The 144,179-nt window shown below is 46.8% G+C and overlaps 2 protein-coding genes, 1 long non-coding RNA gene and 1 pseudogene across 3 annotated transcripts; 2 read left to right on the forward strand and 2 right to left on the reverse strand.

Annotated features, from left to right (window-relative positions):
* Positions 1-58,550: 58,550 nt before the first annotated feature.
* On the reverse strand, positions 58,551-59,790 carry LOC142558051 (uncharacterized; annotated as a pseudogene).
* Positions 59,791-60,115: 325 nt separating this feature from the next.
* On the reverse strand, positions 60,116-118,466 carry LOC142558401 (uncharacterized). The gene is made up of 5 exons (XM_075670541.1): positions 118,332-118,466; positions 69,061-69,174; positions 68,104-68,208; positions 61,844-61,945; positions 60,116-60,147 (listed from the first exon to the last, which is right to left on the reverse strand). Exons 2-5 carry the CDS (start codon positions 69,128-69,130, stop codon positions 60,116-60,118), a joined length of 309 nt encoding a protein of 102 aa, XP_075526656.1. The 5' UTR covers positions 69,131-69,174; positions 118,332-118,466.
* A 15,472-nt stretch (positions 118,467-133,938) lies between these two features.
* On the forward strand, positions 133,939-136,579 carry LOC142592794 (uncharacterized). Its single transcript, XM_075704468.1, has 4 exons — positions 133,939-134,455; positions 135,316-135,688; positions 135,811-135,932; positions 136,371-136,579. Exons 1-2 carry the CDS (start codon positions 134,102-134,104, stop codon positions 135,415-135,417), a joined length of 456 nt encoding a protein of 151 aa, XP_075560583.1. The 5' UTR covers positions 133,939-134,101; the 3' UTR covers positions 135,418-135,688; positions 135,811-135,932; positions 136,371-136,579.
* Positions 136,580-139,671: 3,092 nt separating this feature from the next.
* On the forward strand, positions 139,672-143,457 carry LOC142558052 (uncharacterized). Its single transcript, XR_012822938.1, has 3 exons — positions 139,672-139,913; positions 139,992-140,162; positions 140,874-143,457. It is a non-coding gene; the product is annotated as an uncharacterized LOC142558052 (long non-coding RNA).
* Positions 143,458-144,179: the final 722 nt, after the last annotated feature.

Here is a 144,179-nt window from a genome sequence, read left to right on the forward strand (position 1 = left end):
GTGCGAATAATCTCCGATAGCCGCAAGTTGTGAGCGTATTAACGGATAATTTACCAAGAATAAGAGAACTCCTGACGATCGAAAATTATTACATAATTAAAATAAGATGTGCTATGGAGCCAACGAAATTGTCTGCAAATATTTTTCAGGTTTTAGTGGCTTAGGAAGATAATTCAACATAGAGCACATTTAGTTACCTTAGGCTGATTATAAATATTGATAAACTGGTGCATATATTAAGGCAGGGCATCGACGGCAATTATTATAATACATCTCTTTATTTTTTTATTATTTATTTATTTCTTTCCCTCCCTTCTTGTTTTTCCTACACATAATCATGAACTGTCATAAATAGTTGGGCAGGTTGGCATTTGTTCATCTCCTTAGGCTACATTAAGGAAGGCAAAAAGTAGGATCATCCAAGTATGTGTGTTGAAATAAATCACCCCTCTTGTCTTTTTTCGTGCAGTTGAAAAATTATTGTGAAGGACGCTTTTATAGCAATACTTGAGCGCTGTGCCTTATTTCTGCACAGCGAGGTGCTAGCATAGTCTTATATTTTGCATGTAATCACACAAGACCTAATTGTGGTGGGGAGTGATTAACCTTTTTGTTGTTGTTGTATGTGTTTACAGAAATGAAACTATCATTAGTGCAGGAATTATCTTAGTAGCAATACAAAATGAATGCTCCAACATTTCACACCACATTGCTGCAGCAAAACCACTGAACTTTATGTGCTTACTCAGTAGTATTTAAATGTATGTGAGTTGGCCTAGTTGTGCAAGCAGATAAGTGTTATATCCAAGCATAGTATAACCTTTGTCAAAAGTCTCAAAGCCACGCTGCAATTGCCATGATCAGGCAAGGTTATATAGGGCTTTTGTGAAATGCTTTGCACTCTGAATGCCCACAAAAGTGAGGATCCTCTCTGATGCTTTGGAGTAAGGAAAATGCATAGACTGGCGACAGCACAATTTGTGCATGCGGTGGCTTCAAAGGTAGAACAGTTGCAAGTTGGGCCAGCTGGAATGCGTTTATTGTAAATAATGTGCAAAGATGCAAAAGAATGAGGGCACAAACATTCTTCTCTTTCCTTGTTTTGCAGCATTGTTCATTAGCACATATGTATAATGCCCGACAAATATTGTACATGCATACGAATGCACACTATTGTCCTGATATATGTGTATCGTATCACTCTCTGACTTTATTCCAGATATGAAAACCTGGGCCAGGTAGTGAACACCTTCAGTGCTATGTCTGTGGTCAGAGAGGCATTCTACAATATATTAAGGCGAAAGCCTTAAAACATGTTGGCGGGCTAGTTGGTTTGATTCCATGATGAAATGTGTAAGTGCAAATGAATGAGGACGTAGAAAGAAGCAGATACACAGCACCAGTGCTACTTTCAACTATAGATTTTATTTTCACACGCATCAATAAGTATATACCAAACAAGCGCAAACAAACAAGAGAGCAAAAAAGACCATTCACTGGTGCATGTCGATGAACTGTACACATGTCCAAGGCTTGGTCCAGACATACAATGCAATACTTACAATGATAAACCAAGGAATCATTTTTTTTTTCAGATAGCGACACTGATGACTTGCTTACGAACTTTTCCTCTAATTTTGCAATTTGTAACCGGCACTCATAACTTTGTCTATGCCATTCCACTTTTGTGTGCAAGAACATGTGTTGGTCAAACTGGCAGATGCATCAATGAGATACTAAAAGAGTATCAATGTATAAGGTCACTAGAGTAATCTCGGGTCATTTGGGCATTCATTGGCGAGATTGTCCCTGCAAACCCATGTTTGAAAGCCCTAGGGAAAATTGCAATAGAGTCCTCTGTTGGTCTTATACGAAATATATAGGGCCAATAGGAAAACCTACAGGTTCCATAGCAGAATCTACTGGTCCCATAGCAAATATACAGGTTTCATAAACATTTTTTACAGTACTCTATCAAGGCAATAGAGAGTTCAAACCAAATGCTTTATGGGTCCCAATTGAAGCAATGGAAGTAGTGATATAAACTTCTATTGCACAAATAACATGCTTTATAGGTCCCAGTAGATGCAATAGAAGTGGTGATCATGATATAAACTTGTATTGGCAGTATTGCTTGGCAAGAAGCCAACTAATCAGAAGCGCCAAACATAGAGAATGAGGGTGGGAAAGGCATTGCTTTAATAAAGTGTTTATGCATTCCAAGCTGTTTATTTGTTGTGCTGAGGATATTTAGGTACTATTTTTTGCTTCACTGCGTAATTTCGTAGAGATCAGAGCTGGCCTCGAGCAGACATGTCGGGGTAGAAAAGATGCGGCGGCTATATATACATGTATATGTTGTACCGGAGCACTTTGGCACCAGTTCTGTGCCAGCATGGAGGAAGAAGTTGACGGTCGTGTGTGTCTTGCTCTGTCGATTTTTCGGGCTGTGACTGCCTTGTGTGAGTGGCCCTTTTCCAGATGCTGTGCCCATGTTGACAAGACGAACATGCCTGTTTCAACATACATATACATATATATATATAGCCCACGATTCATTGTATAAGTTGTGTCCTGTGTGTGAGTTATTTGGCAAGGCAGCAGCAGCAACCAAGAACAGCAAAATCTGGGAGGGTTCACGTTGTTCACGTAGAAAGATTCGCTTTAGAATGAACAATTAATGCATCTTTGTAGAACAAACCACCCTGATACGATATCTACATCTATACCAATACAGGTTATCAGTGTTGCCAGTGTTCAGGCATACTATTTTGTAGTCCAATATACCAATATAGGCTGTCAGCTTTATTAGGGTATCAGGTCTGTCGTTTTATAATCCAGTAAGATGAAACCTATATAGAAACCAATAAAATATTTCTGTCAGAATTTTCCCTAGGGAGAACTTCTATTTTGTATAGTGCTCATAGTAGGATGACAAGGGAGATTGTGGAGGCCTATGAAATCGGAAAATTAGAGGAAAGGTGCATGAGCAAGCCATTAGTGTCGATATCTGAAAACGAGATATGATTCCTCGGTTTATCGTAGTAACCATTGCAGTTCATGTTTTGACCATACCTTGGACATGTGTATGGTTCATCGACATGCACCACTAAATGTTCTTTTTTGCTGTCTCATTTGTTTCTGCTCGTTCAGTATATATTTATCGATGCTTGTGAAAATAAAATCTATAGCTGAAAGTAGTGCTGTCTCTGTCTATCTGTTTCTTTCTATGTCCTCGTTCAGTCACACTTGCACATTCCATGATGCAAAGCCTTACGTGGCTCAGGGCAATGGCTCACATCTAAAGAATGCGGCGTCTAGTCGAGTGGTACAAAAAATATTATCATCAGCAATGACTCATATGCTGTAAGCAAGCAAAGATGCAATGGCTCATAGACTCTTACGGCAGAATGTTTCATGTTGCACATACATTGTTGCATTTCCAACATAGAGACATATGTCGATGAGGGAAGCAGTGAGCAATTCCACATAAAGAAAATGTGCACACCCTTAAGGCAGAGTGTTTCATGTTGCACATACATTGTTGCATTTCCAACATAGAGACATATGTTGATGACGAAATCGGTGAGCAATTCCACATAAAGAAAATGTGCGGAAAGTATGTCAGCCAGCCCTCTAGTGTTTTTTATGGTGACGAGCGATCCTTCTAATGATTTTGGTGTGGGAAGACATTGAGGTACTTTAGACCTATATATTAACAGAGGCCCAAATTTGTCTTGATTTTCTTAACATGTGCGAGTTTTTCTGGTATGTTAACCAATGTTTCAAAAACAGACCTTCAATCAAAAGTCAGTATTTGTATTGTCTCTCTCTTACTCATTGCTTCTCCACCAAGTTTTCAGCATGAATATAGCAATTAACTGCCCCAAAACTGCTTGAGCACCTTAATTTAGCTCCACAATTTAGTGTTGAATGAACATCATTTGCTAATTCTGCAACAAAATTGAAAGGAGATATATGGCTTGGACAAGTTGGGTGAGTGTAGCTTAGGCTCAGAAATTGAAAAGGTTTGTTTGTTAAGTTCTGTTGTTCATACCTAGGTAAACATTTGTTGTGAGTAACAGTATAGATTTTTTTTTCAGTGCAGCAGTGTGAGAGTTAATGCTGGCATAAATGCACCATGTGTTTCGGTGGAAATAATTTTCCAAGTGAAAACTAATATTTGCACTACTGGCATTACACTCTGTGTGGTGCAGACATGTACAAATATGGATGTACTAAATATGACTTGTCATTTAATTCGTTTGTAAGGTTGACTGATTCCAGCGAGATGACACAAAAAGTCCCCATGGACGTCCCAAAAAGATCCACACGTCCCACATCCAGATCAAGACGTCTGGTGGACTTTGAAGAGACATTGTACTCGGTGAGGTCTTCAAAATGCAGCATCATGGGCATAATTTGGATAAGGAATCAGCATGCAAAATATTTTCGGTGAATGTGCATCAGGAGATGGCGTGTCAGATATCTGCAAGTCCTCTTCTCAAATAGATGCTCTCTTTAAATTTACCTAAGACTTTAGGTTATTTTAGGACTTTAGATTACCAACAAAAAACTTGTGCATTCCTTTCCATACACCCTTCCATCGCATCCCCTATATAGGAGTTAATGAATATAAATACCTCGGTGTTACCATAACAAACCGTTTAAGCTGGAACAATCATGTTACCAATGTTTTCTTGTCTTCCTACTGAAAACTTGGTCTTCTTCACCACAAACTAAAGAATGTTCCTCCCAGGATAAAGCATTTAGTATACTATATATAGTCTCAGCAGACCAAAACTAGAGTATGCTTGTACAGTTTGGGACCCCTACACTAAACAGAATGTTGAGGCACTGGAGTTGACCCAGAGGAAAGTCATACACTTCATTTTTTCAAAATACCACAGTACAGACTCGCCCTCTGATTTAATGAAAGAGCATGCCATCTCATCGCTGCAAGCACGAATGAAAATTCAAAGACTAAAATTTCTATTTTTACTTAAGAACAATAAACTTTCTATGAGTCCTCAACCTTATCTTATGCCCATTACTACTCGTCGTATAAGGCATCATCATGATCAGTGTCTAACTCCACACCATGCCAAAATAAACACCTTTAAGTATTCGTTTTTTCCCCGTACAATTGAGGAATGGTGCAAGCTGCCTTCTGATGTGATTATGACCATTGAATCTATTGACAAATTGATTGCTTTTTATTCATAGTAATGTTTCACACTGTATAAATTTTCTCCTGTTACTGTACAACCTGTCCCATTGTAAATGAGCTCCTATGTTTTGTGCTGTCACTACGCTGAATTCATATTATGCATTGTTGTATAGTTATGCCACACCTGCTAGGGCTTGCTGTGAGGGCCTGAAGTATTTGATAAATAAATAAACAAAAGATATTGTGAATATACTGCAACTTCCTCAATATATATGCAAACTACTACATGCAAACTACACTACTATATGCTATATATATGCTACTGTATGCAAAAGAAACTAGTACATTTTTTTGCAGATAAACATGCACTTACTCTATCTTGGAAAGGTAGCTACTAGACTGTTGATTGAATTGTGAAACTGGTTATATTTAAATTACTTCAATTGAATATTAGGAAAATTATTTTTATTATTTTCAAATTACAATGCTTCTACTAAATTTATTAACTGTGCTATTGAATGAGTACAAACCTAAAAATTGTTAGGTGTTATTTTCGAAGAGAACATGAGCTAGACACCTCACATAAACAAGCTCCATGCAAATATCTGTAGGGCAATATCAATAATGAACAATATTCGAAATTTGGTGCCATAATGGTTAAAACTTCAGTTATATTATGTCCTTGTTCATTCTCATGTTACTCATCTGGGATATTGCTCCTGAGACAAATTTAGACACGTTTGTAGAGCTGTGCAGTGCACAGCTCTACAAAAAAGAGATTTGCACTGCATTATAAAAAATATAGAACAAAAGGCCAACACAGCACTATTCTTTCCTAAGCTTAACATACTCAAAGTTAACTAGCTGTTCCAAATAATGCTTCCTATGCATAGACAGAAGAACATTCTATGTGACCAGTATATTACTCCCTCCTCATCTTCTCTGCCTGACAATAATACACAGTACCATCTTAGGCATAGCTGACTTAGGACACCAATGTTCAGAAGTAAATATGGGACACAGGCACTTGCTCATCCTAATACCTGATTACCTAGCAATCAAAAATCGTGAAAGTGCTAATATGATTCGCCAATGTAGGTTTGTTTATAGCCTTAACAAAAAAAAGTTTATCTTTTGTTAAGCTGTTGAATAATGCTTGTCGTGCGATACGTAGTGCTGCTGTGGTCATGTCAGTCCTTTCTATATTCCTTATTTATTGTTTAAACTCTTGCACAATTGCTCAGCATTGTTGTTTGTCAGAATTATTCCTAATTGTTTAGGCTTTACAGAGAATGATGCAAGTATAGATTTCCAACAATTTGTAGCTTCTTGTGTAATTTTTTTTAGTTGCCTTTTGCACAGATTTTGGTTTTTCTCTGTTTCTGTATTGTTTCGCTGTGTTCTTGTTGCTTTCCACCTCTGTGCAATGTACAGGTAGGAGGGCCTTGCTTAGGCAGCTGCATCTGCCTTTAGTCCCTTCATCTGTGTTAATGTATGTCTAAATAAACAATATAAATAAAAAGATATAGATGCAATGCACAGTGTTCAGTGTCTACCACATGGACTGCGAATGTCTTCTGTAAGCACTCGCAAAAGACATTGGACAGCTGTGTTTATGCTAAATTCTGCTTGTGTTGTGTTATATTTCCTTAGGAAAAATTGGAATAGAAATATTTGGTTGGTTTCTATAGGTTTCATATTACTGGATAATGAAATGATAAGTCTGATACACTAATGATGCTGATAACCTGTATTGATCTATTGGAGTATAAACTAGACCTGATACAATGATAGCCTGTAGTGGTTTATGAAACAGACTTAGTACACTGATAAAACTAATAGCCTGTATTTGTGTATTAGCTCAACTTCTAGATTGGTGTAGACAGGAATGATGTATACCAAATTGTTTTACGAAGCTTTCTAGGCAAACCCTCCTGGCCTCTGCTCATCGTGGTTGCTGCTGCTGCCTAGCCAAACAGCTGACACATAGGACCACACTTACATAACGAATCTTGGCCTATATATAGCCCCATCTGTACATTCTTACAGATGTGCTAGCAGCCAGCTCTGATCTCTAGGAAATTACACAGTGAAACAACAAATTGTACCAACATCTACAGTACAACGAATATGCAGCTTGGAATGCATATAATTGCTTTATTAAAGCGACACCTTCTGTGCCTCCATTCTCTATGTTGGGCGCGTCCGCTTGGTTTGCTTCTTGCCGAGCACTGCTACCTATACAAGTTTATGTTATGATCACTAATTCTATTGCATCTATTGGGATCTATAAAGCAGTTTATTTGTCCAATACAAGTTCATATCACTGCTTGTATCACTATCACACATTTTATTTGTGTTATAGAACATTGTACTGCCCTGGCACAGAACCGGCAAAAATATTTATAGGACCTGTACACTTGGCCATATGGGACTTGTAGGTTTTCCTATTGGATTTCATATGAGACCAATAGAGATCTTTATTGGAAGATTGTCTAGGGTTTGTAAAGTAGGGATAGATTCATTATTTTTTGCTGGAGGTACTAATTGACACATTGTATTATAAGCAGTTGCAATAAAGCATTGAAAGTTTCACAGTGACTCTATGACACATTGCATGCCTGGAGAGCTACAGGGACTGTAGCATCAACAAACAAGTGATTATTAACATCAAGACTATGCCAGGATTCAACATCTGACTAATGTCCCAATGACATCTAAAGAAAGGCCTAGTTGGTGCATCCATAGAACATCTTTTGGTGTTTCACATGGAGCACTTTTCAGGATCATTTGTGGAGATCCTTAGGATGGAGATCCAAGAGAACAGGCTGGCTTCAGGAAGGGATATTCTACAATGGATCACATCCATGCTATCCATCAGGTAATCAAGAAATCTGCAGAGTATAATCAACCCCTGTAGATGGCTTTCATAGATTATGAAAAGGCATTTGATTCGGTAGAGACACCAGCAGTCATAGAGACATTATGTAATCAAGAAGTACAGGAGGCATATGTGAATATCTTGGGAAATATCTACAAATATTCAACAGCTACCTTCGTTCTCCAGAAGAAAAGTAGAGAGTTACCTATCAAGAAAGGGGTCAGGCAAGGAGATGCAATATCTCCAGTGCTATTCACTGAATGGTTAGAAGAAGTATTCAAGCTATTAGACTAGGAAGGCTTAGGAGTGAGGATCAACAGCAAATATCTCGGCAACCTTTCCCTTGCAGAAGACATTGTCCTGTTCAGCAACACCGCAGATGAATTACAACCAATGATTGAAGACATAACCAAGAAAGTGTAAGAGTGGGGTTGAAGATTAATCGGTAGAAGACAGGTTGGGTTCAACAGCCTGGCAAGGGAACAAGAATTCATGATCGCCAGTAAGCCTCTGGAGTTTGTACAGGAGTACGTTTATCCAGGTCAATTACTCACAGGCGACCCTGATCATGAGAAGGAAATTTACAGAATAAAAATGGGTTGGAGTGCATACAGCAGGCATTACCAAACCCTGACTGGGAGCTTACTACTTCCATTGAAAAGTGTACAATCATTGCATTGTATTGGTGCTAACATATGGGACAAACTTTGAGGTTAAAGAGAAGCTCTAGAACAACTTACGCACCATGAAAAGAGAGGTGGAATGAAAAATGTTAGGCATAACGTTAAGAGATTGGAAGAGAGAGGTCGGGATCAGACAGCAAAGGGGGATAGCGAATGTTTTAGTTCGCATTCAGAGAAAGCAATGGAGCTGGGCCGGCCATGTAATACATAGAGTAGGTAACCAGTGGAGCATTAGAGTTACTGATTGGATGCCAAGGGCAGTGAAGCACAGTTGAGGACAGCATAAAACTAGGCGGGGTGATGAAATAAGGAAATTGGCAAGCGCAAATTGGAATCAGGGAACGCAAGATAGGGGTAATTGGAGGTTGGTGCGAGAGGCCTTCGTCGTGCAGTGTACATAAAAATAGGCTGATGATCAATATGAAAATGATCTGTTGAGCCTGGTTACTACATAAAAAGCCCACTGTAAGGTTCTAAATACAATCAAATTACGAACATCAAGCAATTAAAATTTTATAGGACAGGCATTGGTGTATGTGAATTAGTTATGTTATTTCAATACCTTGTGATGGTGTACAAATTTATTGTTTAAATGTTCTATTCATAATAGGGAGTGATTACATTTACAATACTTTTATTTTTCACCAATCTCAAGCTTGATGCTTTGTACAGATTAAAGTGTATACCTAATAACTATGCAAAAAAAAATGTTAGTTCATTCGATTTATCAAATAAAGCAAATGTTTTCACTCATAATCTGCTCTTCCTACAGTGCATGTGCTTGACCGCTTTATTAAGTTCAAGCACTGATGCTGCTAGAACTTTATTTTTTTTTACTTTTAAAAAGAATCTTTCTTTGCCTGCTTTCCTGGGTTTCACGTGGCTGATTGCAGGCTACTGTTGAATTAGTCGCTATCTCAGCGGGTATATTTGCCAATATATACACGAACACTCTCTGTGCCGAATGAAAGAAACAGAAAACGAGGTGATATAAGCCTTGTATGCTGACCAAGTATGCACACATCTGTGCATATATGACGTGATTTATGAATGCAAAAAGCAGGCATGGCATGAAATAAAAGGGTAGACATGGGACAAGCACCAATGTAAGCTGTTTATTCCACAATGTCGTCATGAAATATGTATATGATATGCACATGGGCAGACACGTTATTAGAAAGAGAAAAAAAAAGGATTTCATTACTTGATGTATGCCTTGAGGACTCCGATTTCTTTTTCATACATAGAAATGGAAAGCCCACTAGCACAGTGCTCCCCAGTCATTTTTATATGCGATCTTTCCAGTAACAAGCAGGCTTGCTCATTGCAGCTTTTCCCAAATTCTTTATTTTTTCTGTTAACATTAATGCATCTAATTATCTTGCAGACAATTTTCATGTTTATCGGATCCTCCTGAAATTGTAAGGGCTGGCCGCATTCCAATTGATGACTTTAAACTTCCAGATGAAGTGATCATTTAATGGGGTCTTGAGACTTTTTAAACATAGTGTTATGTGTAGCTGATGCATTAGGCTATTTACAATATATTTACACATAAGCCTATGATGGTGACCCTTTATCAATCGGGAAGATGTCGTCTTCATCTTGTTCAGTGCAACCACACAACTGTTCCGTATCAATAGCAAAAAAATATTGCCAATCTGTTGTAAAGGCGGTTGTTAAAATGTGAGCCAAGTATTATAACATTGCACACAGCAGGAAATTTAAAATCTCATGTCAAAGACAGCAAAAAATAGGTTGCTCTTGCATTTGCACTGTCATCAAGCAACGTCAGTGCAAGCGGCTGATCCCACCAGCACTTCATATTGGCTGATTTTGGGATTGCGAGAGCATTCTCAGAAATACATTACTGATTATTTTTAGTTAAAACCTATACATGTATGACACCTCAAAAACAGAGGAAAATAATTTATTCTTTGCACTGCCGGTCTACATGTGGTGTACAAGAGGATAGTGGCATTTTGCATGGCATAGACTAGGGCAGCCGCTATGGGGTGCCACAGCAAGCCCTTTCACTACTGAGACACTCAACTTTAGGGCACGGCTTTTTCCTCTAGGCTTCTTCTCTGTGTAGCTTCCAGCTTGCTAGCCGAGATGAAAAGAGAGAGAAAGCCATGTATCGATGCGTTAACTCCACTAATATGTGAAGGATTTGAACAAATTTTGTGGCAAGAGATTCCTGATATGTCCTTTAATAATGAGGCCATCCTATGATTCGTTGGAAAATGGTTTGAGGGCCCCTTTAAGATCACTAGGAGCACTGCCAGATGTGGATTATACTTTTCTTTCTTTTATGCGTTGCATGTTGCAATCACTCAGTTGAGCCCTTGGGCGCGGCCGGGCAGCCACCATTGGGGGTATGAACCACTATGGTGGCTCATACCCCTACACTAGAGTTTTATGCATTGCATATTGCAATCACTCAGTTCAGCCCTTGGGCGCGGCCGGGCAGCCACCATTGACCTTTAGCGCAACCACGTGACGTGACGTCACGACAGCCGGAGGAAAAGCTGGGCCCCAACACAATATGCAACGCTTTCTTGGCTTAACCAAGCTAAGCCTGGCCATTTTTTAACTTTATTAGTGATTACACATTTTAGAAGTATGAGTACAATGTGCCACATAATGATAACAGAGGTCATTCTTAATATTTACTGCTGTGTAATAGCCTTAACATTGTATTTAATGCACATACACTGTCTGAGTGACCACGTCATTGTGGTATATGTCATGCAGGAAATATGTGAATTACAGACAGGTCTGGCAATGAACACTTGCTTGTGTACCAGAAAAATATGATTTTGATGCAATTAATTCAGTACCTGAATCCTACTTTCTAATTACATTGAGAGAGGTCACTTTATAGATGAAATTTTCCTTCTTTCTTTCCCCTTTCTTTTTCTTATAGCAGAAGTTGTTCATCAAAGGGCTCAATAACTTTTTTTTTAATATTTCGTTGCAGCTAAGCATGCTCTATGAGAACCGGCTAGTTGGTCTTGCGTGATAATTAAGAAAACATTGTGCAGAACAATAAAAAAAACAAGAAAGATGACAAACACTACCTCAGTGTATATCTCTTTTCTTGCATTTGTGTTCTAATATTCGACGTTGTAAAGTTGAAAGGACAACAAATAAGACTTGTTTTCAAGGGTTAAATGTTTATTAACCCCAAATACTGCAAATTTAATGAAGACATGGCTGATGAATGGGCATCATTCACAGAAAATAATTTACGACAGAAGGTACGATGACATATATATATCACGCTCGGAAAATATTAAAACTACGTTTACACGCGCAGAGAGTGAAGTGGTATTGCATTCTCATTGATGTTATATAATGACAATCACTATTCCAAAAAAAAGAAAAAGCAAAAAATTCGTCACGAACACTTGCTGACACCAGAACTGAAATATGGGCCAAATGGTCACAATTCATATTAGTTGCGCAGAGAACAGACGGATGATGGTGGTGTCATCCACTCCTTACCCGTATGGTACTTGTAATTTGTGCACAATTCTCACGGTATCTGACCGTGGGCTTGCCCGAATTACTAGGATTCTGCGTGCCCAAAGAGGCACGAAATGCATGATTGAAATTTGTTCATCGACAAAATGCTTTCCTATTTTGCAAGGTCCCTTGGTTACAGAAACATAGGGAGGAAACGTATATATGCATGCTATATCGACCGTCAATGCATACTGGTGTGCGACTTATGCATTTTCGAGCAGTGGATCGTGAGCAATGTCTCTACGTAGTGTTTAAGCGCAAAATGGCATCCAGTTTTATCAGAAGATGCACTCACAACTAAAACGAGCAACACACGCCGCAATACACGAATTATCTGTGCCGGCACCATGCAGTCGGCGGCGCAGTGCCACCACGACTCTTCGAAACCCCCAATCGATAGCAGGCGATATGTAGTGCCACTTCATGGATACAGTACAGTTCCTTGAAAGCTTGCCTATCTTCGTAACAGCAACGTTATTCGTACTAGCAGATCCTACACAGTACTAAGCACGCACAACACGGCCACTAGGAACCACAGCGATTCCCCACTGCGTGCACGCGCGTGTAAACGCCGACAGTCATTTTCGATTTTAAAACACGGCGTCAAGTAAAACGACTTATCTATTTAAACGCAGTATAATTAACAATAAAACCAAAATATTAGCGTTTCATGTCTCTTATATTAAACTTTTTTTTTGTGACGTCATCATGCGTGGCAGCAGCGAACCCCACTTGGGGTCGTCTGCTGCCACGTGCGTGCACCCAGCGCCGGCCTTTGCAGAACTGACACGGTGGCGCTGATGGCTGAGCCGATCGCTGCGCCGCCTGACCATTGGAGGGTGCCTATGGCAGATAGCACAATTCTAACCCTTGATCTAAATTACACTCGATGAGGCGGCCATTACCTTTGCGAGAAATCAAACTGTTCAATTGAATCATTAACGTAGTTACAGTACTTGCCTTTTTAATTAAATACTTTACGCCACATATTTAAATCTACGAATTATAGCCGCTGAGTTGTCGCGGCATATCTGCTTGGAACGAATTCTCTGGAGAGCGCCGGTTACTAGGTATATGATTTTTGAAATGTCCGACGAAATGCACTGGCGTTCCAGTTACTTCTTCAAGAAAGCGCTGTTTTATGCATTAAAGCACTTTCGTGCTTCCATGCATAGAACTTGTCAATATGGCCAATAAGAGAACTATATGTGGATATAATATTTTACGTACATCTAGTAAATATTGTGAGGCTGCCTCATAATATGAACTGAATTGGGCACTAATATTTTAAAAAGAATATGAGTGTTACTGAGCAAGTATTGTGTAGATTTGGGCCCACGTATGCACAAAATTGCGTAATTTGCTTATGCTCTGTCAATAAGGCCAATAAGAGAATCATATGGGGATGTAATACTTTGCGTACATCTATAGGAAATATTGTGAGGCTGCCTCGCTACGCGACTGATCACAAAAGGAAGAGCAACTAAACTACAGTCGCAAAGCGATTTATGGATGAATCCACACCAAGCAATTTCGGTGCCAAAGTTACGTGCAGTGATTTAGCAATGAAACATGACCTATACAACGCGACAAAGTTACGCAGGTCCAACGTACGTCTTGGAATTTAACTGAAGCGAGGCTCTCGTTAGGCAGTTAATCGAGTAGTATATACCAGCCGCAGTTCATTCCTGGGTCACCGGCGGAGAGGAAGCTGGCGCGCACGTATCTGCTCTCGCTCACCCGTGCTACGCAGTGTAGCCGCACGCGGAGACGACCTCAAAGGGCGAGCTGGCGTCGGTGCGAGAGAAGTACACGCACGATCGCGTCGGGTCGGATCGAGGTTCGATCCTGTGGTCAAGGCCCCGTTTTTCTTTCCTTGAATACGAGTTATTCGGCGCAGCACATCAGCGCCCAGTGGTCACCATCAGGAAGGCCAAGGAGCCTTCGGGAAAAGAAAAACTTTTTTTCTTTTTTATAGGATCCACTGATGGCTTCTGCGGCGACCGCGTGCTGACGCGTCGTTCGCAGAACGCGAATTGTGCGACGGCGCAGCCTGGGAAACTGCGTGCCGAATTTCTACGCCGTCGGGGCCGGGCGCGTCGCGTGCATTTGCGCGTGCACGTATGTGCGTGTTGCACGTGCTGTGCGGCACCTGCGAAGGCGGCGGCTGTCCAGCGCCGCACCTGGCTGTCAGGTGCGTCGCCCGGCTGCCAGCCACTTCGCGCCGCAAAGCGCCTACCGTCCCCCTCCCCCCCCCCACCTCGTTTTCTCGCGCGATTATTTTTCTGTTCGTATAGTTTTCTTTTTTACGGTCTTTACCCTCCGTGCCACTGCTGTACTCCCCCTTCTCGCACACCCCGACCGGGAGCGGACCGCAGTTCGCGTAGCAGCGCGGCCTCGTCGCTAGCTCGGCGAGCGCCATCTGGAGAACGGGCCACGCACGACGTTCCCGCCACCTGGAAACGAACGCCGCGAGTGGCGAACGGGCGTAACTTTCTGTCGGCGGCAGCCAGGTGATGGGCGTGACGAGCAGACGGCGATTGCTGAGCAGACGCGCAATTGGCCTCGAGCTCCACCACTGGAAAAGCTGGCGCCACCGTCGGCGTGACGTGCTAGGAGGGATCACGTGGACATAGCGGACGCGTCGGCTGCTTCGGGAGTGCCGAAGCGAGCTGAAAACGAGTTTAAATTCCCTTGTACGCTGCGGTCCTGATTTAGTGGCGAGATATTCCCGCTTCGAGTGTCTCCTTTACAACGCTGGAAAGCACTACAATAGGTAGTGGCTGCCTTTGAAGGCGCGCAACATGGTAGGGATACTGCTCGGTGCCGCAGTGCCGGACGTACGCAGCGGAGCCCGGTGTCAGCCTTATTCACACGTAACCGCTGGACAAGAAGCTGCGTGAAGCTTGGCTAGCGAAGCATAAAACCGGAAAATAGTAATCGGCTACAACTCGGGTATGCAGCAAGCACAGACGCGAGGAAGATTTCTGCTACGGCGCCGGGTCTGTGATGTTCAGAAAACGCGCACTGAGACGCTCGCCCGAATCCGCTGCCCGACTACTGTCATGACGGTTTCGTCTATGAACTTGTCGATGCTATAGATACTGGCAAGTTCACTGGAGTGGAAAGGGAGCGGTAAGAAGCACATTAAAAAAAGCATGGCATATGGTCATGTTTGTGTTATGAATTCTGTGCACTGGATTACAAAAAAGAAGCAGCGGGAAGTCGCACGCTGAAAACACCAATAAACATACAGTGCGATGCAACTGGAGAAATAATATTGAAACGTCCAAGAATTTAGAAGGAAAAAAAAAGATTGAATCGTCATGACGGCACATCACGTTGAAGTCTCTACAATGAAATTATTTTTGAGCAGCTCTGATAGCGTCCACGCAACAATGATTGCTTGTATACTGTCAAATGCTCATATTCTGCGGCCTAAAGCTCATGGCACGGTGCGAAAGCGCGCACGCGGCGAAAGCGAAACAGTGCGCGGACAAGCATGCAGACGCGCAGTCGGTCGCTGCGAATCTGTGCGACTGCTGCATTGAGGCTTCATTCTATTACGCTACATTTAGTTATTCAAACACTATAAGAACATATTTCACATAGTTTGCTCTCAGCGTTTACCCACCTTTCACGTAAGAAAGCCGGTTCGGAAGTCTCCATCGCGGCGACCACGCGCAGTGGCGTTCACTAGTACGTATTCGGTAAAGAGATAGCGTCTGTAAACGAGTCTGTGATTTCAGTTTGTCCAAGATTACTATTTAGACAGTAAAAAACTTCTCTCGTTTCGAAAGTACTTACAGAAATGTCCGGGAGAGCTCGCGCGTGGTGTTTTCAGTGAGCGCTGACATCCAAACCTATAAGGAGCGCGCCACGTGATCCCTCATACTACGCCAGCGAGACGCTTCCGATAGATGGCGACTCCGTAACTCCTCGCCGCACAGCTTCGACTGCGGGAGAGCGGCGTGTTCTGCGGCTCGATCGACGCGAGGTGGCGGGTTCGACTCGCGGTTGCTAGCGTTTTTAGTGCATAGGCTCGAGCCTCTGCAGTAACTCTAGCGGTTGGGGCAGCCGCACTCGGAGGGAGGCCGGTGAGCCAGGACTCTCGTGTGCCGATCTGACGATTATATTTGAGCAATGGTTCGTGGAAAGCGCACTCTACAAGCCACCGTTGCGGTTATCTGCATGAAGCGGGCATCCGTGCTCACGTACAATTTCATTGGCAGATTAGGCCCCGCGGCAGCCTGAGGTGAAAAATATTAAAGAAGTACCGCATTGTTAGGCGCATGTTAAACAACGATATTTTAGACATTAACGGTCAACCTTTGCAGCGGCGTCCCTCGTAGTCAGCCAGTAAGGCTTTGCTACGTTAAAGACAACAAGTAATGAGAATAGAACAATCTACGTGGTCGTGTTTAGTGTTGTAATCCAGGCGCCGCTGGTCACAGGTGCTCAAGTTATGCGGCTTTCACGTCTGGAAGTGATCTTATGTCAGGTTGGTTTACTTTAATTAGAACTACAAGGATATTTTGTGTGTCTCGAATGCTACCGTAGGAAGTGAACATCACTGTAAAAAAGAAAGATTATATGTGTTGGATTTGCTTTCTTGTGTTTGTGGCATGACTACTGCTGACAGAAAGCAGTAATGCTGGATTGCACATTTTACAGCTTCTCCTGAGAACAATAAGTTATGGCCAGCTTTTGGTGGGCTCACAAAAGCTTTTAGCGGATCCTAACACAGAGGTTCCAACACAACCTGATTCTAACACAGCGGTATTGAGTGACGTCGCGGGGAAAGGTTCTTGGACATTTCTTTCTTCCACTGAAGGTTTCTCAGAGTGCAGGAAAAGCATGGCAAACAACTGTATTTGTATTTCCCTTCCGGTAATATGGGACCACCGCGGCCAGGAGACGAGCGTATGACCTCGTGTCACGACCAGCCACACGACATAGCCAATCAGCCACAGTGGCGCGTCAGAGCGAAAAACTGAATGAGAAGGCATGAAGGTCAAAGCGCTGAAAACGAATGAGTTAAAATTCAGTGTCGTGCTACTTTTTTTTGTGTGTTTTTTCGTGTGTGAAAGCTGGAAATAATAAAAACAACGGTGAGAGAACAGCATGCCCTTGCGAAACTTACTGTTATTCTCCATACTTTCTGATAAGTTTCTATAGTCTTCAATATACTCTGTTGAAAAGCTGTGGAATTACCCTTTACGTTTCTGGTAAATCAGTTCTGCAGAATTCCGCACAGTAGAGGAAGGTTCATGAAAGGAAAAAAAAATTGACGCCAACCGTATGTATAGCATGGAGCTAAAAAGGAAACCCACATGGCTTTCTGAGAAAGAAAGCTTCATCATCATCATCAGCCTGGTTACGCCCACTGCAGGGCAAAGGCCTCTCCCATACTTCTCCAACAACCCCGGTCATGTACTAATTGTGGCCATGCCGTCCCTGCAAACTTCTTAATCTCATCCGCCCACCTAACTTTCTGCCGCCCCCTGCTACGCTTCCCATCCCTTGGGATCCAGTCCGTAACCCTTAATGACCATCGGTTATCTTCCCTCCTCATTACATGTCCTGCCCATGCCCATTTCTTTTTCTTGATTTCAACTAAGATGTCATTAACTCGCGTTTGTTCCCTCACCCAATCTGCTCTTTTCTTATCCCTTAACGTTACACCTATCATTCTTCTTTCCATAGCTCGTTGTGTCGTCCTCAATTTGAGTAGAACCCTTTTCGTAAGCCTCCAGGTTTCTGCCCCGTAGGTGAGTACTGGTAAGACACAGCTATTATATACTTTTCTCTTGAGGGATAACGGCAACCTGCTGTTCATGATTTGGGAATGCCTGCCAAACGCACTCCAGCCCATTCTTATTCTTCTGATTATTTCCGTCTCATGATCCGGATCCGCCGTCACTTCGTAGAAAGCTTCGTAGTTGAACAAAAATAAATTCGTTCTGGTCCGGGATTCGAAGCCGGGACCAACGCCTTTTCTGGGAGGTAGCTACGCGCTTACATACGGGTGCCTGTCGATTTTTCCTTCCTTTACATTTTGGTAAGGAATGACAACTGCTACGGGCAGTAACACACCTGCCTCCTTTCTACACGGAAGTAACTGAATGATACATCAAAGAGTCGCGCACGGCACCTCCGGTAGCATGTCCGTGCGCCTGGAACTTCGCTTTCCCAACTCTAGTTCAAGGTAAAGGGTGCTGGAGTTATCGTGTGCTTAGCATATTCTCCATCACTTCCCGGGAGGCAAGCACGTCTCACATAGCTGTTGCGGGTGGTCGAAGTCACGTGCTCGAGTTATCTCGTCTCATTTGTTAAATATCTTACATTACGGCTGAGTTATATCGAAACCCAAGTGTAATACAAAATGTCCCACGAGCGCGCAGCGGCAGCTGCAGCGAATCAGCCTAGAATTCAATCCTTGCCCCGCAGCGTCGTAAATCCCGACTCCTTCGCCTCGCTCGCACAACTTGTTTCTTTGCCGTATCAGCTATTACGCGGCCGGACACGACGGGGCGGGCATCTCAAACGCCAATTAATGACTGCCGCCGTGTTACGCGGCGATCGTAAATAGGTAGTTCGTGGCGGCGCTGCGCGCTTGCTTTTAAGGAACAACAGAAATGGGGGATAAAATACGGCGTCTAGGGCTTAGTTCTGACATAGAAGCACCTGCGCTGTGGCTGGAGGCACTGGAAAGCGCGTTGTACCGGACTCCTGGCATCCTTGCAGGAGACGTGCGCAGCGTCCCCAAACAGTTTGCGTGGTGCGCAATGCTTCGACGTGCTGTGTTCGATTCCTGTTGCTTAGAAATAAAAGCTGGAATGAAGATAGCAATCTGGAAAGAAAAAGAGTTGTTCCCGAGATGTCGTCTAGATGTTAATCAGTTGCGTTTCGGTAAGACGTCACCTGCTCTGAAGAATGGCACTGGCGGCAAGAGGAGACGGGCACAGCGTTAGAAATTGCGGTGGGAGACGTCATTAAGAAAAGTAATAGCGTCGCGAAAGGCATGAGCTATAGTGAAGCCAGTCACGTGAACATGAAGAGAACCCTGGAAACACCGTGCGCCGTTCGCATTTCTTGGCACACACGCCACGTGAAACAAGTGTTCCTAAACCATCGCTAAATCGAATTGCAACCACACAGTCGGGAGCAACACATAATTCACTGACAACAACGATATAGCTGTGTGCACCTGGATGTGTGGAGACTTATTCGGGTGCCTTTACGTTGCTCCTTAACCGTGGGAATTCGTGATTAGAAGTCAGACGCCGAACTGTTTGCGGTAGAACATTCACAAATCAAATGTACAAAGATGTCTAACTGATTCGGGCGGAAAATGCGCAAGCCCACCACTCAGCACCCATGCAGAGATCGCAGATCTATCAGCAGTGTTCGTTCAAGCATGCGCACGAAGCAGAAAACGCAATGGACTAATTTAGAGCTTGCGTGAAATTATTCCGACTTTTCGAGAGTTCTACATAAATATTAGTAATGTAATTTGTAATGGTGTATGTATACATAGTTTTGTTTTTTTGCATTAAGAGTCAATCATTCGGCGCAGCCTAAAAATTCACATGTAGCTTATACAACTGAACTTAGGAGTTGTGAATTTCGCGCTAAATAATAAACCTGCTCCCTGCAATCGGTAGGTAAAAAACTAACGCTGTCGTTACCGCTAGAACTTTGCTCATTTGTTGTTCAGGCAGATAAAGGTAATTTTTATGTCAAACGTAAAATAAGCACTTCTAAATGCGTAAATAAAGTAATAATTCGTGATTTCTAGTGTGTATCCCAACAGTAAGAAAAAATTATTCAAAATATGCGGCTTCCTGTAGTTACCAACTTAACTTATTAAACCACGCCACGGAAAACGTTATGCGTAAATATTGACCATAGTGATATTTACGTTATGCGGGAAAGGTGCAAGTTGGCAAATATAGAAACGGAAATGCGCCTGTTGTGCAGGAAGCATTTGTTTTACTCAGTACAGCAAGCACCCGTATCCATTTTTGCTGCGTTCTTTGGGCTCTCGAACCAATGTTTGCCAGGTTGTGGGGCATGCACAAGCCTCCTCATTTATCATTGTGTTCTGTCCGGTTTTCTGCGCGCAAGCTGGTCTAGTCGGGCGGCTATAGAACTTGTGCAGGGACTCTCAAGTTATTTGTACAGTACTTATACAGCAGTATAAACCAATGTACAGCGTCGCACAGTATCGTACGGCAATGAATAAGGAAAAATGCATAGTTAGTGCTCCAAAAGTAAGAGCCTTGAGTGTTAGCAAAGATTCTACCGAGGCCTGGCCTGAAACCGAAGCCATGTTCTAGCTGAAAACTCCGCGCGACAGGAAGGATTGCCCGTAATAAGTTGTGCATAGGCTGTCGACACGCATATAGATAAAATCAGCTCATGGGAGGAAAAAGTTGCACAGTTGAACGGAAATGTCAACGTGCACCTATAGCATGCATTGATGTTTTAGACATCGTTAAAACAGCACAGATGTCGGAAAGGAAATTTTGACAACGTACTCAACAGCAGCTTCTGTTTCTCCACTGCAGCTGTCATTAAAGAATTGTCACGGAATTACCAAAGCAGAAATATTACGCTGTTAGTGGAATGCCAATAGTACTGAACACTACTTCTGACGATATCTTCTGTGAAAGTATTAATTTTCGAGACTCCCGAATGGGCGGAAAGAATATAAATCGCAGTAACATAGTTAAGTGGAGTCGTCATTTAATACGGCGTATGGCGTTACTTGGGTAACAGTTCCATCGCTAATATGTATCAACATGTCGAAAAGCTGTCGATCAAACTGATATATCTCTGTGGGCACGGAAAAGAAAGGGTTGTAGCATCACTCCCGCACATATGTGCACGTTTAGTTAACGTCTATCTACTCTGCAGATTCACGGTGACGGCGTATAGTCTTGTATTGGCTTATAGTACGGTGACTCCATTCGTAGCACATATTCTCTGCCTTTTCTTCACTTTTAACTTTTTTTAATACTTTCAGCCCCGGTCGACTGCGTCGTTTGACTAAGCGCTGTGCGCTGCTTGCGTTCTTAGTTCCTTCACGTGATTTATGATGTATGCGCTTATAGCGTCAAAGGCAAATTGTCAGCACGAGGTTTGCCGGCAATAGCAAGACCAGTTGCGTTTTGCGAGCAACTGAAAAAAACATAAGATACTAACCAATCAAAAAGAGGAAATTGACTCCATAGGACGCGCATGGAAGTGACTGCAGAAGACCCTTTCTACAGGTTCTGAATGGCTCCCAGTCAGAAAATGCAGATAGCTGCGAAAGAAGAAGAAATGAAACGACTAGAAACCATGGACATGTCGTAATCTTTAGCTAACGCGACCGGCACAATGTGCATGTCACGTTTGCTGTCTCAATGCATTTGCCTGCAATGCTAAAACGAACTTTTTTTACAGACCGACATCATGGATGGGTCCTGCCTATTCTTTTGTTGATATGGAAAACGAAGTTGGGAAATTTGGTGCACTGTATGCCTAGCTAAAGGAATTCTTAATTCCGATGTGTTTGAATAGGAGCCCCTGAGGTTGAAGTGTACGCTGTCTTTTTTTTTTTTTTTTGTCGACACAACTTCCCCAGCACGTTATCGTCGTTGGAGTTTAGTCTGTCCTCGATGTTTTGAAGAGTCACATCGATTTACGAGCTCGTTAGAGAACCCCAGGTGGTCAAACTTAAAACAATGCCAATTACTACGGCGTGCCTCCTAATCAGATCGCGGTTTTGGTACGTAAAAAAACCCCGTATTTAGTTCTAATGTTTTTTTTTTTTTGGACTCGCGTCCATCTACACGATTGTTAAACCCTATTGCTGTTTTATTTTTTAAGCGTACTGCATTTCCTGCGCCCCATATACAGACACGTTTACTTACCTTCCTTAGGTGGCCGCTTTTTCACCGACTAACAAACATTAAATGCGGTCGCTCGGCGCAGGACGCACCTGCTTGTATCGGAGGTTTCTCGGGCGTTATGCGACGGTTCTATTCGTTGTCTGCTGTCACCGATCCTTCTTCAAAGGTACTGCACAATTCGCGACGCGAATTGTGCCCTACTTTCTGGAAGGCGCACCAGCGATTACGCTGGAACCTTCGACGAGTCAAGTGTAAAAGCCGACGCTCTTGACACTCTGATCAGATTTTAGACGATCGCTGACTGTGCTGGCCGCTATCATTGTGCTTGATGGTTGCTTGCTTTTTTCCTTGGCACAGCATCGCCCAAGAAACAGTTACTTTCGTGAGTCACAGTTTTCGCTACTGTGTTCTTCACCGTCACTACAGCGTGATAACAGAACGGAATTTTACAGTGAAGCTGTACATAGCTAGCCGGTTAGTCCGTACGTCCGTCTGTTGCCTGCACGCCGAAAACTCCTCCGGCGCAACCCCGTGCACATGCGCCAAAAAAAAAGAAGCGACAGAGAGGCGCGCGACTGGCCGCTCCAGTAGTGACGTCGTTGCTCTCCGTCGCAGCGGAGTGCGTGCGCATCAGTTTCTGGGTAGGCCACGCGTCATACATACTCCTGAGGAGCAGGGAGCTTTCGATCAGCAATGCCACGAGCAGAACCGGGAGTGAGCTCGTTCACGCCGTGCCGATGCTGCAGCCCGGACACAAGAACAAGCCCATGCAGCCGAGCGCAAGCAGCAACTGCGCAACGAGGATCCGGCAGCCTACCAAGCCGTGGTTTAATGAAACGTCGGGATTAGCTTAGTGATAAACACCTGGGCCGCGCGTTTCAGCTTCGCTGGTTAACCATCTGTACGGAGTGCTTGGGCAGTGATTTTTTTTTTACCCATGATTATATGAGAGCATAAAGCCGTGTATAGTGAGCAAGCACTGAAAAAAAATCAGGCGAAACTGCCTTCATTCGACGGCAGAATACCAGCTAGTGCAGCGTATTTTACTTGTCGGTGCATTGACCTTCCTCAGACTTTGTTATTCTGCGCCTTGAACGTCCTCTCTCATTCAACACGTACACTCTTGGAGGTATCTTTAATACGTAGGTTATCACATAAGTGGCCCTTGTAACGCATGGGTCTTGAGTGCTTTCAGAATGCCTATATAAATTTGGACAAAGGCTCACAGATAGATGGAGACTTGAAATCACCCACAATGGCATATATACGAAACCAGGTGCGCTAATCCCTGTAGTTACTGAACGATTCTGGCACCCGAATCTACTGTTCTCGCATCCGTATGAAAGTCATTGTTAGGGGGACGCACAGTGCAAGACGTGACCGTCGATCGCTATGCTGTCCAGCCCCGCCATGAACGCCAGAAACGCATTATGAATGCTGTTCGAACAGTCTGCTAGCGCATTAAAATATCTGCCCGTTGCTGCAGATACACAGAAAGACACAATCTTGGTGTAGCGCAAAATTGTTTGGGATACGTGAAGAGCAATTCCTTTGAATGTTCTTACCTCAAGCCCTCGAGTCTGCTTCCGACTCAAGGTTGTTTCGTCTTGTATGAGACATCATCAAATTCCGCAATGGTCTGTGATGTCAGGCGGCGCTGACGCAACACGAATGACACGTGCACCATAATTATCTGCGCCAAGGTATGATAACAGCTATTTTACTGCCAAACTGTGCCTTGTGTTATCTGGATAACCATTAAAATCTTCACATTACATTACATGGACGGACGGGTATGGAGCGACATGGCACAAAAGAATTGCTCTTTCATGGTGGAAACGCAGACACTGCATAACACAATTGGAATGTTATATTAGGTTACCACTATGTAAAAGAAACTGCATGTACAAGGCGCATGAACAAAATAAGATACGAACTGTAAAAATGCTGCCCTAAATGACGAGGAATATCCCGGAAGCTCTATTGCCGAGGATTTGATCGTCAAAATGAAGGCAGGCCATCGTATCTTGCATGACGTACTGCGCACGGAAGCCAATTGAATCGCGCTATTACCAGGAACAATTTACTTCTTTTTTTCTTTTCACGTATTATTTGAGGGTCTCTACTTCCCTCATACACGGTGTTAGAAACGTCTCGTCGGAATAATGTCAATGGCTTGTAAAAAAAAAAAAATGCACGTGAAAGTGAAGGCTGGTATTTACAGCGTACAGACCAAAGAATTCAAACAGAAAAGTCGAGACAGAAAAGGTATGATGCGTTACTCATGCTATTTTCCCCTTAAAGAATTATTTCTTAAAAGCCCCGGCAACATCAAACATTATTGTTAGGATCACGTTCTCGTAATGTGGAGGAAGACGACGTTGGGCAGAGCATTGTTCTTTCCTTTCTTCCGCCATCTTGGCTCTCTTACGCTGCATTTTGCCCTTGCACCGAACTTGCTATTACATTTCTCTCGGATTTTTCGCTCCACCACATAAGTGCGGAATGCATGACAGAGGAAGCATATGCAATCAAAACTGCGATCATATCAGCCAACTCAAGATGAAGAAGGCCTTCTTGCGCAGTCGGTAGGAGCGGATAAAACCTCGAGGCTCTCCGACATTGTGTCCTAATGATTTTTGCGAATTGTAATTTTCGCAGGATGGCAGTTATGTGTAGTTTCCAACTATTCCAGCGTTCGGCGTAAAAGTCGTTTGCGAGAAAAGCGCTTTTTCACAAATAAAAAAATCAGTGTCGCCATTATAGACGCCAACATAAGCAAGAGTTACCCCAATTTATGTAAGTTCCCTGCATTCCCCTCCCCCCACCTTTATTTCTTAGTATTGGAAGAACAACATTTTGTTAGTTCTTCTAGGTAGCATTCATTCTCTTAAGCCTCAGATTAGCGTCCAATCTTTTTGTATCACAGGGATAGCTCTAGAGCTTAGAAAAATATTCATCCCTAGCCAGCACCCCTACATACGTCTTCCAAGGAGACCACAGCGCGTCTTGTTCTTCTATATCTTCAGATCTCAATTTAGATAAAGACGGACGGTGGGGTGTCTGCTCCCCAGCATACAAGGTTAGTGGTCCGTACCGTGTTCTGCGACACCGGTTTATGATACACTCAAGATGTGCTTAACATTAATTTAAAGCGGCTGAATTTGCTGCCAGGAGCTGGCACTTGCTAGAGTCACCTGCTCCCCTGCGTTGTGTAATCTTTGGCAGTGATGGCACCACTTAACCGGACCCTCGGCAGCCGAAAACGTGACGTGCCTACTGAGCAAGGTAATTAGCGAGGACGCTAATCTGACAATAAGAATTTTGAATGCGACCCCGAAAAAAAGGTTCCGCCAATACTAGGGAGCTTTAGATTGTCCACAAATTAATATTGCCAACACAACAGCAAGTATTCGCTGTCTGTACTTCAGACTAGCGAAAGAGTAAACCCAGCATAAAGCCGAGACAAGAAACACATATGGATAAAGAAACTACAATGTATCTACAACAAGAAGAAAAATATTATACCCAGGAGTTTTCTTTCTCTGTACGTAAAGTCAAAGGGTTCAATATGTCATGGAAAAACTAATTTGCAGACAGCATTTCTAAGACATGCTTGCACTCTTCTCAAGGTAAACTGTATAAAGGTGCCTACTTAGTTCTGTTGTTGTTATTGAAATATAAATTTAAGGGCGTTGATTCGGATGGCGTAGCACGCGATATCACGTAAAAAGTTATTCACCTTTGTTCGCCTTCGTAATTCGTCAGTGGCTTCGTGACCTTTCGCCTAAGTTGTTATCACAATCGGTGACTCGCGAGTGCTGGATGTAACAGAAAGAGAGAGCAAATACTTGTTTTTTTTTGTGACGTTATTAAATTTTTTTTAAAGTTCCTCTTCTTGTGACGCTTGGTCCGTATCGCTGTTTTCTGTAGAAACGGAGGTCACGAAAATGCGAGAAAAGAGTCGGATCGACGGAAAAGCACCGTTCTGCGTTACTCTCACTAGTTAAATTTATGTCATGCATAGTGGTTGCATTAATCAATGGGAGCATCTAGTGCCCACAGCCTCTTCAGCGGGGGCAACCGAAAGAGCGACAAAAGCAGAAATTTATTGTTATTGTCCATCCACAATCTATCTAAGGACATGTATGAAGTTTTGCATAAAATATGTGCTTAGCAGCCTTCTATTGTACTTCTGATCCACTCCTCCATTTTTTATTTCATTGCAGGGAAGCAAAACCGCAGCACATAGAGAAGTACAACAGAACAAAAGTCAGTTGTTTGGCAAATCGCAACACAAATAACAAGATAAAAGGCTATAACCAAGAATGTCGCTTCAACGCTCTCATATTCCAAATATTTCGCATATTCGTTCGTGAAAAATGTTGGTTGTGTCCTGCGGGTACACATTTGTATCAGTCAAACAAGAAAGAGGTCTTACGGCAAGGTCTTGTTTTTGTTACACAGAGGTACTCGACTATGACGAGAATAATTTGAAAGCCTATTTTTGGTATTCACTGCAGAACTTTCTTCTTTGCACTTCCAATCGACGCTTCTTGTGAAGACGTGGAGAAATGTTCACGGATTATTTGTTCACTGGGACACATTTCAGCAATTATGTGAAAATATAGATGCTATTGATCATTACTTTATTAATTCTTAAGACGCAGTATCATATTTTGCGATGTTCTACAGCCCTTCACATTTACTTCTTCAATGCTAGAGCACAGAACAACTCTGCGCCTGGAGAAAGCGGTCGCACCGCTAGTTCATATTACAGGCTGGCGTCATCTTCTGCAACGAATTTTATTTTAAGAAGTAGCAAGGTGAAAGAAGTTAATTGAGGCCAGTGGTAAAATTTGACACACAGGATCGGAAAGAGCGGGAAGTAATAAATCCGGCCAGAACTCATCTACGATGATCAGTATGCCAATAGCTGAAGCGCGTCATGTAGGAGGCGTGTGCTTAATCCGGGCTCCTCTCCTGTGCTTCCTTCTGGACAACTGAGACTTCTGGCTGCTCCACCGTTAAGTCCGCCCACGACCGGTCGCACCTCGCACTTAACCTTGCACTTCTTGGCCCAATAGACTTCAGAGAGGTTTCTTGAAGCGCAGCACGTACGCAGTGGCACGTACCCAACCGAACGACCCAAATTTGTAAGAGTGCACAATTGACGAGATCAGCCCATATTTTCCGTGGCATAAGCCAGATAGCCGAAAAGAAAAGTAGTTTGCGTTTGCCTGAAATGCTATTCACTTTAAAAGAACGTCATGAAGGTCCAACATACATGTCTGAATCTATGGGAAGCGAAGCTATCGGCAAGCGTTGATGAAATGCCATAAATATAGCTCTTTCATTCCTTCCTCTTGGTCGTAAAGGAAAGCAGCACGGGCAAGTGCTCTTCCGTACCCGTGTTAAGCAATGTGCCAAATGTTGTTTCATCATTTTTTCTGACTTGCTTTAAACACACCGTCCGCTTCTTGGCCCATCCCCGCTGTGGGTATATGCCATAGCATGAGAATCATAATCATCATCAACACGCGTCAATCATCTTTAGAGAGAGAGATTTTATTGACAGGAAAGACAGAGAGGTCGACCTGAGCTGGCGAGCTCTGGTCCGCTATTTGGCATTGGGGAAGAGGGAAGGGGAGTGAGAGTATTGGGTTGTATGATAGTGGAGAGAAGAGCAGTGGTTAGTGCATATGTACATTAGGCAGTGGCCTCACTAGAGCCCCTCGTTTAGTGTCGCGTGATGCAGGATCTTCAACAACGCTTCCGTTGTCCGCATTATATTTGCAGTATGAGGCCATGGACCGGGAATAACATCTGCCGACCGGGGCTGCCGGCCAGCGCTGGCGAGGGAATTATGCAACGTCCGTCGATCCAGCACATATGCTGGGCTGTCCCACAATATGTGTTCGAGCGTTTCAGCCGCCTGACTGGGTTAATAATCAGGGCTGTTCGACTGGCTGATGAGGTGCATGTAGCGACGGGTGAAAGCAACTCTCAGCGGAATCCTCAGTACAGCTATTACACATCGCTCCGCGTAAACTTTGGAGGCAAACAGAAATTTACCATCTAAATCGATCCCATGCAGGCATCTGTGGATGTTGTCAGCGTGGGTTCTGTATTTGTAAGGTCCTGCATGAGTGCCTCGATCATTGAGTTGGCGTCGAGTCCCGAGTAAACAATCCGCACTTCATTAGAGGAAGAGAATATATTGCCGATATTACCCCACTGCCTATTTCAAACAGCTAGTTCGAAACAGCTAGTTCCCGCAACCGGACGTGCCTAATCCTCTGTCAACGCCCTGAAGAGAGCGCTGACGAGTGATCCCGTGCTAAGATCGCCGGTCTACACAAGGACATTTGTGTTTCAATACGATGCTAGCGAGGCATGGGCGTCGTGCTATGCCAAAAGGAAAACTGCTAGGAGGAACAGCCTCTCCTTTACGCAAGTCGGAAATTCACTGGTCGAGAGCAGGCGTACAGCGCCGCTGAGAGAGAGTGCGCATGTCTCGTATGGGCTGTTCGAAAAATTGTATTTCTGTCTTTAGGTACTCGAGGTTCGTCACCGAAACGAATTATTGCCCTCTCAAATGGTTGCACACAACGCCTTCCAAAAATGGCCGTTTCCTGCGTTGTAGTCTCTCTTTGCAGCAATATTCTTTTGAGATACGCTATCGAAAGGCGACTCTAAACTTCAGTCGAAGCCCGTATATCGAGAGTCAGCTTCAAACGTTTCATTAAACTTCATTAAATGTTTCATTCAACATTTTTGTTGACGTAGGATTGGAAAAGTCTTATTTTGGATTACGCAGTTGAGCCATGTGTTGTGAAGCGTATAAGAAGTTTATGTGTGTATTTAGTGCTGCTGTAAGTTCTCTAAAAGTGCCACTTTTGAGCGGAAAATAAGCCTGGTGCTGCCCAGCGAGAATCTGTCTCACGCTTGATGACTGAACGGCTGAGTCTCGGTGCAGTAGAGGATGTCATCCCCTGCCCATCAGGATCTCCTTCGGCGGCGGGCCAGTCTGTAACGGTTAACTTGGTGAGGCAATGAATGGGACAGATGCCAAACGCCTGGGACATGGCGTGCCTAATCGTCACGATCGTCAACATCACAAACATTTGTCCGTCAGGTGTGTGCGACGGGATTATGCGTGGAATGTGCAAATCCTACTCCCGTCTGTCCTACGTTCAGCCCCCCTACGCCAAGGAGTGGTATCCCTCCCATGCCCCTCTTTGTGAGTTGATCCGACGTGTCCTGACAAGGCCCTCTACCAGAGAGTATCAGAGAATGAGGTTGCCCGCATGGTGGAGGGTATAAGAAAGCTAGCGAGCCGCCCCGGGTTGTCGCATCTTCTCTGCCCTTGCGTGAAGTTGCACACACGCTCAACGTTTCTGTATTTTTTGTATTGGAGCGCACCACTCACGTGTAATGATGCATTAAACTTCTGTTCTTTGTTTTTCTGTTATGTTGTTATTTGTTGGAGAAGTGTGGGAGAGGCCTTTGTCCTTCAGTGGGCGTAGACAGGCTGATTATTATTATTAGTATTAATATTATGATTATTATGATTATGATTATTACGATCATCATTATGATGATGATGATGATGATGATGATGATGATGATGATGGTGGTGGTGGTGGTGGTGGTGGTGGTGGTGGTGATTTGTTTGTTTTTACATCACCTCGTCTTCCCTACCGAACCCTCCCCGACAGTCAACTTGGTTCGAGCTCCTAGCAGTGGCTGTTGGAGGTTTACAAAACTACATCGCTTTAACAACGATCAGTGAGACCTGATGTATTGTGCGTCACCCTGCTTGAAAGTATCGTGCGTTCTGGTAGCTATGCTTCATACTATAAGTTGTTAGGTATGGCCTGACGCCAAAGGCCATACGTCATCCCGTCCCTTCTCATGGTCGTGGCACCGTGTGTGAGACGTCATCCCCGTCCCTTCTCATGATCGTGGCACCGTGGGTGAGACGTCATCCCCGTCCCTTCTCATGATCGTGGCACCGTGGGTGAGACGTCATCCCCTTCCCTTCTCATGGTCGTGGCACCGTGGGGGCTACGTCATCCCCTTCCCCTCTCATGGTCGTGGCATCGGGTGTGCTTCCCTCGTCCCCTCACTCTACCCCGTGCGCCGGAGCCCACGAGCGCTGGAGAGGTCATTCACTCTTCCGCCCCTCTCAGTTTCGTCGAAAAGAGGATCGACTTCTACTTCCCGTGCCTGGTATTGCAGGAGGAGGGGCCTTCTCTCTGTGCTTGTCACGTGTCATCGACGCAAGCAAGATCCCGCCCACACGCTTGTAAGAGAGCCTATTTAAGGAGCTCCGAAATGTACTTGTGATATATACTTCATGCCATGTACTTCATACTTGTTACTTCATTCTCTTCTTATTTTCTTTCAACTACCATGGAATAATACAGTGCAAGTTTCGCACTAGCAAAACGTCGTCTCGCCCTTGCTCGGTCGCCATGGTCTGCCGGAGGCCTGCAGCTCGCCGACAACGCCACGCTACCCAATAAGGAATGTCGGCAGAGCTTCGAGAGACAGGTCGCTTGCAGTGGGATCGCCTTCAAATGCAACAAGCTGGTTGCTAACGGAGGGATCGCCCAGAGGGGCACGACAGACCAGTGGCAAGCGGTAGGATCGCCCTGAGGTGCAACAATGTATACGGAGCCGATATATGTGCAGAGTGAATTAAAAAATCAGAACAAAGACACGAATTTCATGTACGTTATTTTGAATCTCAACTACATGCCGAGTTTCGAGTTATCTTCTAGAATCGATGGAAGTATAGTAAAGGCTGCATGTAGATTCCTACTGGACAATATTGAAAGCAGCCAGATATAACGGGTGTTTCTTCGAAGACTTTCAGTAATATTGTCACGTGGTGGTGACGTTGAAGAACACAGAAGCATTACTGTGAAAGAGAAAACTAACTTTTATTGGGCGAACCTGTGCCCACAAAGACAGGCTACACTTGGAGCACAACGATAGCGGCGAACACGGTCGGCGATCGTCGAAAATCTGATCAGCGGGTCAAGCGCGTCGGCTTTTATACAGCAGTAGTACAACGTTACAGACTAATTGTTGGGACCCGCGTGCCTTCCACAAAGTTCTACACCATTCGCGTCAGGCGATGAAATCAGATAACACAAGGTTCGGCGACAACAGACAGCGGATAGAAGCATCGATAACTTTCCAGAAACTTCGGATACATGCAGGCACGTCCCGCGCTGTGCGATAACATTTGTTAGGCGGCGAAACCTGGTCGCCCGATAAAGATAAGTACACGTGTCAATATTAAAATCATCTGTAGCAGATAGCATAGTTACAATCCTTGAGCAGGATGGCCCTATAAATGACAATATTTGGACAAGAAATTGAAAGGCAAAATTTGTTAATTAACAGAAATTCACTAATTAAGTTTCTAACTAAGTAATTTAGAGCATATATTGGAATTTACAAATTGTAGCGTTGGCGTTCGCAAGCTTGATACAATTCGAAGCAATTCTCTGGATAGGACCAGTGTCGAGATTTCATTCCTGAACGTTTCAAAGAAATACATCGGCGGTCTAGTTACTTGTGCGCTTCAATACACGAACGGAGTTATGTTAAAAAAGTGAGCTGAGAGACGATGCATTTTTTTCAGACCGAGTTTGACGGTTGAAAGTGATCTTATGCAAAGAATTTTTTTCAAGCAGATACGCCTTGCAGTCTCACGAGCTAAAATTTGTAAATTGCGATATTAATTTCACTTCGTATTATTTCCCTAAAGACCCCTTTCGGAGTATTACATAAGGGTTGTGGTAACATATAAAGGATGATCACAAGTCTTGCATATCTGAGGTCATGGTAGTTGCGTACGTCGAGGGGCAGGGGATGGTGGCAACGTCGTGAGGAAGGCCGTTCCAGTCGATAGCTGTTCGAGGAAAAAATGAATATGCGAACGCAGCTGTTCTGGTTAGTGGCCGGGCAGTGTGAAAAGGATGTGAAGTGCGGTGGGATATGCGTGATGGTGGGTTTGTGTATTGGGGATGATTTAGCGAACTGTGAAATACCTTATGAAAGAGGCAAAGGCTAGTGATTCGACAACGAATGGTGAGGTTCAAAAGTTCAGATTGATATTTTAATGCAGTTACGCTGGAATTAAATCAGTAGTCATGATGGATGAGTGTGACAGTGCGATTCTGCAAGGCTTCAAGCGCGTGAGCTAGGTAAGTTTGATGTTGCTGTCAGATTGGAGATGCATGCTCAAGCGTTGACCTGATGAGCGACTTGTATGCTAGTAGCTGAGCGTGCCGTGGTGCGTGTAGACGACGTTTCAGAAATCCTAGAGATCTGTTTGTCGATGATATGACGTTAGTGATATGAGTATACCAGGGGAGATCGCTGCTAATTATTACACCAAGGTATTTATAATATTGAACAAGTTCAAGAACGGAGTACATTATAACGTAGCTAAATACGAAGGGTTGTCGGCGATGGTGAAAGGAGATGAGTGTACATTTATTAACATGATATGTGACATAAGATAATTATATTAAAACTTAATTGGCGAATATTTGTTCATTTGTAATTGTTTTTGATAATTAATGTTCTCGTTTATTTCTCCAGCAAGCAAAGCCCGCCTCTTTGAGTAGACCAGCTCAAGGACTAGAATCGGGCTATCTGCCACAGGTGAGATTTGAGCATTAAGATCTTCGCAGAAACACCTGGTATATGTATATCCGATGTACCACCCGTTTTATACCACAGACAGTCTGTCGAATTCACAAGACTTGTGCCAGGGAAATACCCGTAGATGAAATGGCTGCAAGGCAAATATTCCTTAGCGCGAAGCACTGCATTGCACGTCGACGCAGCACTAAACATTGCTTAACGTTTGGCTTCGATCTAAGACGACGGAAACAGACGATCCTTTTTTAGCTTTCAGCAGACGGGGTAAATGATGAGCCTGGGTAGTTGGTCAAGTCTAAACCAATCCCGGTATACAAAACTGAAAGGAAAGAAGAAGAAATAGTTATAACGACATTGCTTGTGAAGATAGCCTGTCTCCCATCAATCTCTCATAAGACAAAATGAATGAGGATGCACAAAAAGAAAGCTTTATGAAGTGTGGTACACTGAGAAGCAAGCGGTTATTTTCCAAACCTGCAATTAGTTAGCCCGGGTCACCGAGTTAATTACGCTGCGCGGCTCACTTTCCGACCATCCCGACTTCCTGCTGCAGGCGTGGCGTCTCCGTCGCGTACAGTTATGCGTTCAAGGCACGAAGTTGCCTTCGTCGAGGAAGCCCTCTTTGGTGATGCATTCAGATGAGGACGAACAGACCACCGAACTTTCTTGCTTCAGCGTTCAAGCATGTGGAACTGCTTGTTATCCGCTTAAAAGAGACTCCCCTACTGCTGCCGTTTAAACACAGGCACGTTCTAACCGCAGCGCCCTATCTGTGCGCCTAGCCCTCTTCCTCGAAAGCTGCTTAGCGAAACAGACCTCAGAAAGTTTCACAAGAGAGCCGCACCGTTGCAGCTTGTATGCGAACCTGGAACCAGATGTTGCCGTCGTGCTGCCTTTTAAGTGTAGCCACCAGCAAATTAGCGAAACGCGCTGTAGTCCTCTTTTTCCGCTTTAGATAAGCTTCGCGCGAACGGCGGCTTCAAAAAAAAAAAAAGGAGAGAAAGAGAGTAAATTAGCTGAAGCGGGGGGGGGGGGGGGGACAGGGGAGGGGGCAGTTTATAAAGCACGGGCGTGTTTGCCGCAGAAAGTAGCCGTCGGCAAATCAGCGCCATATGTATAGTGGTGCGGAAGGCACGCCCCTTTTTATGATTAGTTTTAGATGACGGTGTGAAAAACAAAATGCACGTGTGGTTTCCGGAAAGCCTCAGGCACGTCGGACCCGCACTTCATAGGACCCGTGCAAGCTGTCATTACGGGATAAGGCGCCAACGACGCCCGCAATAACTGTCGGGCGCCTTCGCTTTGCTAATCACTGTGGAATTCTGGCGCGTTCCCTCTGAAGTCGGCTTACTGCCCGCTACGGTAAGCTTAATGGCTATGGCATTGCACTGTTGAGCTAGAGGTTGCCGGTGCAATTCCCTGCCCTGGCGGCCGCATTTGGACGGAAGCGAAATGCAAAAACGCTATGCGTGATTTAGCAGCCCGTTAAAGAAACACATGTGGTCAAACAAATTTAACCCGGAGTCCTCACCCCCACCCCCAGGGCACGCTTCATAATCAGATTATGGTTTTGGCAAGTGACAGCACATTTCCTCTTTCTTTCTTTTTTTTTTAACTCGGCTTGTTTCTGGACTCGCTTGTCTCGTTCAGCGTACCAGTATGACCGGTGCATTTTATAAGCGCTCGTGGCGTACGTCGTCAGTTCCAAGATTACTATGTTTCACAAACTTATTCAAGGTGCAGGTCTGTCCCTATATGTGTTGGAACTGCAAATTTGACCTGTGTTATTCTTTTTTCTTTCTTTTTTGCGTGTATGCTTCTGGTCACGCGAGCGTGCGTACGCGTCATTTTGGAAGTGTTGCACTATGTAAGAATGTAAATGTGACTCGAATGGCCTTCCGGCAATCCTGTATAGACTCATGCATTCCATGAACGTCACCTTACCGATATTATTTGAAATTAATGTTGACAATCCGCGTATTATACGAGCAATTGTCTTTGTATAGGGCAAAAAATAAAAGAATAAGAATAAAGGACGAATCCGCAGAACTTTTTGTTCGTAAGAGCTGCTTACTGGCCTCCTCCGGCATTCTTGAATTTTAATATGCCCAACAAAGCCACCTGACTAGGACCAGCTTTAATGATCAATTCTATGCTCGTGGATGTAGCAATAAAGGAAACGCGGGGAGGCAAAGCAAGCACAAGCGAGTGCCCTTCTGAAAAGACCTTAAACTTACGCGATTGAAAATGGGGAGGGGAGGCGCACTTTACAGCGCGTAAGTTTAAGCTGGGCAAGAGAAAACATAAGCACCTTATTTACAACAGCTAAATAAGACGAAACGCACCACTGAGTGTTGAAGTTGAGATATTTTGGGGCGTTTCCCTGCTGCGCCTGGGCAAACGAGGAACCGTCGGACGCGAAAGCAGCGCCGATTCAGCGTCCGTTCCCTGAAACCGAAAGCGCTACCAAACGCTGCCGGACTACTTGGCGCCGTAACACATGTGCAGAAGCTCCACCCCCGTAGCTTTACCTCCATTGCCACAAAAAAAGATGTTCGCGAGTGTTTGCATTTTTTTTCTCTCAGTACGTGCCCAGGAGGATCGCGTTTAACCTAGAGAGAAAGGTCATGAAGGTCTGCGTAACGACAGCTGGAAAGCAAAATGGTAAGCACTAATAATAATAATAATAATATTTGGGGTTTTACGTGCCAAAACCACATTCTGATTATGAGGCACGCCGTAGTGGAGGACTCCGGAAATTTTGACCACCTGGGGTTCTTTAACGTGCACCTAAATCTAAGCACACGGGTGTTTTCGCATCAAAATGGTAAGCACGGCGCTGTGTAACGTGGAGCGAACGTAAGCAGCAGTTATTCTAGTTGAGACCAGTTCTAGAGTTGAGTAAGGCATTGGGAAATTACGAAAGGCATAAGTGGAAGTTAGCTTAACATAGTGGTAACAAACGATTACTGAAGGAGGTCTTCCTCCATAGCAGACACAAACTTGATGGCGACGGCCATGAGCTGGACATGTTCACGTCGCTGCGCGATCGACCATCGAGTTCTCATCGGCAACTAGAATGTGTACAGGGCAGACATCTGCGCGTTTTGCATGTGGGATGAAACGGGGCGCATAAAGCAGACGGCGGTAGTGCAGAGCGTCTGGCATTGCAGTTACGCGTATTATTCATTAAACACACACACACGTGTTAGACCTTCGCCGTTTCCCTCGGTACTGCAGCTACGAGCAAACGCGGAGCTATACAGTGCCGCGCCGGAAATGCCCAGCCCGCGAAACGGCGTGGAAACGAGGTGACCCGGCCACCGATTTGGGCCAAGATCACCGGCTCGCACCTGGCGCGTGGCCCGCACGCCGTCGGGATCACTCCTACCGGGTTTCACTACCAGGCTGCCGTCGTTCCGTCCGGAACTGAAGTTCCCCCCAAAAAAGGAACAGGAAGAAAGGGACCGCGAGTCTGGCGGGAGAGTGTTCTTGTAGCTCCCTTCTCCTTTTTACCTATAGTCATTCCAGCCACGCTGATGGCTTCGCACCCGCTTTCCGAGTGTCACTTTACGTGGCTGAATTCTGTTTGCCACGGGGAATTTGGACGCGCGCATGGGCATGGATCCTATTGTGACTATACAAAAAAGGCGTTGTCCCGCCGTTGGTACGGTTGTGAGGTATCGCGCGCCTGAGGCGAATCGCCTTTTTTCCCCCACGGCACTCCCCAGAGACGACGGCGTGCGACCTAGATTTACTTCGCGCAGACTCTCTCTCCCCCTTTCCTAAAGTGTGCCATGAGAAGTGGCACAGGCTGCGGTGGTCAAGTGAAAGCCAGACGCTACCCGGATTGTGTATGTTTAGTATCCACATCCCTCAACATCGCTGCTCGATCAGGTGACTGCGTCAGCGATTCCAGCGACTGTCTGAACTCGTGCTTCGTGATATGTGACGCCCAAATCGGCCTGCGCTGACTACCGATTGCGGTATGGCGTGGCTGCCAGGCCGTTGCAGTTTAATTTCGGACTAATTATGCGAAAGAAAAAATATGCATTGGGATTGCAGCGCGATGTACTTAGACGGACGATAGGGCGATAGGACACTAATAACCAGGAAGTAAATACTGAATCAATCAAGGTTGAAGTGCACTGGAAAATAGTGATGAAACTGTCCTACTGACGCACTGTTATGATGAGTTTGGGAAGTGCATGAAAAATGCTTTACGATATTTATTTATTTATTTATTTATTTATTTATTTATTTATTTATTTCCAATACCCTAAAACGTAAATGCAATGTAAAGAGGGATAGATTATAAAGGAAGGGTCACTTATACGAATTAATACGAAAAAGTAACGGTAATGCAGAAACAATTAAGGCAGAATACAACCAAAATAATGAAGATAAAACAAGTTCTGCGTGACACAAGCAATATCGACTCACTACATAGCACATTTAGTAATAATAAAAAGAATGCAAATAAATATTGTCTGGACAAAGCATGATCCGTAATAGAAACAAAATTAGCCGAAAGGTGGTTCTAATCATCTGAGGTGTTCGGAATGAAAGAGTTTACAAGTGTGTTTGTGCGAGGGGATGTACACCCAACTTTACTAATGTGGTAAACCCGCGATGAAAGATGCGTAGGTGCAGAGATGACCGGAGCATGTAGATGATGATGACAGTAAACTTTTGGAAATAAGCATAAGCGAAAAACATTTCTGCGTAGCAATTAATGAGACAGTGATAAACGACTTTATTTCTCTTACGCTAGATGTACGAAGATAACTGGCTAGTATGAAACGAGTGACGCAGATCTGGCCCAGTTCATGTACGTTAATAATCTTATCACGGTCTGCATTCCACATTGCAGCGGTATATTCTAATTTGGGAAGCACAAGGGTTCTATAAAGGAACGATGTTAGTTCTGCTCGAGACTTACTGAAATTTCAACGTAAGTAGCTTAACATTCGATTAGGGTTATGAATTATTAAGCTGACATAGGTTTTTCATGTCAGATTAGACGTTATATTGATTCTCAGATGTCGACAGCGCGAAACCTGTTCAAACGTAGTACGTTTATGTTTATAAACTAATCTAAACGGTAGAGGAACGATAGAGGGAAAAGAAAGGAAGACTATAAAAATTGCAAACAAAAATAAAGCCAGATAAAGCACATTAAGTTAAGCGCAATGGTTCCCACGTTTCAACTACACGCAACGTTTTACGTTTAGTTGTACGTTCGAAACAATAAGGCAAATTGAAATTAAAGTGCACATAAAGATAAGTTACCGCAGAGGGGAGGAGAATGTCCGAATCGTCCGCATTTGCGTATTGAGCATCACCGAAAGAGCAGGGCTGCACTAATAATCGAAATTTTGAATACCACTGGAATATGCTTACCATTTGATTTGCTTCATAGCAATGTTACTATCTTCATTATTTTATGTGTAGATCAATTTGAGTGCACACTGGCAATGTTCAAAGCTGCTGGAGTCGAGCTTGCGACCTCGTGGTCAGCAGCAAAATGTCATAGCCAATGAGGCACCACTGTGGATGCGAGAATATTATTGCCATACCATTAAATGAAATCGAGTTGATACTTCCGAGGCCACAAATAGAACGTGCCTTTCCTATTCCGAAGAGGGCACAGTTAGAACGGCTGTCAGTTGCAGGACTTCGAAGTCCTAGCCTTGCTTTTTTATTATGAGTCGACAGCGATTGCCTGGATAATGTTGAGGTCCTTATTGACGGTGGTTGCTGTCGGTGTTCCAAGATAATCGACGCGCTGTGCACAGCTGTCCAAAGCGAGTAAGTTGTCAACGTGTTGTCCGATGCGCTAAAGCTAGTCTGAAGCAATAAGACGACGGACACCGACCGAAGAAGTACTAAAAAAGGAATAAATCTAAAAGACGTTCCCATTCTCCTACGGAAGCCTTGTTCACAATGGGATGAAGCAAAGTTCACGGAAGCTTATGTATACTTCAGAACGCGACGTCAGCAGCGCATGTATGACGGGGTGAGGGTTCCCTCGTTTCGATTGAGCATGTGACGTAGTTTCTGTATCTCCAGCGATTCCAGACACAGCCGCGTTTTCAGGTTTCTTTCTTGGCCGATAACTCTCGAGCGATCCCAGTAAATCTTGTGACCCGTTGCATCCGTGTGCTCGGCAAGGGCATTCGAAACTGTACGTTTCTTTTCGACATTTTTCTGATGCTGCCTTAGTCTCTGTTTGAAGTTGCCTGATTCACCGATGTATGCGTAGTCGCAATCTGCGCAGGGTACCTTATAGACTACGCCAAGAAACGATTCTCTCGGAAGCCTGTCCTTACCGCCAACGAGTGCTTGCCTCAGCTTACACCCGGGCACGTGCGCCACCTCAACGTCATAACTGCGCAGAATGCGAGACAAGGTTTCGCGTATCCCTGGAACGTAGGGTGTGGCAGCACGCTTTCTTCGTCGGGGATTAGTCGGACGGACTGAACTGGACAGGTGGCGTTCCACAGCATTCTAAAAAGACGTGGTACAGCCGCTTGCCCAGAGATCTCCTCGCACGTGGTCCAAGCCTGTGGAACGACTTTCTGCTGTGGTGCAAATGCGGTTCGCCCGGTTGAGCAGAGAGGCACCAACCGACCTTTTGTGAGCGTCAGGATTAGCGGATTGAAAGTTCAGGTAGCGGCCAGTGTCAGTGTCCTTACGGTATACGCTGAACGAGAGCCGTCCGTCGCGTCTGGTGACAAGTACGAATAAAATGGAGTCTGTTGTCGACCTTTGTCTCAACTGTAAATTGGATGGCCTTTTCCTGACTATTTAGGTGCGCAGAGAACGAAGCCATAGTGCTGCGCTGAATCACACGAAAACAGTCGTGCACATATATAGCACAGAAAAACTTTTGGCCTAGGACTGAAGGACGCGAGAGCACGACTTTCCAAACACTCCACCGTAAGATTGGGTGCAGTAACAGAGACGAATGCACCCATTGCCGTACCGTAGACTTGCCTGTAGAAGACCTGGTCGAAGCAGAAGTTCGTGTTTCCAAGGCAGAAACAGAGGAGCCTCTTGAGGTCGGGAACATCAATGGGCGACCTGCCTGGCAGAGTACTGTCAGATCCTAAAGCAGAAGTGCATGCAGCCATGTCAGTCGGAATTGAGGTAAACAGCGAGACCACGTCAAACGAAACCATCACCTCGTCGTCGTCTAGAGACACGTCAAGAACTTTTTCAATAAAGTCGCAGGAGTTGCTCGCATGCGTTGAGCTCTCCCCATGAGTGGAGCCAGAAGCTGGTGCAGGTATGCGGACAATTTGTAGAGAGGGGAGCGGGTGTAGTCAACGATTGGACGCAGGAGGACGTTAGACTTGTGAACCTTCGGCAAGCCATTAAGTGCAGGTGCTGCACCGTTATGACGTTATAGTTGAAACGTCTTTTACATTTCATCCTTTTTTAGTATTTCTTTCGGTCGGTGCCCGTTGTTTTATTGCTTCATGCTTCATCCCGACCAGACGGGCATCCCTCGAACCCTCTACTTTATAAAACTAGTCTGCGCCAGGTGAAAGTGCTTTCTCGCGAATGCCTGTTACCAGCACAAATGCGGTGGTAAGCCAAGTGAGGTCTCGAGCATGGTGCTCCAGCTGGTTTTATGTTCTTCCATGCTTCTTCCATGCTTCTTCGGGATCCACATGGAACATTTAACGCTTAATGTCGACCTATGTAATTGGGTTGTATTGTTCTTGCGCTTTGTTGCAAAACTTTTTTTGTTGCTCGATGTTATGTAATATTCGTTGATTTATTTGGACTCTTTGTGCATGACTGACCGTTCATCCTGCTGATTTGCCAACTGTAAAGGGGTCGGGACCTCGTCAAGCTGCTCAAGCTTTTAGTCCCGTACTCCTCCTATTCCAAGGGAAATAAAGTTGATTGATTGATTGTTTGTTTGATTGATTGATCTGTCGGTGCGTGCCGCTCAGGCAGTGCGGGATTGCGGTTTTGATGACAGGGCAGCTGAAGTAGTTGACATGAGCATTGTTATGACGAGCAAACACTGGCGAAAAGTTTTCGATTTGGAGATATTGAGTGCCCGGGTGGCCTTTTTTTTTCATTGTGCAATGATGAACTGGGTGCTTGGATCGGTCATTTGTGCAAAGTTTTGGCCCCAATCGTTGCCACCCCGGCACTGATTGAAAGGTATTGTAAAGTGGAGGGCTGTTGACGTTTCAGAAAGGCACGAGTGAAGGGGAAGAATGGCTCGTGGAATTAAATTCTCGGGTTTTACGTGCCAAAACCACTTTCTGATTATGAGGCACGCCGTAGTGGGTGACTCCGGAAATTTTGACCACCTGGGGTTCTTTTACGTGCACATAAATCTAAGTACACGGGTTTTTCGCATTTCGCCCCCATCGAAATGCGGCCGCCGTGGCCGGGATTCGATCCCGCGACCAATGGCTCGTGGAAGGGTGGATAAAATACCACCAGGAACGTGTGCAGGAACAGGGCACACAGACAACCGCTACAGTTGTGGGGAGACAGTTGAGGTGTCAATGCCTTATTTTCTTTTGTTCCACACGAATATGAAGCGCCATTGTATTTACAAATTAGCTTTATTCTCTCTATTTTATTTATTGCAGGTCGCTGTACAAGAAACGAGCTGGCACTTCTTTTATGTGCTGATGTTGGTAATCGTGAAGACAAAACAAACAGTTCCACCTAGAGGAAGAGAAAGGAAGGACCTCGTGTACTGAGATTCGGGTACACGACGAAGAACGGCGTTTGGTCAGAACATATTTCGGAGCTCTCCACCACGTCTCCTCCATGGGTGTGGATTAGGTGTTTCCCAGTTATATAGTTGCAGGGTGCTTGCAGTCAAAGTAAAGGTGAGGCTTATGTATTAGCACACACATTAAACACGTTCGCACCTTCACGGGTACTAAAGGAACATTTTCCGACTCTACACCCCTTCATTACGCACATTCATCACCCATTTTACTCGGAGACCCTATAGTAAGGGCGTGTTCCAAAAAAAAAAGGAGGACTGGAGGTAAACATCCTAAGGTAAGAATTGCTGCTCCATGCGGAACGCTTTCGTACATCTGCTATAGGACGCTAGTTAGCATTGGTAAATTATTCTTTCAGCTATAAGAATGTTAGGTTTCAAGCGCAACGAACGCATTTTCTGTGATATAAGCTGTGACCTTATTTAAGGTATCTTATGAAATGAAGTTGGAGTTTCTGGAGGAGGAGGAGGAGGAGGAGGAACATTTATTGGAAAAAGAAAGACAAGCAGGTGTCTTTCTGCTTGAGTGTGGAGACGCCTTCAGTCCCCAATTTATACATATAGTCACCCATGCTTGAAACGATGAAACATGACTGTGTGGCGCAGTAGAGCACTAGGGTGTCTGGCTTTCACGTGGAGTTCCTGGGTTCGAATTCACCTCCATGAATTTTTTTTGTTACGCAACTTAAGGATGATTTGCGTGTCCTTTGAGCTCACTTACGTAGTAATGCTGCTAAACTATTCACAAATAGTCGAAAGTATATAGCGAGCTGAAGGTGGCATTTTTGTTACCCTTCGCTTCTACTTTAGCCATGCACCCTTCTCTAAGGATGCTAATCCAATAAGGGTACTTTTATGAACACCCTAAGGGTGCTCGTGAGGCGACGAGCTGGTTTTTTTACACCTTTAAGGGTGTTAATATGTTTAGTGCGCCCAGTTTCCAAACATGATAGGAATGAACGAGCATCCCTGAAATAAAGCGTGCCAAAAATATCTTGATTTGCTCGCTTAATGTCACGCGCTTACTGTTCAAAGAAAATTTACAAGGCTTTCCTCTTTTTCTCCTTTTTTTGTACATAAAGCCGAACACAAGCCCGAATTTAGGGACTGGGTTGTGGAAGACAGTTGCTAGTAGTAGCAAAAGAAGCCGCGGACAACACGCGACCAGGATCTCATCGGCGATTGCCACCTTGAAACGAAAAGTATTTCTGGGGCGCGCTGTACGTCGTTGTTTCCACAGATCATGCCGTCGGTGGGATAACTCGGTCAAATTTAATAGTGTAGCTCGGTTCCGAAACCTGCACCAGCTTAAAAAGCCACAAAGCTCCCCGGTTGCCACGAGCGATACATTAAAACAGTATAGTTTCCCGACTGTCCATGGTGGCTCAGTGGCCATATGGTTGCGTATACTGCCGCTGTACACGGAGTCGCCGGTTCGATTCGAAGCCGCTGTGGTCGCATCAGACGGAGCCAACATGCAAAAAACAATCGTGCATATAAACAATCGTGATATAAATTTAGGTGCACAATAAGGAAGCCCATGTGCTACGAATATAATTCGGACTCCTTAGCTGTGGGTGGGGTTTTGGGAAAATGCACCGCCAATGAACGTATCAGTGACGACAGTCAACCTAGCTTTGTAGGTTTGGTTATATCGACCACTTTCGATAATGCGGTCATGGAAAAAGCTCAGGACTCAGTGGACCTTGTAGCCACAGCAATAAATGCTGATTTTTTGGTTGTGTGAGCTTATTGTGTGTTCGTGAATTTGCATTCTGCGCTGATAGGCTGTTGGCGTTTAGCGACGCGCACGATCACGTCGCAATCCATCATCATGCCTCTCTTTCTTGCAGCAGAGGATGAAGACGAGGAGGAAAAAGAAGAGAAGGTAAGGATGTTAAGCAGGAACGCGTCTGATGCAGCAGAGGAATCGGAAATCATCTAATGCGCTCTAGAAGCTGTTCACGACCAGTCTTCTTGTAAGATCGAGGCTATGCAACGAAACTCGCATTGGAGGTGAGCTCGAAAAGAACAGAACGTGACATAAAGTCTTGCATGCTCATTGAAGGCACGGATGCACGACACGTAGGAAGATGGATTCGAGGGCTCAAGACTTAGAAGACGTACCCCCGTGTATATAAACAAAGAGGCACACCCGAAAATGAACTCTCGTGATGCGCTATAGGGCGCTACATAGTCGTGAGCGCATTGAAATTCCCACTCACGGCTTTGACCCTTGGCGAACACGTGTTTTAGATAACAGTGAGACGTCGAAGTTCCTCGTGAAGCCAAGCTGTCCCTAGACGGGATCCACGGTGCGCGGGACGGAAGGAATCAATCACTTTCGGTTTCGTCCCCCGGGCCCGTTTAAGGTCTCACAAAGCGCTACGCTCCCTTTTTCATCATTGCTTTTCAGTGTGTTTGCTTTGGACCATAGAGTCTCCGATTTTTGTTTACAATCCTTCATTAGCATTTTGGTTTATTTTTTCCCGTCTTTTGACTCAAGGATAGCACCACTCTTCAAACGTGCACGTAGCAGGCGGTGCTTTCTTTTTCAAATCGCGTCCGCTTTGTAGCAGAGGGAACGGAAAGACCAGCGCCCATCGTTCACAGCCCTGGCAGCCGGGCTGACGGATGCGTAATATTATTTCTTTTCTTCAGACGAATTAGTGTTCGATGCATTTGCACATGCGCGCAAAGGTCGTGAGGAGTGTTTCTAACGCAGGGTGGTACCGTGCTTGGTGGTCCTATACGCACCACTGCCTGTGGGTGTCGGTTCGTTCCGTGCCGTCTATAGTGCACGCCTGCTCGGCCCAACCAAGATGGAGTGCCAGGCTGTGAAGGTGACAAGGGAAAGGTCACTGTTGCCCGCCACAAGAGGGCGTTGCACCGAAACTTTCGATTACTCTTGTGAATCTAGTGATAGATTCAACACACAGAGAGAGAATAAACCTCGCAAGGTCTCACTACAGCGGAGTGAGCGCAATGCGATAACATTACCGTGTCGCATAACATAAACCGATATTCAAGTTTATCTCCCTTTATTGTTATCCTTGAGCTATTACGAGTCGATCTACTGATGTTGTCCAATGCTATTGGCCAACCTTCTACAACCTTGATTCGGTGATGCGGCCTGCCTACTTATGACTTTAGGAGATCATTCCTTCTACTTGTAATGCATCGTCAATATATGTCTGTCAAAGCTGCTAACTTACACACCAATGACAAGCGTTCCCCCAAAAAATCAGCATGACTGCAGTCTGACACGCGAATCGCGTTAAGATAAATAACACACAATTATTCTGCCATTTTCCGTGTCTTCAAAGTCCTGGCCATCGCACATATTGTTCCTTATTATCAGCATCGGCCCAACCACGCTTTCAATATATCGTGTCCGAATCCATGGCCCAGCGACGGTTGTCTCTCCCTCCCCCCCCCCCCGTTACCTCCCCCACTTTTCTGAGGAAAAAACATCTCGAAGGCAATGATTTTCCCTACTGCATGCGCCGAAGGGATTTGCGGAGCCGGAAGCACACCAGGGCCACCACATTTTGGACACCACCTGTGACGATGCCTCCCTCATTACCGCGGGCGAATTCCCGCCGGCCACAGAGTTTCCTACAATTACTAGCAGGAACTATTAGTGCTAGTGCCTGCGGGAGCTGCAAGCAGGGAAATTCCGCCGACGTGGGAATGACGGGTAGCATAATGCCTAAACATTGTACTTTTAGTTTTAAATGGCTTCGTGATGCAGCATAGTGATCGTCTTGAAGAAACCATTGCGTTTAAATATGTAATTAAACATTAATAAAATTGTCCGAAGGCTGAATTGGAGCACTGGACCTCTAGCACTGAAGCCTGACATTGAAACCACTGCGCCACGGACGCATGGACAAGAGAAACAACTTATATTAGCAGCGATTATGCGTGCTTGCGTAGTCTTATTAACTTTTGCATTAAAAAAGTATAAATTGCATTGAAACGCAGTTCACTTTAAGCCCAGATAAGGTGAAGTGCACGAAGCCACAGGAACGTCTAAAGCCCCGAGCACTAAGATAAGACGAATTCATGCATTACCCATCATTCTGAATAGCTACCCGGGAGCGCTAGTTTTCGGACGCCAAGGGACAAGCATACGCGACCAGCGGATGATACGCGACCCTGGGCATCTTGGTAAGCGTTGAAAACATTCCCCTTTTTTTAAATTTTTGCACACAAGTGTTAAGTGCTGTTCATGTTCAGCGAAAATATATGGCGTACCTAGGCGCGTTCAAGACCACGTGCATTCGTGAGATTCGGGAAACAATAGGTCAGGACCGCGGAAAACTGATACTATGTAGTGAAGCCTAGCAAAACGCACAAAGGGGGGCAAATCAACGGATCTCTTAGGTATGTAGGGCCCTCTGGGCCGTACTTTTCGGCAGCAAGGTAGCCTAGCCGCTTGCGGGATTATCTTACTGCGCTATGTCAAATGTTCGGTTGCAGTAGTCGGAACTTAAAATCTCTCCCCCCCCCCCTCCCCTTTCTCTTTTTTTAATTTGACATTCTCTAGTGCACTACATCTACAGGCTTGGAGTGACGCCTGACCCCGGCGAAAGACGCCGAGAACGAGTGGGGCTATACTAATCCAGGTACAACCAAATTATGAAGGCCAACTAAGCTTGAACAAAGACACTCGCTCACCAGAACAGCAATTGACCTCCCTGGTGCAGTATTCGGCCACAGCCTCCCTGATGATATTTACAATTAATCACTGGTCCTTAGTCTCCAGAAGCTGCGAAGCACCTGATGAAGGCGGTGATCAGACCTGTAACGCAGCAGAGGGTGCTAAGAATTTCTGGGTCCGGACAGGCCGCCAATGGAAACTGACACTTGCAACGTTTAACAGCCGAATTCTCCCGAACCCTCTCGAGTGAGGCTATAGCTTAGCAGGACTCTTTGAGGAACTATCAGACATTGTTTGGGATATTATCGGCCTTAGTGGGATTAGAAGAACTGGTGAGGCTTACACAATCTGCTATAGAGGTCTCCCTGATAAGAAGCAATACGGGGTAGGATTACTGATTCATAAGGACCTAGCGGGCAACATTGACTAATTCTACAGCATTAACGAGAGGGTAGCAGTAGCCGTAATCAAACTTAAGAGGTATAGATTAAATGTAGTACGAGCCTACGCTCCAACATCCAGCCATGACGATGAGGAAGTAGATCAGTTTTATGAAGATGTTGAATTAGCGATGAGTAAAGTGCAAACTTGGTTTAGAGAAGTAATGGGTGACTTCAATGCAAGAATGGGGACATCACCATCGAAGGCCCTGAGTGCCTTGCATAAAGCTAGCGCATGAAAAGCCTAAGAGTACGTACCAACTAACCCGTATGGCCGCGATTTTTGCCCTTGTAGAAAGCCTGAAGTGTGACCAAAAGCAGCGCGGTATAGCTGGCCCGGTGGCAACAGCTATGACAAGGAAGACGTCAGCAATTTAGACGATAACAACACCGGCGATAATGCCGCTAACGACGAGGACAACGGCATAATGAGCAACGATACCGATCGCTGACTAGTATCGCAGCTCTATCGTATCCAATCCTTACTCTGGACAAAAGCAGTTTTATCAGAAGTTCGTCCACCAAGACAAGGACATGACTTTGATAAACGTAGTGATATCGCCCGTCACCGAAACTCTGAAAATTTAGAAAGCCTGCAGAACACACATATGCATTCCTGTGAAGACTATTTCGGCGGGGATCCAGAATATCAGCTTGACTATAAAGTCTAGATCGCCTACGCTTGGTTGCAGCGAACGGGTAGAAAGGGTGAAGAATACTGTGGCGGGTGGTGATGGCAAGAGACACTACCTGAGGGTGCGAGTATTCACGCTTGTTTCTATCATTCAGTCACAGTGTTAAGCACTGTAGCATTAGTGTTTCAATTTTTCTCTGAAGGTTCATTATTCAGGACATTTATGTCCTTTCATGTACGAGCATTTTATACGGGACTCGATTACTGCAGGCTGCAATATTTTCTTTCTCCGTTAACCTGAATTACGCGGGTGTTGTGTCTGTCTTTGAAGCTCTAACGACCGCGGCTGGCAGATTCTTTTGCATCCCCTGCAAGCCAGCCAACACTGAAGGACATCGAGCTGACTTCCAAGCAGGAAAATACATCACCAGCAGGGAATAACGCCCATTTTACTAACAGCAATGATTTGCAGCGTGGTTTATGAGAGAATCCCCGTAAATGTAGCCACACTCGCCTTTGACAAAACGTCATAATATTTCACCGCCTGTTATGCTTTCCCAGACTTCGCGCTTTCCAGCACTAGATGGACGTACGCATCTGTATGCGTACACATATATCCACGTACGAAGTGAGCTGCTCACTTGCACATGTATACGGTCCTACGACAAGCTAAAATTCGCGCACTTTTCAACTACGTTGGCTTGATCTACTTGTGACTCAAAGACCGTGGAAACTGCCAGTGTAGCTGCACCTGCTTCAGGTTGAGTCAATTGACTGTCGGTTTGAAGGACTTCGAAAAACTCATGGGACACCGATAAAAAAACATCCCTCATCCATTGTGTGCTTTTTTCTCAATTTCAATTTTGATATCAAAAGCGATATTTCTCTTTCTTGACCGGTTTTCGTTTCGATACAGCAAAACGGCTTTTTTTTCGATGCTACTCTCGGGAAAAAAATAGTTGTTCGAACCGGCTTCAATCATTCTGTACTTGTTTGCATAAAGTAATAGCTATGGAAAAACTGTGTAAACATATTTTCCACGAAAATTCGGCGGTGCTCCAAAGCTGTAAGTAAAAACCGAATAAACAAAACAGGATGTAACAGAAAGAAATCTCGTTGTGGACATCTCGGAAGCAATACACCAGAACAAGCTTGCAAGCTCTGTCGCACCTACGTCACTCTTCACACCAATGTGACCACCTACTTCAGTCAACACACACAGTGTAGTTCAGTAGCTATGACATTATGCTGTTGATCATTAGGTTGCGGGTTCGATCCTGGCGGCAGTGGCCGCATTACGATGGGGATGGAATGCAAGAACGCACGTGTACCGTGCATATGGGTGTGCGTTAAAGGAAATACTAGGTGCTCTAAATTAATGCAGAGTTCCCCAAGAGACATCAGCTATGCGACAAGCTACGTAACTGAGCTCTAAGACGATAAGAAGCTCGAGTGTACTTAAAAACGATGTCTCACGGTTGAACTACAATTTAAGCCAACGCATGGAGGAAAAGGTCCCAAAAAGGTGAGCTATACATGAATCGAAAGCTTTTTTTTAAGCTTTCTTCGGCTATCTCACCCGTTGTCGTGGTCGGACTTCGTCCAATGAGGGCATAGGCTCTCCAGTACTCCGGTTGCACAGCTTCTTCGTCGCTGAGTACCATATGGATATGAGTTCAGGGAAAGCTTCCTTTTTTTTTTTGCGTCGGAAGGTTCATAGTCAATCAGAGCCTAATATTACAGTACAAGCTCCACCTACAAAAACGCAGTGCACCTGCCCTTCACCTCTGAAAGAGAGCCGAGCCAAGCCAAGCCAACTGGATTGCTCTGCTAATGTACGCAAATGCTGCGATAATTGGAGAATAAAAGAGTGCTGTTTCACGCTAGAACATTACCGTTGGTTGAGCAATAATGTCAGGATCACTCATAAGATTTTCCAGACGTTCAGGTCTCAACCTAAGATATCGGTGACACAGAGAAATGTCTCTACAGGGAAAAGAGCAGTTTTAAAATGCGCAAGACCAACGACAATATTTTTTTTTCCATGTGTAAATAAATTACGGGACTTTCGCCACAACTGGTCGTTGTGCCGCACGATGAGGAAAGGAAGCAAGAAAAGTAGTCGAACGCATGATGACAACGGAAACCACATTTATGAAAACTACCAATGACCAAACTATAGCTACACAGAGCGTTAACACACATGATATGGCCCACAGACTAAGCGAGAAGAACTAAGGTTGTCGTGTGTCTGAGAAACACAGTTCAAACGGCTTGCGGTAAGGTGGACAGGAGACGAGGGGTTTCTGGAGGGAGGTGGTTGCCGAAGTGAGGGGCGATGACGTGACGACGTAAGACGCGACTTGGTGTCGGAGATCGTTCGACATTCATCACACCATGTAGACTGTAATAGTGTGATTTAAAGTGGAAGTGGCGAAGCCACTGTCAAGCTGACACCATTTTCAGTTCTATTGCACAGCATTCGCTGGCAAGTAGCCCAGCAATCTCGGAAGCGAAATCTTGAAAAATCTTGTCTGTAACGCAAAATACGTGACACCTTTCCCGTATACGTAGAGCTCCATAGAAAATTCATGGGATTGGGGTGGGCGAACTTGAATTTGGGGGTGGACCAACATGAATTTGGGAGTGGGCCAATTTGAAATTTGGAATGGTTCAACCTAAATTTGGGGGTGCGCAAACTTGAAATTTGGGGGTGGGCCAACAGAGAAAGAAAAGCACATACTAGGCTAAACATAGGGAAAGAAAAGTAGAAGCCGAGCCAAAGAATGCTACGCGTTAGGAGACAATTCTCTGAATTTCTGTAGCTTTTGTTTGTTCATTTATTTTGTTCATGTCCAATATAATGTACTGCACGTTCGATACGTTATACTGCATTCAATGTTGATACCACAGCTGTACTCATGCCTACGTGTGAATAAATTTTCCTGTGATTTGTACAAAATGGCGCTTGAGTTGGACAGCGTACACATAACCTTTTCATTCTTACGTTGTCACCGATTATAAATGTTGAGTTGGCGGGCGGCTGCGTCGGATTCTCTGGTGCCTAGGCTGAGCGTTGCGGAATGCGTTGGTCACCGGCCGAAATCCGGTACCCTTCTCTTGTCGAGATGCTTAACTTGGCCTTGACGGCTTACCAAAGCTTCGGTAAGACTGATTACCACGGGAAGTGGAATTCGATTGATTTGAAAGAGAGAAAGAAAGGCAAAGAAAGGGAGGTTAACCAGAGATTATCATCTGTTGGCTACCCTGTACTGGGGGAGGGGCAAAGGGATGCGACATGTGAGAGAGAGAAAAGAACTTAAAAAAGTAAAAAAAAATCATGAAAAAAACACACACACGCACACGTACACACGGCACACACGAACTGTTTCTGTGGGCACTGTCGCGCAGCCTGCAAAGGCGTTCCTAGTGTTACGCAGTGTCACCGTAGAATCCTACGTCACACAGTGAACATTCACAATTTGTCAGAAAGTCTCATATCATTTAAGTACCACAGCAGCGCCTTCATAGCGGATCGCGCTGATGTTCACGTAGATCTGTTTCCAAGGATGTTGTTTTCTGTCATTGGGCGCTTGTCCAGTTTGTCTAGGGTGGCTGAGGGTACTGCTCTTTGTGGGTTGAAACAAGAGCACTCACAAAGAAGGTGCGCGATTGTATGATTTGAAATAGAATTCTTCGATGGGTATTCGACCTCCGTGAAGCAAATGGGCGGAGGTAAACGCGCATGTGCGCATATCGATGTCCTGCCATGGTCGTAATGCTGTCATCATTCCGTCTCCTTGGTCATACCGGCGTCGGTGTCGCGCCGTCACCATCAACATAACGATGTCATGCCATCTATCAAAACATGTTCGCAATAATTATCGCCACCGTCATCACGCACTGTTGCTATTGTTTGTCTGTTTGATTTCTGCAGTTCGTATCAGTTATTAAACTACACTGACAATATGCTTCGACTGTTCGATTCTTTTCCGTTTCAGAGAAAGAAATAATCGATAACACTAGGTTCGCGTGAGAACACGTTTCATTTTTCCGGTTCAGTTCTGGTTCGACTGCCCGCTCAAAGCAGTGGCACTTGCACTCAAGATATGCAAACGCGTGCCCATAATTCCGATGTAGAGTAGATTCTCCAGGCTTTATAACACCCGATAATTGGCTCCCCCCTCTGTGTCTCAGTTATTCAAACTCTTACCCCTCAGTTTTTGCTTGTGATGGCTTTGAGCAGCCCGGTGTGGCGCTGCTCCAGTGTGGTCTGCTTCCCACGGTCTGACCACGCAGCTGTCATACGTGGGGGAGCCGAGAGGTAGCCTAACCAAGAGCACCTGCCGCCGGGGGCATGCACACCACCAGTCGGTCCGGATCTGGGGCTGCCGCTGCCTCCTATTTATGCTCTTGTAGTTCTGCTCAAACTTTATTAGTGCCAGACCTCGCCCACTGTTCATTTTGGCGTCGACCGCCATGCACTCGAACCTGTCACAGTCACGGAAGTGTGTGATGCTGGGCTATCGTGCGTTGAACAGAACTTTCGACGGCAAAACAGCGCAGAAATTGAAGACAGACGGTGAAAGTGAACGGACAACACAGAGCGTGGAAACAGTTGGTTCAGAACTTTATGACATGCGTTCGTTCGCGGAAACATATGTTCGACAACGACAAAATAACGTCCTGAAGTGGAACTTGGGAGTGTCACTGTTACTATTGATTTCGTCGGTTGTACTCTTCGTCCCAATGCTGCATTTCTGGCAGCATTATAGGCCCGACCTTCTGGCATTTTCCTCAAGGCTGTAAAAAGCTTCGCGTTAAGCGTCCCGTTTGTTTCGTTTCTTGCATACTGTGCGACGTTTTCTGCAGTGGTAGCGTCAATTGACGCCACCAGCGCCGAAAGGGTTAAGCCTCCTAGCAGCGTGCAGTTCGCCTCGAAAGCCCTAGAACTCAAGTTTCGGCTTGCGCAATGCTTCAGGGTCGCCGCCGAAAGCAAATTATAACGCGATGGAACAGAAGAGAGAATCCTACACCTGCGTGAGTTGTGTGTTTATGCAGACGCTGCAGATGCGGAGGAGGCCTGGGAAACTGCGTGTCGAATCGGCTCCCGCAGCCGCCAGCGAGACGCGGCTCCATCGGCGCCGTGCGCGTGCGTGCACGTGTCGCTGCACCTGCGAAGACGACGGCTGCTGCTGCTGCTGCCCCCGGCGCATGCGCACCTGACAGCCAGGTGCGTCGATGAGGCGCCCACTTTCTTCATTTCCCAGCCGCCCTCCGGCACCCTTTTAACGCAGCAGCAAACCGAGAAAGACGACCGCGGATCGATAACTATATACCCCGTCGCTAGTTGTGCGAATGCCATATGGAGGGCTCGCCGCGCATAATATCGTCAGACACGTGAGACCCTGTATAGCGTGCAGCGTGCAAACCGAACGCCAGGCAGGCGCTGTGGTTGCAGTAACTGCGGCGCGCAGCCGCTGGGAGGCTGTGCTGTTGTTTCCAGACCCGAACGAGGTGGAGGCCGTTCCAGTGTGGGGCCTGATCGCAAAACTGTTCCTGACACACGTTAAGAACGTCTGGTGATTAAATATTATCCGGCACATCGGGGTGTGGCGTTGAGACCCTTGGACAATAACGTAAATTAGAAAGCAGCCAGTCACCCAATCGGTTAATTAATCTCACCGTCTGTTCATCCTTTTCCCTGCCTCTTTGTGTGGTCTGTACGCACAAAAAACTAATCAATCAATCAGTTAAGTAATTAGGTTGCACACACTGCCCTCATGACAAAAGAGAAACAGACAAACAATGAATGAAATAATTAGTTAACCATGCATGTCTGTCTGTTACCACGAGGGCACTCCGCCTAACTCTTCGGCGCCGAACATTTTTGCGGCTGAAATACACCTGGTCAATATTAATACGGCGGGAGACTCATGCTACACACATACAACCTGCGATGCTCCGGAATGTTGAACCCTTTAATTTAGTTATTCGTCCAACTGATTTCCATGCGGTTTGATCCAGTCCAGTACTTTTCCCACAAACACCGTAGTCAGTCACAGTATTCCAAACTGCATATGTTGAAATTCACTCTTCTCATATAAGCAATTAATCAAAATCACCACACTTTACGACAGAATTGGCTTGATTTTCAGTATTTCAAGTATGGAGCGGTAGGGGGCTTCGCGATAGACTTTAAGAACGCCGCCCCCTACCGCTCTGTAGAGTACGCAGTTTGTTCGTGCTCTGTCGCTTTCTCTGTGTCTCCCCCTTCCACTGGCTTTCTCTGTTTATCCTTCTTAACACTTCGCCCGTACAGGGTAACCAACCGGAACTACCTCTGGTTAACCTCCCTGCCTTTCTATGCATCCTTTCCTCTCTCTCTCTAGTCAGGAGCACGACAGAATGCTCCCTCGTACAGCGTTGCAAACCTTGAGCAGTGGTCAGCAAGTTCGTCATGATTCTCTGTGGCTAAATCCTGCTCCGAGCTGTCTAAAGCGAATGCTAAACTCGCCAAAGATCAACGTTCCACTACACAAAAGCACGGGCACGAAGGAAGAAACTGGGGACAGCCTTGCAAACGAAAGCAACGGGGCAGTGGTTTCTCTGAAACTGCTGTATTCGTAGCCCATTCAAACAATATTAAGTACAACTCGCTCAACCTTTGGCAGAGCGTACTTCAATAGCTCTCTGTTTCTTCGCCGTGGCTTTCTTGCAGACGAACCGCGAGGAGCCGCTGGAGCAACAGATTTGCTCAATGGTTACTGGAATTTGTTGACCTTAGGCCATTGAGGAATGACACCGGAACGTTCTCGCTGTCAGCCTGACGTCGTCACAGCCGCCTTCTCCTTCCTGGCTCCGTCATTTTACGCAACATGTCAGTTTGCATATGTGCACACACAACACTAATGCAGGTGAGCTAGGAGGCGGGTGGGACGGCACAAGGAGTGCTCGCTGAAAGGAAAGCTTCATTGTGCCAAACTGCCTGCTGCGCGCCATTGTATTCGCATGTACCCACCGTCTTGCCACAATAACGCTCCGCTACAATCCGTTCAGTCCTCTCGTCACTTTTTTGCATGTGTCGGCTTTCAGAAATTCATGGTCGATTCAATACGTTTCTAGCCCCTCGTTTCATTACACAGACTTTATATTGAAACATGAGTGCCATGCGCTTCTTGCATGAAGACGTAAGTGCCCCAGTTCTACAACCACACGCTATATAGACGGGGCAAATTCTCAACAAAGTTTTCGTAACTCTCTGCTTACTTTATTTAGCCTTCGTTCATACGCCATGAAAGGGAGAATATCTGGTGGTAAACATTTTCTTTACAGTCACACGAGCAGCTTACATGAAAGATTGCAGCCGAAATAATGGACTCCTGTTCACAGTTTACATGAAGATCCTTGGAATAGATGGGTTTGTTTAAGGTGTGGGCTATGACAGAGATAATGGCACTTTAATATGGCGGCCACAACATTTCTCACAGGCTCATCATACTGTTCAATACAGCCTCGTACTTGCAAAACGCTCCCACACGACAGGAACTAGACCAACACACCTTCGTTGCCATTTTAAAAATTAATTTTGCTACCTGCGCACAAATATTATGTCATTTCAAACTGTCCGCGCACGTCTGTTAAATAGGTTTGACTCAAGCATGCACACTTAGGCCTGGTCTTGTGTGACAACATAGGCAAGATACAATAGACATCTTGCGGGAAAATGAGCGCCGTCTATAGTACATCACCAAAAGCTGCAGCGCTTTGGGTGCGAGGCTATCTGTGTGGAAAACTCGAACTGTTGGGCGAGCAGCGCCATTTGCTTTATGGACGTGCTTTCCTCGTGTAGGCTTGCAAAATGATTGAAGAAGACCCAGTATCCTTCGAATTTTCACTGAACGGATGGACCACTGACCTGTCGTAATGTACAATAAGTAGCGAGTGTTTGGTGTTACTTAAACTCAGTTACGCACTCTGTGCGTCAAGCTCATCGTGGATGGGCCCTTAAAGAAGAAGGGTATGTGATGAGCGCAATGTTGAACATCAACACGGCTGACGCTGAGCTTGGGCTTGTGCGGGCGGCGTGCAAACCAGGTGCGTACACCGTTTCTGCATGGTACCGTCGAGCCTCGGGCAACATCGCTGGAGCACATTGTGAATGTGTTGCAAGGTAAGAAACTTTTTACTCGGCTGTTTATTGAAACTGCAATATAGCCGAACTGAACCGTTGGGACATGCCGAATAGCTATAATTTGCAAAGCTCCGAAAATCAGCTAACTCTGATGCAACTCACAACCTTCCCTGTCCCAATATTTGTTACTTTTCAAACTTTCTGGGCATCAGCTTGCCCCTCCTCCGTCGTCTGCTGCTGAAGCGGTTATCGCCGTGCAGGAAACTAAGTACGGTTTCGGGGAGGCGTTGACCTTTCCCGATGACTCGGGGGCAGTTACAACGACTCTGAAATGCTTTGCGCGCAGGAGAGTATCCTGTTTTTAGCACATACATGCATGTTAATGCGGCTTCTCTCTCTGATTCTCTATACTATTGCACAGCGCGGCAGTAGCATAGGAGGCTCACGTTTGCACTAACATCGGTTATTTCCGGCGTTCTAAGCCGCTTACATGACATGATCGATGGTCGTGCGATATGTAATAAAAGTCCAGGAGGCTGCTCAGCTGTCAAAACCCTTGGCGATTCCGTGGTTAAACGGCCGTTATATGGTGCGCGGTCGACGGTCGCGCAATGTCATTAAATAAAAAAATAAGATAAAACGGGAGGACCATATCATTCTCGGGATTCCCGACTTCGTACGAGTTGTGCACTATGCTTGAGTATGTTAAAGCGCACCGGAAGAAAACGATACGATGCGATGGTAGATCGCACTCAACAATATTTTAGGTACTCTAAATACTTGTTACTTTTCAGGTTGAGTGAGACGTGCCAGCACGTTGCCGGCCTCTTACTCACCGTTGCCGACAAGGGGGCTGTGCGGTGGGAAAACAAGCCATCATGCACGGACTTGCCATGCAAGTGGATTGTGCCTTCAGAAGGTTTGTATCATTCCATAAGTGGCAGTAATTAACTTACTGTAATCCAATTACACCAATTTAATTACTTCTCTTGGTTATTTGTAATGTAATTCATTACTTTTCTGGTCTAGTAATTTGTTAACCTAATTAACTTTTTGTGAGTAATTTGGGAGCGAAAATATTTAATTGCTGCCTAAATTGCTTCTACATCGAGGGTGCACTCCAGCTCTTTGTGGTGTTGGCAAAGGTTTGCTCTCTTGTTTGCCGGGTTAGCCATCTTGAAAACAGGATCGAGCAACGTGAAAAGCCTGGGCCAGTAACGCAATGAAGTTGGAAACGTAGGGGCGTGTCCAACTGCTTTCAACAGGGGTGTGTTCAACTGCTAAGCTGGATTTGAGAAAAGGGAAATATAGATAGCTTCTGGCGCTTTATGAGAACCCAGACATACCAACAAGCGATTTAACAACATTTTAGCTGTACCCAAAACAAAAAAAGTTTTTTACCATACACAATACAGGGTTGCTCCTAAAAAAATATCAGTAGAACGGCTATTTGGCCGTGCAAAGGGCACCCTGTCTTCAAACCAAAGCAAATATTTAGGCGCTGAATCTGGAACTCAGCTACCCCTGCGATGAAGTAAATTGAGAAATACGAGATGGCTGTAGTAGCTGCATACAGTTTTTTCTGAATATGAACAGTAATAAGTAATTAAAAAGTAATTGCAATTACCGTCTGAAAGTAATTGTAATATGTCATTGCTCTTTGCGATCATTAATTGGTAATGTAATTTAATTACATTGTCGCAACTTCCAGGGTAGTAATTAGTAATGTACTTTAATTACTTCTTTGAAGTAATTTTGCTATGCATGTATTATTCTGCAAATTTATTTGCTAAATACTTCCTTTAGTTAAGCTTCTGGGTCATGGTTCTTGAAACTGTGAAAATCACTGCACACTTGCATGCTCAACTTGCTACTGGTGCATGTATAACAATAAAACCCTTTGGCGAAAAGCAGTACATGATTATGGGGCCTGCTTGTTGTCTCTATTTATACCCAAAAAATGCATAAAAAGAAACTCTGAAATGCTCAATTTTTCATTTCAGCAAGGAAACCAGCAGCAAAACGTCCACTGCAGGAAATTCCTTTCCACAGGAACGTTATCAACAAGCCACCATGTACAAAACGGCTACGCGATTACAACCCTAGCCAAAAGGTGACTTCTGATGCTGATATTTCCAAGCTGAAGGCAAGCCTTGTGACTGCGTGCCCAACACTGCATGCAGTGCGATATATGTGCCCCCGCGAAACTCAGCTGGTCACGAAAGCAGCCGCAAATGTACGTTTGGAAATTGGTGACGAGGAAGATCTGTGGGGCAGTCACGCCACAGAAGTTGTGGATCTTCACTACAAGTCTTTGAAAGCGACATCAAGTGAGGAAAGACAGCGCATATGCACCCGCACACTTGCACAAGCCCACAACAAGAATTGGTTTGCTGAAAGAACAGGCCGCTTGACAGCATCATTATTTAAGAGAATATATGTCACGTCACGAAACCAGAGGGTTTGCTGGGGACTGTGCTTTACCCAAATGACAAAGCAATATCAGAAGCAATGGCATATGGGCGGACGCATGAAGACTGTGCAGTGCAGTCTTATGTGCTGCTGATGAAAGCCAGAGGCTACACTGTTGAAGTGAAAAACACAGGGTTGCACGTGTACACTGTAAGATAGGGAGATTGGAGGTAGCAAGGTGGACTAGCTTAATTTGAAGAAAATGCAGCAGCTTTGCACACACAATGATAAATGCAATGCTACGAATTAATAGAGCAGAGTAGCTCAGAAAACAATTTAAGGTTTATAGTATCCTAGCTAAAATGAAAGAGTGCACATAATGCGAAGGAAACAGGAAAATCATGTGTTTTTGTGATGCTGTATTACTGTTGCTTGTGCACCGTGATGACACGCTGATTAAAAAGTCTAGGATTTCACAAGCCATTTGAATGTGTCAGCTGATGTGTGCTCTGTATATGTCACAGGATGTTTTATCTGCATGTCTTAGGGCAGCACACATGACAATATTCCTTGGTGCCATATGTGTGCCTTCTCTGAATAGACTGAAAATAAAGCAACTTGAATTTTACACTGTTTTCATCAATTTATTTCCTCATAAAACAGTAAAATCGCAACACAGTAGTAGCAGCAAAGAAAGAAAAAAAGCAGTTTGTGCACTGAAACTGTTTTCTCTGCTTATACAGCCACTTCATCTTTTATGAGTGGATTCCTAAAATTGCTGAGGAAGCAGCACACTTGAAACACGTGGTCAGCAATATCAATCATGGAAATTGGGAATGGCCGGTCAAGTAGACGAAAGCTTTTCACGCGTGCAATAGCCCGTTCAACATGGACTCTTGCACAGGCAATGCGCCGCGTTTCATGGACTGGAGCTGGTGGCATCTGTTTTTGATGACGCTGACGGAATGGCGGTCGGCACACAGTCACTCCAGGTGGTATGTGGGGAAGGTGAAACCTTTGTCCACCATGACTGCATCTCCTTCTACTAACTCGTCGAGCAGTCCACTGCTTTCCAGGATCGTCGAGTCTGACACTGACCCACCCCAAAGGCGGGAAACAAACGCTATGTATCCATCAGGAGTGCACCCCACAAGCACCTTGTATGTGTTGAAATGTTTTTATGCTGAAAATGTTTGCCTTTGGGCACTTAGCGACGATTATCGCTGAATTCTCACTTCAGTTGCATCAAGAACCAATCTTGTGTCCGCAGAGTCACGAAATGACTTCGGCAGGTATGGTTGCAAGGCTTCCCGAGAAGGTAGCGTAGTCAGTTTTTTTAGCTCTCGTTTTAGCAGATTCACCCATGTGGTGAAGATGCGGCTAACCTGGCTTTCACATATTAGGAAGTTGCGTGCTAGCTCTACACCACCTATTCCTATTCTCAGCCTAAGCAATGTCATAAAGAACTCATTTTCCAATTCACTATCTTTTCGATGGCCACGGAAGCCCTTTCCGCTTTTCTGGTTCTAACCCCAGTATGCCATTTCACTAGCAAGGGGGTTTAGGTAGTCCAGTAAGCTTTGGAAAACTCCAATGTTTGGAAGTCCAACATAATGCATGCATTTGCTTGGATCACGCAGTATTTTTACTGTGAGAAGTCTTGACTCTACCCTTTCAAGCTTGTTTTCAAGCCTTAGGTTTCTGTTCTGAAGCTGGATAGCAAGTTTCTGCAGTTCACCGAGAGTGCGCTCCATGCGTCTCACGTTGGCACAACTGCACTGTTGACAACTGCATTCTGGCAGCGGTGCCTGCAATGGCTTGGTATCAGCAACTGATGGCAAAAGGAAACAAACTGTCACTTTCACTCGGGTAGCAGAGGTGCTGTGATAGAACATATTGGTTGCCTGGTGACAACCACTGTTTCCATAGCTGTACTGCATACGGCACAGGAATCTTAAGAGTGTCATACCGCGGTGGTCACATTTCGATGGAGGCAAAATGCAAGGGGCCCGTGTATTGTGTTTTGTCGGTGCACGTTAAAGAATCCCAGGTGGTCAAATTTCCAGAGTGCTCCACTACGGTGTCCCTCATGGACTGAGTCGATTTGGGACGTTAAACCGCACGAAACCAATCTAATGTTGACCTATAATAACCCATGCTCACTCCGCTCCGGTTAGAAAATAATCACGGACCCAGCTTTATTTCAAAGCCAAGCATAACCCTTGCCAAAGTCCACTAAAGAAAAAAAAAACGGGACTAAAATGCTGAAAGTGCAGTTTCATGCCAGTGATTTTTGCAGTGAGTTATGGAAAGGAATTATAGGTGCAATGTTAAGAGACAAGAAAAGAAGAGGAGGGGTCGGGGAACAAATCCGTGTTGATGACGGCTTGGTTGAAACCAAGAAGGCAATATAGCCGACGGGCATTAAAGGGAAGCTGAAGAGTCTGTCGAATTCAATAAGACGCTCATATACGGATGCAGGAACCTTATAAACCATGCAGGTAAAATTTGGGGCTTTTTTTTCAATTAGGAGCCACGTAATCGTCCGTTGAAATTGCGCTGTAGCTCCGCCCACCGTCGAATGCCGCGCGCTGCTGCTGACGCTGACGATGCGAGCGGAGACCGGAAACCGCGGTGTTGTGACGTCAACTCTAGTGTTTTGCTCCTTCGCAGCGTCCGCGACCGTGCCTGACCGGGCTTGTTTCTGCGTGCGTGCCATCGTAATCTGCTTCGATCGACCCTGCATTCCTTTGTTGGTGCGTCTGCGTGTATGTAGAGTGGTAGTCAACGTGCGTGGTAGTCAACGTGAGTGGTAATCAACGTGAGTGGTAGTCAACGTGGTAGTCAACAGATGAAGGTCACTACACGTACTGCATGAACCGGGAAGCTTTTCACGCGTTTAAACCGTCTTTGTAGATTGCCGACAGCTTTGGACAGCGCACAAATGCCGACGATCGCATCCCCGCTTACGTTCCACGAGGAGGCATGCAGGAACACAACACTACAGTTGTTTGACCGGAAACGAGCTCACTAGATCGGCGAAAGATCGGCGAGATCACTAGATCGCTTTGCAAAAAACATACTCACCAAAGAGCATTTCCAACACGAGGAGATCCCAAGACTTTGCTTTCGTTCGCGTCGAAAGCACTGCTCGCACCAGCATCGTTTGCTTCTTCGAGAGGCCGACTCTTCGCAATCGGCTCGTACATGTAGGGAGTAACGCCGAACTCCTCAGAAAAACGCAGTCTCTCTAAATTTTCCATTACCGTCTCAGAAAAACAGCACCAAACTACCTGGCACCGTGCTTCATGTGTAGCGGCAGCGGTCGCTTACTAGAGTTGACGTCACCAGGCGCCCGACCAATCATAGGCGGAAACTAGACGCGCGAGCTGGGCGTGTCCGCTGCTGCACTTTTCGTCGAAATAAAATATATTTACGCTTTCTTTCGCTCAATTTCGATACGATATTCGAATTCGGAGGGTTGAAAACCATTATGTACAGATGTTCACTCATTTTTTCTGGAAAACCTTTCAGCTTCTCTTTAAGAGTAATGGACTCATTCCAAGGCATGGCAAGCATAACAGGGGGCATCGAATATTAGGTGGGTGGATGAGATTAAGAAGGTTGCCGGGATAACAAGGCTGCAGCTAGCACACGATCAGGTTATTGGAGAAATATGGGAGAGGCCTTTGCCCAGCAGTGGGCGCCGTTAGGCTGATGATGATTTTTGATGGTGTATTTCTGTATTATTCGCAGAAAACTCTTGTTGATGTCGAAAATAAAGTGCAGTGTTATATAATGCTGAGACAAATTCCAGGGAGGAGTACAGTAAACTCAGCACAGGAAACATTAATGTCAGGTTACGAGTCATAATGCCTATGCTACATATAACTAAATGTCTTTATACTGACGTGGTATAGTGAGCGGATACCTTTAGTTGTTTCCCCTTGAGCCGGTGATGGGGATGCAGGCTGTTGCGTGGTGGTTCGTAGCTCCGGCTGGGCTGCAGATGTATTTTCATTCATGCCAGCACCTGCAGGATGAAGTGAAAGAATACCAAAACATTTCCATAACTTCTCAAAGTCACTACAGGAAGAACCTTTACAACCTTATAGGCTTTTTTGCTATGTGCTCTTTGTAACTATAATGCTAACGTTGAGCATACCATGACAGCCTTTTGCTGTTACGGTTTAATGTATATTGACACGTGTACTTATCTTTATCGGGCGACCACGTTTCGCCGCTTAACAAATGTAATCGCACAGCGAGGGACGCGCCTGCATGTATCCGACGTTTCTGGAAAGTTATCGGTGCTTCTACCCGGCTGTCTGTTGTCGCCGAACCTTGTGTTATCTGATTTCATCGCTTGACGCGAATGGTGTAGAACTTTGTAGAAGGCATGCGGGTCCCAACGATTAGTCTGGAACATTCGATGACTGCTGCATAAAAGCCGACGCGCTTGACCCGCTGATCAGATTTTCGACGATCGCCGAGCGTGTTCGCCGCTATCGTTGCGCTATAAGTGTAGCCTGTTTTGTGGGCACAGGTTCGCCCAATAAAAGTTAGTTTTCTTGTTCACAGTATTGCTACTGTGTTATTCAACGTCACCACCACGTGACATCTGGTGGAGGTGCTTGTGCGTTCATGTACCGAACGCCCCCGCGAAGCCGCGATTCAAGCCCGAAGCCCGAGGAAAAAACCGACATCGTCCAAGACCAGCGTGCTAGCCGCAGACTGCAAAGACTGCCCCCAGAGCACGGACTTCTGTCTGAAACGACAAAGAAGATAGTGGTCAAGACAACCCAAATGGCTGCCCCAGTGTCCCCCGTTATCCTACAGCAACCTCGGGACCCACAAACCTTCCATGGAGCAGCAACTGAAGACCCGGAATCCTGGCTGGAGACGTACGAGCGAATCGCGACTTTCAACAACTGGGACTCCGACGACAAGTTGCGGCATGTATACTTCGCCCTAGAAGACGCCGCCAGAACGTGGTTCGAGAACAGGGAGTCGACCTTGACGACATGGGACCTCTTTCGTACCGGCTTCCTGCGCACCTTTACGAGCGTCGTGCGCAAGGAAAGGGCCGAAGCCATGCTGGACGCCCGAGTGCAGCTGCCTAACGAGAACGTTGCCATCTTCACGGAAGAAATGAAACGTCTGTTCCGCCATGCCGACCCGGATATGCCCGAGGAGAAGAAAGTCCGCCTTCTCATGCGTGGTGTGAAGGAAGAACTTTTCGGCGCAATGATACGAAGCCCACCGAAGACCGTAGAAGAGTTCCTTCGCGAGGCCACCAGCATCGAGAAGACACTCGAAATGCGGAACCGGCAATTCAACCGCCGTACAAGCTCTACCCACTACGCAGGAATTCAATCACTGGCCACGGACGATCTGCGCGAGACCATCAGGGCCATAGTGCGCGAAGAACTGCGCAAAGTCTTGCCTTCGTCGCAGCCTCAAGTGGCCTCGATCGCCGACATCGTTAAAGAAGAGGTGCACCGATCGCTTGGAGTTCCTGAGGTGCAACCAGAATCACCACAGCCTCAGCCGGAAGCGATGACCTACGCCGCCGTCGCACGCCGTCAAGGCCCCCCTCCGCGACCGCGCCAGGGCCCTGTGACGCCGCAATTCCGTCGTCCGCCGCCGCCGCCGCCAGCACGCCCACCCGTCGCCCAGCGCACCTCGCGAGGAAGACGGACATTTGGCGAGCCCCCGACCACCGCCCGCTCTGCTATCACTGCGGAGAAGCCGGCCATGTGTACCGCCGATGCCCATACCGCGACTTGGGACTGAGAGGGTTCGCCGTCAACGCGCCGCGTCCACAGCTTGGAGAGCGCCCACGCGATATCGCCGATTACCTCGCCGCTACTCAGTGGAGCTCTCGACGACCGTCGCGTTCGCCATCACAAGGCCGCTACCTGTCGCCGCAGCGCCGACCATACACCGGCCAAGCCCGGGGCCGCTCTGCGAGCCCATATCCGGAAAACTAAAAGCAGCAACCGATGGAGGTGCGGTTGCTGTTCGTCGAACTGACGAAGATCCTCCGCCGCCGACGAAGACACCGAAGAAACTACCTCGACGACACAACGACGACACAGCGCCGTCCCAACGAAGTCAGGAAGCCAAGACTACACCGACGAAAGACGACTTGACGATGCGACGTTCCAGCTTCAGTTCAACGCGACGCAGCCGTGATCCGACGCCAAGACCCAACTGCAACGCCAGACAAAGAACCACCGATCTCGACGTACTTCTCGACGGCCATGCAGTCACTGCCTTAGTCGACACAGGGGCCGCTTACTCCGTAATGAGTGGACACATCGCCGCCCAGTTGCAGAAGGTTAAGACTGCATGGGAGGGCCCCCAAATTCGGACCGCTGGAGGACACCTCATTACGCCGACTGGAATCTGCACGGCAAGAATTACCGTTCATGACCGGACTTACCCTGCCACCTTCGTTGTCCTCCAACAGTGTTCACGAGACGTCATTCTCGGCATGGACTTCCTGAATCAACATGGCGCAGTCATCGACCTGAAGTCGAAATCGATAACGCTGTCACAAGATCAAGCAATACCGCCGGAGAGCTGTCGTAGTCACCACGCCTTGAGTGTGCTCGAAGATCAAGTGAGCATCCCGCCGCGCTCCAGCATTATTATTTCCGTCGGCACTGAAACACCCGCTGACGTAGAAGGCGTCATCGAGGCCGACCAGCATCTACTGCTCGACCGTGAAATTTGCGTCGCAAGAGGGATCGCTCGACTCCACGGAGGGCAAGTGGAAGTCATGCTAACCAACTTCAGCCAGGAGTTCAAGCACATCAACAAGGGCACGACAATCGCATACATCGAGGAAATTCTGGAAACCAGCCATGCCTTTGTCCTCTCGGATTCAGCCGCATCTTCCCTGATGAGCATTGTCCCCGAACCAGACTTCGACGTGAATCCAAGTCTTCCTATGAGTAAGCAGCAACAGATCAGAAGTCTTCTCCGACGATACAAAGACTGCTTTTCGACGTCATCGAGGATTAGACAAACACCAGTTGCAAAGCATCGCATAATAACCGAAGAGAGCGCTCCACCACTCCGCCAGAGCCCTTACCGAGTTTCGAGGCGAGAACGTGAAGCTATTAGGCAACAAGTCGACGAAATGCTGCGCGACGACATCATCCAGCCGTCGAAAAGCCCGTGGGCCTCTCCTGTAGTCCTGGTAAAGAAAAAGGACGGAACCCTACGCTTCTGCGTCGATTATCGTCGACTGAACAAGATCACGAAGAAGGATGTGTACCCCCTTCCACGGATAGACGACGCATTGGATCGGCTCTGCAACGCTAAATACTTCTCGTCGATGGACCTCGAGTCTGGCTACTGGCAAATAGAAGTCGATGAGAGAGATAGCGAAAAGACTGCCTTCATCACGCCAGACGGCCTCTACGAGTTCAAGGTCATGCCATTCGGGCTGTGCTCGGCGCCTGCAACGTTTCAGCGCGTCATGGACACGGTGTTAGCCGGACTGAAGTGGCAGACGTGCCTTGTCTACCTGGATGACGTCGTTGTCTTCGCCGGAAATTTCGACGATCACCTTAGGCGGCTTGCGACAGTGTTAGAAGCCATCAAGTCATCAGGGCTCACTCTGAAGCCGGAAAAGTGCCGCTTCGCTTACGATGAGCTTTTGTTCCTAGGCCACGTGATCAGCAAATCAGGAGTACACCCCGACCCACAGAAGACAGCTGCCATCGCAAAGTTCCCGCAGCCAACCGACAAGAAGGCAGTGCGCAGATTCCTTTGCATGTGTGCCTACTATAGGCGCTTTGTCAAGGACTTTTCACGCATCGCGGAGCCGCTAACACGTCTAACCAAATGTGATGTCGTGTTCAAGTGGGAAACGCTGCAGGCCAAGGCATTTCAAGAACTCAAACGACGCATGCAGTCGCCGCCAGTACTTGCACACTTCGACGAGGACGCCGATACCGAAATCCACACTGACGCCAGTAGCCTAAGCCTCGGTGCTGTCCTAGTCCAGAGGAAAGAAGGACTTGAAAGGGTGATATCGTATGCTAGCCGGTCGCTGTCAAAAGCGGAAAGCAACTATTCTACGACTGAAAAGGAATGCCTCGCCATCATTTGGGCTACAGCTAAATTCCGCCCTTACCTCTATGGCAGGCCATTCAAAGTCGTCAGTGACCATCACGCATTGTGTTGGCTAGCTAACTTAAAGGACCCTTCAGGACGGCTGGCGCGGTGGAGCCTCAGACTACAAGAATATGACGTCACGGTAATATACAAGTCCGGAAGGAAACACTCCGACGCCGACTGCTTATCGCGCGCCCCCATCGATCCCCCGCCGCAGGACGACGAGGACGACGACGCCTTCCTTGGGATAATAAGCGCGGAAGACTTCACTAAACAGCAACGAGCCGACCCGGAGCTAAAAGGCCCCCTCGAGTATTTGAAAGGGAACACCGACGTTGTCCCTAGGGCATTTAAGCGGGCGTTGTCTTCGTTCACGCTAAAAAAACAACCTGCTCGTGAAGAAGAACTTCTTACCAGTCCGCGCCGGCTACCTTCTTGTTGTACCGTCAGCGCTGCGTCCAGAAATACTGCACGCCCTACACGACGATCCAACCGCTGGGCACCTCGGATTCTCCCGGACACTGTCGAGAATACAGGAAAGGTATTACTGGCCGCGTCTGACCGCCGACGTCGCCCGTTACGTCAAGACATGCCGAGACTGTCAACGACGCAAGACACCACCAACAAGGCCAGCAGGATTACTACAGCCGATCGAACCTCCTCGCCGACCATTCCAGCAGATTGGGATGGATTTGTTGGGGCCGTTTCCGATGTCAACATCCGGGAATAAGTGGATCGTCGTGGCGACGGACTATCTCACCCGTTTTGCTGTAACTAAAGCTCTACCAAAAGGCAGCGCAGCCGAAGTGGCGAAATTTTTCGTGGAGAACATCCTGCTGCGACATGGTGCCCCAGAAGTCCTCATCACCGACAGAGGAACGGCTTTTACAGCAGAGCTCACCCAAGCCATTCTGCAGTACAGCCAGACAAGCCACAGGAGGACAACTGGCCGGCTACCATCCGCAGACGAATGGTCTCACGGAGCGCCTGAACAAGACCCTCGCCGACATGCTAGCAATGTACGTCGACGTCGAACACAAGACGTGGGACGTGATCCTGCCGTACGTAACCTTTGCGTACAACACGGCGGTGCAAAAAACAACACAGATCACGCCGTTTACGCTGGTTTACGGCAGGAACCCGACGACGACGCTTGACGCCATGCTGCCGCACGTAACTGACGAAGAGAATGTTGACGTCGCTAGCTATCTCCAGCGCGCCGAAGAAGCCCGCCAGCTCGCCCGCCTGCGAATCAAGAGCCAGCAGAGGACTGTCAGCCGACACTACAACCTCCGACGACGCTTCGTCGAGTACCAACCTGGCGACCGTGTTTGGGTCTGGACCCCGATACGCCGACGAGGACTCAGTGAGAAACTACTCCGACGCTATTTCGGACCCTACAAGGTCATCCGAAGTATTGGCGCTCTGGACTATGAGGTCGTGCCAGACGGCATTTCGCATTCACAGCGGCACCGCGCACGATCTGAAGTGGTCCACGTGGTGCGCCTTAAACCCTTTTACGGACGCTGACGAACTTCACCGTTTTTGTTCTTTTCTTTGCTACGAGTGCTCTTGTTTATTACCTTCGTTTGTTTGCAGCATCGGGTCGATGCTTTTTAAGAGGGGGGTATTGACACGTGTACTTATCTTTATCGGGCGACCACGTTTCGCCGCTTAACAAATGTAATCGCACAGCGAGGGACGCGCCGGCATGTATCCGACGTTTCTGGAAAGTTATCGGTGCTTCTACCCGGCTGTCTGTTGTCGCCGAACCTTGTGTTATCTGATTTCATCGCTTGACGCGAATGGTGTAGAACTTTGTAGAAGGCATGCGGGTCCCAACGATTAGTCTGGAACATTCGATGACCGCTGCATAAAAGCCGACGCGCTTGACCCGCTGATCAGATTTTCGACGATCGCCGAGCGTGTTCGCCGCTATCGTTGCGCTATAAGTGTAGCCTGTTTTGTGGGCACAGGTTCGCCCAATAAAAGTTAGTTTTCTTGTTCACAGTATTGCTACTGTGTTATTCAACGTCACCACCACGTGACAATATGTACCTTTACTGGCCTTCCCTTGGTTCAACGAAGGGGCTGTAGGTTGCTGTGTGGCACTGAGCTGACTTGCTGTGTTCTTGCTACCTTGCTGCTTTGTAGAAGCAGCGCCTGTAATGAAGTTTCATGATGGTTAGAAAAAATCAGCTATGCCTTTAGAAAAAGTGTACAAATAAGCAGGTAAAGTATGCACAGACAAACAAACGAGAAACCACAATGCCAGGTGCCTCTAAAAATTCAAAGACCGTGATCCACATTGTCATCACCGTTGTGAACAAACACAAAGCTGTGTTAAAAGTACACGCTCAGTGCGCACCGCCTTGCAGCGGTCCAGACCAAATACAGCATGCACATCCCCATCACAGGCTACATGTTACTTACATGCTCCCGTCGAAAAGCTCTAACACTTGTTAGTGCGATAAGGGGTACTAATCCGCCACGGTAGCTCAATGGTTAAGGTAAGTCTGCCGTAGTCCGAAAGACAAGCGCTCAATCACGACATGAACGGGCGCGTTGCCATGAAGATGAAACAACGCGCGTCCAAGTGTTCGAAAAGAGGACACGTCAAAAACGCTTTAAACCAGCACTCCTCACTACAGTATTTCTCATACTCGATAGGTTGCTCCAGGACGTTGAGCGCGAGAACGAAAAAGTGGTAACTTGCAAGGTCGCTTCTCAAGTCCAACGCAGCACTTCACGCTTACTCGATTAGCGTAAAATGTACGCGAAGCGCATAGCAAAACAATAATTTCGAGCTGTACGTTTTCATTTTTAACAGGTCTGCAGTTCCTTAATTTCGCTAATCTCGTTACTTCTTCATTTAAACGTATTGTTGCAGCGTTCCGCGCGGCTTCTGAAACTTGCCGCGCTCAGTCGTGCGTATGCGGTTGCTAGCTCACATCAATCCCTATTTCAACCTATAAAAACGAAACAAGTACATACGAACTGAAACCTTGCATTCACCTTGGTTTTTCAGCCAACGGCTGTGCCGATCCGCACCAGCCTGGCCCGGAGTTCTCGTGTAGCAGAACATATTTGGCACGTAGTCGGGATGATTGTTAAATGTTGACGGCCGCCCTGCAATTTTTCAAAATATTAGCAAAACCAGCAAAGCTGTCATAACTGCAGAAACCAGTGCAAAAGGACACGGCTGAGAAATGCGACATGGACGGACGACCCGGATACGCGGAGCATCCGTACGGATGGTCATGCCAGATCGCTTTTCACCTTATCGATTCTGTTTACGCTGGTTAGAAGCATAGCAAACTACCTAGCTCAACAGCATGCATTGCTCAAAACTCTTCGCATGTCTATCAAGTTTGTTTTAGCACTTACCTGCAATAAAATGCGCGCTGGAAATGCGTGAATGTTCTCGGAACCGCGTCCGCGGCGCGTGCCCAGACCCACTAAAAAGACGCCGGACTCAAATCTTGTTGATTTGAAATAAAAGTTTACACGCTCTTGTTCGGTTGCCACAACGAACCGTCTTCGTTCTTCCTTTTTACCGCAGATATCCAAGCATCTCGCTTCTCAGGATACAGTTTTGCTGACGGAAATCTAAAAAACTTCACCGCCTCTTTGCCGTAAAAGTAATTAGTACAGCCATACGCGACGCAGTGCGCTGGCAATGTGCCGAAAGGTGCAGCCCAGAAACCCCCGCGTCTACCGGATCAACGTGGTCCGGCGGAAAGTCGTCTGTTTGCTTTCCAACCAAGCTGAGGGCGCTGCTGTCCGGCTTCTTTCGCGCATGCGCAGCAGGTTTGCCGCAAGTTGTCCATTGACAGAACCATAAAGAATATTGTTCATCGCATCCTGTATGTCAGGTCCACTTACGGCATTCTGAAGTGGCTTTGTGACAAACGACAGACTAGTTTTAGTTCTGCCTATGCCGCTGCGCAGTGACGAACAGGACATTTCTGACAAATACTTATAACACTCGGGAGAATGAGATAAATAAATTCTTGAAGGAGTCTTGTTATCACTTTTGACAGTAGCTATATCGCACAGAGGAGCATGCTCTACCTGAACAAAAAAGATTCGCATATGTGCACAGGAGGTTGTCTTGGTTCGTTGATAGCGGTGAACGGTATAGCGCCCATTGTTGATGAATTCTTAGTTTTCCATCACAATGCAATGTTTAAATAAGTGACAAGTCCTCCTCCGCTATTCGTGGTCCCATAGGTTACAAAATATGTGATTGGAAGCGCGACATCCGAGGCATCTTTCAATTAGGAACGGGGAATTATCAAGCCTACATGGCGGCACACCTGGACGAGGTCACGGTATGAACTTCTGACACAGGCATCCCGTGAGAAAAACATTTCACGAGTTTCCAACAATTTCATCATTATTATATCAAAAAAGTACCCGTAATTCAAGAAATGTTGACATACCAACCAGAAGCAAAATCAATTACAGAGTGCTGTTAACCATGCAATAACAACTTTATGGTTGGTGTATCGCTTCGAGGAGCCAGACTGAATATCTGCGTGTTATAATAATCGGCCATTAACGGCTGGCCTAAGCACTTAAAGGTACAAATAACTTTTTTTTCTGTATATGGCATTTACAATATTTATAAGACAGCAAAGAAAAAAAGTGTGTTTCCCACATCTCCGCGAAATATACTTAACTATAGAGAATTTCGTTCCTTAGGTGATCTAAAACAAAAAATAATAATAATTAGGCCCGTCCCACTATACGTGGGTATCGGTACTAAGTCGGAAGCTTTCTGTTGTGTTTGCACTAATGTTAAAGGAAATGTTATAAATGCAACGCAACGCTAATATGGCGGAAATGTGTGTGCGAAATGACACAGATGACAAGCAAATAGGCGTTAGCGAATGTCTCGTTAATGCGGAGTTTTTTTTTTTCACTTCTCTGCAGCCCAATCTTTCCCTTCTCGCCTATTGTTTTGCTGTCTTTTCGTGAAAATACCCAGTGGCACATATCCGTTGTGTGTGACTGGAAAATACTGTGTACAGGCCCAGTGGCACGTGACAAGTTGCACATAGCCAGTGGTCAAAGTGGCACACGCGCTAAAAAAGCGGCAGCCAGGCCGCTCAAACTAGGAGGAAGAGCAAAAGAAAGCTTCGATTTAAAAGTACGTTTATAGAATAAAAGCTGTCCACGATATATGCACCGCTTCTTGGTTTATTCTGGGCAGAGCTCCATACGAAGAAAAATAGACTTGGGGCAACTTTGTCTCACGGCAGAACATTGTCTCTGAGGCCGCCGACCGAGTGAAAAAACAAGCCCCATAATTGCAACCGCAGGTGCAAGAATCACGAGATGAAGCTCTCAGAGCAGCTAAAGTTGTTGTGAGCAGCTTTTTGGTATGTGTTTGAGTGGCTCTTCTTTATTCGTGGCCGTTGCGTACATTCGTTCCAATAGAACAGCTTGTGGGGCTGGTTGGTTCAAATCTTTCAAAAGACGAAGCGCCAACAGGGACAGCACACTAATGAAGAAAGAACAATGACGGGACAAGGCGCTACTTGCAACTGTTTATTAGGTCAAAAGCGGCTGAACATATAGCTATGGGGAGAGGGGGAAAAAAGAGGGAGCACTGATGTCTTTTCTGCTCCCTCTCTTTCTTCCCCTTCTCTCCATGGCCGTATATTCAGCCGCTTTGAACTGACCTCAATAAACAGTTGCAAGTAGCGCCTTGTCCCGTCATTGTTCTTTCGTCATTAGTGTGCTGTCTCTCTTGGCGCTTCGTCTTTTGAAAGTACATTGGTTGCGGATCCGGGCTTCAGCTAACCTTCTGTTACGCCATGCGGCATGCGCCTCGGATGAGCGATTGTTGTTGCAGTCCTTACGCATTTCTTTTCTCTGTCTATTGCAGAAACGCTGGTAGCGAACTCAAGGGCGCTGGGTGCTTAGCACCTGGCACCGGAGCTGGGCAGGCACACGGCTTCCCCTCAGTAGAGCGTGTGCCGCTTCTCACGGCACACATTGGGGCTAAGAACAGGGGATATTCGGGAGACCCGCCTTGGAATTTAGGTCGCGTGGCGGGGCCTCTGCAGTGGGAGCCCATCGAGAAGGGGAACCAGAAGACGCGCTGCTCGTCGTGCCACCCACGGACGCGCCTTCGCCGGTCACAATGGCGCCCTCACACAGACGGGTGCGAATACGCATAGTTTGCTGCGCGTAATGTACTACGCTTTGACGGGGAGCAGTAACGACAGTTTAGGGCGAGGACCGTTCCTTCGCCAGCCCCAGGCGAAGGAATTTGTTGAACGCGACGGGCTGTGGACCGGAAGAGAGAATGGTAGCTTGTTTACCGTCACGTTGCTGTTCCTGTCTGCCTTCCGACGCAGTCCATCTTGTGCTCTTGGTACTCTTTTTTTTTTAAGTTGCTTCATTTGTGTCGAATGAACTGGGGTGAAAACGACAGCCAGTGTATACGCGAGGTCTGGACGGTTGGCCGAAGCGGGGTGGGCTCAGCTCTGGTCGTGAAAGGAGCGGTGATCTTGGCCCGAATACGTGGCCGGGTCACCTGGTTTCCACCGCGCCTTCTACTCTCTCAGTTAACTCCTGCTTCCGGTAGCGGCCTGATGTCGGCGAGTAAGGTGTTTATAGAGCTCCGTGAGCGGTCAGCGCGTTTAACAATGGGCCACCGTGTTACATCGCCAAGTTCGCATGGGCAGGTTACGGCGTTAGAAAATGTTGAACAAAATTTACTTATTCAAGGGCGATTAGTATTTCAACTACCACCAGTGCGAGAAATAACATCATTTTTTGAAAGAAAAAATAGGATAACCGTGTGCTGAGTCAGTCGTAGTGAATCGGTTATAAATATTCAAGTTCCGCGCTATTTCTGCCTGTAGTAATGTATGCTCATTACATTGATTTAGTCTGAAAGATGCTAAGCTCGTGATAGACGTTTGTAGAGCCGTGGTGTGGTGGTATGATATCAAATTGGTTTGAAGAAACAATATTTCGTACAACATAGAGCGAAATGAAATTAGAGGGGCCAGTGAATAAGATACCTTCTGGGAGCGGTGAAGTAGGAAAAGTGTGAGATGCAAAAGCGCCAGCACTCACAGCGAGAGGCATCAGAAACGCAGCCGGTCTGGCACAACTGGCGTTACGGTGCAGTAAACGGAAGTGCGTATGTAAGAGATACGGAAATAAGGGGTTATGGTTTGCACACATATGTGGGAATCGCAAGGGAGACCGATTTTCAGGATCCTGCTTTAAGTCCACCGCAGAAGGATAGCATCTGTCTGTCTCCCTTCGGTCATTGGGTATGTGCCGTTGGTTATGCCTCTCTTCAATAGCAAAGAAAGCTGTTAAATATTTCTGCGATCCTGAGTTGAATCAAAACACGCACCACGCGCTGACTTAGTGGCACCGCCGCCAGATGGCGCAGCGTGTCCAAACGGAAAAGAGTAATGTTGCCAGCGCCAATGTTCGCAAACCTTGAGAGTGTAGAAGTTGGGACGGCATCTGCTACTGTTCGCCGTGCTTTTCTTAGCTGTCTTCTTCGTACCAGACGCAGCTGCAGTGGAGCCGAGCATTCAGCAATGCATACGCGGGCTGTCAGGGAGTCTATGTTGAAAGCTGTGACGGCGTCCTCCAAGCCAGTGCGCAGGGAGATGACAAGGCAAGCGTGGCAAGTGTGTTTCGTGGAAGTGAGCCGGGGGCGGCGGGTCCTTAATTTAGGGAAGAATGGAACTGCGCTCGATGCGACTTTTCATACCATGTTGGTAACCCTCTGCTCAAGCGGGCATGCGGGGCGGCAATTGACCGCCTGCGAGTAAGGGCCGATTTACGCTCAAACCGCCCATCGCCGCACGCCGCACCGCATGCATGCGGTTCGTGAAAAACGGGCGATCGCCGCGATCGGTCACAAAATTGCATTTACGCTGAGTCCGCATGATGCGGTGCGGTTCGCATGCGCCCTCTGGTTGTCCAAATAGGTAACCAGCAACTGGCAACATGCATCAGCGAGTTGGCAGCCTCGAGTGCTGGCGATCAGCAATATTTCGCACCGTGCCAGGATTTTTTTATTACGTTTGTGTATTATTAGTTATTTTTTTATTAGTTAGCTCGAGCGGTTCGAATGCGCCTGCATCCGCACTTCGGTTCGGGGACGCGACGTCTGTTGAAAGCTGGCAAACATTCGGCAGTGCGCAGAGCAACACTGTTCGAAGTCGGCAACTATCGCCAACAGCAGACGACACTAGCATATTTTTGTCGATGTAGGTAGAAGCTTCCGCGTCATGGTGAAAACGCGACTCCTGCACTGTCACATTCTGTGCTGCATGTGTGGCATTGACGTGGTGAGCCACCTTTGGAACACTGTGCAGTCGTCTTACCTGTGCCGCTTTTTTGTTATTTGTTTATGGCTACCGCATAATGTTGCGACAACATACGTCACTATGTGCTCGGTTGTGTACGGCGTGCTGGCGAACTTTCTGTAGCTGTGCTAGCGAAAGCTTGTGTTATGGACAAGCGACGCACCATCGCTCCTCGGCTGGACGAAGCACCAGCGCGGAGAAACGGGAAGCGACCCCATCCCGAGTCGAGTTCCGAGAATCCTCCGTCGCCCTCAGCGTCTCGGCTACCGGACAGGGACCGAGAGTTTGCCCCCTTGAACACATGCAGCTCTCGCCTGCGTCTTTTGTAGAAAATAAACGCAGTCTGTTTTCTGCCACCAACCGATGCGCACTCCTTTCACGGATGGGGCCAGACCCCGTACGTAACACTGGCGATGAGGCAGGAGTTGCGAAGCGGATCTGTAAGTTTTCGAAGTTAAGGCCATGGCTATAGGACGAATGTACGGCCCTGTCGAGCCTTTCTCGGGCAAGTTATGGGAATCGTGGATCCAGCGCCTCGAGTTTTACTTCGTGGCGAGCGACGTCAGCGAAGAAGCGGGCACTTCTCCTCACGCTTTGTGCAGCCGACACTTTCGAACACCGTGTGCACGCTGATATACGCCGAAGATCCCGGCAGAAGTCAACTTAAATGATTCAGTGACACTTCTAAGGCGGCACTTCGACACCAGGACATCCGAGCTTTAGAGCCGGTACGTGTTTCAAAGACCCGACCAACGGCCAGACGAGTCGATCAGCAGCTAAGCTGCGGCCCTCGGAACGTTGACAGCCGACTGCAACTTCGGAGCGCTGCCTTCGGCTACAATATCGACGACGTAACCTGACACCCAAACGACCGCTTCAGCGGCGAACCCAACTATGCCGCCCCAAGATGTGATGCTGCGGAACAAGTTCGTCCGCGGCGTCTGGCACGAACATCTTCCGCAGACACTGTTCGCAGAAAAAGCCTGACATTTCAATGCGCTGTGGACTCAGCCTTGTCAGCGGAAAGTGCGTCAAGGCATCAGCGAGATATCAAGGGAGTGGCAACCTCGGAGGAAATTAACAGGACGTCGCAAATCAAGCCAGGAGGCAAGCATACGTCAGCGTGACATTGCTATCGATGCGACGGCTTGCACGACCCTGAAACATGCAAATTCAAGACAGCCGAGCGCCGTTTCTGCTCCAAGGAAGGTCACATCGAGCGTGCCTGCATCTCAAAGAAAAAGAAAAACACGGAACCACGCTCCGACAATTAAAGGGACCCTGAAACGCTTTTGACAATTTTCTACAAACGTATTGAGTCGTTAGAGTAGGTCCTTCTGATCATTAATTGACACATATAAGTGCTCCGCGTAAAGCGTGTAATTTATTATAAGGTTTTAAATATGCACATCGCTGCCGATCGCAGCGCACTGCTCGGCGGAATTTTAAGCCGCCCCTACCCATATGACCGAAATCACCCACACGACGTCAGTGGGGCGAGCTATCCGATTGGCTGACAAGGGCGCGTGATAGATAATTTTTCCAACTTTATGGTAAACAAATGATCTTCGTAATAGTTTGAATGTTAGTTAATTTGTTTTTATCAAAAGAAAGTAACATAAAGAGAATGCACAAGAATAATTTTTCAGTACGCTTAAGCACTTCCGGCACACAGCATGTGTCGTCTGCTTGTGTTACAACGTACTCCATTTTGAAGAGAGCGCCGCGGTCAGAGTCGGTCTCAGTCTTTTCGCGAGCACTATGATTCGACTTTGTTGCCTTGTGGACTGCAAACGTAGCGACTGGCAATATGTCAAGCTGCGACATCGTGTCCCTCTGCAAGGCAGCGTCCGAGCGAACTGGCTGCTGCGCATCGGACTGCCGCTATTCGATCGGCGCCAGGATTTGCGCGTTTGTGGCCGTCACTTTACACCGGAAGATTACTAACGCAATAGCGTTTCCCGAGTCCGGTATTAGGGAAAACGCAAGCGCAAGGGGACAGAGTCTGGCCGCTTGACTTTGCCGTAACGGGATGAGCCATGAGATGAGCAGAAGGGCAAATGCGAATGGTCTGCACGGTGCAGCCACCTGGTGGCACAGAGCTCAACCATACACAGTAGCAGCAACGAAGTGTATTCTTCTTTGCTGCTGGTGTGTATTTTTCGCAGGAGTGTAACACGTTGTTTTTATAAATGTTTAAAACGTTTTACACTTGGTTAGAGCAATATTAGCGCTTTGTTTGGCTGGTTAAGCGCTGCACCAACAAGTGTATCGACCGCGCAGACCGATCAGGCCGCTCACGTACGTCTACGCTAAACTTCCTTCATCAGCTTGAGTTTATGCCTGCAGTCATTTGCCGAAATGACCAGCTTGCCTGTGGTTACCGGAATACAAGACACGTTCGGCGCTACGACAGAATGCTCGCAACGCACGCTGCTTCGATAGCTCTCGCTTGGGGTCGACGGCCAAGCGGCTAGCGGAGCGGTCTCGCGCGGGCGGGGGCGGGCTCCAAAACAACCGGAAGTGGACGATGTGACGTCGCATCGTGACGCTGAACCAGTGAAGGCGGAGCTTAGCCCCACTCGCTCGGCGAGCGAGTTGAGGAGGAAAAGCATGGCTAGGGAGGAGGGTAGCTTCTAATCGCTTGTAGCTCCATTAATGCGTAACGCTTCACTTAAATTGTGGTGCGAATGTTCCACTTAAGCTGTATCCTACGCGTCTACAAAATTTGTCCGAACCGTTTCAGGGGCCCTTTAACAGCTATGGGCACACAGTGTCAAACCACCACCTGTCAGCAAATCCTGCTGCAAGCTGCACACAGATAGTGTACGTACACACTGCCCCAAGTTGCTCGTGGACTTGATAGTGGAGGGAAAGCCAGTCCAGTTTGAGGTGGACACAGATACAGCATGCTCCCTGATAAGCGAAGACACAGCCTACAGAAGGTGGAAGAAAAACACTCCGTGGCTTTCATGCGAGCCGCTCGATTTGTGCACATGGTCAGGTAAACAATTACACGTCCTGGGCTCCACACAAGTTCATGTGATGTTGAGATCAAAGGACTATCTGCTGCCGTTGTTGGTTATGACGGGCACCGGGTGCAGCCTCCGAGGCAGAGATTGGTTTTTGGCACTTCAAATTCAGGTGAAGGGGATCAACCACGTTGGAGAGCCAGCACTAGAAATTACAGAGGTCATGGGATGACACCCAGATGTCTTCAAGGAAGACATTGGAAGCTATACAGGTCCTTTAGTTCACCTGGAACTTGAAGACGGTGCGACAGCAATGTTTTGCAAGGCTCGTCCGATTTCAGTGGCGCTGCAGGCGCTTATGGAACATAAGCTTGACCATCTGCAGCGCCAAGGCATCCTAAAACCAATGCAGCATACCAAAGGGGCAACCCCATTGGTACTTGTTCAGAAGACCGACGGTACACTCAATGTCTGTTGTGACTACAGGAGTACTGTTAAAACTGTTACTGTTAATGCAGCAGCGAAGAAGGCATCTTACCCGCTACCAACTATAGATGAAGTGTTTGCAAACCTGCATGGTGGAACCCTCTTCTCAATGTTGGATCTTTATCAAGCATATCAACAACTGAAAGTTGATGAAAAAACAGCAGCACTGCTCACAGTGAACACCACAAAATGACTATTCAGGGTGGAATGCCTCCCGTTCTGAATTTCCGCTGCACCAGCTATCTTCCAGTGCGTGAGGGCGATATAGATACCTGGAATTCCAGGGGTGAGTGTTCCCCTTGACGACATCATTGTCAACGGGAATAGTGCAAATGAGCATGCACAGCGTCTGCATCAGGTTCTGTCGAGACTGAGAAAGGCTTACGCCTCAAGAAAGAAAAGTGCAGGTTCGGAATTACGTCAGTTTAGTTTCTGAGACATCGAATTGATGGCAATGGTGTTTGCAACACCGAGAAAAAGGTTGAGGCTATACTTCAAGCACCCAAACCATCTGACAAGACATCCCTAAGGGCTTTTCTGGGCCTTATTTCATTTGACGACCTCATTTTGGAGAACAGAGCAATGGTCGTGGTGGAATTGTATAGGCTCCTAGAGAAAAACACGCACTGGAAGTGAAAGAGCAAGCATCAAGCCAATTTCGAGGCACTTAAGGAGATGATTCATGCATCTACAGTGCTCGCTCACTACGACGGGACGGATCCCCTTCTTTTGTCTGTGGACGCATCGCCTTACGGCGTTGATGCCGTCCTCGCTCGGGAAGATGCTATTTGCTGAGAGGCGCCCATTGCATTCAGTTCATGAACACTGGGAAGTGCCGAAAAGAGCTACTTCCAGCTCAACAAAGAAAGTGCAGCAGTAATCTACAGCATCAGTCATTTTCATAAGTACATAGCTGGCCGGCATGTGACCATAACAGATCACCAGGCATTGATTGTAATCGTGAGTGAAACAAAGCAAGTACCCCGGGTCTTTTCATCAAGGTTAACGCAATGGTGCCTTAAACTAGCAATGTACGATTACACGTTGCTGTACAGGCCTGGCCTACTGCACCAAAATGCGGACACTCTAAGCTGACTTCCACTACCGGCACAAGATAAACCTTATCCCCTAAGAGACGTGCTCATGTTGGCTACCATTCCCAGCTTCGAGCTTTCACCGCGTCAACTAGCACGAATGACTCGAGAAGACTCAGTTCTGTCCCAAGTGCTGGAGGCTGTTTCAAATGGTGAAGTTCATAAACTGCCAAAAGAACAGTTTTCATCGTGCCGGAAACTGATGACTGAGCTTTCAGCGCAGGAAGGGTGCCTTGTTAGAGGCTTCCGGATGGAAACTCCAACAAAGGCAAAAAACTACCTTCTTAAACTCGCACCTGCAAACCACCATATAATTGTGGTCATGAAGGCATGTGCAAGAAGGTACTTTTGTTGGGCAGGCAGGCATAACGGGCCATCCTTCGTTTCAGTAGAAGTTGAGAGCTTCCTAAAGAAGAATGGGGTGGTCCATGTAACAAGCACACCGTACCATCCTACAACAAATGGCCAAGCAGAAAGGATGGCTTTTGAAACAAAACGAGCATTAGCCAAAAACAAGGACGAAACATTCGCGTGTAGGCTGGCCCACTTTTTCTAAAGCAACACACCACAATCTGCACATCAACGGGTGAAATGCCAGCTGCACTTATGTTTGGGCGTGAGCTGGATACAGCTCTCACGTGCATTCAGCCCTAAGCAAAAGCGAACAAAATCCATACCAACTGCAACAGGGACACAAAGTCGAGAGTACTCGCTGTAGGAGAAGCAGTTTTCTTTTGAAACTTCGGATGGAATCTGATCTGGACAGAGGGAACGATTTTGGAAAAGCTAGACCACAGATTGTGGCTCATTAAACGCCCCAACAGGTTAGTGCGATGACAATGTGACCACATCAAGCCTGGTATATTGAGACACCCCACAGAAGATTCGGCGACACAGGTTAAGGGCTGTACACTAACCGCGAGCAGTGTCCCGCTCCCATTTATGCTTGGGATAAAAGCAGATAACTCCACGTCGTCAGAGGCCACTCTCTCAGGAATGCTGAGCCTTCGCAATCATCGGTGACCAAACCAGAGATTGGCACTGCCCCTGAGACCGTGCCAAACACAACTGCAGAGTCATGTCCGCAGCGGGAACGACACCCTCCGGATCACTACGGCGACTCCATCTGAGAAGGGAGGCAAGTGTTTTGTACAAGCGATGCACCACCACTCCTTGGCTGGATAAGGCACCAGTGCAGACGAAACAGGAAGCCACCCCGCCCCGAGTCGAGTTCCAAGAATTCTCCATCACCCTCAGCGTCTTGGCCACTAGACAGGGACCGAGAGTTTGCCCCCTCAAACACATGCGGCTCTCTTCTGCATCCGTTGTAGAAAATAAACTCGGTCTGTTTTCTGCCACCAACCAATGCGAATTCCTTTCACGGATGGGGCCAGACCCTGTACGTAACAGCTTGGAATAACGTGCATACACGAACACACAGGTGTATCTAAGCCAATGAGCAAGGGATCTGTCACAGCAACAGCGTAGCACGCTGAAGCGCCGCAGCATTATCTATTAACATACTCCTATACAGATGTTCTATTAGCACGGAATACAGCTGTGTTGATTGACAAGTCACTTCATCACCGAGCACGCATGTGAATCATCAACAGTGGCTTGTTGATTTAGTTGCACTTTGCTGCTGAGGTCTCTTTAGTAGCTGTCAAGTTAATAGTGAGCCTACAATTGCTTACATGATGTAATACGGCATTGCACTTCTGAATAATGATGTTACACCGAATGAACACACAGGGGCGCACAGAGCTATTTGTTCATTCTATGTTGCGTCATTATTTCAAAGTGCACTGCCATGTTAAGTCATGACTAAACAACTAGCCATCAGTACGTCTTGAGCAATTGATTACAATTATGACATACATAAAAGTGATATGTACATATCACAGTTACTTCTTCAGGCAGAGATGCTTGTCAGATATGTTTTCAAGAGAAGAATGTTAACACAAAAACAAATATTAATTCATATTGCTGAAAAGGCACCACATATAGGCGTGAACTCACCTAATGTTTACATTTCTTGTTGGTGCTAAAAATGTCCCTGCCAATAGAAGTAGTGTTATGTCATTCATGCCTTAAGAGATAACAGAGCTTTACAGGGCACACAAGGCAGCAATGCCCATGCATAAAGGCTTGGGTGGCCAATCTGCTGCCCCTTCACTATTTATCCATACTTCTATCAGCATTTAAACAATGTACAGCCTGTGGTCAAAGTGAATACAGGCATGCTTGCTCTCTCAGCAATGGCGACAATCAAGGATGATTGCCTTGAGACCGTTTGCTGCTGTCAACATCATTTATGCATGCATTCTCTTTTTATTCTTTTCCCTAGACAAAAAAGAAGCTTGCACAGTCAGTGAGCTATAGCAAAGTAATGTTACTTGATTGCGTTGGGCTTGGCCCAAACATCATTCATGTAGTGACAACCTAGCTAGCTGATGCACAGCCACATTAAAAAGAAAGAGAAGTGCATAGGCTAACAAACAGGTGCACAGTACGTGTACTTCATCTCAAAGCAAAGCAAGATTATCAAGCGACTATATAGAGATCTAGATTAAGGGGACGCAAGCATTGAGGCCCCTAGTACTTCGAGCCTCAACGATTGCATCCCCCTGATCTAAAACTCTCTAATAAGCATTGCAATGAGTGCAAGGATCTTGCATGCAAAATGGTTGACGTAGTAAGTCATTTTATATTTGCCTTTCTGAATCAGTAACAGCTTAAACAGGTACATGACAATGAAATGAAATGCTGGCTCATATGGTGCACAAGACACAAGTAGGGGAGAACATTTGCCATGCCTGCTGTAACACCGATTCCAACATGCAGTAGCTTGTGGGCAATGAATGCATGTTCATTGTGTCAGAGCAACTTGCAACTAACCCTAATGAAAGAACAGAATGTCTGCATTGTAGACATTAGTTAATTAGCAGCATGTACGGGGCAGCACAAGAGAGTAAGGGAATGTTTGTTGCCATTTTTTATTTTCATAACCAACAGACAGTTTCTTGGGTGGAGCTTTATGATGAATTCATATTATGTTCTGTGTAAATCTGTGATGTGGGCATGTTCTATTATGCAATCACTTCATAAGTAGTCAAATGAATGCAGATAGCCCCATAAACACTGTGAAACGGAACGCAGAAATTTCCAGTTAAGAAGCCATAGTAACTCACACTCTGTGCTGAACATAAAATAGAAAAAATGCGTAGTGGCAAATTGGGTGCACATTCTCATCTGCCATACAAATCCATATATTACAAGTAATCTTTTACTCATTCTCGTATTGCTTACAGTTGCACGAACCTTACTGCAGCATCCTCTGTGGAGTAAAATAATCTTGCCAGTCACAGCTACTTGTTCACTCCATTAACATATATTAGCCCCCAGGCTCTCCTGTATCCCTTCATGCATGCTACAATACCATGGCTGTGCTCAATCACCTCTTTCCGTTCCACTGAAATGAAGATGGCATATATTTGTTACCAAAATATGCTGTAAAGCATAACTGTTCATCATTCTTTAAGCCTCTTAGAAGCAAGGATGGATGTTCAGCCTTGCTGTTGTGGGATTTCATAGGTTCTAACCCACCGTCGTATTTCTAAACAAGCAATGATGAAATTATATAATCAAGCCATACCATCAGTACAACTGAGGTATTGCTTCCCCAGGGAGTCTCACTGCCACCCCAATTTCGTAAATACTTAGACATGTTAACAACCTAGACATGCTGAATTTAACTTCACAGCCTGTGTTTTAACACGACAAATAAACCAAATTAATCCAACAGCCCTTATATCATTCTCTTAATCACTTGAAATACTAACTAGCACAAGGCATTATAGTCATATTATATTCTGTTTGTATGTTTGGTGAATTGCACAAATCATTTTTGTCGCCCCTACAGCCTAGCTGATGCTGCCTTTCTTTATAACAATTAAGCAACAACCTGACTTGGTGCATTGCGGTGAGAACTATAACTAGCTTCCCAGTAGCACTGCACATGTACCCTCAGACTACATCATAGACATGCTTCTGTACATACTAGAGGCTGGCCACAATCAGCATAATTTTGAAATCTAGATGAACAGGGTGCGAATTCATGTGTATCAAATAAATGTCTGTTCCATTGAGAGGCTGTGTATTTGTGTGCAACATAGTTATTAATTCACTATACTTATGGTAGAAGAACAGAATACACAGAACAACAAAATCAAGTTCTCTCTGAAAAGCTGCTTTTTGCCACTATTATATGCAGCAAAGTAAGACTTCAGGAAGCGCAAATATGGCTTAGAACGACAGAAAGCTGAGATAGTTGGTAAGGATTCATTATGCAAAAAAGAGGTGAGGTGTGCAGACAGGAAACAAGAGTAGAGAAGTCCACTTCTCTACTCTTGTGTCCTGCCTGCATGCCTCATCTTTTTTTTGCATCACAAATATGGCTTGGGGGCCTCTTCATGCATTGTGAGGTGGGCGAAGGTTAATTTTTTTCAAACAGAAATTGAACAAAAATAGTAAGTGTTAAATATTGAATAGTGACACGACGACGTGAGTATTTGTAGTAGCAATATTTATTTCTGAATATTTAGGTACTACATCTTAACCAACTAATGCGAAATAGAGCTAACTATTGGGGACAAAGGATAAGTTTTAAATGAAAGGCTACTAATGTTATATATAAAAAAAACTACTTGAATAGTGTATCAACAACTTTAGAGCCTCGTTGCAAAGAAGCTTTCCAAGAAATAATGGCTGCTGTATGAAGAGCTTCCAAAAAATGCAAAATAAATTGTTTCCAAAAACACATGAAAGTTGTAGAAAAAAACAAACATAATGAAGGGTCAATGTTTTGCGGACACATGTAAAAGGACTTGTTGCAAGGAAAACAGCAGAGACTTTTCACATAAAAGATAAATCTGCTAGATCGACATGGGTGGTTGGCTTTAGGCAAAAAAAAGCCTATGGAAAAGTTTTGTGCCAATATGGCTAAAAGATACATTCGTTACCGTGCTTGCCTTTGGAAGGCTGCATAGGCTTGTTCACATGCAAGTACTTGTCACATATTCGTTGTTAAAAAACTTCCAATTTATATATTGACACAAATGCCTCCTCTGATCACGGAAAAAGAATAGTATTGTCATATAGTATACATAACATTTAGAACATCAGGGTACTATTTTTCACATTACACAAATACTCATGAGAGACCAAACTGCAAGAAACAGCATAACACTTTGGCATAATCTGTAACTGATTATATCAACGAGTTTCCCATTTCATGTGGCAAAGTTGCATAGGGCATATGGGATGCGATATCTGTGATTCAAAGATGCGTTATTGTATCTGAGCACAAGTATTATACAACTGATCGTTGTGGGAATAAAGAAATAACAGGCATTGATTACCAGTATGTCATCATGTCACTTCTATCTGAAAAGTGACTATCATTTCAAGTCAAAGTTCCATTGAGCACCATGTTTATGTGCCCGTATATGTGTATCCCATGAACCGTTGCTTTAAGTTATGACCAGTGTCATGTCATTCCTGTATGTAATGGTGGTTTTACACAATATACCTATAAAACTTTTGATCAGCATCCTAGTACATTTCTTTGTATTTTCACGCAGGCTTTCTGTCGCAACACACTCTTCGCACCCACGATAAATACTGCAGTCAGTAAAATAGAGCTTTAGATTATTTCCTAAACTGCTTTCATTCCAGCAAGTAGACGCTGAGCAGACGCTGCGCCACAAGTGAACATTTATGAGGGAATTCATCCTTGCTGTTTATTAAGGTGGCTGCAAGGTAAATGGAGGGAAAGTGTACAGGGGAAGTAAAGCTCCGCTGTCGCATGCACGTAAACAATGCTTATGGTTATGGCATCGAAACATTTTTTGCGTCAATCCTCCAACCATGGAGCATGTACTGACAGGAAGGAAAGCAGACACCGAGCAGACAGCGCAGCGCGATGAACACATCTTGAGGGCCATTCAGCCTTCCTATTAGCTAAAGAGCCCAGCAGCTTCTCTAGTGCTGCAAGGAACTACTGAGATGGAGTAAATCTCACAGAACACATTGTTAGCGTGAAAGGTTGGTGTCGTGTTCCAGGGCTTCCGTGAACGAAGAGGCAGGAACTTGAAACATGTTTTATTGCATGGCAGCTACTTAATGTGGCAGAATGACAGCCAAGGAATATAAGGACAAAAAGTACACCGCAGCTTGGCTGCCAGCGATTATATACACATAGTGGGCGAGGGTGATGCAATTGCAATATGACCGGCGTGACAGAAAGGGAAACGCTATCACACATGTACACGTGTACAGATATGCGACAGTTGGGCAGTGGCAGAGAGGGTGTTTTGCTGTGTCGCCACATGTGCAAAAAATGCATAAAGAGCATTTGCATAGCTTACATTACAGCACATGACACCTAGCACAAAATGAATAATTGCAATACGTGGAAGAGTGCTATAACTTCTAAGCTGTTCCCTAGCCTCCCCTCTTCATAAAGTGTAAAATGTGCAAAGACAGCTCTGGAAACAAACATGTACAAAGCAAGGAATCTGCTTTGATACAATACCTATATTGAGAGGCATAAGAGCATAAAAGATCAGTGATGCTTCTGCAATGTTTATTACAGCAGAGCACATGCAATTGACAGAAAGAAATCACAGATGATTACGATACTCCCTAATACGAAATTTGAGTGCAGCTCTACATGTGTTGTCATTTCGTTGGCAAGGACAATCGGTCTAGTGTCGCATGTTGCAAACGGAGCGAAGTATGGCGCCACTGCCTTGCCAATCTGGAGATCGCGTGAGCCAGCGCATGGGTGACGCATGGGCATGGTTCACAGAAGCCACCGCCAACAAACCTCCCAGACATTGCGTGCTACTCGGGCACCATCTCATAGCTACCGTCACTGCATTTCGCTTTTATTTGCACACTTTTGCCATACACTCCTCTCCTTTCTGCCTCATGGTTATGCTGCACCTTCCTATCCACTTTCCTCCTCATGCCTCTTCTCACTTGCCGATTTTTTAATCTCCCATTGCATGCTGCCTTCGCTCTCATCTTTTGCTGAACTCGTTCGCTCAGTTTAACCGAGCGAACGAGTGGTCCTCACAAGACGACAAAAGCTAAAGGAAATGTGCTCAAAAGTAAATGGAATGACCAGCGAAAGGAATACCCTGAATGCATGCACTATAAACCACGTTAAAGGATTGACATGAATGCACGATAGACATGGTCTACAAGATACCTTTGACACGTAGGGCTGATTACATGGGCCAAACAGGCAGGTGCGTAAACCATTGACTGTGCGACCACCTATACAACTGCAGTCTTATACAAGCACCCAGAGACCTTGCCATACACTGCGCTTCATGCCGTATCTTCCACAGGATGGGGATCTTGCTCAAATGTAGTAACCAAAGAAAAAGAAGTCATGGAAGCCTACAACATCAAGATGACCCCATGTGCCATCTACATCAGTCAGCAAAGAGATTAGCATATTGACTGACAATAGATGGCATGGTTAGACTGGGAAGAACATCCTTGAACATGCGAGTAGGCTACATGAAGGACTCATTTTCCAAAAAATAAAACAGTTGTTAGTTAGCACTTGGGTGTCGTGCATTGTTTTTCTCTCTTAAGTCCTGCCCCTTCGTCACTTTGTGCAACAGTGTTATGTCGAACTGGGAATTTTTTTTTAATTATATGTAATATGCTCTGAGTGCACATTTATGTCAGTCTTGTTTGCAATGCACATGTGAAAGACAGCACAAAAAAGATGCAATATTAGAGGTGAGCAAATAAGGATTTTTGGGACCGAATAGTGTAGTGCCAGAAGCAAATTGAATCGAACACTTCTCTAAAAATGAAGAGCCATTATCGTAATTAACATAAACTGATGTTTATATCCCTGTATTTTTGAAGTTAGCAAATTTCTGTAATAGTATAGTACCTTACTAAGTATTGTACTTGAAAAACACAAACTGAGCATACGAGCAAACAAGTACTTTATTCGAATGCACAGGGCTCTTCAGAGGATGCAAATGATCACTGTAGAGCCTGCAAAGTGTGGCTGCCTGAGTAACCTAGCCGGCTCCTCTACGCAAGTTCTCATGTTTTATGGCTATAGCACACCTGTCATGGTGAAAATTTACCGTACTTTTCTGCAATTTAATGTTTATGTGGGTGCAGTTGGCATTTTGAAATACCCGAAACGTATCAAAAAAATATTCACATTTACAAAAGGTGACCACCGAATCGAATAGGGCACTATTCGATGCATAATTACAAAGTTTCAAATATTCACACATCCTTATGCAATATAACAGCTTAAAATAATTGTTTCGACACTTACATACACACTACATGCTCCAGCAGCCAACAGAATATCATATATTGACAAAAGGGTGTTTAACTGGGTTACTTGGTTATTCTTCGAGGGTTGTAGCAGCAGAACTTAAGGAACACAGGCATAGAAGGAACGACTAGACGAGTACGCAGCTGCACTGTCAGCTGATTTCTTGATTGAAATTCCCACTATTTATTTCATCGCCATATCTCTTCTCTTGTACATCCGAGGCTGTCTCAAAAAGGTGACTTCCTTTCTTGTCAAGGCCACTGACGGTGTGCTTACACATTACGCTCCTGTTTTACTTATCTCGAATGCCTCAAGGATCTCCCGAGTTAGCCTATCGTCGTTCCTTTTCAGGACTTGTACTTCATGAAATTACGAGTTACGACAAGAAAAGTTTGCCAAAGTCTGGTGCCTACTGTCAGCGGCGTGTGTTCGTGTAGTGTCTCCGCGTTTCTCGTTGGACGGGGTGAAGAGATGGAGCAAGACCATTCTCAGGAGAAATGAGAAAAGCATGCGCGCATGAAACAAACTTACGAGCGTCTCAACAGAAAATATTTGCAAAAGAAGCCTCCAATGCAAAGATTTCTCGCCATCAACTTAGCGTGAACGATCATTGTCAGCAGTGAGATAGCAGAGCGTCTAACGGTGGTGTTCGAGCATTGTGTAGCACCGTCGATTGATTGCTTTCCACCAGTGCTCACCAGACGCGCAAGCTGTAGAATGTGTGCTGTGGCACAGTCACGCATAAGTTTTGTTGCCAGCGCTTGATATGGTTTCCCACAACATATCTTCACGCTGCTTTTCGATTCTCGTGATATGTTGCAATTAAACATTCCCAAGACAGTGTTAAGAGAGCAGTTAAAGAAAACATACAAGAAGGTAGGTAAAGCAGCTTGTGAACCCACTCCTATACCACCTCTACCTGCGTATGTTTGTAAATGTGTGTTTTCTTGCGTTTGTAGATTTTTTTTAATTTCCCACATTTCTTTCGAGTTTTCCTTAGTTTTTGCATTTGTGTGTGAACACGTGCCTGCTACCATGCGTGTTTGCGCTTACTCTTATTTCTGTCCATTTATTTTATATTAGCATTTGTTCTTGCTAGTTTTCTTTTAGCAAAGTCTTTACACATTTTCATTAACCAATCTCATTCAAAGCACTAACTCCTGTACACTGCAGGGCTGGTCTCTTCCATCTTATTAAAACCTGTCTCGCTGGTCTACCTCGTCTTTTCAATCTGCCTACTCGCTGTGTTTTCTGTCCTTGCTTCTTGTGTTGTTGCTGCAATGTGATTAACCAACTTGCTCAAAACAAACTTTGGTCGCCTATGAAAACAGAAAGGTTTAGAGATGCATTTTCTTAAAAGCGTCATGTGGGTTGCACAGTACTTTGCCTCTTACCTCTGTTCATGCTTATGCATCAGTGCATGTGGCAGCTCGCCAAAAGTGCACATGAAAGGCTGAATATTGCAAAACAACACCTTGCTATGCTGTTGCATTTTTCATGCATTCAGTCTTAGTAAACAGACAGTTTCACTGCCCATCACATATGATGGTAAAAATATTCAACATGAATAACATTGTGCAGTGGGGTATCATTTCCTGTCTGATGCTTTCGTCGTTGCAAAGACATTTTTCAGTGAATGGAGCCCGGCGAAGCAGTGCACTGAGAGCTTTTGCAACTTTCACCATTTATTACTTCACGAATGTCATTGTCTGAACCTGGCCATCGATCGCTATGCCGATGGCTTGTGAATTAAATAATTGCCTCAATAAAACACATTCAACTTCACTCAGCATTTTTTACTACAATGTTAGCAGAGCTATTTAGGGTGAATAATTGTGCTTACATTGGTGTTACTTGCGCGGTCAGATAAACAAATATAACAAAGGCTGCGGCATGACTGTGATTTGATGTGCAGATTGCAAATGGTGCCTTTCAAGCGTGCCCTCGACTACTGCTATTAATAGCTACCCGACTGAGTATTTTCGGCCTAACTAAGCTATTGATGTTTGATAATTGTTCTCTTATCCGCATTACTTGCCTGGGCCAGGTAGCCAAAATAAGCAATGCCACCACATTAATGTGTGTTTGCATGCAAGCTGCCAACAGTGGCTGTCCTTCTTGCGTTGATTGCTGCCATTTCACTGACAGTGGCGACGTGCTTTGACGTGCAGACTGCTAATGGTGCCTTTCAAGCGTGCCCTCGACTACTGCTATTAATAGTTACCCGACTGAGTATTTTGGGCCTAACCAAGCTAATGATGTTTGATAATTGTTCTCTTGTCCATATTACTTGCCTGAGCCATATAACCAAAATAAAGAATGCGACCCGACCACATGAATGTGCTTTTGCATGCAAACTGCTAAAGTGACGGTCAATTTCGCATTGACTGCTGCTGTTTCACCTACAATGTCCACGACATGGTTGTGCTTTGAAGTGCAGATGCTAAAGGTGCCTTTCAAGCATGCCCTGAAGACTGTTCTCTCATCACAGGGCCCGTCATGCTCGTAGGTGGTTGCCCAATAGAGTATTTTGGGCCTTCTGACATTGGCATTAGTCATCTCAATGGGCTGGAAATAACAGTAGGGGCAGCACAACTGCACGCAAAGCACAATGTGCTTTGGCGTGCACATTGGTGTGGCTGTCACTTTCACGTTGACTACTGCTTTTTCGTGTGAAGCTGGATAGTGGCTGCCCGAATGAGCATTTTGGGCCCCACATAGTTATTCAGGGTTAACAACTGTATTTTCATTCAGGTTTTCCAGCATTTCAGCACGTTTCCATGCCAATACTTATATTGAGCATGATCTGTGCAGGACGTTGCTTTTTCAGAATTGGGCTTCCATTAAAAGGAATGTGTCACCAAATGAACTGCTTATTTATTTGAGAGGTCACGGCAGAATGCTTGGCTGCTGCGAACCCACCGGCAATATTTTGGTAGCCCTAATAAGGGCTGTTCTTTCATTAAAAAGAAGCCGTTATGCTTCATCGAGTGGCTCAATGCCGGACAGCTCGCAGTCGGAGTCGCTTTCTTGACTGTCATTTTCACCCAGTTGGATGATGATGGGTTGCATGTGGTCACTTCCAGACATATCAAGCCTGAACTTTGCCTCCAGGTCCATCACATGGTGAAGTTTTTTCCTCCAGTCTTCTGCCGTTACGTGCTTGATTTTTTCCCTCAAGACGTCTCTGACCGTGGACAGCTTGACGCCTCTGTTGTCCTCAGCTATGCCATTTTTTACTTTTGCCCACACGAGCTCCATAGTATTAAACTCGCAGTGGTACGGTGGGAGCCCGAGTACGATGCAACCGGCCCTTTCAGCTGCATTGTCTACGATGTAGCTCAGAAAGCGTGGCTTTACAGATGCTACCAACTCAAGCAGCTACTTTTTAACCACCCTTTCGCTGTAGGTGATGTTTTTGCTTTTGAGTCACTCCTGTATTTTTTCCTTCTTCCAAGCTGTTGACAGCAATTTCTCTTCTCGCCGGGAATGGTAAGGTGCATTGCCCAAAATAATGACGCTACCAGCAGGCAACTTCTGCACAACGTCATTAAACCATCCCTCGAAGTGATTGCTGTCCATTTCTTCGTGGTAGTCGCTTGTTTTTTGGCCTCAGAATATAACTAAGCAGCCATCGACGAAGTCATCCTCGCTGCCAATGAGCGTCACAATCAGGCGCTGGCCTTTTCCAGAAGGTTGTTTCAGACCCGTTGACAGGGCATTTGCTCGAGCGTATAGGTGTCCGCGCTTCTGCACCACGATGTCTGTCCACACGATTGACCCAGTGTGTACCGCCGTCACCCATATCTCGTCCAGGAAAAAGATCTTTCGGCCTTCTGCTTGTAGCGCTCCATGTCACGAAGGTAGCGATTCTGCCATTCAGCGATGTCATCCTGATTGGTCAGCAGCGAATTGTGGCTCCTCTTCTCGTGCTTGAATCAGATCTCAACAAGCCGGCAACGCACAGTACACCGCTTCAGTGATGGGAGATCCATTGTTGCATGTGTCTAGGTATGTGTGGCTGGCAGGAGGTCTGGACCCCACTTCACGCAGAGTCAGAGATGAGGAGAGCTTTCTCGGTGACGGACGGAAAAAACTTTAATGGAAAAAGGACCTGCGAGGTTGCCAGCCCGGGCTCAGGCCACCCGGGCATTGTGTGCGGTGAGGCATAGCCTTTCCACCGCTGCCCGGGCCCGCTGGATAGCCCATAATTGGTCGTGCAGTTCTGAGCTAGTCAGAGCGCTTAGCCATCGCTCCTCGAGAAGGTCCGGTTCTATCTTGTCCTCTACGTATACTGAACTGATCTGTGTGCACTTCCACAAGATGTGTGCCATGTCTGCGTGTTCATGTTTGCAGAGCTTGCAGCTTGCGTCTGGATATTGGTGGGCCTTCTCGTTGAGGTTGGGAGGGGCATTCATGGTAACTTCTCCCATATGTGCCGGGATCCATTTGAGGTATTTGGGTGTAATTGTGCCGTTCTTAAAGTCTTCTGCTCTGTGGTTCAGGATTTTGGCCGCCTCGGTGGAGACCCAGCCCTTTGTGAAATTCCTAATAGCCGTCTTGGAGTCGCTGATTATTGTTCTGTATTGCCGACCGCTGATTATAGCCAATGCGATTGCCGTTTCTTCCGCTGCCTCCGACGATCTAGTCCTTACGGAGCCCGCAGTCACGGTCTTTCCTTTCGTGCATACGACCGCCATTGCGAAGAGGGAGTTACCTTTGTCAGCGCCGACACCACCATTGTCGTCCCTGTGTCGGGGGTACCGCGCGGCGTCTACGAAGAGCACCCCCTCCCGCGCGCCGTGGTTTTTGAGAATCGTTTTCGTGCGGCATTTTCTTCTCTCGACATTGTGCACGGGGTGCATGTTCTTCGGGATATTTTCCGTGTTGATTGCGGCTCGGACGTCTGGGTGAATCTGCATCTTGGGGCCGTTCATTCCGTGGTAGTTTATGCCGATCTTTTCCATGATTTCTCTGCCCGCCTTGGTTCCGGAGAGTCTTTCGAGTTGCGCTATTCTCTGTGCTTCTGCGATCTCCTCCAGCGTGTTATGCACTCCGAGTTGTAGTAACCTTTCGTTTCTTGTGTATCGGGGGAGACCCAGTACTGTTCTGTACGCTTTTCTAATGAGCGCGTCGATCCTGTCTTTCTCGGCCTTGTTCCAGTGGACGAATGCCGCCACGTACGCGACGTGGCTGATCGCGAAGGCCTGAACGAGCCGCACAACGTTTCTTTCTTTAATGCCCCTCCTGTTGTTGGAGACTCTCTGTATTAGCCGAATGGCCGCCGTGACTTTCTTTTCCAGGCGTGTTATAATGTCCGTGTTTGTTCCCCTGGCTTCGATCCAGAGACCCAGAACTCTAATCTTTTGGACCATGGGTATCTCCGTGCCTTTCCTCGTGGTTAATCTGATTCCCCTTTTGTGTAGTTCCGCTACGTCCCTGGACGGTTTGCCGAACCTCCTGGGGCGGTAGAGCAGCAGTTCCGATTTTTCCGGCGAGCATTCAAGTCCGGTGCCCTCTAGGTGATTTTCGATTGCCTCCACCGCCCCTTGAAGTCTGTTCTCCATATCGCCCTCGCTTGCGTCTTTAGTGGTCCAAATCGTAATGTCGTCTGCATAAACGGTGTGATTAATGCCTTCTATTCGGTCCAGTTTTTCCGATAGTCCAATCATGACGAGGTTGAAGAGCATCGGTGACACGACGGACCCTTGCGGCGTGCCAGCGCTGCCCATGTCCACCTGGATACTCTCCTCCTCGTCCAGTCTGATTCTGGCTGTTCTTCCCGTAAGGAAATTTCGGATAAAATTATACGTTCGTTCGCCCAGGCCGAGTTGCACGATTCTGTCGAGTATGGCCGTGTGCTTGACCCTGTCGAAGGCCTTCTTTAGATCAAGTCCAAGTATTGCCCTCAAGCCCCGCCCCGTGGTGTCTATGACTTGCTCCTTTAGTTGTATCATGGCGTCTTGTGTAGAGAGCCCTCGTCTGAAGCCAATCGTGTTGCTGTGGTACAGGTCGTTTGACTCCAGGTAGCCGTTAACTCTACTCAGGCAAGCGTGCTCCATCACTTTACCAACGCAGGAAGTGAGAGAGATCGGCCGCATGTTCTGTATTTCTAAGGGTCTACCTGGCTTCGGTATGAGGATCACGTCGGACCTCTTCCATTCGTCGGGTATCTCGCCATTCCGCCAGCACTCGTTGATGTAGTCTGTCAAGCGGCTCGTTGCCTGGTCGTCCAGGTTCCGGAGCATCTTGTTGGTCACTTTGTCGGGGCCCGGAGCCGGCTTGGTCTTGATGGTCTGCAGGACGGCCTTGATTTCTTGCTGGGAGAAATCTCTGTCGAGGTCTTCGTTGGCAGAGCCCGAGTAGTTCCGGTGTTCAACGGCTGGAGGTCTCTCAAGGTAGAGCTTGACGATTTCATCACCCATTTCACGGATGTTTCCTTTGTACTTGTGTCTGAGCTTGGTCATTTCCGCTTTCGCCGCTGTCTTCGTTCCCGACGGGTCGAGCAGGTGCTTGAGGATCTTCCACGTCTTGCCCGTGTTGATGTTGCCGTCCATGGCGTCGCATACCTCGCCCCAATCCTGATTGCATAACTGGGCGCAGTGTGCTTCGATGGTCTTGTTTAGTTCCGCGATTTTGCGCCTGAGATTTCTATTGTGTTTTTGCCCTTGCAGCCGTTTCTGGATGGATTTTTTGGCTTGTACGAGGTGCACGAGCCTGCTGTCCATCCGCGGAGAGTGACCACCACCATTGTCGTCGTCTTCATGTTCGCGTCGAGCCTCCCAGTCGTCCCACTCCATCTCGGTCGTGGCCTTTTCTACGTCTCGTAGCAGCTCTCCGTTCCATTCCTCTATGTTTCTTATGGGTCCCTGTTCTTTTTCGTCTCTGATTTTGCGGAATTTGTCCCAGTCTACTAGCCGGAACTTGGTGAAGAATTCTTTATATAATGTTTACATGTTGTTGTCGTGATCAGGAGAGAGACCAACAGAGTAGCTGCAAGCTGCTTAAATAACACCCCTCAGTCCACAGATTCGCCAGACAGTCCCTAAGGACAAAACAAGGTCGAGAAAGAGAGGGTCTGGGCAGCCTCCGTGGTCCTAACGCCGCTCTTGGTGGCCGGCACTTCCTCAAACCGTGCTGCGGCGTCGGGCCCATCTGGCGGTCGGTCAGAATGGTGCGCCGGGGTAGTTTTATGGCCCGCATAGGACAAAGGGAACCAACTGTACAGGGTCGAAACACAGCCCTCCTTTGGAAACCGTCCCAAACACAGTGGGAGTCGTTCGTGGTGCGGGCACTGCTGGACAAAGGAGGGGGGGTTGCATTGCTGCTGGCACGGGGAGGGGCCGAATAGCAGTCCGTGATCCGGTGGCCGCTTCTGTCGTGGACGCCGTGGAGCCACGGGGAAACCCGAGCCATGCACGTAGTCGTGTGCCCGAAGCAGGGACCATGCGGGGATGAATGCTGCCTCCTCAGTCGACACACCATAGCACTGGCCTTCCGTCAGACAAATTCCAGGGCACAAACATAACACCATATACGCTTCGAGAACTCGTTAGTGATCTTCTCGACCGTCGATATCTCATTGCGGCGAAAGAAATCGTGCACACGACCTCGGTGTGCACAATGTGTCATACTTCGTGCTGTGTCTTGTTTTCTCCGCATTTTGTGGGCACTTTCGCGAGGGCGTCGATAGTTTGCCACCCGAAATATGCAAAGCTTCGACCTTCCTCCTCACCTTGAACACCGTGCTTTTGCTAACACCGAGCATCTTGAGTTTGTAATGGTTGCGATAAATGCATTGTTTTATATAAGTACTTGTTCAATAGACACTGATTCATTTGAAGCTCGGAACAGGAGTAGTAAATGTGCCGTGCACATGCAAACAAGCACAAAAGCCAGAGCTGCTCTTTCTACTTTTGTCACTTGCATGAAGCTAATGAGCAGACGACGGGCAGTGTTGTGGAAGGCAAGGGGTTATTTTTCGGTCGCGATCCGGCATGTGCTGTAGCACATGAGAGCTATACTAAACCAGTTATCAAAATACGAAGGTCTTTATTTATACCTAGAATTGTGCGTTTTAGAAGCATGATTTTTTGAGTGGAATTATTTTAGTCACGGAGGCAATCGGACATCGCGCTTTGGTCATCTGGGCGAGGCCTCCCCTTTTTTCTAAAGTTGTATCCGACTATAATTGTTCCTTCTGTGCCCGCATTCTTTAAGTTTTTCTGCTACAATCCTCGAACCAGTTGTGTTGTCATCTTCATGCATTGTTAAAACATGCATACAGCTTTTTATCAAAAAATGAAAATTGTCAAGAATCAAAATGAAGTATCCAGTTTTCACACATTATATGCTTATCATCATGCTGTGCCACTGGTGTTCGCACTAACAGTGTGTACTCAGACACAAAAACAACCAGCTGAATTTCTTGCACATGCAAGGCGCTCAAATCTCTCAGTATAAAAATGTATACTTTGCTTAATCTAGAAATACGCCTCAGGATTTCTGCTGTTTACACCAATGTCCCTATGGCAAAAATGGAGAGTGCCCGAAATTTGCGTTCATGAGAACAGTGCACACGCGCGTCCACATTTCACGATAGCGCGCATGTACTCATGTAACTTTTAAGCTGTTCCTTATATTGCTCTCGGCGACTATAGACACCTTCATAGCACAGAAATAACTTCAGAAAAACCCACAAGATACGTGAACGAGGCAGAAAGGGCCGGAACCAAAACTCGCCCGCAACGCTTATGCACTGTTCACTTCAGAACATATGCATATTGCATGAAACGAACACTTATACGCCTAGCACCACTGCGACACATTGCACGTGCATATCACAGTACACTTACGCTTCGTAAAAGTAAGAACCCTAGCGCTCGAACATTCTGTACGTGTTCGCGGTCACCAATGCGCATCGCAGCCGGCAAAACAGCTCACACGAAGCAAGACACAAACAGCACATTACGAATGCCTGCAATGAGACGACAACGAAGCTCATCGCTACACATCGTGGCATCACTTCTTAAACACAAGCCAGCACTGCACAAGCGTGCAATCTTCGTATCGATGAAGCGCGCACGCAAAACACCTACGAACACTATATGCTGATGTGGGCAATCGCAAATCTTTTCATTTTGGCGTGTACCGAACTAGTGTCATGCTTAGAATGCAGGTGTGTGCGATGGCCTTCACGTTTGTAATGCACATGCAAAAAACGGCCTAAAACACACGAAATCGGCGGCTTCATTCCTTCCGATCCTCGCGTAAACACAACGCACATCCGTCTGTTTCCTTTGGCGATCGCACGTACTGAAGACTGTCAGGAAGAGTACAGCTGCTTGTTACGTTAGACAAATAGCTTTGCAGGTGCTGAATAGCTCTTGCAATCATCAAAATAAACCACACAAAAAACAAACGGCCGCTGAAGCCTAGGGGTCTAGGGCTTGCGCCCCGCTTCGCTTCGAACCAGCGCCATGTTTGTGCGGGCGCCGCACGGATATGGCACGGAGGCAAAAGTTCACGACCGCCTCTCGTGACGTCACGTCGGCCATTACTGGCGGACCGCTGGCTTGCGGTGCGGCGTGCGGCCATGGGCGGTTTGAGCGTAAATCGGCCCTAACTGAAAACGCCTGCGGGGTTTGACGAGAAGAGCGTTGCTCCCGTAAGGGCGGGGGGAAGGCAGAGAGAGTCAGAAGGTGTACACGTTTTTGTTGCGGTCGTTTGACCGAGTGAGACCGAGCAGCACCCTCTAGAAAACTTAAGGCCTTCTGGCTATACCCTCTCCCCTTGAGCTACGTGCCGCAAAAGAGGCCCACATACAACATCCGTGCAGCGTGCTACGAAGCTATGAGCGGGGCACCTGTGTTGAAAATGAGACGCGAAAGACCGAGTGGGCCATGACGGCGCTAACAATTCGATTAGTTCCGGTAACCCTGCTGCTCCTTGGATAGCTTCGGGTTTCGAAAAGTCGTGGCACGCTGCGACATGCTTCCGAGCGCACTTTTTTTGCTGGACGTGAACCCTGCATGTAGTCTCAGCGCTTGTGCGGCGATTGCGGTTGGGTGTCCGGCAAGCCTTCATTGCCGCGGAATGTGGATTACGTCCATGCGAGGATATGCCTAATAAGTGCTGCGGGCACAATTGCTGGAGCAATTACAAATCGGGGCCGTAAAATCATGCGTTCATGTTTCCGCAAGATCAAGGACCGAATATTGGGTGCCAATGCTAAGGCCAAAAAGAGAAAAGCTGCAATCTTGTGGGATAAGGCAGCTGTTTCTTTGTAAATAGTTGCACGAATGTTTTGTATCTCCATTGCTAAACTCATTTGAGGTGTTGTATATATATATATATATATATATATATATATATATATATATATATATATATATATATATATATATATATATATATATATATATAGGCCGCGGCACTGTATCTATTCATTAACGCCTCTAGAGGGAAATTATTCGTTTAGAGCCTAAACTCGACTGGAATAAATACATGTGTCCCGAATGTATAGAAGGGTACACCAGTGAAGTTGTCATGAGAAATGTGTTATGGTGCAGTGCGAACATTTTGTTGCAAAACTTTGTGGTCGCATGAACGGCAAACTCTTTGACGTCGACGATAAACCATGGCAAGTAAGCTAGTCTGAAGAAGAGGGCAGCACTGTGACTTTTCAATATAAGCCATGCTCCCTGTCATCATTTACCTGAAATTCGTTCTCAATCCTAAGGTCCAACCATTTCATTTTTTTTATGGACGGGCTTTCTAATAATGCAGCGCGCAAATAGTTTTGCATAATAAAAATAATCTGGGAACATCACCTGTTTTCTGCGGGCCATCTGCTCAAGTATCCTAAAGATAAACAATAACTGCGCTCTGGTTAACGTTGCCCATAAGAGCGCGATCCGTTCATTCAACCCGTATCCCCGAGCACGCCACCGGCCTCTTCTCCGTGACGTCACTCGCCGAGCCCTCAGGCCTTCTCTTTTCTAGGTGGTGTTGGACCGAGCCCTTAATATCAAGCGCATGGGATAAGACGGGGAGGGGTTGTCTGGGAGCAGCCTGGCCGGACCCTTTGCTGCGGGAATGAACGCTCTCCTCCACCAAACCCTCGCTCTTCCTTAGCTTTGTCAGCGCGCACTCGGGCCATGCAGGGGCGCAAATCCCGAACATCCATCCCTAACTCCATTCCATGCTTAAACTTGGACATCATGTCATGGTTGGAAGTTAACCAAAGATCAGTAGGCCGGTTGGCTTTGGGTGCCCACGGTAAAACCACAAATGCGACAGCGCAGGGTGACATTGGTTGGGCCTCTATTGAAGTAAGGGGAGCAAAGAGCAAAAGTAGTTATGAAGAAAAAAAGACAGAAACATGGATGAAAATAAATAGCCAGTTAAAGTGCACAAGTATCTGTACTTGAACAGGGTGGAAACAGGACGGAGGAAGGGGTCGCGAAAGTTGGCAACCAAGTACAGCGTAACCGAAACTTTAAACTGACAACCAGGAGTCATCAGAAAGAAAGTGAGATAAACAGAGACAGTTGAATGGATGCAAAGAATGAAGAAAAAAAGGACCAGGGAGATTAACAAGAATGAGAAGAAATAAGAAAGGCAAATCTGTAGGATAACACAAAAGGCAGTGCCTTGCTATTTAAAGCTCGAGTCAATTGCCTAAGTTCAAAGGCCAGAAACATGCCGGAGCAGATATTCGGAACTAGATTAGGCGTGTGTATGCTGCAGGAAAAATCTGGAGACCACTTAACATATCCTAATAGAATGGTTAGGGGTTCACCCATTGAGAACCGTATGTAACGTACACCTTCCAGAAGCGCTTGTGTTTAAAGTGTACGGAAGCGTCAACCCGCCAGCACTCTAGATAAGCAAGAGTTGTTTAGAGTCATAGCTAGCGGTACGAGGTAGATCTTGAAAGAAAAAAAAGATTAAGGAGATGTGTACAAAAATGCCAGATAAAAACATGTATACCATACCTGATTGTATCAGGGAGGCTAGGTGACGATTTGTTACCACCCCGTTTCAAAGGTGATGCCAATAAATCACCATGATTCAGACCAGGCGGACGCTTTGAGGATAACATTTTTGTACTAACGCAGGGCATAGAGACTTAAGTCAGAATTCACCTTTACGGATGACATTTCCAGACAACGAGGAAGCTTACGAAAACGTAGACAGGGAATTGTTTCGGGATATCCTCAATCCCGAAGGCACAGATGACGATATTGTGGAGCTGTTGGGGGACATATATAGAGACAAATGCGGGAAATGCAATGAATTTGTGGGAGTTCACTGAGTACTGAAGCAAGGGTTTCATTTGTCTCCATTGTGGTTCATGTTATATGTTAACTGCACAGAAAAATGACTGCAGAACTGTGAATTAGAGGCGAAATTGTTTTATATACGTAATGGGCAAACTTAGAGAGTGCAACAAAAGGTCCCTGGGCTAATATACGCGGTCGACGTAGTGCCTCTTGCTGTCAACGCAAGACATTTCTAGAAACTTGTGAATATGTGCGGCAACATAGCCAGAAATATATGCCTTAAACTGAGCACAGAGAAATCGGGAATTATGCTCATTAGTAAAGAGTCCCGTAATTACGTGGAATCAATTCAACAGCAAGTCACATCCGTAGTCAAGCAAAATAAATAGCTCAGTGTGTGCATAAAGGAACAAAAGACTTAAATAAGCAACCACCAATATAATCTGAAAATAAATGGGAAGCGGAATGCTGCAACTATTAAACAGGGAGCACTTTGCGGCGACAATAATATGGCGAGTTGGGCTAGTTGGTTGGCCTTCCTTTTTGAGATTAGATTGAAGCGCACATAAGACGAAAACACAGATAGGGAAGTAGATTTCCCTATCTGTATCCGCGTCTTATGTGCGCTTCAATTTAATTTAAACATGAGCGACAATAAATATGGTGCGTATGGTGGTGCGTGGAATCTGGAAAGGAGTAATGCTACCAGTGCTAACGTTCGCAAATGCCATTCTGTGCTTAAAATCGGATATCATGTCGGGGTTGCAAGCTAACCGAAAATTGATAGGCCGCTTGGATTCGGCAGCCACACGGCAATACCATAAATGAGGCCCTGCAGGGTGACCAGGGCAGGGCCTCGTTAGAAGTCGGAGAAGCGCAGAGTAAAATTAGTTTTGAAGGAAGGCTGACGAAAATGGATGAAAAGAAATGGCCGGCTAAAGTGCACAAATATCGGTTCCTCAAAAGCGTGGACACGGAAAGGAGGAAGAGTTAAAAAAAAGTTGGAAACGAAGTACAGGGTAATTGAAAGCGTACAAAACCGGGACTCAGAAAAAATTAAAGTGAGCGATACACAGAGGGTAAATTGGATGCGAAGGACGGAAACAAAAGAAGAACAAAAAGTCCTTGGAGATTTACAAAAACGGCAAGAAAGAAATCGGGAGGGTGTGTGAAAGCGCAAAGGGGAGGGCCTTGTTATTTGAGGCCGGAGGTGGCGGTCTGAGCGCAGAAACACAGCTGAGGAAGTATGCCCCACAGGATGAGGCACGTATGTGCTGCAAAAAAAAACAAAACAAAGAATCCAGGAACGACTATGTTCATCGTAATAGAATGCCAAGATATTCATCCAGCGATACGGAGTGTGCACCGTCCAGAAGCATTTCGATTCAAAGAAGATGGAAGGATTAACTGGTAAGACATGTTGGTAAGTAAGAGACGATTCGAGTATTGGTGGGAAAAAACACTGAAGAGATTTATAAAGTGGGAGTTGTTGCAATCGCAGGTAACGGTACAATGTATTGATCAAGGGTATGTCTACGAAATTTAAGATCCAGATCGGACAGACCAAAGGGTAGATAGTTATAGATAAAGTAAAACTCGATTAACTGTAATAAGCGGGGTGTCTAATTGTCAGCGCCCTGTTTCAAAGGGGATGCCAATAATAATCATCATCATCGATGCGCTGGAGAGGAGCCTGCCTGCAGAAAGGCCTCATCATACATGACGCCTTTCTGTGGAGGCAACACGCGATTTGCCACTGCATTGCTTGAATGCTAATCACGTTAACGTCAACATTCATCGTGATGCGGCTTCTGCCGTAGCTTTATGTATAATAATGCGGCACTATACGGAGATTGGTTTACGACACAGCAACATGGAGCAGGTAAGAATGTCTATGGTATTTTAAGTTAGTTTAGCACATTGCGTAGGCGCTTATAGTAATGACATGAACCAGGAAACAGAGAAATGACACAAAGTACCTAAAATCTTCTGCGACACAGATACTAAGGTGCTCACAAAGAGACAGCGATTAGTGCCTTAAATACAGACGAGCTAGTTACGAGATGTCATTGTAAATAAATAGATAAATTAATTATTTGTCAGTATTCAATATCTAACGTAAAGAATGTAATGAGAAAACGATCTCTCGAAAGGTATAGTGTACTATTCTTCTGAAATACGTGAGGGAAGTTCCAGTCTGGGAACTAGGTTTCAATTTGCTGGTACCAACAATTCAGAAAAAATTGGGAGAGGCTTACTTGAGGGCTTCAATCGTAACCAAGAGGCGGAAGAATAGATGTAGAAAAATCTCGTAAGGTTTCATGAAAATTCTAAGGAAATGTGAACGATGAATGGCATTCCAGGCTATAGTGAGAGACAACCACGGCACCTATAGGAAACGAAAAACTTGTAGTGGGCACTGCGCATTCTACGAATTTGGCTGATTCTGTAAATGTAATGTGTGGGTTCAAGGCTTTCTGCCAGGAACGACGAATTATAAAGAGCTATGAAAGACGCTGCAGAAATGTAGAAATAAAGAAATTTAGTGGCACCTGTCACCAGCCTCACTTCAAAGGGTGCAAAAACATCATTCTGTTCTTAAGTAATGTAAAAGAGGTCGGAGGAACTTTAAATATGCAGAGCTCCGTCTATGTAATCCAAAATATCATCATCATTATCATCATCATCCTTCTTTTTTATGTCCCCTGCAGGACGTAGGCCTCTCCCGGTGATCTCGAATTGCCGCTGTCCTGTCCCAACCGATTCTAACAAGCGCCTGCGAATTACCTAATTTCATCGTTCCACCTAGTCTTCATATGTCCTCGACTGCCACGAACGACGAATTATAAAAGGCTATAGAAGACGCTGCAGAAATTTAGTGGCACCAAACATATGTTTCTCACGCTTCTCTTGGCACCCATTCTGTAACCCTAATAGTCCACCGGCTATCTAGCCTACGCATTACATGGCCTGCCCAGCTCCATTTTTTTCTCGTAATGTCAATTAGAATGTCGGCTACCCCCATTTGCTGTCTTACTCCTCCCAAATTGACTCATTCGATCAACCCAATATTTACCAGTGCTCAAATCTATTCTTCGCAGATGGCATCGATTGCTCTTCCAGCGAAGTGTCTAAAAAGGATGCCTTGGAGTCAGTGTGTGACGGGGATAGTGCGTATTTCCCCGAAAGCAAGAAGAAGCAAGTCACAAGCCGCACAATACGCTCCGAAAAATTCATTTCTGTCTATGTGAAGACACTGCATATTCCTAATCTATTACATTGCTACAAATATTTAAGTCATCGGGCATTCCAGGCTGCCACGGGCGTAAAAATTCAGCGCCGCTTTCCGCACTGTTTCCCACAAACTTTTTGAAGGGTCTCGCTCCCAGGGAGCTTTGAACGAAAGGCACCAGATAAAGGAAAGGCGGCGCTTCTACGCGGTCACGCGCGGCCCGTGCCACCAAAAAAAAAATAATAAATATATAACTAAAGAGCCGATTAAAGTTGTTTCCCACAGGTCTGCGCAGCATGAGCACACAAGGGCGCAGCATATGTTTCTCACGCTGCCCATAAGCCGGAAAGCACCGCTGCCAGCGCCTCATTCGGCAGGAGAGGAGGGTGCGGTGTCCTCATTATACGAATCAATCGCACTCTCGTCCCAGCACGCCATGCGCCGCGACCGTTTCGGGCCACCCGCCTAAGCCTATTGTCCTCAGGCACGCATGCTTTCCCGTGTCCCCGATACGCCCGCGCCAGCCGTGGTAAGTGGGCGACGCGGGGATAAAGGTGGCTTCAAACAATCCCCCGGTGCGCTTGATGCACGCGGGACGGAGGGCGCACTGAACCACGCGGAGAGGTGGGAGGGGGAAACCCCCACAGTGGCGCGTGCGACCGCGGCTTGGCACGCGGCGCCACGCTTCGCGCGCCGCAGCCGAGGCCTGCTGGCTTTCAAACCACAGAAGTCGCAGGAACTGCGTTTACAGAGACTCCGCGTATCAGAAACGACGCGTTGATTGCTGCCAAATATTCACGGGGTGCCACAGCTGGTGCGCAGCATTTATTTTTAGTGCATTAGCATTGGCGGTGTCAAACAGGGGGGAAAAAAAATGAAGCATGTGGATCTAGTGTGGGAGACCGGTCCACGTGGAGTAGGTATACAGCTTCGATAGAGCTTCGAAGCGCGTATGTGCTCCAACTGCCATGCACCATGATTTAAGCATATGCACATGCCACGTAGCTGGACCGTACGACGGTAGTGTTGTTTGCCGTTGCTTGGAGATACTCAGATCTTTTTTTTTTTTCATTGTAATTGTTACTGTAATAGGCGAACCGCAGTGCTCACGTAAATTCTGCCACAAGCCGCGTCGCGACCGCTGCTTGACCGACCAGTCCACAAGTGAGACGACTTGCCCACAAAAAGCGATGTTCGCTTCAGGGTGTTGCACAGCAGCCCGCGCCAAACACCGAGCTATGGCACTGCGTGCTGGCGAAACGTCTCGCAACGAGATATAATGAGTCGGGCGAGTTGGCAGGTGCGCTCATAATAGACACATCTTGAAACGCGCCGGCACAGAGAATGCAAAGAGAATAGAAAAGCAGACACGAATACGCGGCCGTCTGCTTTTCAGCTCTCCTTGTGTGTGTGCGTCTGCTGGGGCACTTAAGGATATGTCCTGAAGTGCTCTTGTGTCCTAAAGTGTCCAGAAGGACACATCATTGCAGGACAGAACGGGTGACGTGCGGTATGAAGGCAGTTCTGCGGACGTCCGCTTTCCAATCAGCTAATGGATCGCTGCAGTCGGACGTTAGCCTGCTGTCTCTCGTCTGGCGTTTTTATCGCCACGTGTCCCGTCAGCAAGCATTTCGCCAGGTGTTCACCACACTGGGCCCGATAGTCGCCCAAACGTCTTTGGAGCTGCATGGAGACGTCACTGATTTGGCGACATCACGCACAGACGTCGTCCAGCGAATGAAAAAAGCCCGTCGGTACACCCAATTCGTCGTGTCCGAATCTTTCTTGTTTCCCTCGTCACATTCAGCTCCCGTAAGTACACTAAAGACAGCTCGCACACAGGTGCCTAAAGACGCGCAGGAACGTGAAGTGACTTCACAAGACAAAGCAAACATAAAAAACGAAATCAGGTCATGGAAAGGAAAATGAATTTAGGCGCAGACAGGAACACCAAATAAGGTCAAAATAGGTACAGACAACTTACACTGAATGATGCAAAGTGTAATTATTCTTAGTAATTAGTTTGAACATGAAAAATAGTGACGCCCCAGCCCAGCGAGGATCGCGAGTACCTGTTGACACCTGTTGATGTGCAGCGATCGTCGGTCACATCGGTGTCCCCGCTTCTCGGAAATCCAGTTTGCCTCACCATGGGGTTCATTGCCCCCTGCTCTTTCTTGGAATCATTCCGACAATGGACGCAACCACACACCTGCGACTCTATGGAACCACCATAGACTCCTTCCTATGAAGGCCCATTTCGTGTGGCTTCTCTTTCAGAGAAAACTGTTTGCGTCGCGACGAGGCGGAAAGTAGTGTGCGTCCTTCCACTTCGACAAGCAACAACCAAAAAGCCCTTCATTATTAGGAAGCAGCGGCTTGGATGGGCAGCATTGCTAGGGCCACAGCGGCGTTATAGCTGCTGACGCTGCCTAAGCAGGCCATCTATCTTGGCGGCAATGGAAAGGAAACCTGCCATGAGTAACTACTTAAGAGGAAAAAACGAAATCAGGAAAGAAACAATTTATGATAGCACAAAGGCATTCTCATTACTTTTCGAAGCGAGATCGGTATGCCTTAGAACACGCGCCTATAAAGCGAGATATAAGAAGGAACAAGAAGCATGTGCTTGCTGCGGTAAAGATAGGGAAACGATGGAGCATGTTTTATTAGAATGTGACGACGTCTACCCAGCGGTAGATTGAGGCACCATTGGCCTCCTGAAGCCCTTGGGTACAGCGAGAGCAGTGGAAACGTAAACATGTCCGCAATAGGAGTTAGTAAGAGGCGATTGGAGGGTTGGTGGAAGGAAAGTAGGGAAACGACAAAAAGCGGAGACGCGCAAAAACACAGTTCGCAATAGGGGATCAGAGAAGTTGGTTGTGGGAGTTAATAGTGTTTTATTTTTTTTTAAACCTAGGTAGGACATAGGTTAAATAGCCTGCCTAGGTTTGTGTCCTAGTGTCCTACCTAGGTTTAACCTAGGTAGGACATAGGGAGTATAATAGCAAGAGCTTGGTGGAGCAACCCACCGCCCCGTTCCAAAGGGGATGCTCATAATATCCATCCATCCATGACGTCGCCATGACGTCGCGGAGGAGAAGCCGGCGGCGTGCTCGGGGATACGGGTTGAATGAAGCGCACTTACGTGCAACGTTAACCGAAGAGCAGTTATTTTTTTTTTACGCATAGTTGAACAGATGGCCCGCTGAGCACAGAGGGTGTTCCAAGATTATTTTATTAATGCAAAGCTATTTACGCGCTGCATTATTAAAAAGTCCGTCCATAAAAAAATGAGATGGTTCAAGCTTAGAATTGAGAACTCATTTCGGGTACATGATAACAGGGAGCATGGCTTATACTGAAAAGTCACAGTGCTGCCCTTTTTGTCAGAAACGAGAAGAAAGGGAGTTAACCGACGGGCCCGATTTTATGTTTATTAGTCATATTAGAAACCGACAAACACTGACACCAACGACAACATAGAGAAAATTACTTGTACCTAATAAATGAAATAAAGAAACGATAAATTACGGGAAATGAAAGTGGATGAAAAAACAACTTGCCACAGGTGGAGAACGATCCCAAATGCGAAGGCATATGACAACAGCATGACAACTTCACTGGTGTGTCCTTCGCATACGGGACACGTGTATTTATTCCAGTCTAAATTAGGCTCTAATGTAAAAATTTCGCTTTCGAGGCATTATTACATACATATTTACAACACCTCAAATGAGTTTAGCAATGGAGATACAAAACATTCGTACAACTATTTACAAAGAAACAGCTTCCTTAACCCGCAGAGTTTCAGCTGTTCTCTTCTTTGCCTTAGCATTGTCATCCATTATTCTGTCATTCATCTCGCAACAGTAGTTATTCAGCAAAATGTCGGTGTTGCACCAAAATAGGTGTCTTAACACAAATTCACACTTGTGTCCATCCTCGAAGGTGTCCTAATCCAGGTGCTCTGGGCTTCCTCATCTTGCAGAAACATGAACGCATGATTTTTCGGCCCCGATTTGTAATTGCTCCGACAACTGGGCACGCAGCACTTATTAGGCATATCCTGGCATGAACGTAATCCACATTCCGCGGCAGTGAAGGCTTGCCGGACACACAACCGCAATCGCAGCACTAGCGCAGAGCCTACATGCACGGTTCACGTCCAGAAAAAAACTTGCGCTCGGAAGCATGTCGCAGCATGCCAGGACGTTTCTAACCCTGAAGCTATCCAAGGAGCGGCAGGGTTCCCGAAACTAACCGAATTGTTATCGCCCTCGTCGCCCACTCGGTCGTCTCCGGACAGCCGGGATTAACCATTGTATATCTTCCGCGCCTCATTTTCAACGCAGGTGCGCCGCTCGTAGCTCCGTAGCACGCTGCACGGAACTTCTATGTGGGCCTCTTTTGCGTGACGGTGCTCAGGATGGGATGGAAAAGCCAGTAAGTTTTCAACACCACCTAGTCTCTGAGAGTGTTCGCTGTATCCGTTCTTCAGTGGCCTTGTCCTCTAGTCGAGAAGACATATGAGCGTCAACAGTTTTCTCTAAGGACCCCTTGACAATTTTCACGGCGCACTTTGCCATTCCGTTGCTCTGATCATAAAGAGGGTTAGACGTCACGTGTTGAAAGTTGTACTCTGTTGCAAACTTTCAAAATTCAGCGCCGAGGGCACTTGAGAGTTGCGGCCCCTTATCGGAAGCCGCTACTTCCGGAATCCCGTGTCTGGGGAAAATGGATTTTCACTGGTCCATTACAGCTGATGAGGTCAGGTTACCCAGCGGTACGAGTTCCGGGAATCGTGAAAAATAATCTGTGAGGATCGGCCACCACTTTCCCTCAAAGAATAAATCGATCGCAATGCGCTGCCATTGCCCATCATGCGCGGTAACTCTGTCTAGGACGTCGGATGTGGCATTTCTGTCACCGCGTCAAGCTCTTGCTTATCTGGAGGCACTTCATTGTTCCCAAAAATGAAATCTGGTGATACTGAATTCGCACTGATCTCTGTTTAAAATAAAGCTTGGAGTGCGGAGGCGGTCCATCCCTGCCCGAAGCTACTCGTCATGCTGCGTCTGCGTGGCACCCCAAATAAGCACACCGTCCATGTGGCAGACGACTCGCTCCTGTCTTGAAAGAACCTGTCCCATTCATCTTTGAAAATGTTCGGGGGCCGACGAGATTCCGGACGGAAGTCTGTTGAAATATCGTTCGAATGGCGTGATAAATGTAGTGAATTCTTAGCGGTATTTGCCAGAAACGCGAGTACGCTTCGAGTTTCGAGAACGTGCTGGCGCCCCGTAGAATTGCGATGGTGTACTCGACAGCCGGGATAGGATGTCATTCTCGTTGAACGTATCTGTTGAGTTCCGTGAAGTCAACACAGATTCGAACAGTACCAGAGGGTTTAAGAACGAAAACCATACACTCTTAAAAATAAAGTTAGTAAACAGCTAGTAAATGCACGCGTTTACTATATTAATATGTATTTTACTACGTTCCCACTAGTTTAAATTTGTACTAGCCAGCGGCTAGTAAAGCTAGTAAGAGCTGCCTTTTAACCAGAAAAGCTTCTTAGTTTTTACCAAGTAACTACAAAGCCACTACTGCCTCGTATGACCATGGCTTATTATGCTGTGATTTTAACAGTCTTACGCAAAATTGAGGTAAACTGCACTGTTGGTAAACTGCATCTGACAACGGCGCCTGCTGGAGATGTGTAGCACATTCTTACCCGGAGTCAGTGAGCGCTAATGTCCCTGGTAAACATTACCTGTATATATCCTTAATTGATGCTTTAATAATAAGCGAAAGGACGCGGTTCTCTTTTTTTCATATATATTTGTTATTTTGCTTCCTTCCGGTTTTACAATACCATCGACTTCGTATAGGGAACCCAAGCTCAAGTTTGGGCGCGCGACGACAGTGCGCACTGCTGCCCCAGCGAGCGAGCAGTGCAAAACTGGGGATAGATGGCGCCCGCGCCGCCAGGCGCAACCAGTTTGCAGGCGGCCACTGCGCGTGCGCGCCCGCGCTATTCAGTCGAGCCGGCGCATTGGCGCGTCCCGCCACCAGGTGGGAACGTTGTCAAAAGGCTTCTTGCGCGAAGTTGAGTTTCCACAATCGCAAAAGCCGCCCCGCCGAAGCGAAAGCGCGGTCCGAAGTACTGCTGTGTCGTGGGCTGCTGTGTCGTAACGAGCCCCTAATTCTCGTACCTTCAGTACTGGCACAGTTACTTCACTGAAGCAGTGCATTCTACAGCATGAATGTTTTTCTAACTCATTTGGGAAAAGGTCCGAGACATCTTGTTCTAGGCTTCTCTTTGGCTTTCCGCTTGGCTTGCCCCATTTCTGTGGCTGGCTGATGCATGAATTTACTTCTTTATTGTTGACGTAAATGCACACCGCCGCTGCGTGCTCGCACTAAGCCGTAATGCCAGCTTTGCAGGTGCATCTCCTTCTCGAAAGCAAGAATTCTTTTTCATGGCACGACCACTGCAGCTATGAAAGAATGAAAATAAGGGTGAGATAGTGAAGCCATTTGCCACTACTTTTCAAATGCAGCTGCCATCCAAACTTGCTTCTACAAATATTCAGCAACATGACATGGTGCACATTTCCAAAGCTAACTCCAAGTTTGCACCTCTGCCGCAATACTCCAGGCTGCCCTATAAAGCGAAAATAAAGGCAACATGATATGCTTACGTTTACTAATATAAACACTCAGCACAGTGTTTCGAGTGTGCGTTCACCGGCGCGCTAATTACGCGAGCGCATCACGCGCAGGATACCATATCGCGCCTTTAATTCTGCATCACTCACTCTGAACTGCGTTCGCGCAGCAGGTTTTATGCGCCTGTAAAGCCGATACTGTCACAAAACTCGAGTGCAGGCATGACGCGACCGCCGAAATGAACGAGGTGAGCAGTTCAACTAGCTTCGCAGTGCTTAAATTTCAGCTGCCTCGCCACCAAGTCAGTGGGTGATCCTCCGACGGGCAAAGCACAAGTGTTGTATCTTCCCAGGCTTTTCAGTGGGATGCCATGGCCGTACAATTTATTTTTTTTTCGCACGCCGCACACGTTCGACGCCGACAGTAGACGACAACAACTGTAAGGCTGCCATATCAAAACAACTAAAGCACACGCTTCATATTCGACAACGAAAAACATCGAGAGTGCGCGGCTTCATTTCGCAGTGTGTATAGACAATCAGTATTTTTAACATATGACAGAATGACCCTCACCTCGAGGTACACGTCGTACGCGATGTTGTCGCTCACTTGGGAAATACATTTTGCATTGAGCTGTGCATCGTTGCTGTTGATTGTCTGCTCCACAGAGTTTACGTGACCGGCGAGCTTTTCTCCTTTTAGAGAGTTGGCTTTCCTAAAATAGCTGGCCGATCTTTTTGAAGCCGCACTGGAGGCGATACATTGTGACGCGCCGCACGTGCAAAGCGAGGAGAGGGCCCTGCACGTGCACAAAAAGCGAGCGGCTGCAGCGCGGCGCAGCAGAAATGCGCAGTGGGTATTCCCAGTTTCGACTTTTTCTGCCACAGATGGCGCTACCCGACAGGAGCAGTGGCGCCGCTCGCGGTGCTTGGGTAGCCTATACGAATGCAAGCAGTACTTATAGATCGAATAGGTACCATTGTATTGTTGGCAATTATATTTCAGTTGCGTTAGTAACTGCACTACCTAGGTAGTATTTAATTAGCACTAAGTTGGTGTTTTTTGCTAGCTTTAGCAGGTAGTGGAAGTGCCAACCATAGTTTTACTACTTGCATGTAATAAGAAGGTAGTGCTTTTTGGGAAAAGTAACGTCTTACTGTTTATTTAGTGAAAATGACGACCTTATTATTTGTTTTTTAAAGAGTGTAGGTGCGCACCATGCAGCAGGCTTGGTGACATGAGAAATGACGTGAGAAATGACGCCTAGTGATTGCATCCGATCGAGCTCTTGTCTTGCTTTTTTTTTTAAACAAACGCAGCGGGATTCTACGTGGGGGCGACAGCGCGATAGGCTTTGCTTTCCGGGTTCAACTTGAGGTCACACTAAAGGTCACACTGTGAAAGTCCCCAGTCCCTGGAACACTTGTGGAAAGTCAGATTCGGGGTCCAGTTTCTTCCCCACGTTGATTTGTGGTAGTACGCAGAGCCTTTCTATCGCTGGTTTCCCAAGAAGGTCTTGAAGCACGTGCACGTATTCATGGGTGTTGTAGGGACCGACCGTCACGTGCTTGTCCCCGACCCGACCTGCTTGTTCATGGCTGTTGTAGGGACCGACCGTCCCCGTTTGTCTGAAATCCAGTTTGCCTCGCCCTGGGGATCACTGGCCACTGCCCTTTCTTGGTAACAAGGTGGGTACCCGACTGGAGCGACACCACAGCGACTCGGCAAACTTTACTTTTAAATCAAACTAGTTTACTCTCCGTTCTCAAGCTGTAAAAAGGCGTATTCCTTCCTCCGCTAAACCAAGCTCCCAACACATGCATGTGCTCGAACGAATACAAGATACATTTAGAAGAAAGCTCATTTTCTTGAAGGGCGCGTAAAGAACGTGGAAATAAGGGAGAGAAATTCCTAAATCATGAATTTGTGCCAACTTGCTCAGCTTCGTAGAGGAAGGAAGGAAAGTTGCAGGTGCGGGGAGGGGGGGGGGGAAGAGGTGCAGCTTGGCTTCACAAGCTTTCGCTAGCTAACTATCCGTGAAACCGTTTCTGTCACCTGTGCATCTGTCTCTCTCTCTCGTCTTCGAAATTCCGCCCTAAGCATGACTCTGAACTGGCAGACCTGCGGGGAGTATGCGTGGAGCGCTAAGGGCTTCGCATTGTAATCAGGAGCGCCTTATGATGAGTCATGTGGTCCGGATCCTTGTGTTGAGCCTTTTCTTTACTGAAACATGTGCTATTCTGTACGTGTACGTTGTATGCATGATTCGAAAGAATGTACGCGCTGTTCCCTCCCCTTTGCTGAGTGCTTGCATCCTCTACCTTACGGGGGCATGCGCGATTGCATTTTTTGGCATACTTACGGGGGTGCGAGCCACTGCAGATAATTCCTGCTACTCAACGCGGACAGGAACAATGCCGACCACCGAGAGGTTCACAGCTTCGATGGAAAAAGAATTCGTTGTAGCAAAACATTTCTTAGGATCTGATGATTTCCAGTGCATGGCTGTGGTTTCAAGAGCATCCAGGGCCTTCATTTAAAGCAAAAACAAAAATTAACCTCTCATATCAATATTTCTTTTAAGGTAGATATAGGCGGGCAGTACATTCATAATTTGTGAACACAATTATTCCGCGATTTATGCTAGGTGACGCTCGTTATGTTCCAAATACATGCGACAATAGCTTTCTAGGTATTATTGCTATCCGGGTGTCACGATCGAAACCTACTTGACGATGCATAAATAGCCTCTCATGGGTGCCATGGCAACCTGGAACATCTTGGCCACCTTCATGCTTAAATGTCACAATAATGGATACACACTGCTCTCTAAAACTAAACATTTACTTCATGCTATTCAGGAATGACGAGTGAGGCAGGCTGTACTTAGTGATGCGCGCTCTTCAAGCGTCACTAGCGTACAAATGCTTCCAATGAAAGACGATCTGCATTATGCACAGGCGCATACATTACGGATACAATATGCATGTACTCATTATTGTACTCATTATAGTACTCATCATATGTACAATATGTATGTACTCACTGGTCTCGTGCACTTGGGCCAGTAAAGTGCCATGGGCGCATGAAAAGAGAATTTAGGCATGTGACAGTTGCCATCTCTTCGCGTACATTCAAAGTCGCAGTTGTTTTTAGAATCAGCCGCTATATTTCCATTAGAAACTGCCTAAAGCGCGCATACACCCAGCAAAGAGCTCCGAGAAATTTCGTAAAGTTGCTGCGAATTTAATAATGTAACCAATCAAGGAGGAAAATAATTGCGAGTTCGTGCCATTGATGCTCAATGTAATGTCGACGATGTGGCCCTACACATTGCATAATGATTACATAACTTCGCATGTTATTACACCTTCGATGTTATGTAAGTAGTATTCATGTTCTGAGAAATAATTCGAAACGGGCGAATATCAATGTTATCGAATACAAATCGAACACGAATAGTAAGTACCGAATATCGAGTAGTCAAAAAGCAGAAGCATGTAAATAAAACAAGAGTATTTATTTCTGTACAGTTAGGTACGACGCTTGTTCTTACTCGCGAAAGAAAGACAGCTACATACAAGGATGAATTTTAAACTAAATATAACTACTTATGATTAAAAAACTGCAAATTAGCATCTCAATATCTTTAGAGCCTAGGTTGCCAACATTCTTTCCAGGAAATAGTGGCTGATGTACGACTAGCATTGTAAAAACGCTACATATATGGTTGTAGAAGAAAGATCGCAAGTTGTGTAAAAGGAAAAGATAGCTAAAGGACTAGTGTACCGTAGGCATATGCAACACCATTGCAATGAAAATATGACTGTTTGTAGGGTAAATCATAAAACTCCTATAGACTGGACTTCCAAAAACATGAAATAACAGACTAAAAAATAACAAAAATAACAAAAATAACACGCTGTCATGTAACCTTCATCCGCGAAAGTGAAAACAATGCTTGCATCACCCATTTCGCTCCTGCTTCGTTTCGAAAAGCTTTGTTCGTATTTTCTTTTTCATTTATCATATTTTGCAATACTTTATTTAGCAGAAGGAGAACGGAAATCAGCTTTTAAGAAACCGCTGTTACGAAATACTGGATTAGCTCCGAGTATTCAAAAACGCCAAGTAGTTAATTTTCGAATACGAATACCTAAAGTTTATTATTCATTTCGTATTCGAAACTTGCAATGATCGCCCACCTCTGGGAATACTACCAATGACGAGGCAAGTTGTTGTTTGTCTGACGCTGTGAAAGCCAGCGTGACCACAAGAGGGCAGCAGTTTGGCAGTATAAGTCAGAAAAAAGACCACCTCAATAAAATACAATTGAATTGTACAATGGGGCGAGTAAGTATCGAATAAAATAGAATCGGGAATCACGTCGTCCCTTTTTCGCGGCTTTCACTCCGTCCCATATTATATACCTGCAGTTTCCTTATACAGGCACCATCGGAAGAGCCTGCACCGCGGTTAGTTGAAGTCACTCACATCTGCTAACTCTCACACGCCTGCTCACGAGATGCTTCTCGAGAGCTGGCGCACCCGGGGTTTTGGGCACCGAAAGTGACAGGCATGTTACCAATGTTTCCCGCGATCCCGCCGGTCAAAGCCCCGCAGTGCGCGGGATCACCCATCGGAGGTACCTGCAAGATCGCCGACGACATGTCGTTTCAGGTCAAGCAGCTGCAAAGTCGCGACCGCCTGTGGGAATTCCGAGACCCTTACGTTCACAGCCGCGAGTTCGGCCGCTTTCCGTACCACCCCTCCCCCCCCCCTCACCTTCGGAGCTGGCGTTCGGGACTGGCTTCGCTTTCCCCACCGCGTTCCTTTCACTCCCTACGCCGACACTCGTCCCGGGGGCGAAAGAGGCAGATGGTTAGAGGGGGTTGGTGGCCGTTTCATTGACGGGGACGCCAATGGATGGGTCTTTTGCGCGTTGCAGAGGGGAGAGAGAAAAAAAACGCGACTCGGGTCCGGTGGGCCGTTGAGCTGGACAGGCAAGAGTAGTGAAAAGCTAGTACACGGGATAGGGAAGGAAATGAATGAATGAGTTGGGCAAACGCTAGCAACTAAGGGAAGGAGGCAAGGGTTCGATGAGAAAGAAAGAGGGAGAGAGGGTGGTGCTGGGGTAACCGAAGCCGCCGCATTTCATGCATGGTGTTCGGGGAGGGGGGGGGGAAGGGGGAACTAGATTTGCTTTGACCGAGCCTGGCGCTAACGCTGCGGATCGACAGGTGAGAAACGCTGGGGGCCGTGCGTTCCATCGCGGATTTGGAACCGTGTCCTCGCTTTCTTGGGAGTTACCAGAGACCGCGGTGTCGGAGGAAAGTGAGCCCCTTTCTCTCCCCCCCCCCCTACCACGCTTTCCTGTGCACTTTCCACCGCTGTCCCCTTCATGCACAGGTTGGCGGTTTCCACATTCACCGAACTCGCCGACGAAATTTGAGCAAACCGGTGCGTGCGAATTTGGCAGCACCTGTTGAAAAGCTGGAAACGACAGAAACATTTTCAACAATTGTGTGTGTAACGCATGGTGCATCGACAGTGGTTCGCAGTGTAAATGTATGCAGAAATGTAGCTTGCGATTCTTCCTTTCGCTTCTCTTTTCTGTTTCACTTGTACTCGGAAAGGCGCTGATCAAACGGAGCGTAGTTGGCCACATTAGCACTGCCAGTGTTCTATACCATTGATTAAGTATTTTGTCACTGTGGTCAATTTGCGTTACTTAGTTGTCGAGGGCCTTTTTTGTTTTTCTGTAGATATAGGTTTATACAGATTATTTAGAAAGGGAAGCCTCATTGGCTTCTTTTCTGGGCGCATGGGGCTTAGGGCAAGTAATTAAACTGGGACTCGGTTACAAACAAGACCACTCCAAACCTGGGAGCCAAGCGCAGTCTGTCGGTGGCGAGCCGCACAGACGGACTTCAGTAGTCCTGCAGCATGGTCGTATCGGCGCGAAGGAGCTTTCGTTATTGAGTACGTTGCACAACGCGCACTGCAACTTCTTGTGTACCTTCTGGCCACGTAAGCTTATCAGGTAAACAACGCCCAAAGACATTGTGATTCCTAAACGCTGCAGAAATATTGTGATGCCTCATCCCTCATACACGTTTCTACTCGCAGAGCCATCAAAGCTTATAAAGCTTCATCGTACTCGCAGTGAATACTGCAGTTTGCGGGCAACCGCTGCAGCCCAGAATCAACTGCACGTCACCATTTAAACAGAGCTTACGAGATCGGACCACTTTCGTGGGTATACAGTCAACCATTTTGGTAAGGTTTATTTTAATACCTCGAATACAGCAGCGCTCAAAATGTTCTTTCACTCATAGTATGCCGTTGTTAAACGAGCGTGAAAGACATGCAAAAAGTAGACCAACAAAAGCACATTTCTGCTCGCAAAATTCAGCATATTTAGTCCGGTATGCGCCGCTCCGAAGCCCGAAGAATGGCAATAGAACGTTAAAAAAAAACACTCTGGGCTCAGGGCTCTTAGATTCCGGTGAGTGGTGCGGGAACAAAGGAATTAGAAAGTTACAGAGGTACTGAAGTCTCCTTACACGCATTGAATGGAACTCTTCCGCGCGATATTTTTCACTTCGTCATGTACTCGAATTGGACAGTGTAAATTTTGGGGATAACCAACCGAAATCCTGGGGGAGGGCCAAGATAATTTTGGAAGTGGGTCAAGTCGCTTTCGAATGCGGTTCTTCTTTCTGTCACTTGTTTTTGCGGAAGGTTAACACTCAGGTGTACTGCGTCGGTATCAACCCTGATTTGCGGACGGTTAACAGACTTTGCCACGTCGTTTAGCATAGACAGCCAATTCTAATCTGTGGACATTGGAATGCCATGTACAACTTTGCGATTTTCTTTTCTTTAATTCCACTCGATCCTCGACCGTACGGCATGCCAGCGGCATTGCAGTGGCGAGGTGCACTGCTGAAGCGAACAGAGCTGCAGAATACATTCGATTCGTAAATCGCCTTGTGCACCCGCGCACACTCATCCCGCCTCCTCTTGCCGACACAGGTGAGGCAGCTGACACACCGTGCGGTCAGAACTTGCGCGATATCATTAAAGAACGTTGCAAGAGTAACTTAATCATGTGCTTCTTGGTGCGTGACTCAAGCTTACTTAAGGTGGCTTTCAGTTTTTCAACGTCACTTGAGTCACCAACCACTTTTATTTTGTTCAAGGCATACAACACGGTTTTCAGAGCTGCCAATTTCCTTCTCGTGCACCGCTGGCATCCTCGAAAGTACGTCATATTTGGTGGACGCGAGTTGTATTCACTTGCTCAATTTGTGTAACACACGCCCGCGAGACCGCCAAGACTTCTGGTTATTACAGCCAGGCTACAGCGGCACCCATTTCCTGCTTTTCGTCGGCCTTACCTTTAGCGATACGGCAAGAAAGGCACCGCCGCGCCTTACATTCAGTCTCGTTTTTACTCTTGAATGTAGGTTGCGCCCCAGCCGGGGCGACATGCATAAATTGTAGGCACGCTCACATTCGATCGGCACATTGCAGAAGGCGTCGCAGGTGTACGGCAGACGTCGTCGGTAAACCACACAAAGGCGTTGCAGGTATACGTCGTCGGTAAACCACACAGCAGGCACACAGACGCACACAGAAACAGCGACAGGTAACACAGTGACAAGAGCCAGAACGGCAGCGATAGACAACACCACAGCAGCGGCACCAGTGTGAAATCAGGCATTTCAAACAGGGGTATTCGTCACCAACCCGGGAAACAAAGACAGATAAAATTAGACGAGGCGTCACTTTAGCACCGCCACTGCCGCCAATGTGTCTCGTTTGCCGAACAGCTGCCAGAAAAAAAAAGAAAGAAAGAAAAGAAAATCAGCTGCAGTGTGACATCACGTAATTTTTTAAGCTGCCAGCCTGGGAAGCACCGCCGCTGTGTGCGGATGTAATTGGTGCCTAACTAACCAATAATAAGCAGAGTGAAATGTCGTTACACTTCGTATTTGAATGCCCCGGAGAGCCTGGGAGACCACAAAGGCTGGACGCTTCGGAACTGAGTGGGAAGCGGTAGAAGAAAACGCCCCTTCCGCGTTACGACAAGGTTACGTCTTCAAGGCCTCTCAGCTTCCGCGGTCATCGAGTGTTCACGCTTTTGACTAGCGTGCGGACCTGTGACGATGCTCCTTTTTTGTGTGGTTCGCGGGGCTTCACGCTCCGAATAAGTACAGTAGCTCCTTCACACGCGTGCACGTTAACATCGCTTATTCGGGTATATTTCTTTTCATGTCTTCATCGCGGGAAGCGGAAGCTTTTCGATGAAACCTGTCGCAAAGCGCGTAGCGCTCCTTTGGGACGCTCGGTTTCGTTTCAAGGGCGTTCTCTCTTTCCGGTTCCGATGCAGGTCTTTTGTGCGCTTCAGGATTCGATCTTCTCCGCCATTTCGTCGATGCTGTTCTTTTCACTTCCTCGTATATTGCTCGACGACTATAAGGTTTGTACACATTTACCGTGACATTTCGGCCTCTTCACAGAAGAGCAAGTTTGTGGGAACCCAGGCCATAGTGTAGAAGCTTTGAGTCTCTCGTGCGAAGGGGAAGCACGCATATCGAGGGACCGGCGTTGAACTTAAAAGAAAGTGGCGTGATGCAAGTGCACGGATATGCCTATTGCCTGCAAGGGGAAGTAGGAAGTCCTCGCTGCTCTCCGCGTTCAAATTCTGTTTGTCTGCTGGACACATTGAGCGCACGTGCAAGTTCACTGAATGCTTGGATTCTGTGTCAATGTGTCAGTGCATACTTACTTGCTCGTGGACGCCGAGATGCAGCGTGTAGGCCAGGAAGGCGGAAACGGTCAAGGCCGTTGTTGGGCGCCCCGCAAACTAGTGTCCCGAAGCTCAGCGTCGGCTTATGTTAGCTTGCGCAATCGAAGGATACCTGTAGAGGGTGCCTGGTAGTGGGGACTCCGCACGCATGCCAACACATAGGTGGGGTTTCGTTATTTATTTTTTATTTGTTTATTTCAAGAAACCCCTAAAGGCCCTCACAACGAGGGTATTACATAGGGGGGTGACAAAAATTCTACAAACATCTAGAGAAGCGTATTCAAGGAATATGCAACTAGAATAAAAACGCAGAACAGCAACACTAAAAAAAAGAGAACACACAAAAAAATTCTGATCTTTTGTTGCACAGTGTCTGAAACCCACTTTCATCCCTTACAACCTTCATAACTTCTTTTTGACGAGGCTAGGAGGTCACAATGTTGGTGCTCATGTTTTTCTACTGTGTGTGTGTGTGTGTGTGTGTGTGTGTGTGTGTGTGTGTTTGTGTGTGTGTGTGTGTGTGTGTGTGTGTGTGTGTATGTGTGTGTGTGTGTGTGTGTGTGTGTGTGTGTGTGTGTGTGTGTGTGTGTGTGCGTGTGCGTGCGTGCGTGCGTGCGTGCGTGCGTGCGTGCGTGCGTGCGTGCGTGTGTGTGTGTGTGTGTGTGTGTGTGTGTGTGTGTGTGTGTGTGTGTGTGTGTGTGTGTGTGTGTTTGTGTGTGCGTGCGCGTGTGTGTGTGTGTTTTTCGACCATGTAGAATATTGAAAAATCGCCTGTCAAATAGCCTAATTCTAGTCATTCAGCTGGAATACACTAACAGGCCAAGGTTAATTGCACGTGAAATATAGATGAATAAGCCGCTAAATAATGAAAACATAATCAACTTCTTCATTATTTAGTCTATCGCACGTATTAGAATTCACGAAATGCAGCCGTTGAGTTCACAGGGCCTATCTACTCGGAACGAATTTTCGAATTGCGCCAGTTTAGAGATGTTCCCACAGGGCGCGACGAAATACCTGGGCGCCTCCAGTTACTCTTCTGTTTCCAACCAGAAAAACGGCGATTTGTTAAAAACAAATAAGTGGAGCACTAGGGTATTTTTACCGCAAGTTTCGTGGGGCATATCTCGAAACCCACGCAATCTTTCGAATAAGTGGACACGCCTTGCAAGCTCACCGGCTACACTTCATAAACTGCAATAAGTGCCGTTAAGCGATTCATTAAAAAGTTTATCACTGTATTTTTTTTAATTAACCGATAACGCATTTCAATATATCACGCGAATATTTTGCGCCGCTTCGAAAAATCTAGCTCAACGACTGCGGTTACGATATCGGCCACAGGCTACATTTTCTTAAATTCTGTATCGTCTAGAAAAAACACTCCGTATACTTACTGTTCGTAGAGTCTAATCTGGAGTCAGGCAGGCTTTACGCTGATGACTACGTACTTTATCATGTAATCAATTCTGGTGACTATCACCGTCATCTGAAAGACGCCAGTAAAGCTTCCAGCGCGATTTGCGAACCATTGTACTGTTGTAACGAAACCATCGCGTTGTAACCTAAAATGGTCCTGAGGCCTCTGCATTGTTTCATAAGCCTTTGAATAGCGTTTTCCCAACGAGAACGCGGGATCGTAAATGCGTTGGTTTCGCAGGCATTTTTTTTATCCAAGTACATCGAATTTGTATGCAATAGACGAATTCAAAATTAATCTCCGTCTCGAATAAAAAAAAAAGGAAGAAAAGAAAAGGACGGCAATTGAAGAAAATTGTTCTTCCTTCTTTTTTCTCTCTTCTTTTTTTCTGTTTTCTTTTTTTTTTTGTAAGATATACTACAGTGTGCCTTGTAGTATAGTACCATAACAAGAAATATGAATTTGAGTTGAATGCCAAATAGAGAAAACCGCCGTGGTTGCTCAGCAGCTATGGTGTTGGGTTGCTGAGCATGAGGTCGCGGGATCGAATGCCGGCCACGGCGGCCGCATTTCGATGGGGGCGAATTGCGAAAACACCCGTGTACATAGATGTAAGTGCACGTTGAAGAACCCCAGGTGGTCGAAATTTCCGGAGTCCTCCACTACGGAAATCGGAAAGTGGTTTTGGCCCGTAAAACGCCATAATTTAATTCAATTAAATAGAGAAAAGGATGCTGGCTGGTTTCATAGGCAACAATTAAGGGAATAACAGTTCCTCGCTTGCGTGAGAAACAGCAATAATAATTTCAAAACACCTAATGCTATCTTGGCCACTCCAGAGAGTACAGCGGGAATGTATATATGGGGAAAATGCATGCACTGCTGAAGAAGACTGATGTCGCACGTGTACGAGAAAGTAAGAAAATCAAAGGCTTTGATAAGGAAACATTCCGAAGTGATGAACGTATTTAAACCAAACCCTTTTTTCTACGTTTTTTTATTTCTTTTTGTTAGAGCGTCATGGTTTAATGATGGCCTCCTTGGAGGTTAGTTATTTTGAGTTAATTGAACGCTTCACAGACCAAAAAAAGAAAATAAACACAAGAAAGAACGACTGACGCCACACGTCTCACTGGTAAGTGTGCTTGTCATCAGGGCATCACGTATACCTACATGTCTTCAAGAGAGATCGCACGCAAGTCCCGAAAATAAACACACAAGGGAAACGCTGACTCCCGACATAGACAGAAACAAAAATACATTGGGCTGTCCAGCTCATACTGTACCGGTGCGACTAAAGAAAATACAAAAAAAAATATAGATGCGTCAACACAAAGCCCTGCATGTTTTCTTAACGTTCTCGTTTCTTCTTTTCATAGTGAGCAATTTCTTTTTAGGGGTCCTTTGTGTATGCCAAGGCGACGGGTTTCAGACCCTGTGTCACTTATTTTTTATGTGTTCGTTTTCCTGCAATAAACTTCCGTTGACAATCGGCGCCTCGAGGTGTCCCCTGCTTCTTCTTACAGCCTGTCGTTACTTGCACTGTTGCAGCAACGAATGTATGCCAAGTTAACTCGCCCAATTCGTTGTCCTTTTCCTGTTTCCCCTATTTAGGTGTAATCATCTAGCAAGCAGCCAATATCTGAGCACAGCTCTTCCTTGAAGGTTGGGAGTACGGGTTCTTCCGTACACCCGTATGCCGACGTGAAGTAAATGCGCCCATTAATGAGATCGACTTTAGTGGTTCCCATGTTTTGCATGACAAATGCACGCACAATTCACATGCCTTCTCGAAGCACCCAGCGTGAGCATAGCGTTTCCGCTTGACCTCACCGTAAGCTGAGGTCACGATAAAACACGGCTCGTTTCTTTTGCCATTTCCTTCAGACGAGAAACGGTGCGCTTCTTTTCTTAGCCTTTTATGTATTTTTTTTATTCCCACGAGAAATCGTGAACAATCTGTCACGACGCCCGGTTAATATTTAATTGATGTGATCAATCTTTGGACGTAAGGAGTTGTTTTGCCTACGTTTGAGTTTGTCTCCGGAGGGAGATTTGATAACGGATTAAAGGTTCGTCGGAAAGGAAATAAGTCGTTTGGCGGATGTGGAATGCAACATATAGAAAATTCCCTCGGCTTTTGTCAGAGGAGGAGGAAGTAATAGACGGAAAGACAGGGGGAAGACGGAGAACATAACTGCGTGCTGTAGTTAAAGGTGAAGGAACGAAAGAGAGGGCGTCGTATAATCATGCCTGCCAGAGATGATGGATCGCACGGACCGTCTTAACTTCGTGCCACTTTAAGCACGAAAAAGAAAGTCACCATTTTTGGTTTGTTAAGAGAAGCGTCTGCATAATGTCTTCGTCGTGTCTGCACGAGGAGGGAGACGTGAGCACCGCGTTGTGTCGATAGAGCCGCTTGTGAACTATTCTCAGTTCAGAAGTCATTGGCAGCCATCTTTTCATACAGCGCGGTAACCCTTATATAGGGCGTCCAAACTACATTTTGCCAAGGTATTTTAAAAGAACAAAAAGACAAACAGTGAAGTACAGGGAAAAAAAAAACATGGTCAGAGATACAGTTATGAGACCTAACTACGGTGTTCGGTCATATGATTTGTGACGAATGAACACCGTAGGTTTCGTAATTGCATATTGCACCGTGTTTTTTTTTTCTTTCTGCTTTATTTTTCTCTTTAACAATTTGGCTAACTTTAGCTGGGACGCATGCACGGTATATACTTACAAATACATACTATTTTTCACAATCTTCTTCTATTCCGAAGCCACGTCTACCGAGGAGCACCACTTAAAAGCATGAAGGTTTTGAACAAAAAAAAAAAAAAGCAAGAGAAAATGCAAGAATGATGACATGAAACTCTTTATGTCACTGTATCGCCAACGTTTACCAGGAATTTTCGATAAGTTTCTTCTGCTAAATTCTGTGGGAACCAAACAGAAGCCCTTGTTTTCTAGAGGTAGGTTTGCAGGGCAGGAATTCACTGTAAGAAAAAAAAAATTATGGTGTTCTACGTGCCAAAACCACTTGCTGATTATGAGGCACGCCGTAGTGGGAGACCCGGGAAATTTGGACCATCTGGGGTTCCTTAACGTGCCCCTAAGTACACGGGTGTTTTCGTCCCCATCGAAATTCGGCCGCCGTGGCCGGTTGTCGATCCCGCGACCTCGTGCTCAGCAGCCCAACACCATAGCCACTGAGCAACCACGGCGGGTTCACCGTAAGAATAAGGCATTAGCAAGGTTTCAGCAAGTTTGTACTAAGATTCAATAGCAACTATTGTGCTATAGCGCATGTGCGGGTCACGCAATTCGTTGAAGCATAACTTGAGCGCTGCAAATGTGACCGCAGCTATGTGAAATACTGGATGCACTGTTAGTGCGCTCTTTGACTCTATACACTTCAGAGGTAAAAAGACATTGAAAACCCGAACGTCCTTGCTTCACTTACGTACGGAGCAGCAGTGACGGGCTTATAGTGTGAAGTCAGCTTCGTATAGTTAAAAAAAAAAGTACTATTTCTGTTGCACCAGAATATATGAAGTGTAATATAACGTGATTGCTTGTCATCAAGTGCTGCGTGCGTTTGAACGAGGGCAGACTGAGTGCGCTTCATTTGCTCTTGACGAGCCATCACAAGAGAGAGACAAACTTTATTTAAGAAACGACAGCTAGGATACCTGACATAAAGCACTCCGGCGTATTAACCATTACTGTGCGCAAAGAGAAAGCGAATGCTAGATGAAGAAATAAGTTCGCGACGGGTAAAGAAGAAAGTACAGGATGTAAATAATTAGTCACCCAACAAATGTATTTATCATAACAGCGAGTCAAACTCCCACTGTTCGCAGGAATATACGTAACATGGATATTAAGGCGCATTCACTACGTAAATTTCCGTGTTCCTTTTGCCTTATGTCGTTTCTTTTTGTGACGACCCGATCCGAATACCGCGCTCTTCAGCCAAGCGGAAAGGTCTCACGTGTTGTATATGTTCCATTAGCAGTAAAGCTTCAACGAAACCTAAGCTAACGCAGGCAAAGTGAACATACGCTGACCATATGGTTCAAACAACATCGCGCCTGTTGAAAGTGAAGCGCCGTTTGCGCCGCCATTAGCGGGCGCCTGTGCAACCACATGTCCGCAACTGTTAATCACCTCCGCTTCACGCTACATTAGGCGGGCACGTGGAAGTGAGAAAACACGTTCTCGCGGAACGCGGGGAAGGCCAAGCCAGTCGAGAGGCGGCAATTGCCGCACCCAACAAACATCCTCCGGTTTTTTAGGCTCGTTCGCCGCCAGGGTGAGGGGCGAGCGGCGGAGCGTGTCAGCCTACACGTTGATCGCAACTGCTTGCATGCTTTTCGGAGCACTTCCTTTGAAGCACGTGTTTTCTTTCACGCGACCACGCAGACGAGGATGACATATGTGGTCACATTGTAGTCTGTTCCCATCCTCTTCCACCCAGGGCATTCTCGCAGTAAAGCTGCTGACAATGTTCGCAGTTTGTTTCGCACGAAATGAAGACGAGGCGGCCATTTTTCAAGGCGGGTCGAGGGCTAAGTACGCCGGTGCTAGGTGGTCGAATGTTAAGAAGAAACTTTAACGTGGCACCAACTCAGATTCCCCTTATTCATAATATTTGTAAAGCAGGGACATCCTTGTAGGAGACAACACCTAGACCAATTTGAATTGTATTTGTTCCGTTCGAGAGAGGCAGTGGAATGATAGAAACTGCAACACGCAGAATATTGATTTACGGCCCGAATATTTTTACAGTATATCGCCAAGATCGGTAAGCTTAAAAATATAGAAGCAGAAAGGTTGCGAAGCCGAAACTAAGCACCAAAAATGGATGTCGCAGTTTCGTACACTGAATCCGTTAGAGCATCTAAAGAGGACAAATTCGAGTTTTAATTAATTCGTTACAAGGTTTGCGTGGACACGGTTAAAGCTGTACTCACAACCTATCCGTATAGATTAAAATGGTGTATGATACATCAGTTTTGTCCCCTTTACATATATGATCTGGTGCAATGTACATAATATAAAATGAATTCTAATTACTCTGTTATCGAGTTGTAAACTCTGTACCTTAGTTATTGAAATGTCGCAATTTTTCAATTCTTCTTTAAGAAGCCGACTGCCCGAATAAGAAATCTGTAGTCACTGTATTTCACGTTTATCTTTTCGGTGCAATAAACCTCATCCCATTTGGTGCGATGGTTGGCAACAGAAACGTTTTCCCTTGCCACGTACTTAGATGGTAGTCCCTGAGGTAAAGATACCTCTTAAATGTTAATGTGTGCGGTTCAGTTTATGCCATGGTAATGTATACGGGTCAGTTTATGTGATTATGAGGTTATGTGATTACACAGTGCAGGTGAATCTAGCATGGTGCCAGCGCTACCAACGGTTGTAATGCCGCTGCAAACCTGGGGCGCTTTCACATTCTCTGGACGTTTCTTTTTGTTCGATTAAATATTTTCCGCTCTGTATTAATATATTACTTTTTTGTTCATTTTATTTACGTGCGTTCAAAGACATTTTGGTGCTAGTTAGATAGTATACCGGCTGCTCATCTTCTCTTAATTCATAGATGCGCTAGGAAACAGCTTCAAACAAAGAATGTAGCAAAAACTACAGTAACGCCTGTTCTAAAGTTCACATGCACACAGTGAAAACAACAGTTTCTGAGCTGTTCACGCAATTCGGAGGCTCATGTTGAAGTAGAACAGATGTCCCTCGTTGGTTTCAGAACATGTACGTATAACGCACAAATACAAGCACGCGCAAGAGCCACGGAAACATGGTCTGTTACGTTTCGCCTACGACGCGCGGTTTAGCCGGCGCGACTGCAACAAAGCGGCAGACATTTTGGCCCGTTCGGCGTCGCCGCTACGCCTCCCCGCCAAGCGCGTCCAGGCATGTTCCGATGCCACGTGTCTTCATGTGCGTGTGTGAGTGTATGTGCCCATTGTGCCCGACCGGCGGCGATACGACAGTAGGAGTCACCTTCTCCTCCCCATTGTGCCCGACCGGCGGCGATACGACAGTAGGAGTCACCTTCTCCTCCCCATTGTGCCCGACCGGCGGCGATACGACAGTGTGAGTCACCTTCTCCTCCCCATTGTGCCCGACCGGCGGCGACACGACAGTATGCGTCACCTTATCCCATTGTACAGTCACGTGCTCGTCTATTGAGGGGTTCCTTCTTGCCCTCAACTGCGAGAGTATAAAAGCAGCTGCCCCCGGACGCAAAAGGAGGGCTCCGATTTCTTCTGTTGAGTAAAGTGCACTCCCGTCTCTCTACTTCGGTCAACCTGACCGCCAACTCTTTGCGATGTTAGAATAAACAAGATGTTTTGTTGTTACCAGTCGACTCATGCTTTGCCGGGACCTTCGGATGCTTCCAGTTGTACCCCAGGCCGCCAGGCCAACGCTACCCTTGGGGCTTGCGACCCAGGTGCAACCACGGGCGTCAGCGCCGAGTTCCCAACGACTCGCGCCAGCGGTGCGACCACAACAACTGGAGGCAGCGGTGGGATCGCGACAACGGAGGCCAGCAGCGAAGATATGCAGTTGACTGTATGCTGAGCAGCTCAACGACGATCCGGGAGCAGTGCAACGAGCCCTGTGTGATGACTGGTTGCCTGCAGCGGAACGACTGCGCTGAACTCTTGGCTGCGAGGTTTGGTGAGTGCGGGACTTTCTTCTTCTGAGCTTTGCCAGGCTTTTGTTAGTGTTAGAAACAGAGCTGGTAATTGTGGTTGTCGTTGCTGCCGGGTTAGTTTGCGGCAAGACAATAGTAAGCAGTAGAGAAAGCAGCATTCAGAGCAGCCATGGATTTGAAGTCGTTGCGCAAACCGAAATTGCTGGAGCTTGCAAGAGAGTTGGGTCTGGATGTCTCAGACAAACTCAGAAAACCTGAACTGCTAAAGGCTATTCTTGAGTTAGAAGCTGAAGATGACGAGCTGTCGGAATGCCTTGAGACCATTGAGGAGAGGGAGACTGCAAAAAGACAGGAGCGCGAACTTAAAGAACAGAAAGAAAAAGAAGAGCGCGAACTTAAAGAACAGAAAGAAAAAGAAGAGCGTGAACGCAAAGAACAGAAAGAGCGAGAGCAACGAGAGCGCGACCGTCAACACGCTTTGGAAATGAAGCGTCTTGAGGTAGAGATGGAACGCGCTCGTAATGGAAGTCAGGCACACGGTGCAGGAGAACGCGTATTGTTCAAAATGACTGACCTGATGCGGCCGTTTAAGCTTGGAGAGGACATTGGTTTGTTCCTGGTTAACTTTGAGCGAACGTGCGAGAAGCAGGGGTTCTCTCGGGAAACGTGGCCACAGCGCTTGCTCACTTTGTTACCCGGCGAGGCGGCCGACGTAGTCGCTCGCTTGGATAGAGAGGAGGCAGAGGATTTCGACAAAGTGAAATCGAGTCTGCTAAAAAAGTACAGGCTGTCAGCGGAGGCGTTCCGTCGGAAGTTTCGGGAAAATGAGAAAGGCAGAAGTGAGTCATATACAGAGTTTGCGTACAGGCTTATGTCAAACATGCAGGAGTGGCTCAAAGAAGAGAAAGCGTTTGGTGACCACGATAAAGTTCTGCAGTGTTTCGGGCTAGAACAGTTTTATAGTCGGTTACCTGAGAACGTGCGGTACTGGGTCTTGGATAGGCCAGACGTTTGTACGGTGGCTAAAGCCGCTGAGCTAGCCGAGGAGTTTGTGACGCGTCGGGCTCGCGGAGCTAAGGACGGTCAAAAGGGTGAATTTGGCTCGAAGTTTGAGAGGCCGAAGTTCACGCCCATGAGTTTAAAGGGGGACACACGTAGTGCGGATGCGAGTGAAAGCAGTCCGACAGAACGTAAGGAGACGGCGGCAGCCGAAGCCGAACGCAGAAAGCGGTTCGAGATGAGGCAAGCGCGCGTTTGTTATACGTGCCAGAAGCCGGGTCACTTTTCAGCGCAGTGTCCGGAAACAAAACCAAAAGTTGTGTTTTTGTCAATATGCAGCACTGACGAGAACATGAAGCTTCTCGAGCCTTACATGCGAGACCTCCTCGTGAACGGGAAAGAGTGCCGAGTGCTTCGCGATTCCGCAGCTACGATGGATGTAGTTCACCCGTCCTACGTAGAACCCCATATGTTCACGGGCGAGTGCGCATGGATCAAGCAAGCCGTGGAAGCTCATAGCGTGTGTCTGCCGGTAGCAAAAGTGCTTATTGAAGGACCTTTCGGAGCGCTTGAGACGGAGGCGGCAGTGTCATCTATGCTGCCCCCCCAGTACCCGTACCTATTTTCAAACAGGTCCGATCACCTCCTGCGCGAGAAGGGGCTTTTGTTTGGTGAGGCTAGCGTTCAGGCCTTAACCAGGTCGAAGGTTCGGGAGCTCGCTGCAAAGGCGGTAGTTGCGGGGCCGACGTTATCGAACAATGAGAAAGGGTCAGAGGCGCAGCAAGCTGATATTCAGAGCATGCCCGAACTGAATAAAATTGAGTCTGTAGCGTTGAAGGCGCCAGATACTGGAGAGGAAATGCCCGACACGGGAAAGTTAGAAGAGCTATCTACTGATTTGCTCATCGCGCCTACGTCAGACGGACTTAATAGGTTGCTAAAAGTCAGCCGGTCGGCTTTGATAGCCGAGCAAAAAAAGGATGGCAGCCTGGAAGACGTGCGCTGCAATGTCAAGGAAGGTATCGCCAGGAAAAATGCGCGTTTTGTGGAAAGAGGTGGAGTCCTGTACCGGAAGTATCTAGACCGCCGAGGAGTGGAGTTCGATCAGCTGATCGTGCCTCAATGCTATCGTGAGGATCTGTTGCGCTTGTCGCACGGGGGTTCGTGGTCCGGACACCTAGGAGTTAAGAAAACTAAGGACCGTCTCTTGCAAGAGTACTATTGGCCAGGGTGTTTTCGGGACGCAGACCATTTCGTAAGGTCATGTGACACCTGTCAGCGGGTGGGCAAACCAGGGGACAAATCGAGGGCGCCGTTGAAGTTGGTACCTATCATTACGGAGCCTTTTAGACGGCTCGTTATTGATACAGTGGGACCTCTGCCGGTAACAGCCACGGGGTACAGACACATTTTGACTGTGATCTGCCCAGCGACAAAGTTCCCTGAAGCAGTGCCGCTTAAAGAACTCAGCTCAGTTGAGATAGTCAATGCACTACTGTCCATATTTGCGCGAGTTGGTTTTCCTGCGGAAATCCAATCAGATCAGGGCACAGTGTTTACTAGCGCTTTGACGACAACTTTTCTCGAAAGGTGTGGGGTAAAGCTGTTACACAGCTCAGTGTACCACCCACAGTCGAATTCCGTTGAGAAGCTCCACTCCGTCATGAAGCGCGTGTTGAGAGCATTGTGTTTTGAACATCAAACTGACTGGGAGCTGTGTCTGCCTGGGGTGATGTTTGCATTACGGACCGCGCCGCATGCGGCTACGGGGTTTTCGCCAGCTGAGCTGGTGTACGGTCGCTCGCTTCGGTCTCCGCTTCGCTTGCTTCGAGAATCGTGGGAAGGCAGGGGCGACGACCCAGTCGTGGTGGAGTACGTGCTTAAGCTCCTCGAACGCTTAAGAAGGGCACAGGAGTTGTCAGGTGAAGCAATGGCAAAGGCCCAGCAGAGGGCCAAGGTTTATTATGATCGGACAGCCAGGGCCCGTCGTTTTGAGGTGGGCGATGAGGTCATGATATTGCGCACATCGCTAAACAACAAACTAGACGTGCATTGGGAGGGCCCAGCACGAATTGTTCAGAAACTGTCGGACGTTAACTACGTGGTAAGTCTGCCAGGAAAGCGGAAAGCACAGCAAGTTTACCACTGTAATCTGCTCAAACCTTATAGACAAAGGGAAGCAGTGGTGTGCATGATGGTAAACGTTCCTGAAGAGCTTCCGGTCGAGCTTCCGGGACTAGGCTCAGTGACGAACAGGGAAGACACCGGTCAAGTCATTAGTGACTTAGTCAGTGGAGCATCGCTGTCGCGTGAGCAGAAAACCGAACTACACCAGCTCTTACAAGAGTTTCAAGGTCTGTTCTCTGAGAGGCCTGGTAGGACTTCTGTCCTTACTCATGACATAGAACTTACCTCCCCAGAGCCAGTACGATCCAAGGCGTACCGGGTGTCACCCCGCCAGAACGATATTATGGAGGCTGAGGTAAAGAAAATGCTACAGCTCGGTGTTATTGAGGCAGGTGAGAGTGATTATACCTCCCCTTTGATTTTAGTTGAGGTACCGGGCAAGGAACCTCGTCCTTGCGTCGACTACCGCAGGCTTAATTCCATCACTAAGGATCAAATTTATCCGATCCCTAACATCGAGGAGCGCCTTGAGAAAGTTAGTAGCGCTCAGTTTATTTCCACCCTAGATCTTGTCAGGGGTTATTGGCAGGTTCCACTTACAGACGAGGCTAGTAGGTATGCGGCGTTCATTTCCCCAATGGGAACATTCCGTCCTAAAGTGTTGAGTTTTGGTTTGAAGAACGCGCCATACTGCTTTTCAAGCCTCATGGATAAAGTGTTGCGGGGACAGCAAGAATTCGCTTTACCGTATCCAGACGACGTAGCGATATTCTCCGCATCCTGGTCTGAGCATATGGCACACTTGCGGGCAGTGCTAACCCGCCTGCGCGAAGCGGGCTTGACAGTCAAGGCTCCTAAGTGCCAGTTAGCACAGGCCGAGGTTGTCTACCTCGGTCACGTGATTGGTCAGGGTCGTCGCCGCCCCTCTGAAATAAAGGTGGCCGCTGTGCGAGACTTCCCGCAACCGCGCACGAAGACCGATATTCGGTCGTTCTTAGGTGTCGCCGGCTACTATCAGAGGTACATCCCCAGGTACTCTGATATCGCGGCTCCCCTGACGGATGCTCTAAGAAAGACAGAGCCGCAAACAGTCGTCTGGGACGAGACAAAGGAAAGAGCTTTTAGCGCCCTAAAGAGCGCCCTAACAAGCCAGCCTGTGCTACGATCGCCAGACTACACAAAAGGGTTCGTAGTTCAGTGCGATGCTAGTGAGCGAGGCATGGGCGTTGTACTGTGCCAACGGGAAAATGGAGAAGTAGAACACCCCGTCCTGTATGCTAGTCGTAAGCTGACCAGTCGTGAGCAGGCGTATAGCGCCACCGAGAAAGAGTGTGCATGTCTCGTGTGGGCCGTTCAGAAATTGTCATGCTATCTAGCCGGCTCGAGGTTTATCATTGAGACGGATCACTGCCCTCTCCAATGGCTGCAGACCATCTCTCCCAAAAATGGCCGCCTCCTGCGCTGGAGCCTCGCTTTGCAACAATATTCCTTTGAGGTGCGTTACAAAAAGGGGAGTCTCAACGGTAACGCCGATGGCTTAAGTCGAAGCCCCTAACGTAGGAATCAGCCTCAAAATTGTTTGTTACTGATGTTTTTCTTCCTGATGCAGGATTTTTAACATATTGCTTTTGTTTAGTGTTTCAAAGTGATGACATGCTTTCTAGTGCAATTTTCCAATTTCTGGACGCGTTCTAAGTGCTTCTAGACTACTGTAAGGAACTAGGCAGTGGTATAGAAGGGGAAAGAGCCTGGCAGGGCTTAGTGAGGGTTGTGCCGTGCTTGCTGACTGAGCGGTTGAGTTTCAGCGTAGTTCTAACGCTTGCCGGGAACGAGAACAAAAATGTGAACTCTCCCGAAGTCACTTTGCAGTGTCCTGTGCGAACCTGAACGAGAGAACGAGGCCTTCTCTGTGCGCTGCGCTCAAGAAACGTCGAGGGACGCCCGACTTCGGTTATGAGCATCATCGAGCGACATCCCCCCGGACAGCGGATGCAGTCCCCTGTCCATCGGGATCTCCTTCCCCCGGCGGGGCGGTCTGTTACGTTTCGCCTACGACGCGCGGTTTAGCCGGCGCGACTGCAACAATGCGGCAGACATTTTGGCCCGTTCGGCGTCGCCGCTACGCCTCCCCGCCAAGCGCGTCCAGGCATGTTCCGATGCCACGTGTCTTCATGTGCGTGTGTGAGTGTATGTGCCCATTGTGCCCGACCGGCGGCGATACGACAGTAGGAGTCACCTTCTCCTCCCCATTGTGCCCGACCGGCGGCGATACGACAGTAGGAGTCACCTTCTCCTCCCCATTGTGCCCGACCGGCGGCGATACGACAGTGTGAGTCACCTTCTCCTCCCCATTGTGCCCGACCGGCGGCGACACGACAGTATGCGTCACCTTATCCCATTGTACAGTCACGTGCTCGTCTATTGAGGGGTTCCTTCTTGCCCTCAACTGCGAGAGTATAAAAGCAGCTGCCCCCGGACGCAAAAGGAGGGCTCCGATTTCTTCTGTTGAGTAAAGTGCACTCCCGTCTCTCTACTTCGGTCAACCTGACCGCCAACTCTTTGCGATGTTAGAATAAACAAGTTGTTTTGTTGTTACCAGTCGACTCATGCTTTGCCGGGACCTTCGGATGCTTCCAGTTGTACCCCAGGCTGCCAGGCCAACGCTACCCTTGGGGCTTGCGACCCAGGTGCAACCACGGGCGTCAGCGCCGAGTTCCCAACGACTCGCGCCAGCGGTGCGACCACAACAATGGTGGCAGAAGTGATTACGGAAACACAAATATGTGAAATCGTGCAGGAGTGAATAACACCTACAAATATCACGTCATCATTAAACTTACGGTTGTAAGGAGATGCTGGTGAACAAATACGGCGGCGGCTGCTCCACAGCTCCTGCTTCGCACATGTTTTTTTGTAAATTTACGCATAAGGTGTTGTAGACCAGTTAATGCAAATACAATGCCATTACCACGTGAAAGCATAAAAAACAGCACAGCGGCATTCTTAAGAAACCCTAGATCCAACAGATGCATACAAATGCAATATCATCTTGTTTTGCATGGGTACTCATGTTTAACAGTTAATTTAACACGACAGCTTAGTTTGTTTCTTGTATAAAATTCTGACATAACTCTGTTCGAAGTACTTAAGGCAGGGCCGCGAAACAGCCGAGACGCCTAGGAGAGTGCAACTGAGCATGCGTAACAGAGTTGTTTGATCGAGTAAACAAAACAGATCAGCTGGCATAGGCAATATAGTAGTGACGTTCCAATTATTTAATATTTTCGTGTTTATTAAGTGGTTGTGGTTGTTTCGAAGACCTCCGCCAGCGGTCTCAATTACCCCTTCAGGCCTCGCGTTGGCGGTCAGCATCTTGTGCCCCACCGCAGTAGCAGACATTTCTTAACCTCATTACATCGCTTAATCAATCCTCTGCCGTCCTCTACGGCATTTCCCCTCCATTGACACGGATTGTGTTCCTATAAGTACTCACTGTTTATCTCTTCTGCGCAATACATAGACTACCCACGAGAGACGAAAACAGGCTGATAATGATAATGACGATGGCGATGAAGTGGTAGGCCGGCCATGAGCAGCGGTTGATAAATATGGAATAGAATCAATCCAGAGTTTCTGCGCGAAGACGCTGCAAACACTTCCAGACGACAGTAAAAACAAACGGAAAAGCTCGTACATTGGTTCAGGCGCCTTATTGCGTGAGTGCAGATGGTCTGAGTCAGGCATCAGCGCAGATGCCCTGGTTAAGCGCTTACGCTATTTCTAATTTTGTCCTCGAGCCGTTCGAGGAGGGAAGCAGGCGGTCGTCAGCGCTAAGGTTACAGTCGGCGCAGGTGCCACGGTATCCGCGTTGACCACCTGGACAGCCGGCAGCAGCTCGGCGAGTTGCGGGCCCGTGGGAAATGAGAGAGGAGGAAAGCACGACCTGCCGCCGAGCCGGGCATGGGGAATGCGAGAGAGCGGGCCACGGCAGATGTGACAGCAGCGGTGTGGGGGAAGGGGGGGGGGCGAGGGAGTCAAAGTAGCGCTAAAGCGCGTCACAGCTTGCGGGCTGAGTTTTAGAAGAACCGGTACGATACCGAACGTTCGACAACGGCGCGCACGGAACGCGCGTCGCGAGGAAAAAAAAAGAGAGATAGAGAGAGAAGGTTAGAGAAGGTAATTCTGCGGCGCCACACGGCGGGCGAGAGATGCGCGTCAAAGAGAGAGAGAGACGCCTCCCTGACTGAATCGGTAGGTGGCTCCGCCCACGGGTACCGCCCATCGGAGGCCGCCGCCACAGCTCTATAAAATCTCGGAGGTGTTCGCTGCCATGAGCATTCTATCCCGAGCTTGCTCCGAGTACACGTGTCAGTGCCTTTCTAGCTGGTTTCGCTTTCGTCTTCGTCGACTTGGCGTGGCCAGCTCTAGTTCACACCGTGCGCAAAGTGCATCTGGATAGTTGCAGCTCGCCCTCTTTCCTCGTTCACGGACGACGTCGCCGCGATTTGGACTATGACCATGAAGCTTCAGACCGAGCAGCAGCAGCAGCAAGTGATCAGCCTCGCCAAGGTAGCCAGAGGGCGCGTGAGCCGCGAGGAACGCGACGTCAACCACGGCGCGATCCAAGCGCTGCTCGACAAGCTCAAGGACCTGGTGCCCAATATGCCCCGGAGCAAGAAGCTTTCCAAGCTCGAGATCATCCAGAACGTGATCGACTACATCCTCGACCTGGAGCTCGCCCTCGAGGCGCATCCGTCCAAGCGATCGTCGTCGACCTCCACGGCGTCGACTCCTGCGCGCCAGCCTCTGGGCGCACTCCCCCCTCCCGCCAACAATGCGGCCGCCAACGCTCTCTCCGAAGATCAGGTGCGTCTTGGAATTCAACTTCTGTCGTTCTTTTCCATTCTCGCATTACCTTAGTGGTCATAGGCTTGTATTTGCGGTGTATAACATGACCTACGACCAATAACGTATAGCCACGTGGATACCGCGTGTGGAAGCGTACAAGGTTAGCTTTCAGTAATTTTGTTGAGAACGAAAAACGGGTAATGAGGATGGAGTAAGCGCCTTGTGTACCAGGTGCGTAGACACCATTTTTTTTTTTTCGAGGGGGGGGGGGGTGGAGGCTAGGGTTCTGTTGTTCCCTGTTACATTTGCCAGGCTTGCTTCATAATACTACAACTGTAGTTGTACCATCCTGTAGCTGTCGGGGGCGGGCGTTCGAAGGATGTGCGCCTTCATTCATAGGCGACGTGCCGGGCAGAAAAATGATTAAAGCGCCGGCCGTAAAAATAGCGAGGGTAGGGAGGTCTGAAACCCGGTAGCCTCCCATCCTTGGCTACGCCACTGGTGTAGAGGAACAACTGATAATTTCTATTGTGAAGCGTTCGGGGGAGCGTTCGGCTGTGTTGGCGATTCGTCTTATAAACGTTTACTGGGTGAGGAGGTTTCAACTAGGAAGTGTTCCTTCTCGTATGACGGCGATGTCAGAAACAATACGTTTTTTTTTTTCATCAGCTCAAGGTTGCAACGATTCACGAAATGTTTCTCCACTGCATCAGAGGAGTTTACTAAACTGAGCTCTAGAATATGAATAGCTGATCGCAGCCGCAAATACACACTGCAGTTGCATTTGATATCTCGTCGACTTTATTTTCTTTCATTTTTGTGTCACTTGGTGAGCCTCAGTTTTGTAATGCGCGCACTATCTTTTCTTTCCATCGCAGGTGACCCATGCGGAAAAGGTCATTCGCCACTTTGCGGCACTGGCGCCAGCCGTGGTGTCGGCGAGCGCCAATCTCGAGCTTGGATCTTTGAGACGCCAATAGCAAGCGTCTCCCGATTCCATGACATCGCTCGGGGCCCGACTAAGCGGCCCGGAATGAATGACCGACTGGCCCTGGGCCGTGCCTGACGACCGGCAATTCGGTGTCATCCACGTGCCTTTCCTCGAGACACCGAACGCCACCAAGTGCGATCAACCATCGGATGAACTCTTGAGGAATATGTGGAGGAACGACCGGAAAAGTGCGGGAATCTGCAAGACTTGGAGGTGTCCTCCATGAACCCCGGCCCGAAGTGCCTGCCTTTAGTTCTCAGGTGCGTCAAGTTTACATTTCTTTACTTTAGAAAAAAAAGCATGATTTTCCAGCAAGGCATATTATAAGTACTTTGTTCTACACAAACAAGTGTCCTGATCTCTATTCTCTTTTTTTCTGCAGTTTTACTGTGGACAAGTCCAAAGACTCCTGGCAAGCGCATGGAAACGGCCCCCACTTCAGTTGGCGTGGCTCAGCCGGCTATGTGTCTCTATCCTTGCTCGTCAAGCGGAGTATCTTTGAAGGTGAGAGTTATTCAAGGTTCACAAATTTTGTTGGATGACGTGTAGGGTCAACCAGGGAAAACAATCTGAGTGTAAGGTTCGAGTTTAGGCAAGGAAGCTGTATTGTTTTACCGTTTTCTTAGTGTACACTCGTCAGGAGATTCGAGATCCCTGGCGAGCTACTTTGAAAATGTCTCGTACAGTGCTGCACAAGGGCACTTCAACGCTTTCCCTGAGGCCACAGATAATGTACGGGCTGAAATAGAAAAAGGAAGGAGTACTTAAAGTTCCAGGCGCGCTTCTGATGCTTAGAATACTTGCACACGGCTTAGTATGAGAAACCGGCGAGTCGTTAGCAAAACGCGTATTTGACAATTCTATACTGGTCACAACCAGCTCTACTGCGAAATATTTGAGGAACGATTATTAATGATGCTTGGTTTCTTGTGCTTATTACAGGAATGTCGGCAGGCAGCTTCCATTGAACAACGATGGGACTTCTTGGAGTAGGAATCGCCAGAAGCGAGTTACGATCACAGTTCGACAAAGGTACCCTGGATTGTGGACGGCTGCGGAACATGACAACAAGAAGGCGGCAGCAAGAACGGCGCTAATTTTGTACGACAGATGGCAAATCCCGCACGAATAAAATCATTGTCAAATCTAAACACAGCTGAAGTTTTGTACTGCAGCAGGACAAAGTTCTCTACCAATAACGTTCATGGCGTTATACTTTTACCGTCCCAAGCGTCTGGCAGTGGTGCGCTCAAAGGGCCCCTGTCAAGGATACTGACGTCGTGCTTAGAGCAAATTAAGTGCAGCAGATTGGAGAAGGAAGCCACATTTATTCTGCATTTATAGAAATCCTGTATCGCAGAAACCCTAAGCGGATACAAAGCAAATCTATAGCAGGAGCTTGACGTCTTGTAAAGATACCCCAGGTGTGTGGAAAGTGAAAAAAAAATATTGCCGAGAGCGAAGCTCCCCTAATATTCCAATATACAGTGCTTCCTGCCAGTAATACGATGCGCAGGGAAGACCTTTCGCCATGCTCACTATGCAGACTTGAATGAAAGAAAATCGGATACGTAGTTGATGACCACGTTGACTACGCCTACAGGCAAGAATTATTCGTGCAGAATATAGGATGCTATGGTCCCACCGCAAGCAGACTGACATTGTCATGGGCTCGGATAGAGTTTCGCTGTCAGGGCAAGATTAATACAAGTTCTTGGTTACCTTGTGAACTACTGCTGCCTGGACACGCACTTGTTGAATTCGAAAGAAAGTTTCCTGTAATGACTTGGAATTTTCACCATGCGTTATGTGAAGATGCAGCCCCTCTCGGGGGCAGTCGCCGGCCTGCTCCCTCCCTATTTCCCTCTCCATCCTTTGTATTTCTGTATTTTGTTATCAAATCTAGTAATAAAAATCTTTTGCAAAATGATGCGGAGCTACATCAGGCAGAATACTATTGTCATACAGTCCACTGACTCAAGCTATCTTGCAACGAAGTCCGTCAGCCTCTTTCGAACAGTTTAAGTACATTACCGACTTTTTAAATCAAAAAGTTTGCAAGGTGCGTTAGCCCGTTTTCGTAAATGACTACTAGATAGAGGCGATGGTGACAAAGGGGCGTGTTTCAGTTCATGCCTGTTTTATTGTTGAGCTCTGATTTTTATGTTCTGCGTACACAATAATTAAAAAGTTGGCTGTCACTTTAGCACACGCTAAAGAGGATGAAGGCGTAAGCCTGCGTTCTCACGATACATTCATTACATCACTTGACATTTTCATTCGGACGCGATGTTACTTCCTATTGTTTTCTCCCACCAGTTATAGTGGGTTCGAGTGCCTTAATTAACTCATTAATTAACACCGAAGGTAGAGGGTTCTACTGCCGACCCTCACGATGTCAATTGGAATCCAATTTGGAGGTATGAGCGGTTCGCACGTATCTGCAAGTTGGTTGGCTTGAATTTTGGTGCCGTAACGCCGAACAACGCGTTTTTTTCGACTCGTGAGCCATCTAAGGCTTCCGCCTGAAAAACAAGAGACATTTGCTACCTATTGATTGGAAGCCAATTTAAAGGAATCGCTTCGCCCCGTGTATCTCGACTAAAGGCAATTCTTTCGTGAAAGGTGAAAGAATAACTCGAAGTACATGAGGAGAAACCTGAGATAAGGCAAGACGTCTCACTCGCCTTGCGTAATTGCATAAGGATGCGTCGGCATCCCTAGATGACTTCCAGCTCCAAAATGGGGGATTTCACTGCATCTGCGATGGACCGTCATTACAAAACAATAGCTGCTTCGACAAAAGGCCCAACGTTCTCAGTTTCCCCGGGATCAGCACCCTCTTCTAGTGTTCCTGTAATATGCTCCAGGCAGGGAGTATTGGCCTCGAGCTCCACCACTGGAAAAGCTGGCGCCACCGTCGGCGTGACGTGCTAGGAGGGATCACGTGGACATAGCGGCCGCGTCGGCTGCTTCGGGGGCGCCGAAGCGAGCTGAAAACGAGTTTAAATTCCCTCGTACGCTGCGGTCCTCATTTAGTGGCGAAATTTTCCCGCTTCGAGTGTCTCCTTTACAACGCTTGAAAGCACTACAATAGGTTGTGGCTGCCTTTGAAGGCGCGCAACATGGTAGGCTACTGCTCGGTGCCGCAGGGCCGGACGCACGTAACGGAGGCCGGTGTCAGCCTTATTCACACGCAACCGCACGAGAAGAAGCTGCGTGAAGCTTGGCTCGCGAAACATAACACCAGCAAACAGTCATCGGCTACAACTCGGGTATGCCGCAAGCACAGACGCGAGGAAGATTTCTGCTGCGGCACCCGGTCTGCGATGTTCTGAAAACACGCACTGAGACGCTCGTTCGAGTCCGCTGCCCGACTAATGTCATGACGGTTTTGTCTATGAACTTGTCGATACTATAGATACTGGCAAGTTCAGTGGAGTGGAAAGGCAGCGGCAAGAAGCACATTTAAAAAAAGCATGGCATATGGTCATGTTTGTGTTATGAATTAATGCACTGGATTACAAAAAAGGAGCAGCGGGAAATTGCACGCTGAGAACACCGATAAACATACAGTGCGACGCAACTCGAGAAATAATATTGAAAGGTCATAGAATTTAGAAAAAAAAAAGAATATTGAATCGTCGCGACGGCACATCACAGTCCCCGTAGGCGTCGAAGTCTCTACAATGAAATTATTTTTGAACAGCTGTGATAGTGCCCACGCAACAATGGTTCCTTGTATACTGTCAAATGCTCATATTCTGCGGCCTAAAGCTCATGGCACGGTGCGAAAACGCGCGCGCAGAGAAAGCGAAACAGTGCGCGGACAAGCATGCAGGCGCGCAGTCGGTCGCTGCGAATCTGCGCGATCGTGCATTGAGGCTTCGTTCTATTACGCTCCATTTAGTTATACAAACACTATAAGAACCTATTTCACATAGTTTTCTCTCAGCGTCTACCTACCTTTCACGCAAGAAGCCGGTTCGGGAGACCCCATCGCGGCGACGGCGCGCAGTGGCGTTCACTGTACGTATTCGGTAAAGAGATATCGTCTGTAAACGATTGTGCGCTTTCAGTTTGCCCAAGATGATTATTTAGACAGTAAAACACTTCTCTCGTTTCGAAAGTACTTACAGAAATGTCCGGGAGAGCTCGCACGTGGTGTTTTCAGTGAGCGCTGACAGCAAAACCTATGAGAAGCGCGCCGCGCTATCCCTCATACTGCGCCAGCGAGGCGCTTCCGATAGATGGCGACTCCGTAACTCCTCGCCGCCAATAGGTGCGCCTAACTTTCCCAGCGCCGCTCTCACTACTATTCGCCGAGAGCTATGACGTGGCGGAGAACGACGTCAGATGTTCAACTGCTCCGCTGCGAAGCCAACTTTACGGGCGCGATGCCGACTCGCCGTTTCCGTCAGTTCCATCGACATTGCGATCAGCGGACGTCGAGCGTGCGTTGCATTCAGCGGCTGCGGGCAGTAGGTACGTTACTCGACGATATTAAGTCGAGGACCTTGGTGAAGTGATACGAAACACATCCTATTGAAACTTGCATTCCAGTATGACGGGGTGCAGCGCACCAAACTGCACAAACCGCACGGAATGCGGCACAGCTTTTTACGCGGTGCCGCCTGGATAGGCAGACGTGCGCCGGCGACTACGTATCAGCCGAGACCGGCCGGCTCCGAAAGGGACCAGGATATGCGAGCTGCGTTCGCCTTGTTTATGGATGTGAGTTTCGCCTTCGTTACATTTATCTGGAGCAGTAACACCCCTGTTCACACTGAGATGCGTACGGGTGGCATGAAAGGTTGTTCACTCGTTCGCTTTTCCGGCGTGTACGTGAAGCGCGACGCAAACGCGGGACAAAGAATGAACGGCACGTCCATGTCGCGCTGCACATATACGTCAAGAATGCAAGAATGTTAACTTACCACCTAGCCCAATTCGTTGTCTTGGTTGTACGATTGTTCTGACTAAGTGGCTCTGGAACACTGTTTTCAAAACAAAGTAAATACTAGCGGATACAATTTGACCGCTGCACCCGTGGTGTTTCTCTACACTGTCTTTTCTTTCAATTCTTTGTCGGCCTTCTGACTTTTTATGTGAGGTCGAGCGATGTGCTGTTCATTGTTTTGCAGTAAGTGAAAACATGTGCGCTCCCGCTGATGAGACAGCTCTGATAGCTTCAGCATTTACCGCCCGCAATATCTTGCTTGTTCGATCGGCCTTAGTCGACGTAGCAATGTAGAATTATGCCAGTATGTTTAATGAGCTCTGTGTTATAGTAAATTGACCCGAGTACTATGAAAAGATCAAGAAAAATGTGTAATACTACAAGATGCAATATGTGAATAATTACTTTGCAAGCTTGCCATCTTGACATGATTAGCCCAATGAAAATAATTTGTTGTTGCTCTTAATAGCTTTTTGCCTTTCCAGTTGCCTTGAATTTTGACCCCCCCCCCCCCCCCCTCAAGGCTCCAAGAACCCGCACTCTTGCCCTTCTGCCAGCATGCAGCCATTGGTCACCTATTCCCTTGTACGAAATAAATTTGATCTGGACGCTCGTCCATCTTAATCTTTTGGCATTTGAAGATTTGCTTCTACGAAGCAGCCGGTAAGTCTGCAGTATGAATCAATCGTAAAAATAGGCTTTGCATAAAATGTGCGCATGTGAACGTTTGGAATGCGTTTAAATCTACGTGTCGGCATCGCATATATCGAAAACGTGAAACGTGTCGCTGCCGTGAACGACGGTTAGCGATAAATTACGCTCTGTTAAGGGTCCCTGACAGAACTGCAGGCACCATAGTCCTCTTGGCAACGATCTTTAATCAGCTGGTTTCGGCAGCCAAAATGCACTCACATAACTGTCCACCTTACGCGCATGAAGCTTTCTTTAAACACCCTTGAAAACATTTCTTGGCTTCCGGCCTCAGTGAGTAAACTTCATTTGGATGTGGGAAAACATTTTACCACTTTTTGTTGCAAAGCACAGCGCGTTTCCACGCGAACTGTGAGCTGTTCGATCCACAGGCATAGTCAAGATTTTATTTCGAGGGATCGAGGAGGATCCTACCCCCTATATGTAAGTTCGTGCGTGTGTTTGTATATGCGTGTATATACGTGCATACAAACAAAATTTCGGGGGGTTGGAACCCCGTCCCATTCCAGCTACGCCAATGGTTCGAGCGTAGCCTATATTAAAAATTGCCATCTTGCTCAGCGCTTGCGAACAATTGACGCATGTAGCTCGCGACCAGCTGACAAAAAAATCAAATGGAACACTGCGCGGCATTTGCCTCCTGCGCACGCGAGGAGTGGCTTCCCTGCATAGCTGGAACATACTGGCGGACCTATGCGCAACTCTGCTCCCTGCGGGAGCATATACAGGGACACTAGCTTCTTCGGAGCTGGGACGCGCTAATGTTGTTGAAGCGGAAAGGGTTATCCGAGCTCTAGCCGATAGCGTTCCAAGGTAACGGATTAACAATGTACAACTTTTGCTCCGGTAGAGTCGCGATGAGGGTTTGATTCACGCATAGAACGTGATGACATGACAGTTCATCGTTCTTTCGCCCTCCACATATAGTGGATATGTCATCGCTCTAAATCATCACCGCGTTTCCTGCATCTCCTTTATGCTGTCCCCATTCCTTTCCCACACGGCAGTCAGCTTCTAGACCGCTTCACCAGAACACCTTCCGTCCTTTGCTCTGATAACTCATCGTGTCACAGACACAGCCGACGTAGCACGTTTTTGTATCTCGAAACAGCGCCTGGTATGCTACCAGCGAGGATGGCTTGGATAGGTAATAGTTTGGAGAATTAAATGCATCTCTTTTTCTTTTCGAGCACAGTGGCAGGAGGCATACGGCGAGGCTAAACGACATCCTGTGCAACCTTAACAAACGGAAGTGTCGCTTCATTCGAGCGCTTTATGCTTTAGGGAAGGCAGATTGTCCTCGTGTAACATATCCAGTATACTCTGCGGCGTCCTCAAGCGATGTCAGCAGTACAGCTGCTCTAAATATACCGTCGGGACACTCGAATAGCGCTTGTGACCTTCCAATTGTCTAGCTACAAAAAGAGCTGTAGCTCTTCGGATCTACCACTTCAATCCTTGCTGCGTACTCGGTGATATATGCGAGAAGCATTTGCATGTTTCCTGAGGCTGAGGCATTTTCAAAACATCTTACATCGAAGAGCAATCTTAAAATTAAGGTTTCCCTTCCGCTGGCCGAGCTCCTGTTTCCCCATAGCAAAGGACTAAGACAATTCAGTAATCAGCATACAGGCTATTAGGTCACTTTGGCCAGATAACGTTGACCAGCGACTGAACACAATCCTGTCTCTTAAGTTACCTTGCGAACATTTCATCTGGGCCATTAAGTGCATGCAAAATATGAGCACCCACTTCGGAAGGCCTCGTCGTAAGTGACGCGCCAAGCTTGCCCTTTGTGTAGTCACCCCAGCTCTTTCCACTTGTCGTTGAAATGGATCGTCTCTGGACGCTCAAGATCCGCGATTGTTGGTAACAAGGCTATGTGGAGTGTTTAAAAATTCCTCAAACTTCTTCTGAGCAGCACTTTGCGCTCGGACGGAGATAATCGCGTGCTGCGCAGCTGGCTACGTGACACGTGCCCGATTTTCCCCCATCTCTTCAAGGAACCGCACCCGAGGGCACTCTGGAGTAAAGCGTAGCCGTGGGCGTTCATTCATCGCGCACGTGCAAACGACGACCTTAATAAGCAGGGCACAGCTGCGGGGAGGCCATGGCGCTCATCTTCAAGGCATGCGGCTTTTTGCCACGCGCGTTGGCTGATTTCCATCGACTGGCTGCCCGGTATTACACCTAGGAGTTCCGCGTACTGTCGGGGGTGTCGCTGACAGTGCACACGAACGGTACAGCGTAACAATGGGAAGCGAACCACTCTCCCCGAGGCACGTGCACTTGCTTCCCCAGAGGCGAGTTCCGCAGGGCCGGTGTGTGTCACCGCGCTTCTAAATGCAGCGCGACGACAGGGCTTCGGTCACGCCGGGTCCAGGTGAGGGCCAGACAGTCTGGCGCCAGACCGAACGCCTCCTCTCCCCCGCTTGTCGCGCGCGCGGAGACGCCTTATGATCTTTCCGCCCTCTGCCTTTTATTGTCCACCTTGCTCTGCGCTCACTCTCTCTCCCCTTTTACAGAGGGGCAGGCATTGCCGATCACACCACCCACCCGACAACTGAAAGACCTCCTTTGCGAATTTTTTAGGTGGGGGGGGCGGCGGAGGGGGGTTGTCGACGACGGTCCCAGAAGCCTCTCGCCGCTCGAGTGTTGACTTTGAATCAAGACATTTAACGCTTTCTCCTTTCTTTTTTCAATTTCGCAGGCGGGTCGGTTAGGGGTTTAGAAAACGAGTGTTTGGGGTAGGCGGCGGCGACTCAATGCCTGACGGGTGTACCATTGTGACAATTTGTTCTTGCGCTACGAGGGACAGATTTCTTGGATGAGCCCTCCACGTTGGGTGAAATTGGAGCTGCTTCGGGTATCTGGCAGTTTGTTAATAGGATTGGCCTGTCAGAGGTCCCGCGTTTGCCGTCTAGCCTTTCATTGTTGTCCCGTTTGATGTTCACTTGCAGTTATTTTCGAGTTCCCCACTTTATTTGGAGAAATGTGGGACAGAGACATCCCGCATCATAGCTGCACCAAGATCAAATTCCTCGCTAGGCACATGGTAAATTTCGTAATCTTCGGTGTAT

This window comes from Dermacentor variabilis, chromosome 9 (assembly GCF_050947875.1).
Source record: "Dermacentor variabilis isolate Ectoservices chromosome 9, ASM5094787v1, whole genome shotgun sequence".
In the NCBI taxonomy this organism is placed as follows: Eukaryota; Metazoa; Arthropoda; class Arachnida; order Ixodida; family Ixodidae; genus Dermacentor; species Dermacentor variabilis.

Coding starts and splice junctions, on each gene's coding strand:
- LOC142558401 (XM_075670541.1), bottom strand. CDS start 69,130: ATGTTCTGCTACACGAGAACTCCGGGCCAGGCTGGTGCGGATCGGCAC. Junction 61,946..68,103: donor CCAAGGGAAGGCCAGTAAAG/GTACATATTGTC, acceptor TTCATCCTGCAG/GTGCTGGCATGAATGAAAAT. Junction 60,148..61,843: donor TCAAGGGGAAACAACTAAAG/GTATCCGCTCAC, acceptor TTTTTTCTTTAG/TGGACTTTGGCAAGGGTTAT.
- LOC142592794 (XM_075704468.1), top strand. CDS start 134,102: ATGACCATGAAGCTTCAGACCGAGCAGCAGCAGCAGCAAGTGATCAGC. Junction 134,456..135,315: donor ACGCTCTCTCCGAAGATCAG/GTGCGTCTTGGA, acceptor TTTCCATCGCAG/GTGACCCATGCGGAAAAGGT.